This window comes from Rousettus aegyptiacus, unplaced genomic scaffold (genome assembly GCF_014176215.1).
Source record: "Rousettus aegyptiacus isolate mRouAeg1 unplaced genomic scaffold, mRouAeg1.p scaffold_m13_p_16, whole genome shotgun sequence".
NCBI classification, from domain to species: Eukaryota; Metazoa; Chordata; class Mammalia; order Chiroptera; family Pteropodidae; genus Rousettus; species Rousettus aegyptiacus.
The window spans coordinates 29537755-29681933 of record NW_023416291.1 but is presented as its reverse complement, the minus strand read 5'-3'; the positions used below and the strand labels follow the sequence as shown (position 1 = coordinate 29681933).

At 39.1% G+C, this 144179-nt stretch overlaps 2 protein-coding genes across 5 annotated transcripts; one reads left to right on the top strand and one right to left on the bottom strand.

Moving 5' to 3' along the window:
• The first annotated feature begins 52450 nt into the window (after positions 1-52450).
• ADRA1A (adrenoceptor alpha 1A) lies at positions 52451-132216 on the top strand. 4 transcript variants are annotated; one of them, XM_016154299.2, is made up of 4 exons: positions 52451-52810; positions 54087-55633; positions 125662-126047; positions 130521-132216. In XM_016154299.2, exons 2-4 carry the CDS (start codon positions 54751-54753, stop codon positions 130527-130529), a joined length of 1278 nt encoding a protein of 425 aa, XP_016009785.1. In that variant the 5' UTR covers positions 52451-52810; positions 54087-54750; the 3' UTR covers positions 130530-132216. The 4 variants fall into 4 exon arrangements, with proteins under 4 accessions (XP_016009785.1, XP_016009784.1, XP_016009783.1 ...); XM_016154298.2 differs by having other exon boundaries at positions 125662-126137; positions 130521-132215; XM_016154297.2 differs by lacking the exon at positions 130521-132216 and having other exon boundaries at positions 125662-128244.
• On the bottom strand, positions 111931-112214 carry LOC118612442 (U6 snRNA-associated Sm-like protein LSm3). Its single transcript, XM_036233632.1, is given in 2 exon segments — positions 111931-112109; positions 112112-112214. Coding segments are annotated over 2 exon segments (282 nt in total).
• Positions 132217-144179: the final 11963 nt, after the last annotated feature.

Here is a 144179-nt window from a genome sequence, read left to right as displayed (position 1 = left end):
GCATGGAGTACAGGAGAAGCTCAATAATTATTGTTGACTGGATGAATAATCAAGAAGGAAAAGAGAATAGCATGTGCTCAGTAGTAAACTTGAGAAAAGATATATATATATATATGTAATATCAATACATGTAATCTATATCTACATATAGACAGATTAATATATATATGGAATATATAATCTTGACAAAATTAGATAAAAATATATAAAACAATAAAGTCATATGTTAATTATATTTGATGTCAGAAGTCACGCAAAATTAATGATAAACTTTTCAACAAAATGCTAGTATAAAATACATACAGCTATATAATCTTGGGTACTAAATTGGGAAAGGGCTTCATGAAAATGATCCCAGAGCAAGTATAAAGTAAAAAATTAAAAGTTGTAAATGTGCTAAAACAAAAATAAAACAAAAATTTTAGCTACAAGCTAGGAAAGTCTTCACACTATAAACAAAGGATTAGAATTTTAATATAAAATAACCTTTAAAATTCAAAAAAAGATGAGCACCTCTTTCAGAATAGGCAAATGTATACGCAGATAATTTACTAAAGGAGAAATACAGATGGCCAGTAAGCATATCAAAATGCCCTGCCTCCAGTTAGCATTGAAATGCAAGCTCAATGCAATTCCTATTATAATAGCTTCCCGAAATGACTTCATAATGGCTAATATTCAGTATAGGTAAAGATGCAGAGAAGAGATATTCACATGCTGATGGTGCCTTGGCAAATCGATTGAACTTTTCTGGAAAAGTATCTCTCAGTTATATATACATAAAATCTCAGTTATATATACATAAAAAACTCAACTGCCTATAAAAACTCAAAAGGCAGTTGCAAAGGGGCAGGAGTTGTATGAGGAGGCCAGTCCAGAGACTGACTCAGGAACGTGCCCTATAAGCCACTGGCTCCTGCCCTGGATGCCCCTATCTGCTCTCCGTTTTCCTTCCTGAGCATTATTCTTATTTGGGTAGAACCTTTACTGAGGGATGCAAAAGACCGATTAGTGTGGGGGAGAGGAATCTTTCCCTTCTCTTCTCTCTTAGTTATTCTAATAATAATAAATTTGACATGAGACAGATTAACAAGAGAAAGTAACCAAGTTTATTATGTATATACATACAGGGTTCCATAAGAATATGGAACCCAAAGACAAATGAGGCTGTTAAGGCTTTTATGCCACCTCGAGCTAAGGATAAAGTGGGGAGGTGGTGCTTTGGGACTCAAAGGACTGGAGACAATTCACATGGAGAGGTTTACAATGCAACATTTGCTGGACCACATTAAACAATGGGCCACTGAGATAACTTTGAACAAAAGGGCCTTGCTCGGTTCCTTCCTATCACCCCTAGTTCATATTAAGTCATAGTTATCTCTTCCTGGAGTAAATCTTCTATCTAAATTCTTTTAGGCAGTTAGAGGAGAGGTCAAAAGTTTTTTCTGAGTTTTGTTTCTTAAAAGAACCAGCTAAAATAATCAATATCCAAAAAAGGGGGGGGGGGAAGGCATATTTTTGGGTGGCAAACTCTGCTCTGGACAGGAATTAATTTATATAGGTTCTCCAGCTTGAAGGTAACTCTGACCCAAAGGGTGGCCCTAGTGTATAAGGTCTGTTCCAGGGCCCTGCAGGGAAATTTGTCCTGCAGTTATCGTCTAGCTGAAGCAAATGTTTGGGCCTCCGATTCCTCTTTTTGTCAATCAGATCCTCAGGGTAGTGGGGCAGTGGGGAGGAGGTCATGGCTTATTCAATGAAAAGAATTATAGGGGATGAGAGCGTTGATGAAAGGTAGAGAAAAGAATGTTCTTGATCTGCTTCAAATTAGACAAAAAAGCACAAAGTGCAGTAGGTAAGCCAAGAATGGAAGGAGCGCAAATTATTCTTTTTACCTAAAACATTCAAACTAATCTCTAAAGCACTGGGTAACCTGACCGACAGACACTTGTGGCTTCTAATGTAGGCTTAAAATAAAACATGATGGAACTATTTTGTCCTTTTAGTTCGATATGGTTATGGTCTATCTTCAGCATGAAATTACTATTTCTTTCATGAATGAATATTGCCAAATAGACCCAGTTGCCTGTCATAGAAGTAACATTACACAGCTTCTTAGTTTTAGTTATTTCCTCATTCAGGCACATTTTTTTGAAATAAGAAGGAAGCTTTTATTTTTATAAATAATCCGGGAATATGGAGTTCAAGCTGTTATCCTATTTCCAATCCTTCATTCACACCCTTGGTTATTCCTGCCACATACTGATGTGCAGGGAATGAGTAAAAAGGACCCTCTAGTTGCCAGTGTAAGGAAATGGATGCAGGAAAACATGATAATTCAGAAATACTTGGACCCTACAGTCGCATGACACTTAACGAGGGGATAAGTTCTGAGAAATGCATTGTTAGGCAATTTTGTCATTGAGTGCACTTTCACGAGCCTAGATAGTATAGCTTACTACTGTAATTATATGCGCTATATTGTTAGACAACTGGCAACACAGTAAGTTTATTTACACCAGCATCACCACAAATACATGAGTAATGCATTGTGCTACAAGGATATGCCGGCTATAACATCACTGGGCGATATGAATTTTTTGGCTCCACTATAATCTTAGGAGACCACTGTCGTGTATGCAGCCCATCACTGAAATGTCATTTTGTGGTGCATGACTGTATAAGCAAGGAAGATGTGTTAGTGTCCTAGGGCTGTCATAACAAAGTACCACAGACCGGGTGGCCTCAACAAACAACAATTTATTTGCTGACTGCTCTGGATGCTAGAAGCCCAAGCACATGGTGCCAGCAAGGGCGATCTCTTCTGAGGCCTCTCTCTTCAGCTTGCAGACAGACGCCTTCTCTCTGCAAGACTCATGACAGCTTGGTTTCCCTTCTACGTGTGTCAGTGTCTTAATCTTATTATAAGAACACAAATCCTGTTGGATTAGGGCTCATCTACATGGCCTCATTTTACCTTAATTGCTTCTTTAAAGTCCCTATCTCCAAACAAAGTACTGGGGGTCAGGAATTTGGGGAGGACACAATTTCACTCAAAATTTTGGCCCCCAAAATTCATGTCTTTCTCATATGCTGAATACAATCACCCTATTCCAACAGCTTCAAAAGTCAACCTATTCCACAATTAACTCAAAGTCCAAAGTCTTATCTAAATATCATCCAAACCAGATATGAGTGAGACTTGAGGTATGATTCATCCTGAGTCAAAATTCCTCTCCAGGTGTGAACCTGTGAAACCAGAAAACAAGTTATCTGCTTCCGAAATACAATGGTGGGACAGGCATAGGTTAGTCATTTGCATTCCACAAGGGAGAAATAAGAAAGAAGGAAGAAGTCACAATTCCAAACAAGTCTGAAAGACAGCAGGAAAAATTCTATTAGATTTTAAGACTTGAGAGTAATTCTCCTTGGCTTGGTGCCCTGTCCTCTAGGCTCATTCTGGTGGCACCTTTGCCTTTCAGGCCCATAAGGGCAGTGGCCCTGATTGGATAGACCATGTGTTTTAGGGAGAAGAGAGCTAGACTGAAGAGACACTAGATGTGGCTTTATTCAATAACCGGCCCTGTGACCTTGAAAATGACATTCGATGTCTCGGCATTGTGGTTTCTTCATCTGTGAAATAAGATGGCTACCATCTCTAAGGCTCTTTTTTTTATCTCTAAAATTATTTAGTTTGATAGAAAACATCAGCCTTTTTTTTTTTTTTTTTACAATTTCTTTCCCCAAAATTGGATAGATGGTCAGTGATTCCAAACTAGAAAAGTGCAATAATATTTAGGACACATTTATCTGTCTACAGAGATCACCAACATGATTTTCGCAAAATAGTGAAGGATAAGTGGCTATCTTTCAGTATTTCCAATCAATCAGTAAGTCACTAAAACTCAAAACTAAATTTAAAGACATACTTAATACAATAAAATACAGGCTCTTAGGTTTTGATCCAAAAATATGAAGTTCAGGTGCCTATTTACAGACCTGGCAAGTATGATAGCTCAGATTGCTAGTGCGGGGAAGAACTCTGTGTAACTGAATCCCTTCCTGCAAATCTGGGGAAATTATATTTCCAATGACACTTGGCACATCCTTCAGCAACTAATTGCCTACTCATTCTGCAGTTCTCCAGTTAAAATCCTCCATCTTTGATCTTTAAGATGCAGGCAAGAAGTATTTCAGCAAAGACATTAGAAAAAAGGCAGAGGAGTTAAAATGAGAACTGATTCGTGCCATTAGAAAAATGTGACTCAGCAGGAGGTAAAACTAAATTATAAGAACCCTGAGGTTAGCGAGTCTCCCAGGCTCAGTGCGTCAGAGTGCTGTCATCTCATTTGGGAGCAAATCGTGCCAGTGAATTAATTAGAATTGTCATTACTTACTAATATTAAAAAAAAAAAAAAACCTCAAGAAAGGCCCTTCAGCATCTTCAGCAATCCAAATCTAAAAAATTCAGATTCATCTTCATGTCAAGTATTCCATTAGGTAGAAGTCAAGCCACAAACTAATATTGGTCACTCATAAAGCTGAGCAGGGGTATGTGGCCATCTGCACTTGGGTTATGATAGTGCATATTGTAGATGTATAGGTGACTGAGATTTTTGATTATTAGAGACAAGGAGAAATTTAGAAGTCATCTAACCCAATACTGTCATTTAACAGATGAATCTCAGGTTCAGGAAAGCAAAGTTCCTTGCCCAGTATACCCGGGAGACATAGGAAGGCTTCTCCCACTAAGTTCAACGTTCTCCCAAGTAAAGTTAACACTCTAAGTATAACACAAAACACAAAGAATTTTATCTTCGAGTAGTTTGTTTGGTAGATTCTTTTTTCCCATAGTGAAGAAAACATATATCAGACAGCTCTTTAATTCTACAGATGCCAGAAAAAGTGAGTGAAAGTTCAGCCCAAGTGTGGTTAACTGTGCACACGCACGTGCGCGCACACACACACACACACACACACACACGATGTTGACTACGTGGACATGCTTTATAGAAAGGGTCAGCTGGTTTTCAGGCCTAAAAAAAAACATCGTTCATTTTGCCGAAATGATTACACACAAGGCAAGTTGGAAAAGGGGGACACATTGCATTTGGATGAACGAACCAGAGCTTGAATTTGCTTGTGTCCCATTTTCAATAGTCTCCTTTTCCACAGAGTTTTGGGGATTGTCCCTGGTCAAAGGGATCTAATCTTGGTCAGCAGTATCAAGGCTCCAGCAAAACTTACTGAAGTTCAGGACCAGACTTAAGAGGAGCTGGACTGCAGATCAGGAAACCAAGGCAGATACCTGTGCATATAAAGTAAATCAACCTAGGCACTGAATACTGGACTGAGGGGGCAAAACCACTCTGGTCTGTCACACTGGTGCAGGGCCTGGGACTGCCTGAACCTTTTAGAATATTAACTCCTTATAGCTGCCAAGGTTGGAGATTGCAGGTGTTACGAAAACAGTACCTTGGAAATGGGTTGAATAAAGAACAGTTGATAAATGAAGGAAAAAGATGGATGCATGAAGAGAAAGAAAAAGCTGCGGCAGAGAGTAGATCCTGTGATCTCCTCAACAGGTGTTCATAACATACCTTTACTGCTTTTGTAACTCACACTGAGCTGGGTCTGGGTGAGATACTTTGATGAGTTTATGTTTCATATGGAAAGGGAATGCATTTAGGAGTTTTCTCCTATGGCAGTATTTCTCAAAGTAGGATCTCTGTACCCCAGGGTGGTTTGTCCTGCTATTTCCTCATATTCCTGAAACTGGTAATGATGCCCATGCCAGCCTCCTCTTTTTTGGGGTTGCTACCCCTATTTCTTTCCCTCCACATTGTTCTGGAATTCAGGAATGTGCTGAAAGAAGAAGACTTGCCAAAATCAAACTTGAAAGATTCATAACTTAGCCTTTGGCCATGCTTGCTGTTTTCATGTGAGAGCCAGGATTAAACCTAAATCAGATTAATGCCACTTGCTGAAGCCACAAAATTTTAGAATCATGACCAGAGTACAGTTCTGGAAAATACAAATTCCCTTTGCTGTCACACATCTGTTGATGCTTCATGTTTCATGTTCATATAGCAGGTGTTTGAGTGTGTGTGTGTGTGTGTGTGCGTGTGCGTGTGTGTGTGTGCGCGCACGCATATATATGCAAGAATGTTACTACATATGAGAGTGAGACTAAAGACACTAACGTGTGTCCTACAATTCCTGCCTCCTTGATTCTTTAACATAAATTCCCAGACCAAGCCATCTTAATAGTTCTGATGCCTTCTACACACCCATCCCCCTCTGGTTCTTCACTTTCAAAGAAGGATCCTAAAGCTTACTCGTAATGTAAATAATATCTGCCCCCTAAAAGGAAACTAATATTTATAGACCACTAACGATGCATTATGGCATCTAACTCTAAAAATCAACACAATAGATTATTATTGCTAATTTTGCACATATTGAAACTATTAAGAAAATTAATTTGCTTCTGATCTCACAGCTATTAAGTGGCAGAAATATCTGAATATAAAGATGTGTGCTCGCAACACCCATATTCTTCCTACAATCTCTCACGTTAATGCTAAAATGTAGAACTCTTTTTGCGCTGTAGAGGAAGTATTATGTGCCTTACAAAAATCACAGAAAACACCAGTCAATCAAACACAACCAATTGAGGACAGTTAACTTTCTCCAGCACTACTTTGTTGATACATGCTAAGAGGAAAACAGAAGAAAAAATAAAAAGATTTCTTCAACAATGTATTCAGCCCAAATCTAATTTACCCTTACTCATTTTTAGAACTTGGCTGGGTCTGAAGGAAAAGATGAGTGTTATTCCATAAATATGGAATCCTCAGATAGATGAAGATTAATTAAAACACAAATTCTCGACACATAGTTTAGTAAACACAATTTAATAGCCATCAAAGTCACTGAGAAATGTGATCCTTTAGGAAGTACCTATCTTAGCATCCAACAAAATCAAAGAATTAAGATCTTTTAAAGTGTAAATAGTCCTAGAAATTATCTTAGCTATTAATTTTCAAACCCATTGACTCCTAGGATTCTAAGGAAATCTTCCTTGGGAAGAACGACAGGAAAAGTAGTGTCAGGAAATTAGTGAAAATAAGTAGGTTCCCCAAAACAATTTTTTTTTGGGGAAAAAAAGCCACTTAGCTTAAAAAGGTTTGAAAACACTTGTGGCAGAGACTTTTAACTCTATACCACATCTTTTCTTTTTCTTTTTCTCATTAGTAGAAGAATTCTCATCTTATTTGAGATGGCAGCGTACCTAGCTCAAAAGACTACATTTCCCAACTTTCCTCACAGAGATTGCATTCTAGTCAGCAAGATGTCAGCAGAGGCATTACAGGAGACTTCTGAGATGGCTTCTTAAAAAGCAAGGTCACTTTTTTGTGTCCCTTTCTTCTTCCGCTCTGGCTTGGAATGTGCAGGCGATGGCTGGAGTTCCAGCCGTGGACCTGAACTCTGCGGGACCTTGAACATAGAAGACATATGTTCAGAATGAAGCGACTCCGAATGAGGATCTTTAATGCAGGATAACAGTATGAAGCCACCATACCATACCAGCCCCAGACTGCCCGTCTCCAGACCTATTTTAAAAGTAAAAAAATACAATTTCTCTGCTCAAAAAAATATTCATTCTTGTCAGTTATAAGAAAATGCAATTCCTAGTGATAAACCACATTTAACATATAAAGAATCAGAAGTCCTGAAAATTGCCTGAGAGGTGTCAGTTCTAAAGAAGCTAAACATCTATCCATTTTTCTTTTTGGAATCCCAGTTTGAGTAATTTCCAAGCCATGTGGGTGTTCTTAATGAAGAAGTTATGACCCCCTGCTAAAACACGTGCTCATAATTCAAAGTGAAGTTTATAGCAAGAACAGAGAATTTTTACAAGCATTTCTGGGAAATTAAGTCAAGCCATATAAACATATTTTCAGGAACAAGGAAAATCAATGGGTTATAAAAATAGAGTACATAAACTGAAATAATTTAAAGATGAAAGTAAAAAATACTATTACTTTAAATCAATATATTTTTTCTTTTTGTACAAAGCCTCCTAAAAACTTTCAAAGAAGGAATAAATATATACTGCCCATTAATGGTGCCATTAACCTTGGCACTATCGACATCTGGACAGGATAATTCCTTGTTGTGGGGGGCTGTCCTGTGCATTGTGGGATATTTAGCAGGACCCCTGTCTCTACCCACTAGATGCCAGTAGTAAAACTCCCTACACAATTATGATAATCAAAACTATCTCCAGACATTGCCAAATATCCCATGGAGGTGATAGGCACTCGCCATTGGGAACCACTATTTAGACTGTGTTTTACTTTAATCAAACGTTAGAGAGCTTCCCCAATGCTCAGTGAGTTGGAAGCAGGGAAAGAATGAGATAGGATTCCAAGCCCTTTTTTCTTAGAGGAGCGGGACAGCATGATGACTTGTGGGGCTCAACAGCCACATGCTCTCCTTATGCAAGGGCTCTTACTTCTCTGCTCAGGCACTTCTGACGGACAAGTAGTCCTGGGAACGATTAGAACAAGGCAAACTCTCTCCCTGCTGATAACCGGTCTTTACTTATTATTCCTGTTTCCTTCTCTCTGCCCTTGAGGATAGTTTCTGGCAGAGAAGGAAAGAAGGCCTAGATATGCACTTGTGGAAACATTGTTGGGCAGAGTCTTTCACCTGGCCAAGGTGTTTCTTGGCTCTAATAAAATAACTTGGAGTTAGAGCAAAAGGCCTCAACCTTCACAAAGAGTCCACTGACTACAGTGGACGGTAAGTAGCTTTCCTTTCCAGGGTTACTTCAGAACAAATGCTTGCTAAAACTACACAGACTCTGATTCAAGATGGAAATTATACATCTCTTTACTCCTTTTAGATTCCCAACTGGAATGATCCAAGAATGCAGCACAGGTGAAAATCTATATTGGCTCCAGAAACTAGAGAAGTATAGCATCCAACTGTCAGAAATGTTAACAGTTTCTGCAGAAAATAAGAGGCTGGATTGAAGGAGGGGTCAGCTCACCTGAGAGTAACCACGTGAGGAGGAAAAAGCTTCTCTGGAGAGCGTGTGGAAAGGCTCTCCGGAGTCTCCTGGGCCTGTAGGTGGTGACAGTTTAAAGCTAGTTCTCAGCTTATTACCTATGGCTTTGAAGTGTGCTAAGTGAGGTGGACCCCACTTTCATTCATCAACCAACTCTCTCTCTCCTTCACTCCCTCCTTTCTTCCTCTCTTTCTTCACTTATTTTCTTCCCTCCTTCCTTTTTAAAAAAAAAAAAAATTCAGCAGATAGTCTTGGGAGCTCATTATTACCAGACACCGTTATAAGCATGTTGATAAAATAGTACATAAGACAGCCCATTCTCTGCCTTCCAAGAGCTTGTAATCAGTCTTGCAAAATAGAGCACAGAATTACCACTTGGATAGATTTTAGTTGCAGTAAAAGGGTAAAGCAGAACAGAAAACAGAATGTCTTTAACTCTTCCCAGTTTGGGATCCACCAGATCCTAGTAGAACCAAGGGGAATGTTAGAGATCCAGAGGAGACAGAGAAAGTTTTCCTCTCCAATAAGCCCACCACCCAAACTAGAAAAAGATGCCCCTCTAGAGGGTAAGAAGAGAGTGAGGAGAAGGCACGAGAAGGAGAGTTCATTGGGTTTCAGAGCACAGAGTCCTGTACTCCTGGACGACAACCAGACCCAGAGAAGTGGAGTCTGTGTGGCATGTCTCAGGCAGATGGGGCATTTCTGATAAGAGGTCGAGGACCAGAGATGTGGACGCGCCTAGAACCTAGATACCACCTTGGGAAAAGAGAGAATCTTCAGATTAACTGAGCTTAAATTTCTACCACTCCGATGACATAATAAAAATTAAATTGTATCTCATGCACACTAAATTTGTAGACTCATATTTATTCCACTATACCCAAAAATCTCTCCTATCTAAAATAAATTAATTCATTTTAAAAACTAACCTTAATCCCACAACTTTATCACTCGTGCTTCTCTCATTTACAGACCAATTTCTTAGACATGTTCTATAGTTATTATCTAGACTTCCTTCCTCTCCACTGGCTCACCCCTCAACCAACTCGAGTATGGATCTTGTCTTTTTTATTCTATGAGAAAAGCATTTACTAAAATCCTTAGTGACATTTAGGCTTCTAAATGCAATGAGTATTGTTCAGCTCTCATCTTATTTGACCTTTAAACAGCATTTGGCACTGTTTTTTGCTTTCCTTTTTGAAGTACTCATTTTTCTTGCTTCTGTGCTATCACACTCTCCTGGGCTCTCATGGTTTGAGATACATATGTCAATTTATATCTTTAGATCAGTCCTATCCTTTATACATTGGATGTTAACTTATATCCAACTGCTGACTTGCAATCTTCACTTGAATTTCTCAAGGATATCTCAAATTTATAAAACCGAAGATCAAATTCTTGATCTTCCATCCTGTCCAAACCTGCTCACCTTCCAAGGTTTCTGTATTGGTGAATGACACCTACCTCTTCACCTCACCTACACTACTCTTTACCTTACTCTTCAGCTTTGGCCTACGGGTCTTTGTTCTTCAAATGGGCCATGCTGTCTTCCTCAAAAAGACGTGCTCTTCTCTCTGTCTGAAACGCTCCCCTTGGTGCTGTCCTCTAAGCTTGGATTCATCTTTCTGATCTCCACTCAAGCATTGCTCCACAAGCAGTTTTTCCTGAAATCTCAGTGTACATTAGGCTCATCTGATAGTTGCTCTCATAGAACCATATAACCCTTTGTTTCATATAATTGTTCATCAATTGGGTTTTGACACCTCTGGATTATAATTTCATAAAGGTAGGGACCATAATCTCTATTTTACTCCACTGCTAATGTTTTTGGAATGAAAAAAGGACTGAATTAATATAAAAAAAAGAAAGAAAGAAAGAAAATCGCCTTCCTGTACTGAGTTGTTTGCCTTTCCTTTTTATTTATAGTGTTTTCACATACTGGCTTTTTTATTTTTATGAAATCTAATGTATCTATCTTTCCTACTTTAAGGCCATTTTTAGAATTGCCTTTGCCACCCCAAGATTACATAAATATCCACTAAAATTTTCTTCCAGTACTTTTATGGTTTCATTTGTAAGATTTAATTCTTAAATCCATCTGGAATTTATTTCTGAAAGAAGCGAAATAGTGCCAGCTATTTTGTTTCAGAGCCAATTCCTCCTAAATTGAAAACTTCAGCTATATCCAGCAGCATGATGTCACCAAAGAATAGGGTCTAGAGACAGAAAGCCTAGATTGAAGTTCAACTCCACCACTTGCTCACTGTGCACATTTTAGCCAGTCATTTAACTTCCCTGAGAGTTATCAGAAACTTTTATGGGAAGAGGACTCAATAGAAGAGACAGTTCAGGAACCTTCACGAACAAAAGGGCCATTAAGGAGACCAGATAGAGTGGAAGGATAGCCTGCTGGTTGAGTATGGGCTTGAATCAGACTATCAGGGTGTTAATTACTGTGCGCCTCATTATATTATCTGTAAAATGAGATAAAATAGTAACCTTTATATGGTTTACTATTAATAAATTAATGAAAGTAGAGCGCTTAGACCAGTGTCTGGATCATGGCTGCAAATAAGTAATAATACTTATAATACTCCTCACAGATAGGGATGTCATTGTTTCAGTGAGGATAATAAAGATGTCCAACTCCTACCCACTTGAAGGAACTAGGAAAATATCCTGTCAAAGAGTTCTCTAAAATGAGCTAACAGGAACAGTAAAGAAAGGAAAGTAGAAACATCAGTTTACTGGCAACGCGACCAAAGTGACTTTCCCAGTTCTACCTTTTCGGTGTTGTTCTTGCAAATCTGGTTGTGGTATATTCTAAATACAGGCAGAGTACCCTCTAATGTTTTCCAGTTTTAAGAGAGTAAGCTTATTATTAAAGTCAGTAAATTACTATCTCAGAGCTTATAAAACCAATTTCTTTGACATGGGAAGATTTTAATAATATCACTGGATATGAATATCTTTTGAAAAGAACTGATAAAGGAGTCACATAGTGTAAGTAAGCAAGTGGGATGGGGGGAGAATTACTTCATATGCTCAATCATAATGACTCTTTTTCCTTACCAATTAACTCCTAAAATGCAGGAGGATCTGGGGAGTTGGTATGTTTTAATTATACAGTATCACAGACTAATAAGTAGCAAATCACCATTTTTACCTCTCTTTTTCCTTTGTAATATTTCCCTAGGTTGCAGACCTCGGTATGGCCTAGACTCACATCAGGACTGGCATGGCCAGGCCAAGGCGTTTGGTGTCCAGAAACTGATAGTAATGATGAATAGAATCATGTATCTCTTTCACTGGGTTCAAATTAAGGAATTTATTACTTGCACTGAATTATAACACTCTAAGTTATTTAGAATTGCTTATCATTTTACAGTTTGTCACATAAGTAGATAGCATCAGTCACCCAACTAAGGATAAAATAAATCTGTTTTATTGGTTTTATTTTGGGTTTTTTGTTTTGTTTGTTTTGTTTTCAATTTCATGCTAAAAAGCAGCTTTTATTGTCTGACATGTTCATGTTTATAGAAGAAATATCTTCTACTGACAGGTTTCCACAGAGAATTCAGATATTCATTTGATATCAATGATTGTAAATATAGTTTAATAATTTTAAGTTTATTAAGCTATAAGACAAGTTTATAAACAGAATTCCCATAGTTATTCTCCTATAATGTATTGAATCAGAGAAGCAGCAATTATTAAAAACTTGAATATAAACTGACATTTTTCCACCTATACCTCATGTTGGGGAAAACTATACTCCCAACGCTTCCCTCTCCTCCATCACCAGTTGGGTAGGTGGACTTGCAGGTGGGAGTAGGGGGCAGGTGGGAATCTGGTGTGTTCTTTACTACCGTGTTATTAAAAAGCAACCCAAGCTCCTTTTCTCTGGCTGTCTTGTGTTTAGCGATTAGCCCTCCCTGCCCGTCTGCCTCCTGAGGTGTGCGGGCTCTCATTGCCCACATCGCCCCATCCAGGTCTCTGATCCATCTGTTCCAGCCTCTGGGTAGATAATTCCGGTCAGTTCTCTGTCCTTTGGGAGGACCAGTTATCTTAAATCTAGAGACAGGAGTCAAATGCCCCATTTGCTCTCAGGTTCAAGCCATATTCCTCAGTCCAGGGTTGGTGACAGAAAAACTGGTGCTTCGCTCACCCCCCTCCCCATTTGCCATCTTGTGTTTCTTCTCCAATATTGGAAGCCAGAGAGAGAAAGTCATAACTTGTGCTCTCAGGGCATATTATGATCAGAGTTTGTTCGGTCTGGAGCACCAGGCAGAATTTTCATGGTTCATGTCAGCAGCAGCAGTGAAATGCCAGTTCGCCTGGAATTTCAGTTTCACATAAAAATAAAACAAAACACCACTAATCCAATCAACTTCAGTTGTATCTTAATTGTATCTTGAGGTTAATTATATGATACAGCAGAAAGTCAAATATTATTCTATTTTAATTTCTACTTAAAACTAAGATAGGAATCAAATCCTGTGCAAGGAATTTTTACCCAAAACAGGAGAAACAAGAGCGAAATTGCTAATTTCCTTTCATTAGGGAAAAATGTCAACAAAACATTCTTTTTTCTTTTATAATCTTTTTCTCCCGAGTTTTCCTTCTTAGTTTCCTGGAGGGGGGGGCAGTTTTTGGGCTTTAGTGCTTTTTAATTTTAGGTAAAAAAATGAGTCACTTCTTTTTGGAAAACAGCTCCAGGCCATGCACTATTCCACTCTAGAATTTCACATGGCTCTGCTGTCTTCAAGCAACTGTCAACCCACTGGTCAAGAATTGGTGTCTGGCCCAATGTCACACCCTGTAACTTGCCGTGTGCATATCACAAATATATTCAACAGACCTAGGTCAGCACTGGCAAGATTTATTATTATTATCATCATTACTATTTACTTGAGGGCTCTGTTCATTTCATTGGGTTCAGGAGCAATTTACATTTTGCTGGTTCCATTAGTTTCCCAGGGTCGCCATAAAAATTACCACAAATTTAGTAGCTTAAAACCACCAAAATGTATTCTCTCACCTTTCTGGAGGCCAGAAGTCTAAAATCAAGTTGTTTACAGGACCATGCTCTCTCTGAAAGCTCTGGAGAAGAATCTTTCTCTGCCTCTTCCAACTTCTAGTGGCTCCAGGCGTTCCATGACCTATGGCCGTATAACTCCAGTCTCTGCCTGTCTTCACATGGCCTCTTCCTCTGTGTATTCTTTCTTTTATCTTATAAAGTCAGTTATCATTGGATTTAAGAACAACTTTTATCCAGGGTGATCTCATCTTGAGATCTTTAATTACATCTGCAAAAACCCTTTTTCCAAATACGTTCATATTTACAGGTTCTGAGTGGACATATCTTTTGGTGGTCCACCATTCTACCCATGTTTCCAGGTATGTAAGGGGAAAATGTGGAAACTCGAGTAAGCTGGTTCTGTATTTCTGATGTATTTTAATGATTTCGAGTTCCTTAGAAACTATATCGCCTTTTGGAGATTCCCAACTGGTTCACTCCAAAATCCAGCTCTTGGCTAAGCAGAAGTTGTGGCTCATATTTAAGAAAGAGACATTTGAAAAAAGTCCTGTAGTGGGATTCTGTACATTACTCCACCAAAATTCCACCAGTGTGTGTTTATTACATGTTTCATGAAACTAAATCTACTAATATAAACAATTCACTCCAATATCCTCCCCAGGCAAAATCTTCATCCTATTTATACCCAGCATCTACTTTTCCCACATCTAGTCCCAAGTATTAACTGAAGTACCTATTACTTCAATTAAATTTATAGTTGCAACGATAAATTGACATTAAACACCCATCAGCTATCTGACCTCATTTTCTTAATAAGTATGATTTCCACCCTCCAGAACAACTATTGCATACCTTCTCCTCTGTCCTCAAGAGTTCATCCGCCAACACTCTTAGCTGATGATCTTGTTTCACACTTTATTGATAAAACTGGAATAGTCTTCTCATCCTCAAATTTATAATCAGCTGCCTTCTATATTTATAATCTCTATTTTCTCTCTCGTTACTAATGTACTACCCCTTTTTCTATCAGATGCTTCTGTGACAGTGTCTCATAACCGCTTCTGAAAGACCTCATTCCTGCAATTAGCCCTTCTTTCCATCATCAGCTTTCCTCCATAGTTCATTCCTTCCCACAATAATCAATCCTACTAGTATCCAAGTATGCTCTGGTTCTCTAGTTCATCCAGTACCTTATGAATGAACTTTCCCTTGGCCTCAAAGCCCCCTTTTATTTTGTATGTTTTTCTTCTCTCCTCTTTTCAGCAATTCTTGTTCATCTTTCAACTTGTTTTTTTATTTGATCATTTCTCATTACTCTCTGGACCCATGTTTAAGTCTCAAACCCCCTTCATGTTATCAGCTTCATTGATCATCTCCGTATCTTTGTTTCATAAACTTTTACTTGAACAATTTCTCTGTCCTCTGCAGATTTCTGCACATTCATTAAAAGTTTCATTTTCTTTATTGTATCAGTGATCTCCAATTCTTTTTCTGCATCCAATTTACTCAAAGATAAAGTCTACAGCCAGCCTAGCTGCTTCAGTTTTCCATTTTGGGGAACTGATAAAAAAAAATATTGGAGGATTGCTAAATTATACATAAATCTGTTTTAGCAACGGTATTAAATATTTCTATAGAGTATAAAATCTACATATCATACAAAATGGTCAGTGGATTCTAAAATTTACCAGAGTGATAAATAATTATACTGAAAATTGGCAGGACCTATTTCCTGTAGAAGTGATCAAAGCATGACTTTTTGTGCAAATTAGGCTGTTAAATTATTTCCTAGAGCAAGAGGGTTAAAATAGATCCCTAATAGTGCACATTTGTACAGCCCTTTATAGTTTTCAAGGGAATTTCATATCCATTATTTTATTTGATCTTTACAATAGCCCTGTAAGACACTGGTATTTATCTAGTTTTCATATACAGGAAGAATGATGCTCCCTGAGTCTACATGACTCGCCCAACACCCGCCAGCTAGTACTCAACTTAAACCCATGATCATTATCCCGGGAGTTCTACTCGAGTGTCCATTAGAATTACCCGGGGTGAGATCAAGGCATCTGTAATTTTGAAAGCTCTCCAGGTAATCGTAGCGTGCAGCTAAGTTTGAGCACGTGTGCCTCGCCCTGTCCCTTCTGGAGCGGTGCCGCCTCCCCAGTTCCGCTCCCACCGCTCTCACCTTCATGAGGCAGCTGCACTGCAGTTTAAAGGAGGATGGCTCTCTTGGGACCAAGTTCCTTGCAACATAGACATTAGCCTTTAACAAGAGAAAAAAAGGAGGAACAATATTGGTCACTTTAGATATAAGATTTTCTCCCAAGCCTCTGGTGGATCTTTCCATATCTGTGTTGATTAGAAAATAAAAGATGTCCAAAAGGTGAACAGTGTGACTTGTGGGAAGTATCAAAACATTGCACCTATCTCATAGGTGTTCAAACATCCTATGAATATTTATATTCAAATTTACATTAAAATATCATCTTCTTACTCTTTCTAAAGGAATTATAAATGTGGCTCTGAGTATCGAGCTTATCTGTTTCTTTTTAATAGCTGGAGATGACACCAGAATGGTTTGAGAAGGCACTTTGTCCTAGAAAAACACCCTGCATATGTAAGGTAGAAGAAATCTCAATTGTAAAATAGTTTTTATATTTTTCCACTTGGCTTTGAGGCTGAATTGGAAAATGGCAATTATTCTACTGTGACAATGAAATGGCTCTGCTCCTAAGCATGCACTGGGGAGAGGCAATGTTGATAAAATGTAAACATGTAGAACACTGCAGTTTTTCAATTATTAAGAGAACATTTTCCTTGCAAAGTTGGACTACAAATAAAAAGTAAATAAAAAAGAAATATCCCAGAGTACAAGTTTATTCCAAAATTGATAGCAATATTATTGAAAGAATATAAAAATTGGATTAAAAATGATAATACATATGTACTTATTGAAACCATTGCCTCTGTTTGCCATATGTAATAAAGAGGAAATAACTTCTGAAATTCACATAAAGCCTGGAGAGAGTTTGTTTTCTTAATTTTCTCAGCACATAAAGAGCAGAACAAAATCTAAATTTTGTTGTTATTGAATTAGCTTCCATTACCATATATTAAGTGAAATGCATTTAATTGTGGTTGTTTAGGTGACTGATTATATGGGAACCTTTGGAGACTAATGTTCTGACCATTTATTTATCTCTAAGTATGACACTAAATGAACAGACAACTCTTCCTAGAATTCTATTTTTATCAGATAAATGCCCAGCTCAAGAACATGGCTCCCTGTGATTATTGCATGAAGTCTAAATTCTTCACTCTAATTTCTAAGGCACCATATCTACCCATCTTGTTTCTTCCTGTTTCCCAGCATGCACTTTGTTCCAGTCAGGCTGTTTCCTCCTGTCGCCCCACCTACTTCCTCATGCTAATCCCGACTTGTGTCTTTGTTCATGCTGCTTTCTCAACTGAACTACCTTCTCTCTCCTCTCTACTCAGAAAAACAGTCTTTCTTCAAGGCATCACTTAGTTCATTTCACTTCCATCTGCTCTGGACCATACAGATCTTGCCATTCTCTTAGACTCTAATATACACTCAAAATAAAACAAAGGCAGGATGTTCTCCAAGTCCTTGTGCGTAAGAAATTTCTAATCCATGCAAGGGACTTGCTCTAAGCTACCAAAAACAATGCATACAGATGCCCAACATTGAGAAGCCAAACCCCACAGTACATACAACTGACGCTGTGCTTCTTGCATAAGGGCAGGGTCCGCAGGAACCAAAATACAATATAGCTCATGTCCAGACAATGCTGCAGTTACCATCTCAAGTTAGGAGACCCAATAAGCAGATTTTTAAATGTTTGTGATGTGCTGGGGTGGTCAGATGACCTCTTGCCGTCCCTATTTAATCATCAGAAAATATGTTAGATTCGATGCTCCTTGAGAAAAAATTCATCTGTAAAATTTTGTGACTCTGATCTTTTTACTCAATAGATGGACTTCTGCCCATTGATTTAGCGTCATGTTGGCATCTTTAAATTCAATTAAACAAACAGGTTGGCCCATGGTTTCCTTTTCTTTTCACTGCACACTTCCTTGAATGACATCGTCCATATGTAAATGCTATGTCAGCATTTTAGTTGAGGTGTGAATTATGGCCTATTATGAACTATTAGCAAATAATACAAACTATTTTTAATTAAATCTGTACCCCTTATGTGATTCAGCATGCACCAGTGTGTGAGGAACCACTACTGTCTAGCCCAGTTTTCTCCCCAAATCTGAGATGACATTGAACAGATTGAGACTGCTGTGAAATTTAATCAAGGATATTCCATGCTCAAACTGATCTGGTTTTAAATCTCACGAATGCTTAAGAACTAAGTTTGCTCCTGCATCCAGCCCACCTCGCCTTACCATCTGCCCTCCAGGTTAGAATAGGTTAGGGCAGAGATATTCAACTCATTGAACAATAGAATCGCTTTAGGATTTTTTTTTTTTGGTAGCAGCTTTATTGAGATACAGTTCATATAGTTTACGATTTAGCCATTTAAAGAGTAGAATTCAACAGCTTTTAGTATATTAACATAGTCATGTAACCTTTACCACTATCAATTTTCGAATATTTTCCTAATCTTAAGAAAAAATGTTCTACCCTTTAGCTATCAGCCCTCTAACCTTCGTGCCCACTACCATTTTCCCAGCCCTAAACAACTGTTAATCACTCTCTGTCCCTATAGATTCACCTATTCTGGATATTTCGTACAAATGAGATTATATAATCTGTAGTCTTTGGTAAGTGGCTTCTTCAATTAGCATAATGTGTCTAAACTTCATCTACATTGTAGCACATATTAGTACTTCATTCTATTTTATGGCCAAATAATATTCCATTGTACAGATATATGACATTTTCTTTATCTATTCATCAGTTCATGGATATTTGGGTTGTTTCTACCTTTTAGCTTTTACGAATAATGCTGTTATGAACACTTTTGTATAAGGTTTTATGTGGACATAAGTTTTCAATTCTGCTTTCTATATATCTAAGAGCAGAATTGCTGGGTCAAATGGTAACTCAGTTTAACTTTTGAAGAACTTCCAGACTATTTTCCAAAGCAACTGCACGATTTTACATTCTTCCCAGCAGGATACAGTAGTACTCCCTTATTTACAGTTGTGCTTTCTGCAGTTTCGGTTACCTGCAGCCAACTGAAGTCCGAAAATGGTAAATGGAAAATTCCAGAAATAAACAATTCATAAGTTTTAAATTGCACACCATTCTGAATAGTGATGAAATCTCTCAGCATCCTGCTCCGTCTTGTCTAGAACACAACTCATCCCTTTGTCCAGGGCATCCACACTGTATTCTCTACCCTCCTGTTAGTCACCCAGTAGCCAGCTCATTTATCCGGTAAATTTGTGGTTGCATTCAAGTGCTTGTATTCAAGTAATCTTTATTTTATTGTTATAATTATTCCATTTTATTATTAGTTGTTAATCTCTTACTGTGCATAATTTATAAGTTAAACTTTATCATGGGTATGTATGTATAGGAAAAACATAGTATGTATAGAGTTCAGTACTATCTGAGGTTTCAGGCATCCATCAGGGGTCTTGGAACATATTCCCCATGGATAAGAAAGGACTACTGTATAAAAGTTCTGATTTCTCCTCATTCTCACCAACATTTGTTATTATCTTTTTGATTCTAGCTGTCCTAGATATGAATATGAACAAGTGGATATGAAGTTTCTCATTTTTATTTGTAACCTAATGACTAAGAGTATTGAGCATCTTTTCCTGTGCTTATTGGTCATTTGCTTACCTTCTTTGGAGAAATGCCTGTTCAGGTCATTTCGATTGAGTAATTTGTCTTTATATTATTGAATTATAAAAATGAAAAAAAAATCTTACTTTATTTTGGATACAAGTCCTTAACAGGATATATGGTTTGTGAATATTTTCTCTCTTTCTATAGGTTAGAAAGTGTTTTGATAATAGTAGTGTCTGAACCCACTTTTAGAGATGTGGATTTATTCGATCTGGTGGCTGTGCCTACTCATATTTTTTCCATATGCCACATAGAGAACTAGCACTGCACCAAGATGCCTGCCACTGTGGAGTCCTAGAACAAACCTCTCACCTCCAGAGCAAGGGCCAGCCCACTGACGACAACTATTTCCAGACCCAAAGTAATTTTATGTAGGAGCTTCTTTGCCTGTTGCTGCCCCAAGTTTTAAATCAAATAGATTAATGTAACTTTGAACCTGGGAAGAGGAAGGAGAGAAAGTTAGGAGAATCTCATGGACTTTTCTCCCTCTAATTCCCTTACACAAAATATTTAATGACGTCCACATGCTCACTCAGACTTCTGCATCTCCAGCAGTTTGGGAAGGAACAGAATTTACCAAGTCAGAGAGAGAAAGGCAAAAGCAGAGGGTCTTCTAACCCCCTTTCTTGCAGAGCAAAACACCTTGCCTTGTATTTGGAAACTTACAGGAAACAAATCTATTGACATTTACCTACTAAAGAATTTCCCCCAGAGGCCTGCTGTTGTTACCTCTAGTCACACATGTAGTTGCAAAATTTTAACTGGCAGTTTCCCTTGCTTAATGCTTTGATAGATGATGGATGATATATAGATAGATAGGTAGATGATAGATAGATAGATAGATAGATAGATAGATAGATAGATAGATAGATATGTACATTCATAGATGTATACATAGAATTCTGTATCATTCTACACAGGTTTATGATTTCCACCAACACATCCACTTTTTTTCAAGAGGGTACTAGTTGGTATTATGATGGTCAGTTCTTCATCTTTTGCTTTATAGGGTAGTCTAACATCCTTCTTTCCTTCTCCGTCCCTTGACTTTAAATGCCAGTAGCAACTCTTCCAGTCATTTTGACAACACAAAATGTCCCCATATGGTTCCAAATTATGCTTTTAAAACATCGATTCCAAAATCCCCAAATATATGTCTTCAGCCAGGACAGTTCTGTACCCTAAAGCCCTGACATAAATTTCTAACTGCCTGTTCCATGGACCAGTCCACATGCAAATCCCATGTGTCAGTGCCGAGCTGATTGGAAAGGGAAGGTTCGATGGTGAGACGCCCAGTTGGAAGAATGCACAAGGGGCCTATATGAGAATGAAACAGCAGGTACCAACTTCGTTGCGAGGAGCAGGCTTCTGCTTCTGCTCTTCTTCTGCTCCCCATTTTTGTGCTCCCCTTCTTCTCCCCAGGGGACCGCATGGCTCCGCACATATCAGAGTACAATAATGGCATTCAGCCACACACACTTGATGCAGTAAGCTGAATTATGTTTACATATTTTAGGCACAGGTGTCCATGTTACACTGTTGTATCATTCTAAATCTGAGGTCTTACTCATAACCACAAGCCTGGATCACAGCCAGACTGGGACTTGAAATTCAACATGTCCCAAGAAAATTCATCTTCCCTCCCTGTAAACCTGCTCCCTTCTAGGTTCCTTACCCAAGACACCTGAGCCTCTTTGTTTCTCCTTCTGCTTTCCTCCAACTTAATCACTATGTTCTGTTGACTCTACCTCCTAAAAATGTCTTCATCCCTTCAAATCCCTATTCATTCATCTTTACCTAGGGGACGGTTACAATAGCTCTCAATTGTTTCCCTGCCTTCAGTGGCTTCATTTTTAATCCAGAGTGACTTTTCTAAAAGAAAAATCTGATTGCGTTCCCTGCTTTAATTCTTTTACTGGCCTCTTATCAATGCTGGTGGCTCTGCCCAGCTGGTGGTTAGAGGACACATGGGGATTTAATGGAGGGGTTCCAGAAAGTTCATATCATTTACAAAAGTTGCACCTGTTCCTTTCTGGTTTTATCAGTTGGTTAATAGAATAGAAAAAAAATCTTTAAAACTAATCAATACATACATCAATGATTTAAAATACTTTTCCCTTTGAAAAAGAACAATTTTCTAACTTCTCGTTTCATAGCCAGTGAACAGGTGTGCTGTGGCCAGTGAATTTCAAAGTGAACAAACTCACATCTCACCCAGTTTGTTACTCACTTGGATCTCACTAGCCATGATGGTTTTGAATTGCCTTGAGTTGTAGCCTCAGCGTCTTCCCTCAATATCCATAATTGACCATTTGTTAAAGAATGCATAGAGATTACAATGTCAAAATTCAAGTTATTGGAAGACTAAAAATGATAACAATTCTATAATCTTATCTCAAATTAATTTTCAACAAATCTGTAACTTGTATAAATTATGTTAACTTTGCAACTGATCTCAATACATACAGATCTTATACAGCAGATCAATGTATATGAGTACTCTTAAAAAAGCAAAAGGAGGAAATATATTAAAATTGACTGCTCATTTATTGGCTATAAAGAATAGCACTATATATTACTGTATAACAATAATAACTATGTTATTTAAGAAAATAAGTTATACACGAAAGCCTAAAATCTTCTCGTCTCATCATGTAAGAACACAAAAATAAAGCAGTCATTTCTTTAATCCATTGTCAAGAAAACAGTTTTTGTCAATTTTAATGCAGTAATAAGTAATTACATTTTAATCAACATGTTAACATACATCCATTCCCAAACCAAAAATATCTTAGTCATTTATAATTTACTTGTCAAATGAACTGTACTTTCCTTATACAATTAATATAGAGTGAATCAAATCATGCAAATCACTGGTAATGGAAAAAAGACAAATTTTGTCTATAAAAGGACTACTGGTAAAATTATACTTTAAAAGAGCTTTATAAATCTAGAAAGAACAATAATTGATTTAATCAATTAGTGCTGATAGATGAAGAAAGATGAGGGCTTGAGAACTCTAGTTTCCCTGAAAACCTACAGAAAACCTCTAGTTTCCCTGAAAACCTACAGAAAATTCCAGTTTATTTTAGGCAATGCTGTTGAATACTAAATTCATCTAGTCCTCAATTATTCATTCAGCAAAATCCTTTGGGATATCTATCACGTTCCAGACCCTCAGATACAATGCTAGGAAGAGGTTCCGGCCCTCATGAAGCACAGTGTTCAAAAAGAAAAATTCAAAACAAACTAAGCAAAAAAGCAATGAATTGAGTAACTACAAATTGTCATAGGTACTAGGAAAGTGTCATTTTCAGCCTACCTGAGAAGAGGACATTTGAGCTGAGATCTGTGAGGAAAACTTTTGCATTGATAGCACTTGGAGGATTCGTGGAAGTGAAAGGAGGCCAAAGGGATTAGAGCTTAGGGAGGTGTAGGAGGGGGAGGTGGTCAAGATTAGGTTAGGATGGCAATAAAGGACCTATCATGGGCCGTGGTGAGAGGTTTTCAATTTTCTAATAATAAAATGGAAAAAAAATAGTAGAGTGTTTTAGGCAACTGATTTGATTTGCATTTAAACATGATCTCCCTTTAAAAAAAATATAAATCCAGAAAGTTCATGGTTTCCATTTTTTAAATGTAAATTTATTGAGGAATAAGCTCCCCCCCCAAAAAAACACTCTCCTACAAATAAGAGTATAAACTCTGGTCAAAAGAGAAAAGGTAACTGCTTGATGTTTGTGGGAACTTAAAAGCAGGCACATTCAGGGCTCCACAAGACCTGGCTGGTTCTCACCACCTTTCTGATTTTATTTCTTTTCACTCTCCTCCTTGCTCATTCTTCTCCGACCACAATAAGCACAGTCCAAGCACTTATTACCTTCCCCACCTGAAATCTTCTTCCCTGAGGCACGCTTGGCTAGTTCATATCCTCTGCATACCTGCACAGAACCTTTTCCTGACCATCTTATAGAAAATAGCAACCCTCCAACCCTCTACTCTGTCAGGACATACTACCCACTTACCCTGCTTTATTCTTCTCCATAGCACCTATCACCTCTGACTTACTTTATCGATTTATCAGTCCCTTTTATTCATGCACACCCACTAGAATGTAAGCACCATCAGAGCAGGGACAACCCAGCACCTACAACAGTGCCTGGAACAAAGAGTAACAACGACAACAACAGAGTGCAGAGTAATCGAATGCGTGGATGACTGTGAAGTATTCCGAAAGACTAGAGGGCTCTCATTTGACAGTCTGGTAAGAGAAAGTCCTTCTGGACATAGTGACATCCATGGACAAAAGAACAATCGCTGGTCAAGCATAGCATGCACACGGAGTGATAAGACTGACTCAACTGGACAGGCTGGAATGTGTCTGATGTTAGTGGAAACCATCTTGACCTGAAGAGTCAAGTTGGCAGAAGCCTTGTGATTTTCTCATGCAAGTCCCTTAGATGAAATAATTGAGATTCGGAATAAGAAATGATTTGATAAATTCACATAGCAACTGGAGGAAACAAGATCCTGTTTCAAATCTCTCCAAATATACCCACATCCCTCAGCTTACCTACTATGGACTAAATTGTGTCCCCCTCGAAGAAAAAATTCACACATTGAAGCTCAAACCCCCAGTGTGACTGGATTTGAAAGTAGGCCCTATAAGAAAATAGTTAAGGCAAATCAGGTTATAAGGGTGGGGCTCTGTTCTGATAGAATTAGTGCCCTTTTAAGAAGAGACGCCAGGGAGCTTGCTGTCCTGCTGTCTTCCCAATACATACTCAGGCTTTTAATATCATATTAAAAGGCTATGTGTGGAGGCCATCTATTAGCCAGGGAGAGTACCTTCACCAAGAACTGAATGCTGCCAGCACCTTGATCTTAAGCTTTCCAGCTTCCAAAACTGTGAAAAAAATAAATATTGTTTAAGCCACCCAGTCTAGAAAATTTTATGATGGAAGCCCAAGGTGACTAAGACACTGCCCTCCTTCCTCTGAACTGCCTCTTGATAAAACAGCAGTCATACCCCCAATCTATGTGGCCAGGTGGTTGTGTCAATCACTAAGAGGAGAAAAAGAAAAAAAATCTGGGAAATGGGCTATAAATGATCTTTCCCCTGCCTAGACATCTTTAGTCAGCACACATTCTCAGACACAGCCTTCACAGGTGACTCACTCAACTAATCCAGTGGCTTAGTCTTGACGTTTATAACAGCTATCAGAACCATATCTTCATGAACATTTCAGAAGAGATTTAAACAGTGCTCTTCTGTTGTCTTGTTCTTTGGGCACAAGCTGAATATGAAGGTAAGAGTAGGAGCAGTCAGGAAAAAACGAGCTGCTGTTTTCATTTCAGTCTTTTGGCTTCCCAGGGTAATTCACCCAGTGTGAAAGCAATGAAGCATGGATTTCACTTGTAATGACACAGAACCAGGCATATTAACCCAATTATTTTATTAAATGACTTACAGAAAATTTCTCTAATCTGGTGCTCTCATTTTACCTTTTTATTTCTGAAACTGAAAAAGAAAACTAGAGACTCAAGTCTTACTTTATAAGAATTTATGTCAGTAAAATATGATATTAAAAGCCTGCAATTAGGGGCAGAAAAGTGTGAGGGGGTGTTGCATTGGAATTCAATTCAATTTGCCTAGCGTTTATAAAATGTAAATGACACACAAGGCACTGGTTATGTTGTGGAAAACATAAGCTGGCTCTCTGTCGTCTAGTTGGAAATATGTATAGGACATTCAGAAATATTGTGGAGACCAGAGAAGACATGTGCACAGACATTAAATTGTTCCTCCCCCATTCCTACTGAAATGATTATAAAGATTATAATCCAGGAAAGATTATGCACATGCTAGAAGCAATGAAGAAATCATTTAGATATAGTGAGAAGGGATTAATGGAAAGAAAGAACCATCCACTACATGCTGTCTGCCCAAAAAGTAAGTGGAAGAGAAACCAGCAAAACTGCACTAAAATCCTGGGATGCAAAGGAGTGAGGATGGACTGTGGGGCGATGTGCAGAGAGGTGGGGTGAGTTACCTTCAATATTCAATATTCAATGTAATATTGAATAGTTGGGTGAAACATTTCCATTCTACCATCATCTGTGGGATTTTCTGCTGAGCTGGAGCCTCACAGAAGGTACACATCAGGGATAAGCATCAGCGGAACTGTTCCACTGGGGATTCAGCACAGGGAAAAAAGGTCCCTGCCGAAATGCCTTCTAGCTCTGGCTCAGGCTTTCAGATGCTGTACAAGAGTGAATGGTGATGAAGCAGAGCTGGATTCCTGGAAGCAGGGGACTGCCATGAAGTAAGCCAGAGAAAAGTTGAGCTGTCCCGTCTCCCTCCCACTATGCTGAAAGACTGAGAATGAGATAGAGCCATCCATTTTTAGACAAAGCACACACACACATGCATCCACACATACAGACACAACCATGAAATCTTAACTCTTCAAGCCAACCTGGGGCAAACCTGGACCTCCCTCTTGAAGAGAGAATAAACAGTAAGCCATTGAAACCCTCATATTTCATAAGAAGAGGAATGAATGTCATCTTCTGAAATCCAGTTATTCTCAGAAACAGGGGCATTTTTAACAGGACAAACAGAGACTCATGTGCATGGAAAATAGACGAGTGGTTACCATGGGTGTGGCAGGGAGGGGAGAGGAAGGAGGTAGATGGGGTAAGAGGGGTCAAATATGTGGTGACAGAAATCTAACTATGGATGGTGAACACACAATGCAATATATATATATATATATATATATATATATATATATATATATATGCCTTACTGTTAAATTGTACACCTGAAACTTACTGGATTTCATTAACCAATATCACCAAAAAAAATTAATTAAAAATAAATTATGTAATCTTTGTTCTCAATTTACAAAGGGCACTGCAAGTATAAGAATAAAGTGGGTGCTCAAAAAAATACTATTTGAGATCAGAAAGATAGAAAGGTGATGAAAATTGCAATTTCTGAATTCAAAGATTCAGTGTAATATTAGAGTAGACACTACAGAAGATCTAATTAGTGAAGTAGAAGACAAACAAGAAAAAAAAGAAAAAAGAGAAATAGAAACTGTACAGACTACAATGCCCGACTGAACTGCAATAAAATTAAACTGAATAACAAATGAAAGCCACACAAACAAAAACATTCTCAGATGTCTCCTGGATCTTAAAAGGCAATATTCTAAATAATTCTGGAGTCAGCTGAAGAGAACAATACCACTATGACAGACTATCAAGATTATAATGACAATGAAAACACTATATACATCAACATTTATGGGATGCTGCTGAAGTTACACTCAAATGTGTGTTCTTTCAAAATTTTAAAGAACATATTATTCCAATAGTATAAACTATTCCAGAACACAGCAAAGGATAGGAAGCTTTCGGATTTGTTTGATAAAACTAATATATTCCAATTTCCAGTTCTGAATATGAGAGAACTAGAGAAATAACTACGATAAATACAAGTGAATAATATTCAGCAATTATTCAAAAGAATATTAGAGCATAGTCAAGGAGAGATCAACTAAAGAGAGCAAGGCTAAAAATATTGGGGAATCTGTTCACATACATCCCAACAATCAAACAAAAGAGAAAACCCATATGATGGGCCTGTTGGAGGCAAAAAAAATAAAATAAAATAAAAGACTAGATAATATTCAACATTCGTCCTTGACACGAACTCCAAATAAAAAGGCATAGAAACATTCATTAGTATAAAAGTATTTCTCTCAAATAGCTAATATTATACTTACATAAATTTATTGAGATACACTTGGCATTTTTAAAGAGAAAAAAAGCAATTTAAATAGTGTAATTTACAATACCATAAAATTACATTTTTCGTATTTTCACACACCATGTGTCAATACATATGCTATGTTTCACTGTATTATTGTACTGGGTTAAAAGCCCCAAACTATTTAAACTTATTTTATGGGCACTTTAAGGAATTCTCAAGGTTTAATTCTGCTTATATTTTAAATTTGTTCCGTGTGTTGAACATATGCACTTCACGGGCCACCCCACCTCCCCATGATTCCTCTTGCATTTTTGCTTCCTCTCAATAATCCATGCGCTCATCTTTCACCCACTTCCCAGGAAACTTTTCATAGTGGCTTAGCCCACAGAAGTAGTAGTAACCCTTTATATTCACATCAAAACAATAGACAAAATAGAAACCTGTAGCCAAAACACTTCCCCAAAGCAGAGCATTACAAATATGCACCTCCTGGTGTTCTCTTATTCTGCTTCAAAGGAGATGCTACAGGACTCCTTTTCAAAATATCTAATCCGGGCTAAATTACATCATGAGGTTCAGGCCATTACAGTGAGTTTAATGCCCTTATGAAAAGAGAAAGAGACAACAAGATCTCTCTTTATATGTGAGGACACAGCAGGAAGGCAACCATCTGCAAACCAGGAAGCAGGCTATCACTAGACACCAGATTCTGCCAGCACCTTGATCTTGGACTTCCCAGCCTCCAGAACAATGAAAAAGAAACATCTGTTGTTTAAAGCCACCCAGTCTGTGTGACATTTTGTTATAGCAGCCTGAATGTGCTAAGGACAACACATAACACACAGTAAGTGCTAAGTAAATGCTGGCAGCTACTCATGTGTAACTGTCCTGCCTCTATGTTTCAGTACCTTAGAGAAAGTCTCTAGGATCTACCAATTATCTCTCTACCTCTACCTGCTTGATTTGTCTCATCATCTCCATTTGTAGCTCCATTGCCTCACATGAGTTTTACCTCTCCTCAGTCCTTTTTTGCCTGATGCCTGATTTGCAGCTTTCTTGGTTCTTGATTCTCGTTTGCCTCTGGCAGCAGTCTCCTGACTCCATGACCAGTGGCTGCAAAACTAACTTTACACGATTCCCACTTTCACTCCTTGGCTCCTAAGACCTGAGTCTTAGTGAGATCTTACCTCCCAAAGATTTTGTACAAGCTGTTAGAACATTCATTTACTAGCAAAATATTAGAAAATGTAAACGTCCAACAACTGGAGAATGTATAAACAGATCATGGAGCATTTGTATAGTAGAATAACATGCAATCTATAAAAAATATGCTTAAAGATTTTTTTTTTAACAAAATGAAAAATTTCTTTGCTATAGGCAGGGTATACTAAGAACAGATCTAGGGAAAGGAGGGAGTCACAAAGACCTGCATGTAACTCTGGCTCCACCATTCATTTACTATGTGACACACAGCAGGTTGTTTAACCTCTGTGAGACTCGGTTTCCTTATCTGTTAAATGGGGATAGGAACAGCCCTCTAAGAGTCGTTCTGATGATTAGATTAGATAATATATGTAAAAACTTTAGCAATCAAGATATTTCAGTAAAAAAAAAAATTTAAAAAACCTCAAATTCTCAGTGGCTTAAAACAGCAAAATTTATGTCTTGTTAACAAGTCCATCAAGGGTTGTCTGGCACTCAGGCTGAAACATCACCTGCCATCACGGTGAAGGAACTTAGCAAGTTCCATGTATGATCTTAAGTTTCTGTCTGAAATGTCTCATGGCTAAGCCTAATTTCAAGACTTTCAATCTGATCACACGTGCAAGAGGAGGAAAACCAGAAATATAGGTAAACAACACAAATCACTATCACAAATACCTGTTGCAGTGTTGGCACCTAGAGGTTTTCAATAATAAATGTATGTATGTAACACTATATTTTTACATGCAAACATTTTAAATGCACAAAAATGAGAACAATGTATCTTACTATTTTAACAGCAATGACTTTAAATGATCAGATTATTGACGGTCCTTTGCTGCTTCTATACATTTTCTGTAATTATTAATTTTATATGTGACTTTATTACTTTTTTAATGAAGATAAATGAACAAGACCAATGTTTATTATTGTTTATGTTCAGCTGTTTTCATCAAGTTTTTAAAGGCATAAGTAAATTTAAAATTCATTCTTCCTTTTCTTTCTGTTAACCACAACTCTGGGAGGTCAGCTGTTTGGATAATGAAGTCGTAACCAGCTTACTACTAATGGGGAGAAAAAGAATACACAAATTGTAGGCAGAAAAACAAAGAAGGATGTAAGCAGACTATGTATAGGTAGCACTAAGGATTCAAATGTTCAATTAATAGCAAATGCCAAAACATGGGAGTTACAAACTGTATTGCAGGTAGCATTGTCATAAGATATCACTAATGAGACTCTTATGTAATACAAGGCTTCATTCCAAATTGTTTGATGCAAGTTTAAAGTCCTCCCAAATCTCATTTTACTTGTGTTCAATAAAATTGAAAACATTGTAGTCTTTTGTTAAAATATCCTTAAGAAGCATATTAAAAAATACAGCTTTTGTCATGAAAAAGTGAAGCCAAATGTTTTTAAGAATTCCCCTAGGATTAAAGAAACTTGAGTTTGTATCTAATAAAACAGAAACTACTTTAAATGCTATTGCAGACTTAATGTACTCCATTAAATTTCTCCCCATTCAGCAAGGTAAACATTGCTTTTCTGTCTCCTTTTTACAGTTATCATCCAACTGACCTTGCATCCCCAGTCTGACTTCCCAGAGTCGCCCCAGAGTCTGAGGACAGGAACTGGTTGCTTTGAGTCACACCGTCTGAGCCAAAGATGTCAGTTTTGTTCTGTTTTGTTTCTTACTGAGAAAAAGGTTATTGAAAAGAGGACTTTGGGTTAAATGGTGCTTACAAACCAATTCAAGGTAGCATAATATTGCACCTGTGCTAATGAAGAGAAGCAGGCTAATAGCTTATTTGTCATCAAGAATTTTATCTTCTTCAAAATTTAATATCATGTAAAAAAAATGGAGGAGATCACCTTGTATTAAAAGAGAATCTTAAAGCATAGAAACTCAATGAAATATTGGGAACTTTAATTGATTCACACAAACCAAAGGTAGAAAATATCTGAGGGAACAATTGGGGAAATTTGACTAAAGACTAAATATTAGGCAATGTCACAGAATTATTAACTATATTAGTTGTGATAACACTATGTATTGTGGTTATGCAGGCAAATATCATTATTTATGGGTGAATGTCAAGATATTCATAATTTTTAAAAATTAAGAAAAATAGATAAAGCAAATGTAAAATGTTAATAGATATCAAATGTAAGTAAGGGGTATTAGAGGATTATTATAATATATTTTCTACTTTTTGCTATGCTTAAAATAACTTTCATTATAAAGATTTTTAATTTCCCAGTGGTAAGACCAATATAAGGCATGAGAATGCATCAATGATATCAGAGACCTTTAGAGCTGGGAAAGACATTAGAGAACATTTATTTCAACACTCTCACTTTGGAGATGTGGAAACTGCTGTCTCAAGTGATTGACAAGTTACCTAAGGCCATATAATTTGTTATTGACAGAACCTAAAGGAGAAACCAGGTCTCCCGATTCCCAAGTACAAGTCTACAATTGTATTCCAATTTCTAGATTCCATCTTACTCACACATATAGGCTTGTAACTAAGCCTATATGGCTGCCTATCCAAAGCCACCAACTCCACCTTTTCTAGGCCATCTTCTGTGGACTTGGGCACCATCCCCATAGTTGTCTCTGCTATTGTTATAGGATGCAGGAGCTTCCATATGTAACACCATCTCTTTGCCAAATCGCACCTCAAATGCTGTTCCCACCGGCAATTCAACAGTGAGAAACTAGTACAACCACCTTTGCCTACTAACACTCAAATTTCTTCCACGTCTCACTGTGTTGGTTCCATGAGAGTGAAGGGAAGGTTCACTGTCATTTCTAACAAAGCAGATTTCCTTCAAGAATGCTTTACTCCCAAGAGATCCATTAATTGAGCTATGTTTGCATTTCTCTAGTATAAGGATTCTGCTTTTTTTTAAGAATATAAATCTTTGAAATGTGTTAGCAATGAATAGAAGAAATGACATAAATTAAATGCATGTTTGTTTGTTTGTTTTTAGCAGGAAGGCTTAAAATTATAAAATGAAATTCATTACACAATTCATATTGATAGAGTTTAAAGTTGTAAATTCAATTCTTATTTCTCATTCTAAATTTACAATATGACCTTCTTTCCTTCCTTTCTCAATACATTCATTTTTATAGTGAAAGTTACTGAAGGTAAAATAGTTGAAAGATTATGCAAAATACTGTACTGAGAGAGAGATTAAGATACTAAAACATTACTTTCATTATGACACTTCTTTACTAGAAAACTTTCATCAGAAAACTATGCTGTCTTTTGGCAAGAAATTTTAGCTTCCTAGACTTAATTAGGGATTAGTTTCAGCTGTGGGATTTACCTGACTTTCTAGTTACATTTACTTCCCATCCTTACCCCTGTGATACTCAACAGATAGCATACAATAAAGAAAAGAATAAATCACCTTTTGTCTCAGAGTCTTTCAACGAGGCTGAGTAGTCTTGCTCTGGATGGCTCTCTGGGATGATGGATCTGGGCCTCCTCTTCCTGCTCTTTCCTGCTTCCACTGGCCTTCCTTAGCTTTCAGAACTGGAACCAGTTTCCAAACTTCCTTCCATCTCTTGAACTTTTCCTGGTCCTAAACCCTCTTGAAAACTCTGTTCCATTGTTCCCTGTACTCCAACATAACTATAAAACATCATGGTTGAAAACAACCCCCCAAAATTCTAGAATTGAAAAATATAAAAATTAAAATTAAGAATTTAAATAGTTTGGAATTTATGCACTGTTTTACTATTATTTTAGTGGTTACCTAATAAATACACTAATTTAAGTGAATCTGTTTATCAGTAGATTATACACAGTTGAAGAGAGAATTAGTAAGTATCACATAAGTTAGAAAATTCTATCCAGAAAGAGGCATAGAGTGACAAAAGAATGAAATAAAAGAATGAATAAGAAATGTTGAAAACTCAGTAACAAGATCTAATATATGGTTGATTAATGTCCCAGAAAAAGAGAAAGAAAATTATGCAGACACAATAATTAAAAAGGTAATGACAGAGAATCTTTCAAAACCAATTAAAGAGATCAATCTAAAGAATTTTTTTTTTACAGTAGAAAAGAAAAGTTTTATTAGAAGGGAAAGTACACTTCAGACATGGAAGTGGGCCTGGGCAAGAGAAGCATGGCTCAAAAGGCCCTAAAGATTTAAGAAGACAAGGAACAACAAACATTTGTCTTCTCTTGGTATCTGTAGGTTGGAAATCTGGGTGTAGCTCAACTGGGAATAAATAAAAAAACAACCCAGACATAGATTCATCATAGTAAAATTACAGAAAACTAAATATGAAGAGAAAATCTTAAAAACAGCCAGAGATAAAAAGACAGATTACCTTCAAAGGAGTGACAGAATATAGCCTATCTCTCAGCAACAACAACAGAAATCAGAACACAGTGGCAGAGAAAATCTTCAAAATACTGAAAGAAAGTAACTGCCAACCTAGAATTTTATGCTGACTGGAAATTCCTTCAAGGACAAAGTTGCAATAATGACATTTTCAGATTGAAAAAGAGAGAGAGAGAGAGAGTATCTATCCTTAGGAAATCATACTAAAAGAATCTTAAAGGAAGCTCTTTATGCAGAAAGAAGGTAATTGCAAACAGAAAGTTGGAAATGTAGAAAGAAAGCAAGAACAAAAAGGATCAATATAAAGGTAAATCTAAATGAGCACTGATGGTACAACAACAATAATAATGTCTTGTTTAAATAGTATATATTATATATATAATTAAAATAAACGGCAACAGTGACATAAAAGTCAAGAGAGAATGAAAAGAAAGCGAAGTGTTATAAAGTCCTTTTGCTGTTTCAGAGGAGGGTAAAATAATCAATTAATATTAGATTTTGATAGGTCAAGTATACATGCTGCCTTTCTAGGATATCATTTGAAGGATTACCAACCTGAGTGGCCCGTGCAAGCTCTGGAATTTCAGTGTTAAAAAAGCTTATCATGACTCATTTTTGGTTGCCATTCTCTGAGATTATTAAGGAGTCTCAATGTGAAATAAAGAACAAAAATGACCCAGATGTTTCAAAATTCAAACTTAGGGAACCCTGAGGCATTAGACCTAGGTGACCTCAATTACATCCCAGTGACAGGAAAGGACAGTGAGGTTCCTGAAGTACAAGTTCATTAAGAAGAGTGAAAGTCCAAGCTGAGGATTCAGGATAAGGACCTAAGGTTCCATAAAAAAGGATTGGTTGCTTCAGTGAAGCTAACAAAGGTAACTCCTCGAGACCAAACCACCTGTCACAGTGCTTGTTCCCTTGGGAAAATAGCTGATCATGAGACCATCAACCAGACAGAACCCCAAGTGGGAGCATCTTGGGATGACCTTGGCCCTTACCTGCCCTCGGAGAACTTTGACAACCTCTTAGTTATCTATTGCTGCCTAACAAATCACCCCTAATTTAGTGGCTGAAAACAACACACATTTTTTGGTATCTCTGGGTCAAAAATCTGGGTGTGGCTTAGCTGAGCATCTCTTGCTCAAGTTTTCTCATAAGGTTGAACCCCAGATGTCAGCAGGACTGCAGTCTCATCTGAAGGCTCCTCTGAAGGGCAGAGGGAACTGCTTCCAAGCTCATTTACATAGATCTTAGTAGCCCCCGGTTCCTTGTTGGCTATTGGCTAAAGGTCTGGCTCAGTTTCTTGCTCCAAGGGCCTCTCCACAACATGGCAGCCCAAGATGGAAGCCACAGTCATTTTGTAAATTAATCTCAGAAATGCCATGCCATCACTTAGCATATTTTAATCACTAGAAGTGAGTCACTATGTACATCCCACACTCAAGAGGAAGGGATTACACAAGGGGATGAATACCAGGAGGGAGGAATCATTGTGAATCTTAGAGACTTCTCACTAGAGGGATAGACTGATAAGATGTCACTACAGAGAGGACAGCAGTCTCTGTATATAGAGAACAGACTCTCAACAGTGACACCATGACACCATGCAGCAGGGAGAAGCAAGGAAGATGGTAATAACAGGAACCACTATTTATCGGACATTTACTCTAAGCAAACACTATTATAATTATTTACAAGTTGTTATGAAAAGAATGTATTCATTTGTTTAAGCCGCAACTGCGAGCATGCCAGAGTTAGGGGGTGAGGCCTTTGGAGATAATTAGATTTAAATAAAGTCATCAAAGTGAAGCCCCCATGATGCTGAATGAATTCGTGTCTCATAAAAAGAAGAAGAGAAACCAGAGCTCTCCCTCTCCACCATGTGGGGAACCAGCAAGTAGGAGGCTGTCTGCAAGCCAAGAAGGGGGTCTCTATCAGATGCCAGATCCGCCGGCACTTTGACCTTGGATTTCCCAGCTTCCTGAACTGTGAGAGATAAATACCTGTTGCTTAAGCTACCCAATCTATGGTTTTGTTACAGCAGCCAGAGCAGACTAAGATTCATGTATTAAGTTAACTTCCCACAATGACCTAATGAAGATGTATTGTTATTATTTCTATTTACCATTGAGGAAAATGAGATGCAGAGAGGTTAAATGACTTGCCCATGATTATATAGCTAGTAAATGGTATGATTGGCATTCAAACCCAGGAAATCTGGTCACAGAGCCCATACTTTCATCCACTATATTCCATTGAATAAACATCAGCGTGAGCATACTGAATGCACACTAATGTCCACCCTTAAGACTATGTAAGCTTTTGAGGTTTTGGAAAGTTTGGAGTGGGGGATAATGACAAAGTTATCTGAATTCCTTCTAATATGGTAGGTGGGGGGTTTGAATAAGTGTTAACCAGAAAAAATAGAGAGACATCACTGTGTCTTTGCCTGTGAAGGCAACTATTTATAAAGTGACTTGCTTAAGTTCACAAGCTGACTCTGGGGGTGTTTATCTTCTTTGCACCGACCTTCAGATCCTTCTGCTATTAGGAATTGTGGTTTGTCTTAGGGAACAGGGAGTCTGAAGCCCCCAGGAAAGGCATCTATGGAACTTCGCGAAGATTAGCCCAAAATAAGTCCTCAGAAGACAGCCAGCTTTCCTCATTGGCTTTGATGGCTAGTTCTTCTCTTTCCTATAGTCACGTAATAGACAAGCTTTGCCTTACGTTAAAAACTACCATAAAAATGAGTCGAAACAAATTAACTTCAGTCAGATAGAATCTAAAAGCAAAGGAAAATTTTCAATTAGTACCTCTGAATTTCTCCTTCTTCAAAGAACATTCTCTTCCAGATGCCACTGCAGCTGAACTCACGGTCCATCCATCAGAGGCCACCACTGTGTCTCCCCACAGTGTAAGCCATTTGCAGCACAGCGTGGGATAGGCTTTCTCACAAACTGGGACTGAAACGCATTTGCATTTTTTCCTACAAATATGACAATTCTAAAACATCTTAAATTAGTGTTGCTTTTACGTTTGAAATAGAGTATGCTTACTCTTCCAACTTACTTTGTTCCATGTGCTCTTTCCGGTAGTGAAGGGAAGTCTTAGTGGGTACATGCCACACCCAGGAAATGTATCCAGTAAATACTTACTGGGTGATGCAGTAAAGGAAGCCTTCTTATGAATGCTCTGCATGAAACTAAGTTTTCATTGGCCTAAAAGGAAAACGACTATTTCCATTTGAACTTGGCCTGGCATCCACACTTTTTATTTCATGGTTTTGATACCATTGCTCCTTCTGCCAATTTCTCATAATTCATCTGGAAGCCTGTGACAACTCAGAATGCCCTGATAGCCAAAGTAACTTCAGAGCGTGAGAGAATAATTCTGCGAGCAGCAGTCAGCAACATCTGGGGACTTGAGGCCAGTTTACATTGAAGCAAATGCTCCTTTTGGAATTGCTGTGTATAGAGGAAAATAAATTGCTATGGATACATATTTTTTTTTTTGGTATAGATACGATTATTTGGCTTCAGTATAAAGCAGATACTGTGACATCTGAAAGCAAATGGTTAAAATTGTCAAGTTTTATATAAAGTAGACACTGTGACATCTGAAAGTGAGTGGGCAAAACTAAAAAAGCAGAGTCAGTCAGTGATGAGAGCAGATAAAGCTTACATTTGCATGTGATTCAACACACTAACTAGAGAGCCACCCCAAGCAGCTGTCACATAACGCATGCATCCATATGTCAGTGCTCCAGCGACTTTCCTTTGCCAGACCCTCCCACTTTCCCAAACTCCCTTCGATTGCTGATGTGGATTGTCACTGTGCTCCTTGTAACCTTCTCTGGCTGACACAGCAAACAAATGTGATTGCTGCCAGTGCCTACGTGGGTTGCCATTAGGCAGTGACGGAATTCATGGTTCAACACTTAATTGGAAGCTTAAATGGCTTTTGGTGTTGATGAGACTTACCATCTTATTTGTAGAACTTTTAATAGATGGAAGGGAAAAGGCCTACTTCATATACAGTGTGTTCCAAGTAAATGTTTGTTGACCATTCATAGATAAAGTGTTACTTCTAAAATTCATTTTAGCAGTAAAAAGCTGTAGGTGTTATCAAGACCCTGGCATATTCAATGTCAAAAATGCATTTATATATTTCCATTAAATTTCTCTTTACTGTGTGTGGTAACGTGTTAATACAATTAACAGTCTACCTCTCTGCTAGTCCATGAATTCCTGAGGGCAGGTATAGTGTTATTCTTCTTCATATTCCTAACTTAGGCACAGTGTCTTTCACATAGTAGGTATTCAATAAAATACTGCAGAAAAGCTATATTTAGCAACTCTACCTTTCAAATGAGTCCCATATCAAATCTTTTAAACGCTAGATATAATCAGCAAAGTACACATTTCAGATAGAAGGAAACCTATTTAACTCCCTGATGCCCTCTGCATTCTCTCTTACCATTGCTCTGGATGCGAATGTAAGAATGGGAAAACTGTCTTGTTTCTGTGCTTAGAATTAAAAAATTTTCCTTAGGCCATCACCTTTACATAGAGCTCTATGCCAGACATTCCAAACATTGGGGAAGTTTAAAAATATAGAATGACTCCAAAATCGCTCCTATACACACAGTATCAAAGGCACACAGCCAGTCTGCCCTGGGAGGCAGAAGTGCGGTAGAAGCCAAGACTGAAAGAATTACCCTTTTCCACTGGGGTCCAGTTCCCTAGCTTCAGAAACAACACGGGTCATTTCTTAGACATTTTCTGGGATGCACAGGCCAGGGATGCCCTGAAAACAGCTCAGGTGAGTCTCCTCCCAAACTCTTCAGCTTGGTGGGCCTAATATAGACTGTGCCATAAAACATGGATCAGCAAAATTTGTCTTTAAAGAGCAAATTTTAAGTATTTTTAAGCTTGGCAGGTCATGTATATATCAGCTGCATATTGTTTTGTGTGTGTGTGTGTGTGTGTGTGTGTGTGTGTGTGTTTTCAAACCTTAAAAATATACATTAAAAAAACATTTTTAGCTGAAGGACATGCACAAGAAAGTAGGCAGGGGGGAGTTGGGGCGGGGTGGGCTGGGTCTGGCCCACAAGGAGTAGTTTACCAACTCCTGCAAAAGATCAAATTGATGTGGTAGTGCTTCGCATTATTCTTTCACTTTGGTGATACCTCCAAGGCAACAATAAGTTCATTTTATTTTGAACATTTTCTTATTGAAAAGAGTGAAGATTTCAGTTTAGAAAACCTAAGTTTTTACCTCTAAACCACTGTGTGACTTGGGCCAGTTCATTTGACTTCTCTAAACTTCAGTTGCCTCACCTTAAAAATGTGGGCAATAAATGAGTATCTTATAAGGTTGTTCAAAAACTCCAATGAGATAACATATGTAAAAGTTTTTTTATAAACTATAAACTCTATTTAAGTGTTAGCTATTATTAATCTTAACGTTACTGAACTTCTAGGAAATAGAATTACTCTGATGGCATTATGGCTTAGTTTGTATATATACAGCCCTAATGATCGAGTGTGGGAAAATTCTAAAGAAATATTTGGTTTGAATCATAAATTATTAGAAAGCCTCAAACTTTCCTTAGAAGCTATTATTTTGTTTGCATGGGAAATTACTTATAAGGAAAAGAAATTGTGGTTTCCTAACTTTCCACATTCAAAGAAGAAAAACTGCAAAAGAAAAGAACGATTCTTGTAAAATATATCGATATTTTTTCAAATGCCAAATATTTTATCCTCCTGAAGTTAAAACAAGTGAAGATTCATTTCTCTAGAAAAAGATAAATTGAGATTTTTTGTGAAAAATTAATATAATATACTTTGGTAAGAAAAAAGGCATGTTCAATTAAATGATGTTGGCTGTTACGATCACCATGCTACCTTGTCTAACACATTTAGGAATTGAAGAGCTATTAAATGACACCAAAATTTAGTGACAAACAAGACAGACAAATTTATATTTTTCCCATGAAGCTCTTAAGGAATTTCTTAAAAAAAAAAAAAAAAAAAAAAAGGTCTTTAAGAATGTAAACAAATTGTGGTAAATGGTGATAACAAATACTGCGTCCACTTCTAAGCTGTATAACTGATTATCTCTATTTTCTCAGTCATTTTTTTTTTAACTTTTAGCATTTGACATCAGACCATATGCTTCTTTTAAACAGCTTTGAAATTTTTGACATTTCACTCCCTCAGTTCTGGATACTCTGGCTCCTCCTCCTTGAAAACATGAGCATTTCCCAATATTTTTAAAACAACCCTAACTCTCAGCTCTATCCCTCAGACAAAAAAGTTACTCATAATTATAAACAGCTGTCTAATGTGTCCATTCTCATTAGATTGCAAGGCCCGCGAGAGCGGGGATTTTGCCTTGTTCCCTGCCAAATCCCTATGCGAGGAATATGGAGCCTGGCTCCCAGTGCTCCCGGTGCTCTAATCACCACTGTACATCCAGCATTGTATGCATAAGTCCACATTCTGCCATATATTATACTAGCAACCTCAAAGTCAACATATCCAAGCCACACTTATCACACTTATCAGCCACCTCAAAAATCTTCTCCTCCTGACTCCCTTCTATTTAATGGCACCAAAGATTTTCTTAGTCACTTAGAGGTATTCCACTTCATTAAACATCAGTTTAATTGCTAAGTAACTCTCAATTCTGTTCTCCTCCTCCTCCTTCTCCTTTTGAGCTTCTTATATGAGTAGAGTGACCAAATTCATTATATATAAACCAGGGCAGTGTTGAGAGCAGAGAGGAGTGCTAACTAGATGGGCCATCAGGATAACAGCATAAACCTGGGTAGTCCTGAGAAAATTAAACATATAGTCACCACAGCTGTGGGCCAAGTACTATGCCAGAAATTACACAAAGGTATATACAATACACACAGTTCCTGTCTCAGAGAAAGTAAGCCTTATTACAGGAGATAAAATAAACACAAATAACTATTAAGTTATTAACTATTAATTAAGTATAAAGTGATAATTATCAATAAACTATATAAACGAAATTTTGGAAGTTTGAGAGATTAATTTTGGCTAGGTGTACAGCAGGTCCCCGAATAACATTGTTTCATTCAGTATAGTTTTGTTATAACATTCATAAAGAAAAATTTGATTCTTGGCCAGACCAGTAGGAGTTTGCACATTCTCCCCATGTCTGTGTGGGTTTTTTCAGGGTCTTCCGGTTTCCTCCCTCATCTCAAAGATGCGCACATTAGGTAAACTGGCATGTCTGAATTGTCGCAGTCTGAGTGAATGTGGGTGTGTGTGATGCGCCCTCTGATGGAAAGGGCACCCTGTTCGGTGCAGGTTCTCACCTTGTGCTCTGAGCTGCCAGGTGGGTTCCAGCCACCCACAACTCAACTGGTATAAGCACTTTGGAAAATAATTACCTTACTTGTTTTTATTAATCTTTCTCAAATGCATGTACAGCTCACATTTATTTCAATGTTTAATATTAGAAGGACTCAGCAATTTTACGCCTAGGTATACACTCAACAAAATGTGTACATGTGTGTGTGCCAATTGACTGGTACAAGGATATGGATAGTAGTTGTATTCATTAAAGTAAGTCTTACATCTGTAAACAGTAGAACTGATAAGTAATCTATAGCATATTCTTACATGGATTATTCTAGAGATGTGATGTCTAACACAGTAGCTATTAGCCATGTGCCTATTTAAATTTAAATTACTTTAAATAAAATAAAAATTTCAGGTACTCAGTGATACTATTTCAAGCATTCAGTAGTTTTATGTGGCTACCATATTGGACAGCACAGAAAAATTTCTATTATTACAGAGGTTTATTGGAAAGCACTGCTCTAGAACCTTGAGAATAAATGAACTAAAGTACATGCAATAACAGGCTGAATCTCACATATAAGGTTGAGTGACAGAAATTAGACACAGGAGAACATATACTTAGGATTCCAATCATATAAATATTTTTAAATGGACAAAATTAACCTATGGTCTTAGAAGTCAGTATAGCAATTACCTGTGGAGAGAAAGGAGATAATATAGTCTTGTGCCTTGTAACAAAGGATCAGTCAACAATCAACCACATATACCAGAGTGGTCCTGTAAGATTAAAATGGAGTTAAAAAATTTCTATCACCTAGTGACATAGCCTCTGTCATAAACTCAAGTCATAAAGCAAAGCATTACGTTTTGTGCTGTGTCATTCTATCGACAGTGAGGCTATCAGCTAGAATTGCCTGGGGGTACTCTTCTGGGCACAGTGAGCTTGCCGCAGACATCTCCCCTTCTAAACCAAAGTTATAGCTAGGCCGATATTTGTGGTTATTACCATCGCAAGATGCCCTTCAGCTATAAGCATTAGCAAACTTTAAACAAAAAGAAGAGTTTATTATTTACAGGCCCTGGAGCCAACGAGGCATGCAAGCGGGCACACAGAAAGGTGGAGGCAGGGGGAATGGGGGGGCATGCGTGTACTCGCACGCTCACTCACGCACAAGCCTGGGGTTCTGCTTCTGTTGGGGTGGAGGATAGGGCCTAGGGTTTTTCATGTTCATTATTTCTGGTGAATTTAAAACCTAAAAGTGGGAATTTAAAGCTCTGGAAGGGAGAGAAACAAGTAGCCCAAATGGTCACTTATGAAGTCAACCAAGATCACTAAAACGAAGGAGCCTCAGTGTGTGCGTGTGTGTGTGTGTGTGCGTGCGTGCGTGTGTGTGTGTGTGTGTGTGTGTGTGTGTGTTGGGGAGAAGGGGCATCATGGCAGTTTGGCTCTTTATCTAGTCCTATGGCTGGCAAAGTGTTTATTTGAGATGACTTTAATTGAAGTGAATACCTCTTGGAAGTGGATGCCTAGGTAATGAAGGCTTAAGTTAGGCACTGACATTACAAAAAGAAAAGCCCACTGTCAGGACTTACTCACTTTTGTGGTGATGCTGGTGTAAACAAACCTACTATGCTCCCAGAGATATAAAAGTGTAGCATATAAATTACAGTAGTAAGCAGTATTATCTAGATTTGTGTAAGTGCCTTCTATGATGTTTGCACAATGACGAATCATCTAGTGATGCATTTCTCCGAAAACATTCCCATTATTAAGCAGCCGTGACTGTAACTGGGAATGGGTGTGAAATGTCGTGCTGGGATTCTGGTACAATTGTATTCCTTAAACAGGGAGTTTACTCACTGAAAATCTATCTAGCTGTACACTTACGATTCTACTATTTGTTTATTTTTTACATAGATTATCCCTCAGTAAAATTTATATTTAAAGAATAAAGCCAAAAATAAGAAAAAAGATAAATCAAAGAAATTTCAGAGAGACCTGAGTAACATTTCACAAAAAGATAGTCAAATGACCAATAACTATGAAAAATTTATCAACTTTATTAGTAATCAGGAACTGCAAACTAGAGCCACAATAAGCTGTTTCTACACACATACCAAAATGGCTAAAACTGATAACACTGAGATAATAGAGACTCTGTACCTCCAGTAGGGGTGTACCTAGAACACCAAATTTGGAAAAGCATACATCCATATTGACTAAAGTAGGACACTTAGAATTTACACTTTGCCCCGTGACCCAGGAACTCCATTTCTAGGAAGTATTTCCAATAGAAATTCTGGTACATGTGTACCAAGAGACTTGTACACAATGTTCATAGTAACATTACCTATAATAGCTAAACATTGGGCAAAGAAAAATTAATAAATTGTGGCTTATTCATACACTGAAAAATTATAAAACAATATCAATAAATGATCTAAGATGTATAGAAAACAGTATGTTAGAATCTTACTAATATAATCTTAAACTAAAGAAGCCAGACATGATTGAATATATACTGTATAATTGAAATAAAGTCCAAAAATAAGCATAAATATAAAATTAGATATCAAGATAGTGGTTCTTTTTAAGGAAGAGAGTAATTGCCTATAAAGGTGGCTTCTAGGGAATTGCTAACATTCTCATTTAAAACCTGGGCAATTGCGATCATCCATCAAGCTGTACATTTACAATTCATGCACTTTCACACATATATATTTTAATTCAATTTAAAAGTTTAAACAAGAATAATAGATGAGAATTGTCAGGAAATAAAGAATTGTTTGAATCTTCGAAGAATAGAAAAAAATTTACATTTTATGAAAATGCAGAACATAAAAAGCCAAAATAAAAGCTACCAGAGTGATAAAAGATTACTTATAAATACTAATTCAATTGATAGAATTATCAGCAACAAAAACCAATAACAGCAGAAAAAGGATTAATCTAAATACTAAGGAAAAAAATAAATGATAACTTAGAATTTTATCACTAACAAAACTACCTTTCAAGGGTAAATATGAAATAAAGATATTTTCAGGTATACACAGATTAAGAACTACAAAACATTATATTTAACAATAATTTTAAAAATCTATAAAAAAGGAGATTTTTGTCTCCTTGCTCATCAATGTGTCTCAACTGTCTAAAACAGTGCCTGCTACAGAGGAAGTTCTCAATAAATATTTATTAAATGAAGATGAAAAGTGAACTTGGTTAAAATAATAGATGGCAACAAGCACAATGAGAAATAAATAGAAAATATGTTGGCAAATTTAATTATAACTATTAATTGGTAATTTTTATATTTAAAATGTGAAATTAAATTCTACTTAGCAATACTGAGGGATTGGGAATTGTAGTTCAATGAGTAGTTAAAGTCTGCTAAAGTGATTGGTTTTAGGAGAGAAATGAGAAACTCAACATAACTCTCACTTCAGCTTGAAATACATATTTAAATAGAAATAATAAAAATTCAATAGTAACTACTAACAGAATAAAATATATATATACAATTTTCAAACAAAAATTTGGTGAAGTGAAGAATACAGAACAGTTTTAGCAATACCGTAGAAAGAGGGAGAGCAAGAGAGGAAAAGTAAAGGGATGATAATCAGAAAGCAAAATAATAAGACTGAAATAAATCAAGTTTTGAAAATGGATAAATACAAACATCTGTAATTCATGTGAACAGATAAAACTTACCTATGAAAATACAGAACTATCAAATTACATTTAGAAAAAAATAAAGAAGTTTAGTACCTATACGAAATAGTACTATAACAAAATGATCCGGAAAAGTTAAAAATAAAGTGCTAGAAAGACATAGGTTAGAAATATGCTGCCTAAAATAAAGTTAGTGTTCACGGGGCACAGGGATCACAATATATCTATTATTTCAAACCCATTAATTTTCTTGTGAAATTTTACCTACCCTTAGTAATTTTAGGTCTGTTTCACCTACTAGTTTCTGATATAAGCGAGTTAAGTCTTCCACCATGATTATGAATGAAACATTTTCTCCTTATAATTCTGACAGTTATTGCAATGCATATGTTGCTATTGTAGCTAGTTTATTACAATTCATGATTATTCATTCCATAATATTCATAGTGTTGAGAAGCAGACTAAGCAAAAGTCCCTGCCACATCATAATGTACTGTTCTTTCTTTTTTTCCTATTAAGTATCTTTACCTGAAATTTTATTTGACATACAGAAAGGTGTTCAACATCATTAACCATTAGGGAAATGCAAATTAAAAGCACAGTGAGGTATCACTACACACCTACCAGGATGGCTAAAATAAAAAAAAAGATAGTGACAATACCAAATCCTGGCAAGGATGTAAAGAAATGGATCATTTATACATCGCTGGTGGTAATTTAAAATAGTGTTGCTGCTCTGGGAAATAGTTTGACAGGATTTTTTTTTTCATATAGAAAACTAAACATATACTGATTATATAACCCAGCAATTGGCCCCTCATTATTTATCTTAGAAATGTAAAAACTCATGTTCACATAAAAATCTGTACACAGATGTTTATCATCTTTATTTATAGTAGTCAAGAACTGAAAACAATCCATCTGTCCTTCAAAAAGTGAAGGGTTAAACTAATTGTGGTACATCTATACTAAGGAATACTATTTAGCAATGAAGATGTATGAACTATTGTTACATGCAACCACTTGAATGAATATCTAGGGCATTGTGCTGAGTCATAAAAGTCAACCTTAAAAAGGTCACATACTGTGTGATTCCTTTTATAATATTTTAAAATGACAAATTTTTAGAAATGGAAAAGAGATTAGTTGTCAGAAGAATGAAAAAGGTAGGAGTAAAAAAGAGAATTATTTCCACTGATGCGAAAACAACAGCCAAGGCTCAACTATAACAAGAGGGTACACACATGACCCACACAAGGGACACACCTGGAGTACCCAGCTCAGGTGACCAAGGGAGACTATGCCTCTGGGCACCACAACACACTTACTACAAAAAGCCATTGGATAAGTCCAGGAGACATAGCAGACCTACCTAATATATAGAAAACACACACACACACACACACACACGGAGGCACCCAAAATGGGAAGACGAAGAAACATGTCCCAAATGAAAGAACAGAGCAAAGAACTACACAATGGAGACAAGCAATGTACCACGTGAAAAGTTCAAAACACCTGTTATAAGGATGTTCAATAAACAGAAGAAGAATAGCCGAACTCAGTGAGAACTTTAACAAAGAGATAGAAAACACAAAAATGGAGATAGAAAATGTAAAAAGGAATCAATCAGAAATGAAGAATACATTAACTGAAATGAAGAATAGATTTCAGGGAATCAACAGATTAGATGAAGCAGAGGATCAAATCAGTAATTTAGAAGATGATATAGCAGAAAACACCCAATCAGAACAGCAAAACAAAAAAAGTCCAAAAAAATAAAAATAGTTTAAGGGACCTCTGGGACAACATCAAGCATACCAACATTTGCATCATAGGGATACCATAAGGAGAAGAGAGAGAGCAAGGAATTGAAAACCTATTTGAAGAAATAATGACAGAATACCTCTCTAACCTGGTGAAGGAAATAGACATATAAGTACAGGAAGTGTAGAGTGTCTCAAACAAGATGAACCCAAAAAGGCCCACACCAAGATACATCATATTTAAAATGCTAAAGGGTAAAGACAAAGAGAGAATCTTAAAAGAAGCAAGAGAAAAGCAATTTATTGCCTACAAGAAAGCTCCCATAAGACTGTTAGCTGATTCCTCAACAGAAACTTTTCAGGCCAGAAAGGATTGGCAGGAAATATTCAAAGTGATGAAAATCAAGAACCTACAACCAAGATGACTCTACCCAGCAAAGCTATCATTTAGAATCAAAGAACAGATAAAGAGCTTCCCAGATAAGAAAAAGCTAAAGCAGTTCATTGCCACCAAATCGGTATTACAAGAAATGTTAAAGGAACTACTTTAAGGAGAAGAAGGGAAGAAAAGATCAAAAAGAGGAATAATAAAATGATAATAACTACAAATCTATCAACAATTACTTTAAATATAAATGGATTAAATGCTCCAATCAAAAGATAGGGTGGATAAATGGGTAAGAAAACAATACCCTTACATATGTTGCCTACAAGAGACTCCCTTCAGATCAAAAGATACACACAGACTGAAAGTAAAGGGATGAAAAGAGATAGTTCATAAAAACAAAAACAAACAAACAAAAAGCTGGGGTAGCAATACTAATAACAGACAAAATAGGCTTTAAAACAAAGGCTATTACAATAGACAAAGTAATCCCACTTCTGGGTATTTATCCAAAGAAATCCACTTTGAAGGAACATGTAAATCTGTATGTTTATTGCAGCATTAATTTCAATAGCCAGGATATGGAGGCAACCTGGTTGTCCGTTAGTGGATGAATGAATAAAGAAGAGGTGGTACATATATACAATGGAATATTACTCAGCCTTAAAAAAAAATAAAATAAAATCTTGCCATTTGCACCCTAGAGGGTATTGCACTGAGTGGAATAAAAGAGAGAAAGACAAATGCCACATGAGTTCACTTACATGTGGAATCTAAGTAAATGAATAAAACAGAAACAAACTCATAGATACAGAGAGCATTTTGATGGTTACTAGATGGGAGGGGTTTGAGGTAGTGGATAAAAAAGCAGAAGAGATTAAGAAGTACAAATTGATAGTTACAAAATAGTCACAGGGATGTAAAGTACAGCATAAGGAGTATAGTTAATAATATAGTAATAACTATGTATGGTATCAGATGGGTACTAGATTTACTTCATGATCATTTGTAAGTTATATAAATGTCTAATCACCATGTTGTACACTCGAACCTAATATCATATTGTGTACTAACTGTATTTGAAAAATAAAAACATATTTTTAAAAGCATATTTATTTCCTGCTTGAAATGCCTATAGCAGTTTCTGACTAAATCCTGACTTATAGAAACATTGACAAACAAATCACAAAAGAATAAATGGAAATGTCAAATAAATGTATGAAAATACATTCATAATTAAGGAATAAAAAATTTTGATAACTTTTTTTGCTTATCAATTTGACTGTCTTATTTCATTTATCTATGTTCACATACCTCTTTATCATAAATATTCAAGGTTGGCAAGAAGCAAAGAAAATCAAAACAGATTCTGTAATAACTATAGTTACAAGTTTACATTTTTCATTTACATTTGTAAAACCCTTCTAGGAGGTAGTATGTATTGTAACCTTTCAAATGTTCATAAGTTTTGATCTTCTAATTTTACTTATAGAAGTTGATTTTAAGAAAAAATTAGAGTATATTACATATGAGTATTTATTATGGTGTAAGTCATAAAGCTGACAATTTTTAAAACCCTGAGGATCTAAATATTAAGTATCCAAATATTTAAACTTATTATGATATGTACATGCAATAGAATTGCTGTACAGCTGTTATAAATTATGTTTTGACAGAAATTTTAATAACATGATGTGTTCATAAAATAATGTTAAATGAAAAAACAAAATATATAACTATAGATACAGTATGATCATAGTATTGTATATAATTTTCATATATGCACACAATAAATGCACACATATATTTTATGTAGATATGTATATGTTTCTATGTATATAATTTACATACATGAGTAAAAAATGGGAAAAAGTATAAAATATTTAACATTGGCTATTTCTCCAGTGGTAGAATTACAGATAAGTTTTATTTTTATACATTTCAAACATTTCAAAATGTGATGTTATGAGCATGTGTTTTATAATGAAATACAGGACAGTAGCGTTTTAATGTGCCTATAACAGCTCATCAGCAGGTAAAGAAATGAGATAAAGAATTTCTACCTTTGATATAGATATTGATTTAAGTGTTTCACTTCTCTTTCAGATGATATTTTACAAAGGTATTGAAAGAATTTGCTATGGCTCAACTGATATTTGCTATGCAAGAGCAACATTTTATAGTATAAAAGAAAGAATTTACCTGATCTAGCTATAGGCTGACTTGACTCCACATTCCCCACTGACATAAAATGTAAGGATGGAATGCCACAACTCACGAAATGTGGAACAAGTTATTTTCTCAGGGAGATGCAAATGAACAGGAAGAATGATGCCAAAGACAGAATTATCTCGACCAAGAATTCCTTCAGCCGTGTCTGTGCACTGGACAGTTTTCTGAGTTCGATAAAGCATTAGAACACAATGCTTGTTTGGAAAATTCTGACCGGGGACTACATCGATATCATTCCTAGCCATGCTTTTCATTTTCTTCCACTTTAACTTTTTAAACCCTAGGGCAATTAGGTGAAAAGCCAGGTCTTTTGGGTGGATATTAGCATTAAGCTCTCTACTCTGTCACTTGGAATTATGTCCCAGAAAACAGCTCCTAATTCCATTGTGTATTGTCTTCTAAGATAATAATTGACAGATTTTGAGGTGTTTTTTTTTCCTTGAAGCCTCTCACACTTGCTGACATTTTCACTAATCACTAATGGAGTCCTGCCAATTGAAAACATTTGATATATGATTATTGCAAGCCCTTCTTCTCCAATTAGACTGGTTGCTCTAGTGTCTCTGAACACACACACACACACACACACACACACACACACACACACTCTCTATTGTACAGCTGTTATTGATTCGTCTTCCTAACTTCTGTCTACCAGCCTAAATCCTGTATATCCTGCAAGCCCTCAATCAAGCAATGTCATCCTATGAGCCATCCCCAAGCTTCCCCTACAGTGGATTTAACTTCCACTATACCTGAAATCTGCAGAGTCACATCCTTAGGTCCAGACAAAAGAATGCCTGCCTTGAGCTTTGGGCTTTAGAGAGCCCATCTCTGACTCCCTCTGGATGTGTTCCTTTCCGTGAGGCAGAGTCCACAGGACTAATATAATAGCCTTGCCTGTAGCCTGTGCATTTCCTTACAGATCCAGCTCTCAGACCCTGGATATATCCTGCCCCAAATGGCCACACAACTATTTTCAGGGCCTTTAGACCTGTTTCCTGGGCCTATTCTCTCAAGGGCAGACCACATCACAGGTGTGTGCACTCTGAGGCACAAGAAGGGACAGCTGTCTGTATGTACAGTGATGAAGTGTTCACATGTATTTGCATGGCCCTTCAAGATGTGGGACGAGGGCACTGGAAAGAAAAGAAGGAGTAGCCAGTGGCCAGGGCCAGCTCTCCCATTTCACCATGTTGAGCCATTCTGCTTAAATCAGTGGGCCCAGGTGTTATTTTCAGGTCATTTTGCAATTCCTCTAGCTGAAGACATTGTGTTTACATTAGCTATGGAATTTGAACCACTCAGAATTAGAAGTGTGTTTTACTTTAAAGTAACACAAATAAGCAAAAAGAGAAAGAACTAATAAGACAAATAACAAGAAGTTTGTTAAGCTTCGTAAGATATAATCTTACTCAGTCCTAATAACCACCTGGAGTTTTTTTAGTGTTTCCCTTTAGAATTTAGGAAACCGAGGCTTAAAAGACCTGAGTTTTGCCCTGGTCTCTTAAAAGGGTAGGGACAGCATTTTTATGACTCCACAGCCTACTTTCTCTTCACCCCACTTCCCATGGGTCTAACTCAACACCTCTGGGACATCCATGTCAGCTGTTGACCTTAAACAAAAAATCAGCCAGATATTTCTCCAGTAAAAAGAGTTTATTTGAGAACAACAAAGATTTTCCATTTTGAGCATGCAACCGTGGCAGGTCATGTGCAAGTCTGCTAAAATAAAGAAGAAACTCTTATAGTGAGGAAGAGGAAGTTGGGAAGGCTATTACAAAGAGTTTTCCTTGTTGCTTCATAATAGATACAGGACATGAGAGCTCCCCCTTTTGGCCTCCCTACTTCATTTTAAATGAGATTTCTATTTATTAATTTATTATACAACTATTCTTTAAAGAGTAACCAACAGATGGACAGTTTCCTGTTTGTAGGTCTATGATTAGCAAGGGACACATTGGTTCGGAGAGTTAGTTTCTCAAAGATTGATGTTTACAGACCAAGAGCTGATTTGAAAGACCTACCTGGTAGCATAGGGGCTGGAAATAAGGAGCCACTCTTCCAGTCTTGGCACTAGCTAGTTAGTTGCAAGGGAAGGGGGAGAACTGTGAGTATGCTTGTTTTGGGGAGGGGGCGGGGGGTTGGGGATGGGAATTCTAAAGACTTTTGTACACATTGACCTCGCAGAGCTGAGCAATTTTCAGTTGTGCTTCTTGCTGATGACAGTTTCCCTTAACCACCATGAAACAGATCTTAATCAAAAACTCCCATTCAGGGTATAAGGTTAATGAATATGAAACTAAACCATAATATCTGCCTCTGGAGAATAGGATTTCTGAAGGACAGACATTATTGTATACATATCTGGTGATATGATGTAAAAGCCATGGGCATCATAGTTCAGCCTTCACTGGAGGAGACTGAATCCCAGATGGAGCAAATGACTTAATTATTCAAGTGAACCCAGATTTCCTGTCTCCTCACCCAGTATGCTTCTCGTACAATATAAAATTCAATTTATGAATGGGCAGGCCATTTGTGTATATATTTGAACAATATATTAAAGTCACATTTAATCATATTAAAGTCTAATCCAATGTGACAGGTGTAGGTACTATCCTTATAGACGTGGATAGTGGAGTGGAACTGCGTACAAAAGAGAAAAAATCTAAATATTAGGTCTTCAATGAAGCAAGGTTCTCTGGTTCTCCCATGGGCATTCCTCCAAGGCATTTTGCAATATATTACTTAAAAGAGCCTTCCAAATATCTCCCTTAGAAAAGGTAATATTATTAATAAACTCTTGTTCAAGGGAAGGAATTCGAGTGCATACCACTGCTCAAAGTTATCTTTTTGTAACTAGGTTTAAGGGAATCTAGTAAATATTTTAAGAACAGTGTGTTTTGTCTCAATCAATAGAGATGAAAGAGATGAGTTAGGGGGTGAGAATCAGAGTGGAGAAAGTGTCTAATACTTTCCCGATATTCCAAAACATGTATGTCTTAATTCAATTCTAAGTTAAACAGAATGTGGAATCTATCAGAAAGAAAAAGTAAGTAAGACCAGTAATGTTGGCTTTTTATACTCTATTAATGAATCAAAGAGAATTAAAGAGAGTTAACTCTCCTTTAAAGGATACATTTTCTTATGAAAACTGGAAAAGAATGTGTGGCACTTTAAAAATACTCAACCATAGAAGAAACTACAGCAGGACTATAATGCTTTTTAAACCTATTTGTCCAAAGAAATAAATAATATTTAATAAGGTTTAGATATGCTAACTTTATCTTCCTGGAATTATAATTTGATTAGTCAGGTTTATTGAATTTTATCTGATTTTAGTTGCATCTTAAAACATCTGCAAATAATATAATTTACCTGCATATTTGGCATAACAATATGTTTCTTCCTGATTTTAACAGAACTTAGTCCAAGTGCTAACCGAATCAAGCTGTTCAAAAGGACATTTTTCGAACACACACAGTGTTATTAATATATCTAAGGAATGTTTTTCGGTTTTTCTTTACTTGTAAAGTCAGATCATTTAAAGAAGTTATTTACTACAAATAAAAATTCCCCTGCCATCCCCTCTCCCTCATACACCTTTTTAAAGAAAACCAAGAATCCAAGCCACTCCAGGCAAGAGGGGGAAAAAAAATGCCGCTATGCGCATGTGCTTGTGCTGCAGAGTAAAAGCGTAACTGCAGGAGATCCGCTACTCGCTCCTCGCTGGGCTACTGCCTGCGTTACGTCAGCGAGAGCTGCAAAGTTCCTTGCGGTTCTTTGCTAATGTCAAGGAGCTGAGTATTAAAAGGGTGAATGTGGAGTTAGTTGTTGGTTAGCTGTATTTTTTTTTCTTTTCCTATTTCACTCTTTATTTTAAAATATCCAGGTAAAGCGACAGAGAACCAGGAGCTTAAAGACCTCAGTGGTGGAGGGGTGAGTCAGCGGGTGCAAAAGGACCAGGACTTGGTTCCTCGGAGAGACGGAGAGACGGTCCCCTCTCCCTGAAGAGAGGAAGCGACAGAGCTGCTGTGGGACCGAAACCCTGGCCGCTCCCGGCCGCGCGCGAGCGGGTGGCTCTGCGTCGCGCTCCAGGTGAGTGCGCCGCGACGCGGGGAACTGGGGTCCCTGCCCCGCCCCCCCCCCGGCCGATGTTTCGGGCAAATCGCCCTCCGCCACCGGGTGAACGCAGCCCCCACGCTCTCCGAGCGCCTCCCGCTTCTTTCTCCCGCTCTGGTACCAGCATTCCCGCCGCATCTTGTTTTCCTTAAATATTCTGCGAAGTTACCTCCTAGTTAACAAGTGTGTTTGACCCCGTATTTATCGCCCCGAGGTAGGGAATAGGAGTTTCCGCCGGTGCTTGCTTTTAGTACCACCTGTGAACTCTTGAACTTGTGATTTTCACAGTAGCCTTTGCCCGGGGGTCCCGCCTCTGGGCCTAACCCGAGTCCCTAGAAGGCAAGATGGGTCCCCACTCCTCGTATTCTTGCCTGAGTCCCTGAGGGCGATTTGCAGCTGTGGAAACCTAGGTATCCTATGCTGACCGTGACCCGCATTCCAGACTATCCTGGGCGTCTCGTGTCCGCTGGCGCGCGGGCTTCGTTTTTACGCCTACAAAATCCGCAGTGACTGCCACTTGCAAAGCCCCTTCTGCAGAGTGACGCTTCCTCCCAACCCTCTCAAATTCCCACCCCCACCCCAGCAGCCCACCCGGGTGTGGCTGGAGGCTCGAGTCCTCCGCGACCGCTGACCCTGTGGTTTTGGAATGGAGTCCTGAGCCGACCTAGGTCGCGTTCAGAGCTCGCGACCCGCTGGGCTTTGCTCGGGACCTGGCTCCCAGGCCGGCTTGGCTGGTCCACAAACCTGCGCGCTCCGCACACCCAAGTGTGAATTCCTCCGGCGCGAGCGTGCGGTCCAGGGTCGCGGCGGTTCCCTCTGCCCGGCAAGGCCCTCCAGGTGATTGCGAAGCAACCTGTTCGAATAGCAACTGGGCAGATCCAGCTGTTCCCACCGGTTCGGCTCCGTGCGACACACTCTCCAGACGCAGTCGCACATCGCGGGCTTCGGGGATTTTAATTTCACCGTAAGGGCGCTCGCCATCTGGCCATCAGGCGCTGCAGTTTGGGCTTTATTTGCTTCGGATTTGAACACTGCTAGAGGCCTCGTGGCAGAGCGCTCCGGAGCAGCTTCTCAGCGGCGGGGACACGGCGCACGGTCCCCTCCCGCAGCGACTGCGCTGCGGCAGGGCCAGCTGATCTCGGACCTCAGAGTCGGCAGGGCTCCCAGCCGGGTCTGAACCGTCGAGCCCCGCGCGGCCTCGGTCCCCAGGACTCCCGGCTTACACCCTGCCTTTCTCTTTGCGCTCTTTCAGGACAAGGACACACAACGCTCCTCGGCGCCTCAGTATTGGCAAACATGTCACATCCACGTCTCCCGACCTGCGCGCCTAGAAGCTGAATCTAGCGCGAGTCCACCGCGGACCAGCCCTACTGTGGGTAACTGCGGGCTGGGAGAAGCGCCCAGATGTCAAAGGTCCCCGCCTTCGAGAGTCGACGGCAGACCTGTACTTGCCTGTGGTTTGCGGGGAGACTGGCGCTGGATTTTTGAATTCCAAATTAGGTGCAGAATGCTGAATCTTCTGATCAGGGCTGATCAGACAGTGCAGAAAAGCTGACTCTCGTAATTTTGGGATTGCATTTTGCAACTTGTCTCCTCCAATTTGGCTCCAAGCCTCGGGGAGGCAGGCAGTTGGAGCCTGCGGCCAACGCAGCGGGTGGAGGGGGTCCGCAGGCAGCCCCAAGCACCCCTGGCCATGTTGCCTTTAATGCCCTGCCCCTTTGCAAGGCCTTCTGAGGGTTTCCAGGACTGGCCTGGGCTGCTTCCCACCCTCGAGCTCTCTGTCACCCCCAGCCAACCCCAGCGGGCTAGGCTGTCGGGAGCTGAGACCTTTTGACTCTCTGCTTCCTCGCTCCAGCCTCCACCCCCGCTCGGGGGTGGCCCTCGAGAGCCGGGCTTTGCCCGGCCGGGCAGAGACCATGGTGTTTTTCTCTGGAAATATCTCTGACAGCTCCAACTGCACCCACCCAACAGCACCGGTGAACATTTCCAAGGCCATTCTGCTGGGGGTGATCTTGGGGGGCCTCATCATTTTCGGGGTACTAGGGAACATCCTAGTCATCCTCTCTGTGGCCTGCCACCGGCATCTGCACTCGGTCACTCACTACTACATTGTCAACCTGGCTGTGGCCGACCTTCTGCTAACCTCCACAGTGCTGCCCTTCTCCGCTATCTTCGAGATCCTGGGCTACTGGGCCTTTGGCAGGGTTTTCTGCAATATCTGGGCGGCGGTGGACGTCTTGTGCTGCACTGCATCCATCATGGGACTCTGCATCATCTCCATCGACCGCTACATCGGCGTGAGCTACCCCCTGCGCTACCCCACCATCGTCACCCAGAAGAGGGGTCTCATGGCTCTGCTCTGCGTCTGGGCGCTCTCCCTCGTCATTTCCATCGGGCCTCTGTTCGGCTGGAGGCAGCCGGCCCCGGAGGACGAGACCATCTGCCAGATCACCGAGGAGCCGGGCTACGTGCTCTTCTCTGCACTGGGCTCCTTCTACTTGCCGCTGGCCATCATCCTCGTCATGTACTGCCGGGTCTACGTGGTGGCCAAGAGGGAGAGCCGGGGCCTCAAATCCGGCCTCAAGACCGACAAGTCGGACTCGGAGCAAGTGACGCTTCGCATCCATCGGAAAAATGCCGCGGTAGGAGGCAGCGGGGTGCCCAGCTCCAGGAACAAGACGCACTTCTCCGTGAGACTCCTCAAGTTTTCCCGGGAGAAGAAAGCGGCCAAAACACTGGGCATCGTGGTCGGCTGCTTCGTCCTCTGCTGGCTGCCTTTTTTCTTAGTGATGCCCATCGGTAAGTCTAGACTACACTTCATCTTAGTATTTAGGGTCTTCACCCTCCTCCCCTTCTGCTACTCCAAACTCACAGTGGGGGGTGAAGAGAAAGAATCTGCATTTCAAACAGCAAAGCTAGGAGGGAAGTGAGGAAAGACTTCCTCATAGAAAAGGGAATTTTCATTCTCTTTCTACTCCAAACTCATTTGTACTGTATTATGTCCTAGGGCACTCATTCAGCTGCTGTAAAGTGTCTTCCAACTGATGAAGATTAATTGGTCTTTTTAATAAGAACATCAGCTTTTCTCAGTGCCCTTAATCGTGTGTTTAATTTAAATGCATCCGTCCTCCTTCAAGTCTCAGAGTCTCCACCACACAGTTAGGCAGGGGCTGTGGAATGCCACTTCCACCTCTGCTTCTAAGGAATGCAAATGCTCTTGGCCTAAAAATAAGCATCATGCTTATTCTGAACAAATGTGTAATTTTCTTATCAGATTAGATTATTTCTAAGGGTTAGCTGTAATGATTTGCTTATGTTTTATATCTGTTAATTTTATATTCTGCATTCAGTATTTAAGAAAGTATAATGAGCCAATGACAAAAAAAAAAAAAAAAATGATTTTGTGTCCAAACCAATTTAAGCTTTAAGGAATTCAACATAACATTTCCAGTAAGTACTTTTCCCTGTACTTTAATAGTAAGTATCAAAGCAAACACTACTTTTATCCAAAATCATTTGGAAAGTTGCAGATGACACTGTTTGAAAATAATACAGTAATGTTACAAATCCAACATTTGCAAATGCTGAATTAGCCATTGTCAAAACTAATTATCTCATTAGCAGTATCAGCAAACTGATCTACTTGCAATCGTCATCTATGGATGAAAGGCAGTCATGAGATCCCAAAATGGTTGTTAGTTATTTTTAGTTTGTGAGCTCAAATATAGACCCACGCATTGGTTGTCCGCTAACTCTGGTAAAAGTTATGATAAACAAAAAATTATGATAAAAGTCTGTTTCCAGCACTTTGGAGCCACATTTAAATGGCTTGTGCTTAAAGTGGTTTAATTTACAACTCGACGTAATCTTAGCAGCCATTATTTTTTGAGAACCAGCTTTTGTTTCAGACATTCAACGAGGCTTTTTATTTCATTAGTTCTCTCAACAACTCAGTGAGGTATGCGTTATTATCCTGAAATCACAGAGAGAAGGGATTCTCCAGGTTCTAAAGTTTCACTGCCTAATTCCATAGCTACCAGCCACATGTGGTTATTTAACGTGAATTTAAATTGAAGAAATTAATATTCGGTTTCTCCTTTTAAGTGCTCGATAACCACAAGAGGCCAGTGGCTACTGTTTTGGACAGCAGAGATATTGGACATTTTCATCATTGTGGAAATTTCTATCTGACAGAGCTTCTCCAGAGGCCCTTTAAGTTCACTAGCTGGCCTTCCATTGTGCCTGCCCATCCTGATTAGTTACTCTGCTCCTGGAAGTACATCGCAGATTTGAATTTATTTAAATAACACTTTTTACCTGAACTACTACTACCTGCTTACCTACCTTCCTACATCCCATCTCTTACTTCTTCCTGAAGTTTGCACATTTATTCATGCATACATTCACTCATCGAGTTATTTACTAAATACTTGTTCTAAACACTTAGGATGAACAAGGCAGAAAAGTTTCTGACAGTAAGATGTTTGCATTCTTTTGGGAGAGATAGACATAAACAAATATACGCTAAGAATTCAAGATTAATAAGCACTATTTAAAAAGTCAACAACATAAGAGACTAGAGAGTAGCGGGGAAATGGGGATGAGTGGTCGGGAAAGTCCTCTCCGAAGAGATGATGTCTGAGCACACACTTGACTGAAGTGAGGAGCGAGCCTGGCAAAGTCTAGGAGGAAAAGCTTTCTGAGCAGAGGGAACAGCTAATGCAAAGATGGGAAAGAACCTGACCTGTTCAAGGCAGAGCAAAGAAGCCGGCATGGCTGAACCACAGAGAATGAGGGGGAAGACAAGTTCAAAAAGAGGCTGAGGCGATAAACAAGGTCAAGAGAATATTTTTCTAATTGTGATGAGAAGCCATCCAACTGGAGGGTTTTTAGAAGATGAGTGGCTGGTCTTATATCTTAAAGGATCTTTCTAGTTACTGGGTAGAAAGTGGGCTGTTTAGGGGTGAGAGTGGAAGCAGAGAGACCAGGTAGGAGGCTGGTGGAGAAGTCAAGGGGATAAAGGCCGTGATACCTCCCATTCAGGTGAGACAGGCGGAGGTGATGAGAATTGATCACATTCAACACTCATTTCAAAGTAGAGCTGACGAGTTTGGACATAGAGTGGGAGAAAAAAGAGGAATTGAAGATAACTTCCTGGTCTGGGGTCTACATAACTGGTAAATGGTGCATTTTACTGAGTCTAGGAAAACTAGAGAATGACAGGGTTGTAAGGGGCTAATGGAAGTATGAAGGACAAGTGTTTATTTTGTATAGCCTATATTGAGAAGTGTCTCTTAGGCATCTAAGCAGAGATGTTTAGTAGGCAGTTAGATATATGAATTAAAGCTAAAAAGGGAAGTTAGGTTATTGTATAAACTTGGGACACATCGAGGTATTTAAAGCCACAGGAATGGAAGGAGCCTTGGGGCATCCTGGATATTTGAAGGATGGGAAAAGGAGGAGAACTGATTGGCAAAAAAAATTGAGAGGGAGTGGCCAGGGAGTAGAGCATGGTGTTTCCAAAGCCAAATGGAAATGCTTTGAGAAGGCAAGACTAATCAACTGCGACACATACAGTTCCCAGGCCCCATCAGAAGAAGATAGAATTCACATTGGATTTGGCCATGTGGAGATCCCTGCAGATATGAAGAGATCCTTTGAGGATTTCAGTCTCAGTAGAGTGATGGAAACAAAATCCTGGTCATGTGCATTATAGAGAGAATGGAAGAAAGTAGACAACTCTTTGGAAAGGGTTTTCAAGGCAGTGGAGCAGTGAAATAGAGTGTAGCTGAAAGAACCTAGAGAGAATTTTCAAAGGTGAAAGATTGGCTATCATTTTTATATTCTGATAGAAATGATGAGGTAGAGAGATGCTGATGATATAGGCAAGGAGAAGATGAGACTCAGTTCCCCAGTGGAGGGTTGGGAAATGAGAGAAATACAGAAGAGGAAGAGAGGTAAAGCTCTCTTTGGAATATATTTATATCTTTAAAGAAATAAGTAGCAAGATCACCTAACAGAGAGGAAGGAATAGGAAATGATGGGGGTTTAAGGGGCAAAAGAAGATGCAAAATATTAATCTTTCAGATGACAGAGTAAATAGATTATGGAAATGTAATAGAGTCACCAGGAATTCTTGAGGAGTCCTGTTGAGACTTATGACCATAAATTTAAAGTAAGACCTGTCAAGAAGGTTGTATGTTACTCATTAACAGTTAAGAAGCTAAGGATAAGGATTATAGGAATTGTTGCTGATTACTGACTAGATCTAGGGGCCGTGGTGAGGAGCGGGTGTTTGTGCAGAGACAAACTGGATCAGATTAGGGGTCATATAGGAGAGGTGGTAGAAAAAGCTCGGGTGATGATAGGTGACTAGGAGTTTGGGACTTCTGGTAGTGACTGAGGATCAGGAAGATGAACACAAGGGTCTGGGTCTTGAGGTCCTCTAGGGCAGAGGTCCCCAACCCCCAGGCCACGGCCCTGTTAGGAACAGGGCCACACAGCGGGAGGTGAGAGGCGGCTAGCAGAGAAGCTTGATCTGTGTTTGCAGCCGCTCTTCAGCGCTAGCGTCTCTGCCTCAGCTCTACCTCAGATCATCAGGTGTTAGAGTCTCATAGGAGCACTGGTTCTTAGCGCCACAAAGGTTGGGGACCGCTGCTTTTGGTGAAGGTGGACTCTGGTGTTATCAAAGCCTTCCTCTTGAATCTGCTTTCTTGGGGAAGATGGGATGAAGATGTTATAGTGCAGGGGAGTTGTGGTAATGCAGGAGCTCCCAGAATCACTGGGCTTCCTTTAAATCCTAATAATGGGGTGTGACAGGAGAGAATTTGAAAATTTATACTTAACAGTATCTGACCAAGCTGCTCAGTAGGCGAAAGACCCCTAAACCTACCAAATCTATGGTGCACATTTTTTTCTTGACACCGAACAAGTAAGAGACTAAATCTTCCAAGATTTATTGACTGTATAGTAAGTACTAGGTACTGAGCTAAACATAATAAAAAGATGACTAAAGCACATTCCTGGCCCACAAAGGCCTCACAGTCTAGTTAAGGAGACAAATAAGAACGGTTATCACAAGTCTCTGAGATTGGTCCTCAAAGTGGTATTATGAGTGCTAAGGAATATAACAGTTAACCCTGTGTAGAGGCCACCATGGAAGCTTCTAGAAATATCCCCGTTGCCTAAGTAGGGACTTGAAGGCTGACTACTTCCAATGGGCCGTTAATGAGATTTTATTTCTTTTTAGTTAACTATCTTAAGTACATTTTTCATGCAAAATGTAAACAGAAGAATGAATGTGCCATTATATTATCACACAGAAGGGACATGGGCTCTTAAGTATTCTCTTGGGAAGGAGAGGTTATTGGTCTGCTCTAGGCTGCCAGAACAGTGGGATTAGGAACTAAAACGAGGATAGATATGAATGTGGTATATAAAGCTGAAAAGTGAAGCACCCACATGCTGAGGACCCAGCCCAAGATAACCCGTTGAGTGAGTGCTCTCCAGTTCATCACCAAAGGCTGTGAAGACGCTGCCTCCACACTCCCTCCTCACCAGCCCCTTCTCACGAGGGCCGAGTTGGTTGCGGACTGGACTATGTGATTGCAGGTAGGAACCTGACTTGCCTGCTCTCAAATCTAAGTCTTGTTAGTCTTGTTTTCTCTTTGTATTTCAAATGTTTAGTTGAGATTCAGAACCCTTTCATGGGAAGGAGATTACGTTTGAGTTTATCAGCCATTTATACCTTGGAGTGAACGTGTTTTTCTAAAAAACAAAAACAAGTTTTGAACATGGAGATGAATAGAGAGAATATGAAGATGTTAGCCTTCAACATATGAAAGAAGGAAGGATAAAAAATGTGCCTCCCCCAGAAGCCCTGGCATCTGAAGTGTGTACATCATCTTTGCCTATTTTACCCTTTGGTCTGGAGCCCACTATTCCCAGAGGCAGTGTGCGGGTGAAAAAGGTGTAGACCTGAGATTTCAGCTGAGGCTTTATAAAATAGAGGGCATTATACAAGTCAGCTTGTTATTTTATCAGACTTCATGTGATTCATAGACCATTACTGACATACATTGACATAAGATTGTTGCCATGAGCGGTAGATGCCCCTGGAGGCCTGAGAAAGAGAAAGCATCAGAGAGAAAGAGATGAAGGGAGCAAAATTTACTTAACATGTAATTATGCGTCTGACCTCTGGATACGTTATCTGATTTAAATATAAAATAGGCATTATTATTGGACCTGACCATTGCTATTATCTCCAAATCTAAGGAGGCAGCACTGGGCTGAGCCGTGGCTCATGTGGACACAGAATATTTGAGAATTATGTTAAAATAAAAAAGATCACAGATAGCATGGTGGTGAGCAGGGGGAATATGTTTGAAAGAGATATTTGAGGAAGACAGGTATAGCAAGGGGCTTATCAGGTGGTAGCAGTGAGGCAGAGAATGATTCATTCATTCATTCATTCATTCATCCATTCATCCAAATTTCCTTGAGCATGTACTATGTGTCAGGCAGCTAGAGAACCACTGTAGATGAAGGCAAACAGGTCCCTGCCCTAATAGAGCTGAAAATGCACAATTAAATACATAGCAAAGTTTCAGATGGTGATACATGAAAAACAGCAAGAAAAAAGGGCAAGTACGTGTACTGACATCTAAATGACTTATGATGGCTCCGACTGTTATAGATGCCCAAGATAACCAGAGATTGTGTTGCTTCCCTGCAGGTACAAAGGGATCAGGCCCCTGAGTCACATGGAAAAGGTTAATCTCTTAGAGATAATTGTGTGGAGAGAATCTAAGAGCCATTATAATTTTAAGATAAGAGACTGTTTCTCAGTTACTCTTGCTGCACCACAATCCATCTCAAAACTTAGTGGCTTAAAGCAATACCATTTTATGGCTGGTGATTCTTCGGGTTGAGCATGAGCTAAAGCCCATCAGAATGGGTGGCCTCTCTTCCTCCAGTGGTCTAGGCCAGCTTTCTTACAGAGTGCAGTTCTCTCCAAGAGAGCCGGGGCAGATGCTGCCAGGCTGTTGAAGTGCTAGACCCAGAGCTGGCCCAGTGTCACTGCTGCCTCATTCTGCAGTGAAAGAAGGTCACAAGGCCAGCAAGTCTATAGGTTCCGGGAAATAGATTCATCTAATGGGTAAGCAACAAAGAGCTGCATAGAGGGTTGGAGGGACTCCTGTGGCCATCCTGCACATCTGCCTCACAGCCATTTCGAACGACAGTTCTCTTGTAAATTGCTTGTTAGTTTTTGAGAATTATTATATTTTGGACTTTGTGCAACGTACCAACTGAAAACAGTTGGGGTCCTTGCCTTCCTGTAGGTTTCTAATCTTTGTGGGGAGATAGTCGTTAATCAGATAATCGCATAGAAATCCACGACTGTATACAGTAAAGAGGATGTGGGTGGAGCCTTGGAAATACATACTTGGGCGAGGCTGACCCTGAGCTGGGAGGACAGAATCGTTTTGCTGGGAGGGAGAGCTTGACCTATGAGCTGAGATCTATAAAATGAAGGGTGTTCAGTGGCCAAAAGGGGGAGGGAGGGAACAGAATGGCAAAATTCTGACAGGGCTTGCCTGATATCCATGAGGATTTTCCAGAAGGCTGGTGTGGCCAAAACTGAAAGGCTAAGGTGTAACTGGTGTCAAATGAAGCTGGAAGAGAGGGTCCAGATTAAATAAGGCTTTAGAGCCACTTTATGAGTTTTGGTTTTTATCCAAAGATGATCAGGAACAGGGATGACATGATCAAGTCCACATTTCAAAATATCAAAGGATTAGTGTAAAGAAGACTGTGGCTAGACCACTTGGGAGACCTTTACACAGGACAGGTAAGAGGTATCTTGCCAAGATAATCCTTCTCAATGTGGTTGAAAATATTTATTTCCGTGAGCTGTCACAAGGTTCTGGAATGCCTCTTTTGTCATTGCCTGCAGAGTACATTTATGAGAAAATCTTTCGCTGATCATAAATAGTATAACCAGACTTGGCTTTAAATTAATTTTGGCTCTTTCCACAAGATGAGTCTGTCAATGGAGATTTACCATCATATTTAGAAGAATGTACTGCAGGCTCAGAAGACATCCACAATGATTTCTAACAATGCTTTGAACAATAGCTCAGTTTTTCAAATCAGGCTACAGACGAGCAGGTCATTACTTTGAAGGAGACAGCACTTAGTGACGAAGGCTTTGTTGTGTTTTGTTACTTCATGGTTTCGGGTTAGGATGTGAGGACGTTTTGCTAAGGCCTTTTCCTTGTCTAGCAGGTTCACTGTCTTTTAACCCTGCTATTTGGTTTGCCAGCTGGGCATTTGCATAGTGGCTTCTCATTTTTAAATTGCATATTTCTTTACTATTTAAAAAATTTCTCCCATATTTTTATTAGTAATTTATATTTTGTCTTTTATGATGTGCCATTGCTATCTGTGCTTTTTTGGTCACATTTTATAAATCTGTTTCTTTTTATTTCTTTTCTATTTGTAAGCTCCTTTTACACATTGAAGGTATTAATCATTATTTTTTGTATATACTGAGTTGCCAGTTTTCTCATGCTATGCTCAGATGTGCTGAGAAAATGTAACTATTTTATTTTCCAAAACCAATGTGATCTTTTTCATAAACAACCATAGAAACACACACACACGCACACACACACACACTTTAACTAAATCCAAGAAAGCTCAATCAGATATGATCATTTAAGCAATGTCTTTATATACTCAGCCTCTTTTGGATAACTCCTCCTTTCGAATTCACCTGCTAAGTTGTTGCCCAGGCCCAGAGCCACACTCAGCCTCCTCGTGGAGTGGAAGGGAGATGGATTAGGGCCCTCCACTGACCCTTCTTTGTAATTTTTAGTGTCCTGCACTGGGGAGGATGGTTCAGTCTAGTGACTTGTCTCTGAGCACTAGTCCCAGCCATCATATTCTTGTCCCCCGATGAGTCTGAGCCTGCTCCCTGGGCACCGTTGCCCCCCCTAATGATGCAGCTCTACTCAGTTCTTACTGTTGCAACGGACCCTCAAGTTTTGCCTGAGGCTCCATTTGGAGTGACACCTGATCTGCTGCCATTGGCCAGGGAATCACTTTGTCTCCCCAGCTTCCATAATCACCTTTTACAAGCTCCTGAGCCAAGTCCTCAGCAACTTTCCATCTCTGTCTCAAGGCACAGAGAGCCCTGTGGGTTCCTTGCATACCACACCACACACATGTGCCAGCCTAAGCTTGCTCTCTGTCCAGCCACCCCGGCTGCCACTCTAATAGATCCAGTAGCCCTTCTGTGTTACCTCCTAAAATGGAGAATGGGAAGAAACAACTTGACTCCCACCTTTATCTTCTGAAATGCCTCTGTGGTCCTTGTTGAGAGGGTAGCTCAGAGCTAAACACCCGACTGCCTCTTCCCTCTGCCTCCTTACCTATTTTCCCCATGGTCCACCTATGAGAGGTAAATATCCCTTTTTCTGGCTAAATGGGACACTCTTCCAAATCATGTCCTCTTTCTCCCAGTGTGGTGTCCACTTTTTATAGAATCACAATGGCAACTGGATTTCAGACAGAAAGATGAGTTTATTGAAAAGGGAATAACGATGAGGAGTATTTAATAATGTTATAAACCTTATATATATATATATATTTAACAACCCTTTTTCCCATTTGTTTTTTGTTTGTTTGTTTTGTTTTGTTTTGTTTTGTTTTGCATTGTGTTGTATGGTATTGTTTTTGTGGCTTTTACCAATATGTGCACACTTAAATTTTTTTAATGTAATCATGGATTGAGCCTTCTCAGGGATTCTTCACAAGATCTTCCCTGATGTAAGTCAGATAACCCCTATTTTCTTCTAGTTCTTTTAGAGTATCATTTATAATCTACCTGGAATTTATTTTTGCTTGTTGGTAGGTAATGTCTAACTGTATTTATTTTGAAATGATTATCCAGATATTCTTAAAAGACTTATTGAATAACTTATCCTTTCCTGTCTTATTTGGAAAACCACCTTCGTTGTGTTAGAATCTTGAATCTCTATTGGAACTCTCTCTTGTGTCCCATTTATCTGTCTTTTTACTCTAGCATTGGTGCCACATTGTTTTAATTACTGTGGTTTCATAATACATTTCAATATTTTCTAGTTTAAGTTACCTGGATTAATATTCTTTTTCAAAATTATCTTGTCTGTCCTCACGTGTTCATCCTTCCAGGAAAATTCTAGACTTGTTTTATCAAGTTACACTCCTCCCCCACCAACACAGCATGCACGCACACACACACTCACACACACACATCCTGTCATGCGTTAATCATAGTGTTTTAGGATATATAAATTAATTTGAAAAGCGACATTTTTATCACACTGAGATCTCTTAAGAAATGTAACACATCTCTCCATTTGTTTCCCAAACTACTTTTAAACTACTGTTTATGCTTTACTTTTAATCGCACTTACTAACATATGCCGGAAAACTGATTATGACAACACAATTGGGCAATGCTGCCTTGGTATTTCAACATTAGATACGATACTGATTGTTGGTTTTAGATCAACACACTACATCATTTCACAGAAGTGTCTGTCTATAATTTATAGAACAAATTTATCGAAAATGAATTTTTAATTTTATTAAATGCCGCTTTTCTGATATTCATTATTATTAACATTTTTGTTTACATTGATTTGACATATGTAATTTAATAAAATTATCCTCTTCATATATTCTTGGATTAAATTCTAACCGATCAGTTATTATTCTTTTTTATGTTACTGCATTATTCTAAATACTTTATTTCTGGTTCGCATCTATATTTCTATGTGAAATAACTGTGTTTTATTTCATTGTGCTATCTTTGTCATGTTTTGGTATAAAGTTCATGTTAACTTCATAAAGCAAATTGGGACACTTTTTATTTTTTCTACAATCTGGAACAGTTTAAATAGCATAAGAATTATGTGTTCCTTGAAGATTTGAAAGAACTTGCCCATAAAACATTTGGGCATAGCTCCTTTTATGGATGAAATTCTTGGAGACTGGTTTCTATTTCTTCCATGGATAGTAGGCTATTCTGATTGTCAGATGTGATAATCTTTGTTTTCTTATTTTCCATTTTCCTTCTCATTGAGGTTTAACATGTTAGCTTAAGATTCTATATGAAATTTTGTAATTTTTCCTTTCTTTTCTATTTTTTTCATTTCCTATATCATGTACTCATGTTTTCTTTCTTTTTGTCTTCACTGAGATGTCTTGGAAGGTTGTCTATTTTATTACTTTTTTCCAAAGAATCCATGTCCCAGATTTATTAATCAATTTCATCTGTTTTCCATTGCACTAATTTAATCTCTAAAATTTCTTTATTTTATTATTTGGGTTATGTTTGTTCTTTTATGTTGATTTGAGCAGAATGTTTAGTTTATGTATTTTAATTCTTTCTTGTCTAAGATTAATAACAATCACAACTGTACATGCCTCTCTAAGTAAACATGAGTTCCTTCCCTTATTGTTTTGCTAGGTAGTGCTTTCATCCAGTTGATCTGTATTTCCACTTTTAATATGTCCTCTGTCCGGTGTAGACAGGAGAGAATTCATTGTGTTATTGTTTGTTAATTTGAAAATAATTGATATTTTTATCCCCCACTTTAAAAATTAATTTGAAATTTACTGCATTGTGGTCAGATGATGTGGAATTTTTTGAAGATTTCTTTTGACTTAATATGTGGTCAATATTAGCATATTTAATATGTTTAATGTTTAATAGATATATAGTAACCAAACTTTAATAATGGTGTTTTTAAGATCATCTTTATCCATTATTCTTTACCTTTCTCCATCTTCTACTTTATTTGTCAAATATTGACAGAGGTATGGTAAACCTCACTTCTACTGGGAATAATTCTTCCAATTATTTCTTATAATTTTAACAGGTTTTGCTTTATATAGGTTGATGATGTTGTTTGATATTTAAAGATTGAGTCAATAATATTTTCATTTGAAGGTAGACATTTTGTCCTACTTATTTTTAAAAATAGAATATAATTGCTAATATATTTTTATTTGCATTTGCCAACATATCTTTGCCCATCTTTTTATATATCAGCTTGTATATCTCTCATCAAATGGATTTTTCATAGTCTATGTATCTAATCTGGATATTTATATCTTAATAAGGATTTAACTAATTTTCACTGATTGTAACATATAGTTGGTTTGATTTTTGTCTTCTTGTTTTGTGCTTCCTGGCTTTATGCTTCCTTCCTTTATTTATTTATTGTCTCTTGCAAAATGGACCATTTTTTTCTTTGCTTTTTAATTTTGCAATGTTTTGGAAAGGTTGTCTTCTATTTTTAATTCTACTAGAAGTTTTCTTAGAACTTTTCAAAGCACTTTTTTAATCTTCATTTCTCTTACCACCAGCTACCACTCACATTTGCCCATGTAAGGGAAGAAGGTTGGCACACTTCTATTTTCTCTTCTCCTTGATACCTACATCTTTGGGTTAATAAAATTCGTATTTTAAATCTAGACCATTTCTATTAAATGTTTGTATTACCTATTTTGTCTTTTGTATCTTTCTATAATTTAATTTAGTAATACTAACAGCCCTCTTATTATATACTGTGATTTACTCACTTGAGCACTGGATGTCACTTTATCTACCATGTGGAACTAAGGCCAGCAAACTATAGCCGGTTTTTGTAAATAAAGTTTTATTGGAATACAGCCATGTCCATTTGCTTACAAATCAGCCATGGCTGCCTCCATGCTACTGTGGCAGAGTTGAGTAATTGCTACAGAGACTGCATGGCTCACAAGGTTAAAAATATTTACTATGATATTAAAGAAAAATACAACACCAACAAAGATCTAAGCAAAATACATTTTCTGAGCCCTTACATGCCTGAGCCTAAACACATGAAAGACAATTTCTCTGAGTACAGAACTCAAGTTTTATATATGTTTTTAATTTCAAAATACTGTTGTTACTCTTTTGTTTCTTATTATTTAGCATTTTATAAATGACTTGAGGCCAACTTGCCTATTGCTTTTTGTCACATATTTTCTCTATGCATTTATTTTCTAACCATGATGCTTATAGAATTTTTTTCCCCAAATTAAAAAATGTCTCCTGAAAATTTCTAGTTTGAGGGGTTAGGCTTTTATTGGTGTTTCCTAGAACTCATTGCACAGTTTTAGAGCCCAGCGCTAAAGACAGTGTCCTTCAGTGACTTCTGCTTTACTCTTTTCTTGGAATTCATGTTAGCTGTATTTTGGGTCTCCTATATTTGTCCCCTTTTCTTTTCCTTTTTTTCTCATATTAGTCTTCTTTTCACTAACTTCTTCTGACTGCCATTTAAGTTTCTCGTTTGGGTTGTATTTTACCTAGTTAGCTTTAGTAATACACAATCTCTTTCATGTTCCCTCCACTTCACTCTATTTAACTGGCACATTGTTCCATCTTCAGTGTTGCCGATATTTATTTTACAAACCCACTAGCTCCTTAAGTCTTATTTCATTGCAACTTAGAAATTTTCTCCATGTCATTCTTCAAAAAGTAGACTCTTGCTCTGATTCCTCAGATTGATATCTTCTACTGAACAGTTGAATCTTTTCAAGGGAACAGTAATTCTTTTTTGTTGTTGTTCAACCTCGTAGAGGATGACCTAGTAATAAAATTTTAAATGGGCTCTATTTGGAACTGGATGGGTCCCTGTCCAATTTTTTCAGACTCAGGTTAAAGGGAGAAGGAAATAAGTGTCTTCACTGTAATTTAAATTTGCCAGAGTACAGGTCTATTTTTCCACAAGGAGCAGAGAAAGGGATAGAAGGAAAAAGTTTTGCTTTTACGCAGCAGAATTTTTCTTCTGTTTGCTTGGCCCAGTGGTGCAGTGGCCTCTCCTCCGGATGGCATGACTGGGCCCCTGGGACCCATGTCCCAAAGATCCTCCCATTACATATTTGTTGACCTTGCCTGGGAAAACTAAGGGACTTCCCACCCTGTGTGGACCTCAGCATCAGTATTCTTCTCAGACACGTGAGCATAGCTAAGATTTGTCTTTGAAAAAGGCCGCTGGGTCTGCCTGTGTCCCCAGTGTCTGTTATTCCAAGTCTCTGGGGGCATCACCGAGCAGCAACTTGGAGCCATCTTACCTTACCCTTGTTCTTGAGGACAACTTAGGACTCATCTGTTTTTTATTCAGGCTGATCATGTCCAAACTGTAGTTTCCAGAATTTTCTCAGAGGTTCTGGCTTAGTGTTTTAGTGGTGATGTAAAATTGTACCCATACGTGTGTTCCTTTATATTTATTAAGAATTTAGAAAGGGGATGAGGAAGTTCATCTTGATCTAGAAGTCACCGTCTCAGCTCTGGCAACTTTTCACATTGATATCGAGATGTGGAGCAGAAAATGAGGGTGATCTGAGGTGCGATCATTTCCTTTGGTACCGTGGCAGTTTGTAGTTCAAGATAAAGCACTTTGAAAAAGATACCTATAGGGTCAGACAGCGACGGAGTCCCTGTATATAAAGTTCAGTAAGCTAAGCCGTGTCTTCTGGCCCTGAGCACAAGTGAATTAGAGGAAATCGTGAGAAACGTTTAACAAGTTTTTTTCTAAGAAGAAAAAATAAAGTAGTTTATATTTCTGATGTCATAGGTGATTATCTAGTTCAAGCTGCTATAACAGAATACCAAAGACTGAATTTCTTAAAGAACACTCATTTATTTCTTACAGTTTTGAAGACTGAGAAGTTCAAGATCAGGGTACAGCACGGTCAGGTTATTGGTAAGGGCCCTCCTCCTGGTTCACAGGTAGCCATCGTCTTGCTGTGTCCTCACATGGAAGAGAGCGAGTGATCTCCGGTCCCTTTATCTCCTTAGAAGAGCATTAATTCCATTATGGGGGTTCCACCCTCATGACCTCATCTAAACCTAATTATTTCCCCCAAATCCCTACCTCCAAAAACCATCATATTGGCAGTTAGGGATTTAACGTATGAATGCAGTCCAAAGCATAAGTGCTTGCACGCCGCTTATTGCACCTAATTTAATTCCCAGAACAAACCTATACTGAAGTTGCTGTGCTCACATAGAGAAGTGGAAACTGAGGGGCAGCAGAGATGAGGTGACATCTTTCTGGAGCTGCTCGGCTGCCTTTCCTGGAGTAGAGGAAAGGGGTCTGGCCATAAATTAAAAGCTCTTCTTGCATCAGGTCATTGGCTTTCAAACTTCTCGGCTTCAGAACTCCTTTTTCAAATAAAATCCTACCCAGAAGCCCAACATATAAAACTGATAAAAATGGCGCTGTGCGGGTTGAAACAACCAGGGGACACTTTGTCCTGGATGCTCAGCCCTTTCCTTCTTGCCAACAAGTGGCTGCTGAAGGGGGTCTGGAACCCAGGTTGCTCTCTGTGTTGGTGGCATCTGATTACACACTCAGTAAATGGTATCAGAAGACGTTCTGGAAGGAGTTAGGGGTGCATTGTCAAGGGAGAAGAGGGGAAAGTGGACAAGGGGGCACACCAGCTGTCTTACTCTGGAATGCTGGCAGAGCAGTAGTCTTTGCCCACTCTTCCATCCTTCCTTCCTTCCTTCCTTCCTTCCTTCCTTCCTTCCTTCCTTCCTTCCTTCCTTCCTTCCTTCCTTCTATGTGCCATCTACCTTAGGCTTATTGTCAGGGCATTTAGTTGCCAGTGAGAAACCTGTTGCTTACAAGTGATCATGTAATTTGATCCATTATAATGAGAAATGATTTTTGAAGTTTACCTGCAATCTGCAACGTGCTGTTTTTCAAAAATTTTTTGCTATCATTAAGAAATAACTAAGAAAGGACAATCTCAGAAATTGATTTTTTAAAAGGAAACTCTAGGAGACAATGAAATCCTAGAAGAAGAAACCATTCCTAAAGAAGTAATAGCAGTAGTTCTCAACCAGGGGTGAGTTTGCCCCCTCAGGGAACAATTGACTGTATAAAGACATTTTTGATTGTCACAATGTCACCATTGGGGTGGGTAGTTTTATCAGCCTCTAGCTAATCATGCTATAATGCACAGGACAGCCTCCTAGCACAAAGAATTATCCAGCTCAAATGACAGGAGAGCCAAGATTGATAAACTCTGGCTTATATTATAGAAATTCCTAAAATCTGTCAAAATCTTTAGAAACACTATATTTAAAGCAGAACATCAATTTTGATTATTATTCAGATTTTTTTTTTGTTTGTTTACTATGTTTCCAACATCTTGACTAGTGATTACAGATAAACTGAGATCTTCAGATGTCTTAAGGTCCCTAAAAAAAGTAATAGCCATTTATCCACTATTTCTTTGGTAAAATTTGCATGACAGAAAATTCACTGTTTTAATCATGTTAGAGTGTCTAATTCAGTGTAGCATTTAGTACATTGACAGTGTTGTGCAACTATCACCACCATCTATTTCCAGAGCATTTTTTCATCCCCAAATGAAACTTGGTACTTATTAGCAGTCACTATTCGTTTCCTCCTTCCAAACCCCTGGCAACTGTACATCTGCTTTTCTCTGTATGGATTTGCCTATTCTCAATGTTACACAAATGGAATTATATAACATGTGGTCTTTTGTGTCTGGCTTCTTTCACTTAGTATTATTTCTTCAAATTTCATCCGTGTTGTGGCATGCATCAGTACTTCATGTCTTTTATGAATGAGTAATATTTAATTGTATGAGTTCCATATTTTATTTATGCATTTATTAATGGATGGACATGAGTTGTTTCTACCATCTGGTTACTGTGAACACTGCTCCTATGAATATTCATGTAAAAGTTTTTGTTCAAATACCTGTTTTTAATTCTTTTCAGTACATACCTAGGAGTGGAATAGTTGGGTCATGTGGCACTTCCTTATTTAACTTATTGAGGAAGCAACAAACTTTTTCACAGCAGCTTCCCCAATTTACACAGCACCCAGCAATATATAAGGGTTCCAATTTCTCCACATTCTCACCAATACTTATTTTTCTTTTTTTTCCTTTTAATAATAACCATCTTAGTGGATGTGAAGTAATATTTCATTATGGTTTTGATTTGCAGTTCCAAAATGCATAATGATGTTGAGCATCTTTTCATGTACCTTTGGGCCATTTGCATGTCTTCTTTGGGGTAATACCTTTCCCCATTTTAAAATTAGGTTGTTCATCTTTTTGTTGTTGAATTCTGAAAGTTCTTTATATATTTGTGATACTAGAACCTTATCAGATTTATAGTGTGCACGTATTTTCTCACATTCTCTCTGCAGATTGTCTTTTCACTTTCTCGATAGTGTCTTTTGATGCACAAATGTCTTTAATTTTCATCAAGTCCTATTTAACTACTTTTTCTATTGATTGAGTTTTTTATGTCATATCTAAAAAATAATTGCCTAATCCAAGGTCACAAAGACTTATCACTATATTTTCTTTTAAGAGTTGTATAGTTTTAGCTCCTACAGTTAGGCCTTTGATCTATTTTGAGTTAATTTTTTATATATGGTGTGAGGTAGGATTCCAACTTCATTCTTCTTCATGTGGAAATCACCAAGCACCAATTGTTTAAGAGACTGTTCTTTCCCTCATTGAATGTTCTTGGCACCTTGTCAAAATTTCACTGTAACTACATGGATCATTTCTGGACTCTCAGTTCTCTTCTATATTTCACATGTCTACTATTCTTATGTCAGTACCACACTGTTTTGATTACCAAATCTTTATAGTAAGTTTTGATATTGCTACTCACTATTTTTTTTACATTTCCAAAAGCTTAGTGGAAACTTTCAAAAAGACTACCTCCTTTTAAAAACAACAACAATAACAAAATAGTAAAAGCACACAATTTCTTTGAAATTCCTAAATTCAAAAGCTTTACAGATGGAAAGTTCTGCACTACTAATCTGGGGCCAATACCTGACCTGATCAGAATTCATTTGACAGCAAACCCAATCTGAACTCACATGAATCCACAGATGCTATGAGACCTACAAAAATATAGATTTCAGAATACATAGATTATAGAATACAGATTATAAAATTTGTATTCTAGATAGTGCATCAAGTTGCAGAAAGGTTTATGTGTTTGTGGGGTGCTGCCCCACACCCCAATGATGGTGTCATCAAGCGTACAGTATATGACCCATATTACCTCCATAACATCTGAAAAATCCTGAATCCAAAACTCATCTGATTCCAAAGGTTTTGGAAAAGGAACAATGGACCTATATCGTTCTACTAGGGCAACACTGATTATCTCATGATGCTCAAAACTCTGATGATTTTCTATCTTTGATTAGAAAAGCATGAGGAGAAACAAGTCATCATAATGTGTTTTACATGACTAACATTTATGGCACAAATGATCTGCATTAAGCAACATTTTAGACACTTTACTTACTCTATCTCATTTTAAATCTTTCAAAACAGATTCCGTGAGGAAAAATAGTGAAGTTACCCTTGGCAGTGAAAAGTTAAGTGTGGTTTTCCTGAATCTCATTTTATGAATCAGGAGAAACTGTAGAGGAAAGCTCTGCCCTGAGTTCAAGGCCCTACTTAGGTCCTGTGGGTAGGAAACCAAAGAAAGGTTTCCTTCTGCTGTTGAGTAGCCAGTGTCTGGTCTGGCTTCTGCCCTTTTCCTGTCACGTATTTTCTTTAAGAATTTTATTTATATAAAGAATTCTTTAAACACAGACCAGTCTTAACAAGGCCTCTACTTAATATCCTGGAAGAAGTTCCATTCAGCTGGTCTTCGGATGATTCTCCAGGTTGATTGTTCTATAATTTATTTGTAATCGTAATGTTGTCATGGGAGGTGGTGAGTACAGTGTTTATCTACTCTGCCATTTTTCCTGGAACCCTCCTCTTTTACAGTTTTGTTCTGCCTCATCACTTCTGAGAAGAAGCAGACCTGCCCAGACTCCCTCTCACTTCTGTGTGGCCCTCTGCAGCCAGCATAGGCTGTTTGTGATTTCCGGAAAATCCTTCTCCTTCACATCAGTTTACACAATTTAGAATGTTGCACTTTCCTCAGTTTCTCTGGTTTAAACATTGCCCCCTCGGGATCATTCTTTTAAAATGAAAATGCCCGGGACCTCCATAAGGTGCATGTATTCTGCCTCTGGTTCCTCCAATCTTATATCCTTAGCCCATTTTTGAGTTTTGGGTTTTTTTTAACTCCATAGTTCCTCAAAAGCTATGAGGAGGTATTTTTTATCCTTGTTTTACCTGCCTAAGAAATGAGGCTCAGAGAGTTTGAATAGTTTATCTAGTGCCACCAAGCTAGTAACAGAGGTCCATCATGACTGTTCCTCTATAGTGTGTTAACTTCCTCAAAAAAACCGTGTTGATTGAATGACAAACAAGGCATTAGCCATGGCCACCGTCTGCAGCAGAAAACAGAAAATCCTACACTCTCAACCCTGATCCTGCCATGAATACTTCATATAATTTCCTGGTTGAAGGGGAGAAATAGACATATGAGAGGAATCGAAGCTAGAAAAAGGCCAGGACAAATAGAGGTATGAGCAGAGAATGAGGGCTGCAGGGGCTAAATTATTAACAAGGTAGTCTAATGTTCACTGAGTTCTCAGATGTTTTTATGTCTAGTTCTTATTCTGAACTTGCTGATTAGTCAAGCAGTGTTTATGAAGCAATCAGCGTCTACTATGTGCTCGGTTCTGAGCTAAGTCTTATGGAGGGCACATTGCTTTCAACTCTAATTGAGGACGATAGGATAACACCCATGAAACAATAGTTATCAGGACAAGAGAACACTGCTTCTAAATGCTTATGAATGCTCTAGGAATTCAGAGACAAGATACGTCTGGCAGGGCTTAGATGGTCATAGAAACCTCCGTGGAGGGAGGCAGTCTTCCATTGGGACTTGAAAGTCAGGCCCCAAGGCAGGAGCGAACATAACATGTTCATGAGCTAGTGAGATAACTCCCCCAGAGAGGGTGTTGAGTACAGGCGTGAGGGCACGTGTGAGGGCATGTGTGAAGGCACGTGTGAGGGCATGCAGGGAGGGCACGTGTGGGGGCACGCGTGAGGGCGCGCGTGGGGGCGTGTGTGAGGTCACGTGTGAGGTCACGTGTGAGGGCGCGTGTGAGGGCATGCAGGGAGGGCCATGAAAAACAACATTGACTACGCTTGGTGTCTTTTTGTGAGAGAACGTGGGGAGTCACTGTGAGTTTGGGGCAGATAAGTGACTTGGTGGAACAGTGTTAGAATAAGATTAGATCAGCAGCGATGGCAAGATGTGTTGACACGAGAGACTTGAGCTAATTGTTTCGTTTGAGAGACACCTACAGGGTGCGGCCGTGAGACACAGAGGGTGGTGCAGAGAGCCAGAACGTTTCAAGGCAGAGCTGATGAAAATCAGAAGCTGCGTAAGAGGAAGCTGAGTAAGATAAACAAAAGGTAGCCTTTTAGCTGTGAATGTGGGATGGGGTTATGGTGCCATGGACAGAGATGCTGGAAGAAAGAATACATGCTGGAAGGCCTTTAGTTTTTACCGTATTCAGCCTGAATTCATGATATTTAAGTGAAACTATCTAAAACTGTGCTTTTCAATACGAAGCCTCTAGCCACAAGTGATCAGTTAAATTTAAATCTAAATTCATTGAAATTAGGTAAAATTAGAACTTTAGTTCCTCATTCAGGCTAACCACATTTCGAGTGTGCAATAGCTACATATGGCTAATGGCTGTCATATTAGATAGTGCAGGTATAGAACAATTCCCATCATCTCAGAATGTTCTATTAGACAGGACTGAGCCAGAGATCGGTAACGAATGCTAGCATTTTGGTGAGGAGCGCTCTTGAGATGAGAATGGGAAAACAGTGAGGCTGAGTCAATGGGTCATCTCTCAAGGAGGAGAGCCTAAGGCATGTATGAAATCAAGAGAAATAGGCAGAAGAAAAACAAACAAAAATGGCCTGAGGTTTTGGAAGAGTGAGAGATTCAGCATAAAATAAAATCCTGGCAACAAAAAGAGGAGAAACTGTCAGTGAGGAGGGAGTGGTGCCAACGTCAGATGCTGCAGAGAAGTCAAGGAGAAAGAGAACCAGGAAGAAAATTGTTTAGTGATCTGAGGTCATTTGTGACCTGTCAGACTCGAAGGAGGAGTGAGGGAGAGATGCAGTTAATAGGAATGCCACTAGTTGAGACCGGGGTAGGAGCTGGGGGGCGAGGAACAGCGTCAGCAGAGTGGTAGGGACAGGGACTTGTTAAGGACGCTGCAGAGGGAGGAAAATGGAGTTGGGGAGTAGAGTCAGCTGCCTGCCAGGAGAAGAAGGGAGAGGAATGAAGGAGACTGAACTGTCACCACCAAGGGCTTCACGGTCAATTATTACTATTTATTTTTTTCCCAAGAAAAGGAAGACGAGTAAAAAAAGAAAGAAAAAAAGGAAAAGAAATGAAAGAAAGAAGAGGGAATCTTCGGGGGCTGGTTAAGAGGACTGGAAGAAGAGGGTGCCTGTGAAAGCCTTAACAGTTGGGGTGGATAAGAAAGGGGCACGAGAAAGGGGCTGTACTTTTGAGGGTTCGGGGGATGGTAAGGGAAGCTGTGGGTGGGTTTGTGGCCATTGTCTTCGGAGACTGAGATTGGAGCAGATGCTTGAAGCGAGAGGATGTTTCAGCTCGCTCTGTTCACTGTTTGCTCTCCTGTCTTTCCACTTCCCTTCCACAGGATTCTTCCTTTTGATCTATTTAATTTTGATTTGCTTTTTCTAATGCATTAGACCTTGACATTTATGCAGTGTTGCTACCTAGCTTTCTAAATTTCTCTAAAACTGTTGCAACTATACACATGCACTTGTTATCTGTCCATGTCAGTGTCATTCGTTTTAGGTTGTAAGAGGAAGGTCTGTTGAATTTGTGCTCTGCGGGGCTCATCATACTCCTATGTCCATATGAGCAATTAATTCAATACTATTTAGCTGTAAAGATCAATAATTACATTCATATTTGAAGAGCTGACTTTAAAATAGATGTATATAGTTGAGTATGTGTGTGTGTTGCCCACTCCACTGATCAGAGATAATCTGTCCTCCTTGCCACTAGGGTAAAGAGTTGTTAGAGACAGATTGAATTTTGTATTTTAGTTTATTATGGGCTGATACTAAATGCTTTCTGTGCACAATTTCATTCAGACCTTGCAAACATTTTGAGTGATAGATATTCTAATTCTCATTTCAGGGGTGAGAAAATTGTGGCAGAGGCTGGTTAAGTAACTGGTTCAGGGTCATGCAGCAAACACAAATGACAAAGTAGAAATTGGAACCTTATTCTCTCTGGAGCCCGATCTCGTGCCCTTAATGTCCTCTGTGTTCTCAGGCAGTGTGCTAAAGTGACCAGTCTATTCCTGCCATCATGACTGGATTGGCCACAACTGTGATCATGCCCACATAAGGATGTGTTTGCTCTCTACAGTCATAAATCTCTTCTCATTCCTGAGAGGTGGAAAAACGGTTTGGGGGAAATAACACAAATAACACCTCCTAGTGTCAACCCAGCCTCAATGAGGACAAAAATGCTTAGCAACTCTTTTAATGTATCCAAGACAAAACTTGACCTTTAAGCAGTTTCTCTATTTAGAGTTAAATTTGTCTTTAAAAAATACGGTTTGAATAAATCAAGACCTCCTGTTTTAGCTATTTGACTGGGAAGGTAATATTTCCAATCTGATTTAAATTTTTTTCTTTTGCCAAATTCCACAGGGCAAGAAAAAAAAAAAAAAAAAAGGAATGCTGAAGTTTAGGATAAAAAGAAACTTCCCAGGAAGTGCATTGGTACAAACCAAAGCTGTGGTCATTGTAAATATCACTTTTACTTTCCAAATGAAAGTCTAGGGTTTCTATGGTAACTGCTTTTACCCCAGCTGGTTTGCATCATGTTTTTTTGTATAGAAGCCAGTGGAATGGAACATAGCTATGTCACAAAGTTCAGGTGTCACTATCAAATGGATCTCCTGGGGCAAATACCAAAAAGAAAAATACTGCGTGCAACATCCTCTCCCACCCAACCACTACCTTCCCAAACCCCTGCACGTTGCTACTGTGCTGACCAAGTGCCCAGAGCATCCCAGAAGGGGGTGTCCTCTCAAAGTCGAACCAGCACCTATGTCCAACTGTGACTTCTCTCTCAAACTGTGCATTGAAAGGGAATTAGAGCTGTGGCTTTTGGTTTTCTAGTGTTGCATCCATTGGAGTGTTCTTGGGCAATAGTGTTTCACAAGGGTCAAAATGCAGATTCGACAGTCCAGGCCAAGTGCAAACTGGAGAAATTGCATATTGCCTTTCTGTGACTCACCCAGGTTTCTGGATGGAAGTGATTTCCCAAGGTCACTGCAAAGCATGGTACAAAGGTGGCTCGTGTGGAAAACACATGGTGTGAAGGAGCAAGTGAAGTTATGCTGAGGGTCAGGACTTTTGTTCCTATCACAAATACTTGGAAGTTGACTTGGATCTTTAAGCTGGTCCAAATTTGCTTCTTTAAATGTAGATTCAGGCAAAGACTAGCCTAGGCCTGGTGTCGTTAAATATTTAAATATAAAAGAGAAAAAATTCAAGTATCTAAAGTAGTCAAATATGGTCTTATAAACTAAAGAAAGTCTCCAAGTTTCTTTTGGTGCCAGAAAAGAAAACATGGTGTGAAACATCTGTATGAGTGAATGCCTGTCCTGGTTTGTACTCAGTTATTGGCTTCACTTTACACAGCCCTGAGAAATAGGAGTCTTGTGACCAGTATAGACAGCCAACGAGAACAACTCAAGCCAAAGGAAAAAAGAGAGAGAGAGAGAGAGAGAAGAACGAACAGAATCTGATTTATCCTAATTCTATGTTGTAGTGCTTCTATAACTTAAAGATGCTTCTATTTCCCTGTCCTCTGAGTTGCCTTGACAGAATAAAGTAATAGGGTAGGAATCAAAGCCAGCAAAGGCAGGAGATGTCTGAGCCATAGATACATCTTCATACCTGTTAGCTCATTGGGATGGGCATTGGAATAGCCTTTGCAAGATTGTTTCATAAAGCAAAACGTCTTCCTGTCCTATAAAACATCCGCATTGTGGATGTCAGTCAGCCCTCAGGCTATCTTGTCGAGTACCCAAGGGCTATTGTAGACTTTAATGAGACTCTTACCACTTCTCCGTTTAACTGTAATTTTTCAAGTAGATCCACACCCCACCTGAAGCTATTTTAATTCTATGTAATCAATGAGAAGCAAAAATAAATAAAAAACCTTTTTAAAAGGGTTGAAAAGATGCAGACAGATGCCTGATAGAGGAAGGTGAATTCTATATGCTTTTTTCCTATTCTCAAAAGACAGGTATTTTTCAGTACTTGTGTGCTAAACCATTTTACATAGGCTTTTGTTTAATATTCACAGTTGTGTTAGGCATAAGGAAGCCAAGGCCCATTTCCCATTAGAGGATGGCGGAGCTGGGATTCAAACCCGGACCCTCTGACTCTGGAAGCAGGCACTTGCCCTATACCACTCTGCCTTCTGGAGCTGGTCATTTGCTTCCCTGCAGCTCTCTGGAACTACTTGTAACTGTGTGAAGCCTGGGGTGATCTGGCGCTTATCTCTGCTGTCGCCCGAGCAAACACAACTGCTGGCCCCTCCCGCAGAAGACAGGGAAATGCAACCCCTTTTGAATAATGACCAGAGATTCTGTTTGAAATTTCTGAGATCTCTTTGTGGTTTAATTTGCAAACCTGGCATTCAAAAGGCTACTCATTTGCTCTTATATAATATATCTGCAGTTTTAGACAACAGGGAGGAGGTGAGCAATGCCATGTTGGTTACAGCCATGTAGCCACAATAATTCATGACGCTGCTCTTCTTAAAGGGATTAATGATAGTTTTCAGTAGCTTAACTGCAGCTATACATTTGCTGCTGTTTTTGAGAACTATGGAACATGAGAAATTTTTCTCCTAACAGTGATACGGTCTAACAAGTATTATTAGCCCAAGGACTCTGGACCATTTGGTTGGCTTTCTCTTCAAGGATATAGGATCAAGAAATGTAGAAAGGGACTTTTGCAGTATGAACACTTAAAATGCTTTGTAGGTTGGAGCCGTGAGGTGAGGTTGGACTCATTGAGTAGGTCAGCATCCAGTTCATCGCCCCATATGTGGCTCCGTTAAGGAGCGCAAAAAACCCAAGTTCCCCAATCAGAACACTTCAGGTGAGTTCCAGCTCTGTCTCTAACCACTGTGGGCATATTACTGAATATCTCCACAAGGATCTGCATTTCTTGCCTGACAAATGGGATTTGTTTAAAAGCTGCTTCAATTACCTCAGAATAATATTATTAGGGAGTCACGTGAGGGAAAAGATTTGAGTGCTATAAAAAGTTAAGTGTTATAAAAATGTAAGATCGTCTTGTTACATAGACAACAGGGCGTGAAGAAGCCTTAGCTAAAGTGGCAGCCAGTCTGCCAGTGACGACGGCGGAACGGTGCGGTCGGTGGACAGGTGCCCAGTGGCCAACGGCTTATCACTGGTCTGTGACGAGAGCAAGTGTTCAGAGACAGTTACAGCAATATGACAGAGCAATTTTATGTCTGTTGGATATAATAATAAAAATTGGGCCTTGTACTTGCTTTTTTATTTTATTTTTAATCATTTAATTTTACTACATTTAAAAAAGTACCAGTGGGTTGGGAAAAACTTGGCCCTTCAAAGGGATGACACAAGAAGCTACCGCATGTGAGATGTCAAAAGACCAGGAGACAATTGGGAAATTACGAGTCTGCATGTTGTACCTGTCCAGAGTAAGGCCGACAGGAAGTGGAAAACATGAGTCCATTCCCACTGGATGGGTTGCTTTCTCTCCCAGATGTTTGGTGTCCCGTAGACACAGAGGATATGCTCTGATGTCTGACCTTGGAGACTCACACAGTACCATCAAAAGGAACAAGGGTTTAATGCATAGGGCTTCGCCTGCCTTTCCTAAGAAGGAGCTGAGGACCGTGGGACTCATGGCTCTTCCTGGGCTGATAGGACCAGGATGGAGATAGCCTCGAGATGAAATAATATTTCTATGTCTGGACACATCAGAAGTGGCAGACAACCTGATTTTTGTTTTGGTATTGATATTTATAAATTGGTCTAATTTTAAAATATATCTTAGTATTGAATAGGATATACACACACCTCCATCTCATTTTGGCTTTTTATCCATATGTATTCCTCCAGATGAAACTTAGGATTGTCTAGTTCTAAATAAACTTGGTTAGAATTCTGTTAACTTATACAGTAAATGAACAAAATTTATATCTTTACAATACAAAAACTTCCCATCAAGAATGAATCACTTCATTCAAGTTGTTTAATTCTTATAGCTTTCCCTTTGGTTAATCTATATTTTATATTTTTATCATCACTGAGAATGGAATTCTTCCTCCCCCCCCCCCCCGTTACATTCTAATTCTAATTATTGCTGAAATATAAGAAAGGTATAGATTTTAATATATTTAACTTTTAAATAGCTACCTTCTTGCTCATTTATTACAGTTCTAATTCTTTTGGGTTATCCAGGTATAAAAAATTATTCATTCACTAACTCTGGTTCTCCTTTCCAATATGTATAACTCACCTTTACCTTGGCTAATTGCATTAGCTATTATTTCCAGAACAATGTTAAATAAATAGATATATCTTGTTGGAACATGACAAACTGCTGGATCTTCCATATCACAAAAACACAGAACTTTGAGGCTCTGTGCCCTGCCTCTTCCTCTCCGTTGTTCTTCAAACACTTGCTGATAGAAGTAAAATCTCATTCAGGTGACTGTGAAAAACACACCTCAGAAGAAATATGCAAGTTTAATGCTTTGTCTCTGCTTTGCTTTAGTAATCTGGTGCAAGAAGAAGATGAAATTGAGGGACTAGTTATATGTCTCATTAGAAAGTTCCTACATTTTTTATTATAATTTCTTAATTGGTTTTAGGAGAGTCTCTAATGGAGTCACCACCGGGCTTCCTAGTTAGGACTGGGTCAGAGCAATTGCCTCAATTTTACAGCCCCCGACAGTGCTCTGCCTCTCAGGGAGACAGCAGGGTGTCCTTCTGAGGTCTTTACTTTGTATTTTATGCTTGATTTCAATTCAAACCCATATTCAAGGTACCCACCCCTGACAAGCAAAAGGGAAGCAAAATATATCCCTTGGTTCTATTTCCAACCCATTCAAAAATAGAAGGCGATCAGAATTCTCGGGAGTGGACGTTTGCTCAGCTGGGAGGCTGGGCACCTGGTTTCCACTGTGACAAGGTCAAGGGAAACCATCAGGCAGTAGCACCACTGAACTGGCCTGGCTGGAGTCACCTCCGTTTCCCCTTGGTATGGAGTCCAGTTAGGCTTAGATGTGTCAATGTTAGAAATAAATGTAAAATCTGAATAAAAGAGGCCACTCTTTTCATCTGCTTATTATTTTTCTTTATACAACTGCACACATGCTAGTGCTATAATTTCATAAATGTGCATAAATGTGATCATGCCCCATGCAATGCATGCTGTGCTGTTGGGTCCCTTCTCTCTAGGACTGACATGTTCATCCCCCTGGAGCTGGGAGTGCCGATGGCTCACAGCTCAGTCTCACCACCTAGTGATCACCTGCTGCTGATGGGAGCTGCTTCCCTTCTGGGAGCAACCCATGTCCAATGCCTGGTCTTCATCCTAATTTGAGACAATGTTCCAGGACACTCCTAGTTCCACTGGGATTGGCTGAGGCCTAGTTTGCTTCATTTTTCACAGGTGTGATTCTGAAGGCTCATCCCATAAACCTCCTGCAGACAAACCGCAAAGTTGACTTTCCCATAGTCTATATCTCAGTCCACTTCCTTGACCTACACAATCCACTTGAAGTTTTAGTGTCATCCTTGTGGTTTTTTTGGAGGAGGGGGGTGGGGTTCCGACTTCTCTGCATCTCTTATCTTACACACCAATATCAGCCTCACTGACATCTCCCGAGAAAACATGTGTTCACTACCTGTTTTGTAACTGCCTGCCTTTTCTGTCTGTTCATTTATTTCTCTAGGAAAGTCATCTGTAGTCTATCACGTTCATTCATTCCTCTGTCAATAGACACTCACTGAGTTTCCAGGGTTCTGCCTCCAAATGGTGCACGTTGTTTACAGAGATGCTTAAGTACATAGGTGCTTTAGCTTCTATGGGATAGACTTCTAAGTGGGGATTGCTGGCTTAAAGGGGATACATGCTTTCAATTTTAAAAGATGTTGCCAGCTAACCTTAAGGCTGTTACACCATTTCACCAGCAATGCGGGAGATTTCCCTGCTGCTTATGTTCCCACCTGAAGATCAAAGTCTTGATCTCTGACCAGGTCTTTGTTCAGGTCCTCATCATTTCTTGCTGCAGACCCTCCTTGTCCCTTCCATGTTGAAGGGGAGGAGAGTTTGGTGAGAGGAAGACAAGGTTGATGGGCTTGAGAAAGTCCCTTGGCCTCCAGGTAGCTCCTTCCTCCAAATGGATGAGAAGTACAGAGTGTAGACCAGCAGAAGCTCTTCTGCTCTAAGCCACCAGCCTGGAGCACACGGCTGCACAAGGCAGGGAGCCCCCAGTGCAGGGGCCGATCTGCTGCCAGCGCAGCCCATGGCAATGAGGAGGAGCTTGTAGGGCAGAGTTGGGGCAGGGATGGGCAGGGGAGGAAGCTGCATGCAGCATGCATCCCGCATAGGGTTCTCCTCACTGCAGGTAGAATTACGCTCTTCTTGTCTCTGAAAACAACAGGAAGAGAACTGGCATGTTGCTGATGTGCCCAGGCTAGAAAAGACTGATGTGACTCTTCTTAAATTGAGGAAAATCGATCTAGGATGTTTGGGCACACGGGTGTACTTCCTCCAATACCCAAGACGTCAGAAGTGAACTGGCAACCCTGTGACCGCTACACCCTCTCCAAACTGGCTGTGATCAGCAATGGGCTGTGGTTGGGAGCTCGTTGCCAGGTGGTATGTGTGCCTGCCTGGCTGGGTGCACGTGAGAAGCGCTACGGACTATCTCTTCCTGCTTCGGCATCATCCGCATCTCCTCTCTTTGGTGTATGAAATTAAGCTGACCCTATGCGCTGTTATTGTAACACAGAATCATTATCTCTAATAAGCATTTTATAACTCAATCTATTTTTATCAATTGTTTTAAATCTTTCTTATTAGCTATGTTAGGCATGCTATGATTTTAATCTTCTTAACGTCCATGTGAGAGGTTGACAAGTCAGCAGGGTCTTACTGTAGCTGCCAAGGATACATGATTAGGTTACAGCTCCAGAGACTCATGCTCCAGAGCCTCCCCTCCCCCCATCCCAGACTCAACTCTGGAGCATTTTAAGAGACCTCAGTCCCCTGCAGTCTGGAAAGTGTCAGTGTATCAATGAGAACAAAGACACTTATTAAGATCAATATGTTGGGCTTTCATCAAATCATTTAATTTTGTGAAAATACAAAAATAAAAAGGAAAGGTATATGTGCATGTGTTTGAGAGACAAACAGGCTGACCCCCATCTGGGAGTCTGCTGTTCAGTTTGAAGAGGCTGCAAAATCATAATTTAATATTCTGAAGGAGTTAACACCAAGTCCAGAGGGAATAGTTGACACTGCGGTAAAACTTGGACCATGCTTTTCATCACAGGGTAGGAAAGTAATTGGGGTTTTGACAGCTGAGATGACTGGGCCGAAATGCTATTTCTCAGTTAATTCTGTAAGTAAGCTATCATCTCTGCAAACTCTTGCCATAGCTACGCTGATGAAGATTTAGCTGCGCCGTCCCTCTAGCCAAAACATGTTTGGTTTTACCTTCTGTTAATTTTTTCCCTTTTTGTGTTAAAAAAATACTGTCTGGGTCCAGAACTTCAGCCTTTCAGGGCTATTTCCCAATGGTCCAGACATATGTCATTCTCACACTCAAGAACAAAGGCATCCTGATGACTAAGGTTGAGGCTCTGAAGATAGGAGAAGAATTCACAGCCAAGTTCTTCCATGTCCTCCCTTCTGTTTGAAAGAAAGGTATCCACGGCTGCCTCCAAGGTTCAAGTGCAGGTGTGGATGGAATAAGTCGTGAAACATCTTTTGCTAATAGTGATTCTGAGTGTTGACCCAGTCTTCTACCTCCCAAAAAGGAACCAGTGAGCTCTGCCCAAGAGCATCCTTTGTGTCTGGCAGGGACAGCTCTGGGTGGGAGATGCTAAATTAGTGATTCTCAAACTTTAGTGAGGAAGCTAATTGAATGCATAAATTCCCAGGGAGGCTGGGGTGGGTCCCTGTGGTTCTGACACAGAGAGTTGACATGAGTGTATTTTAGGCTCACTCACACACGCTGATGTTCTCTTGAAGCACCTGGCACTCCTCCCTGCAGTACCCCAACCCAGCCCTCCCTGCACACCCTCAGCATTTAGGAACAAAGACACCATTTCCCCGACGAATCTGCCTCTGCTCAGCTTGTCTCCACTGTAGATCAGGATGCTTACCAGGAGTATGTGGGGTTGTCTATAAATGGAGTGACGTGTTGTGGAATTACTGATCTTTTTCTAGGCTTAAATTTTCTGTTAGGCTGGTCTTCTGAGTCCTGTCACTGCCTCTTTGGCCACGTTCATAACAAACTCCAAATGCAGGCTCCCTATGTTAGAAGTGAGATCAAGAATTATGTGACTTCTAGCTGCATTTCTTTGACAGGTGATTCGGCATTTTATCATATTGCTTATTGTTCATTTGTTTTCATTGTTGTTTTGTTTCTGCACTTATTGAACCATCCATCTTTTCCTTGCCAGCTTTTATAAGGTGTAATTTATAACATATTTTTAAGTGCCAAGGGAAATTCCATTCAAATTGCATTTATTAAAATACGAGATGAATCGGAATCTTTGCGACACCGTCCTTTGCTTTAAGAACACGCATATCTCTTCCTTTTCTCATTTTTTAGAATGTTCTTCAGTAACCATCTCATCTCCCTGTTCTTTTGCCAGGCAGCTCTATTTTATGGATACTGCTAGTAGCCATTAGAATTTGCCTTGTTTTGTGGTTATTTTCTTTTCAAACCTGTATGTTCTTCTCTTGTTATATGGCCTTGGATCCAGCAGGGTGTAGCCAGACTCTGGTTTTGCCAGCACGTACAGCAGACAGGCTGCTGGTGGCTCTACAGGTCAGTATGGGTGGCAGTTCAATTCCCACCTCAGGTGGCAGACAGCCGGAAGGCACTGCCGTTCCTGGTGTGTTTCCCGGCGATCACTTATACAGTGCGGCTCTGCTATACTGAGACATGATGCTTTAGCAAAATTATCACATGTCAGACACCGTGTTCCTGACACGCGCTGCCCCTTGTGTGCTGCGCAGTAAGGCAGGTGCTGTTATGATTCAACTTTGAAGGAAGAAATCGAAATGGAGGAATCACAAAATAAAGTGATGTGGCTCTTAGAGCTGGTATGTGGCAAAGGCAGGACTGGGATCAGGTCCTGGGCTCTAACCCTGGACACCTTGCATGTGGTTATGACATGCTTCTAGCACAGGTAAGTGCTCACTAAGGAATAAAATTGATTGCCATTTCCGCTGATGAGGTCAATTGACTATCAGGCCACTGACCACAGGGACTTGCAGGACAACTGAAACTCACACTCTATGACTTCGTTTAGTGGAGAAGAGTTTAGTGGAGAATTATAGTCATTCTGAAACCAGGAGGACTTCGTCATATCATGGACATGCCTGTATCACTAGGAAAGATGTGTGTATACATAAAAGAACAAAGTCAGGTCCTCGGCACCCCAGGCCTTTTGCCCCCAGCTCTGCTTCCGTAAACCCTCCCTCCTTCCCCAGCTGAGGCAGCTGGAGATAAGCTCATTCTGTGATGAGAGACTTAGGCTTTCCCCTTCAAGGCATACCATGTTTCTGTTTGTTTGTCTTTTTTGTTTTTTTGTTTTTTGTTTTTTGTTTTTTTTTAAACAGAAATAGAGAAAGGAAAAAAATAAGGACAAGGGAAGGGAACTAACATTTTAAAGCTTAGCACTGAGTTTCCTGGTCTTCTGTGAGGACTTTGAGGCTTTTGTAACTACAGGCAAGTGGAAGGTATTCATTTAGACACTAAAGTTTTTCCTCAACAAAAATGGAAGGCAGCTTGGTGACAGAAAATCCAAGACAGTTTTTTACTACTTGTGAAGTAAGTGCTGTTATGATTTTATTTTACAGAGGAAAAAACAGTCTTTGAGAGAATAAATATGTGTCAAACTTCACCCAGTTGGATGAGTGGCAGAGTGGGGTTTAAATCCACATCCGTCTTATTCCAAAACCTTTCTGTTAAACCTCCACACTTCCCATAAACAAGCTTTGGCTTGCAATGAGACATGAGAACTACAGCCATGGCAGCACCCAGTGGCAGTTCTTTGAAATCTCAAGTATTCTATGATTTATTGTCATATTAAATCATGATGATAAAAATGTTAACATTTATTTAGTGTATGCCATGTGCCAGATGCTGCGTTAGCGTGAATCATCTCATTTCATCCTCGCAGCACTATCATGAGGGGAATTCAAATCTAATGCTCTACTTTACAGGTGAGGAAACTGAGGTTAGTGAGCTAAGGAAATTGCCCAGTCGTGCACAGCTGTGCCATGGGTACACAAAAAGCCTTAGTGGTAAGCAAAGCACTGTACATCATGCTAGACAGCTCCAAAAGGCTCAAGATCCTGCCATCAGTTAAGTGGGCAAAGCAAGGCAACATAAGCTGGGTGTCAAGGGCATGGGCAGATCAGCACTATGGAGCTTCAGACTGGGAAGACATTACAAGACATGAGCACAGTTTCTAGGGACCATGATGCTTTTAAGGGCTCGTGGAAATGTTTTAATTTTTTTAAAGTCAGAATTATAAATAAACCTTTAGGTCAAAGAAAATGTAATAATACACAATATAGTAATCTTCGTATCAGCAGAAGCATAATTATAATTTTTAATATTTCTTATAAAAGAAAGGGCGCATGAAGGCAAAAGGAGCTAAAGGCTCTGGGTTCTTAGGTGGCACTGCCATTTGCCTCCTGGATGCAAGGCACCCTGAGGCCTTCGGGGGGTTGCAAAGCCGCAGTGGGAGGAGCCTGGGTCCCTGACTATGGTGTGCAGGAGAGCTGCCTGTGAACCAGAAACATTCAGCTCCCAAGTGGAAACAGGTTCAAAATATCATCCCTTGAGATGATCAACTTACTCAAATACTCTAGCATTCCTTATTTCATTTTCTTAGGAAACACAGTCTGAGGTTATAGTCTTATGACTACACAGTCTGAGGAAGGTCACAGAAGGAAACTGAACTTGAGCTGAGCTTGACAGCTGAGGTACTGGCTCAGCTGGAATGTACCCTGTTTTCATTATCTCCATAATGAGAATAAGGCCAGCTTGTAGGTGGGTTGGCCATTTCCTTACAAAGAAGAAGTAAAGACTGCTCTAAAGGGACTGTGTTTCTGATACGGCCAGTGGCCAACTCAGTACCTGGAACATTGGAGGAATTCGGGAAGTGTGTTCTGTGTTAGACTGAACCATTGTACCATAGAAAGCTGTTTCTGTGGTAAGCCAAAATCGTGCCCTCGTGCGACCACCATGTGTGGAACTCAGAAGTAGGTTTTCTGTTTTAAGCAGGTATCAAATAGGCAACCAGCTCTGTGCTGAGCATTGAACAGGACACTTGTGGAGGATACAGGGAGTTGGGAGATTTGGTCCCCTCCCTTAAGGACTGTTAAATCAGGATGGGGAGTCTAAATTACATAACAATACAATTTGTATATAATTATGAACTAAACTTTGTTTTTTTTTTCTAAAGAAGCAAAGGGAGTTGTGTGAGGGCTGATGTAGTTAAGGAAGACATTTTGAGGAGCTGACATTTGACTTTGGATTTAGGGAATAAATAGGACTTAAGTAGGAGGGATTAGGAATTTCGACAAGAATGGCTGACAGCTTGCAGGTGGGGTAATAGGGCATTGGGGGGTGAGAAATTCTAGGAAGACCAATGCAAAAGGCTCATGGTCAATTTGCAGGTAAAGAAGAAGGGCACAATTAGGAACTGAAGGACATCAGTCTTCCTCTTTGCCTTCCACCTTTTGTAAAACAACAAAACTCTCACTTTGGTGTTGAATGGAAGTATGGTTAAAGGCAGAAAGGAGAAGAGAGAAGGAAACGAAGGTACAGTTGGAAAATGGAAGACAAGCAAGGGAGTGGGGAGTGTTGATTCACAGTAGCCCTCCGTGAAGGCATCTCATAAAACCCTCCTAAAGAAGGGGGTCTCTCCTCCCCCTCCCTCAGCATAGAAGTGGGGGCCCAGGCCCTGAAAGGTCTAGCAAACTCGAGGTGAGACATGTGGGGGCCACTGGCTTCTCTGCAGCACGCAGGCAGTGCTTGAATTCCAAAAACTCAAATGCCGACAGAACGGAGCTGGCACATTCTCATGCTGGTAATTCGGTTCCGCGCTGTAAATCTGCCAGTCAGCTTAAGAACAATCACTGATGCAATTGAAACTTAATGTCCAATTGGAGATGGAAGCCACCTTCTCTTTCTGTGGAAGATGAAGCGGCAAGCATACTCGTGGATCAGAGAGCCTTGCTTTTCCCCAGAAATAAAGATGGGCTCGTTTAACATGATTTCTACCTGTTCTTTTGCAATTAGTGTTTAAATGACTGTCTCTGGGTATTAGTCACTTCAAGGAAATGAAATGATGCTATGGTAATTGGCCATGTGGGTTTCTTCACTTCCCTGGGGATTTCACTTGGCTCAAAGAGCATTTTTTACATAGGCCTCATCTGCACTCTTTATTTAGCTAATTAGGGGGCATAAGGGAATGAGCTGGCAATGGATAGGAGGGAGAGAAGAGGAGGGGCAGCATGTTACAGAGGGAAGATCATTTGGTTGAAACGGAATATCTGAGTTCTAGTCCAAACTAATAAATTTTCTCTTCTATTATGCTCTTCTCTTGGGCAGCCATATTATACACAGTATCTCATTTAATCCTCACCAAAACCCTAGATATGGGTATCATGACTCCTTTAGAGAGATGAGAAAAATACAGTTCAGAAAGCCTGCCCTGAGTATGGTTTCCCAGCTGGAAAGTGGCAGAGCTGGGATCGGAACCCTAACTGGCCTTAATCTTCAGGCTCTGCTGTCCGTTATTAGTGTTTTCGTACTGTGTTACCTGGAACAAGTCACTTCACCCCTCCCTCTTCACTTTCGTTAACTGTTTGTGATTCTGTGAGAATGCTGACTCTTCTGTAAACTAATTGCTTTTCTGTATAGATGAATCACCCTTTCTATTGTTCCCTTTTTTATTTTGCATCCTATCCTTTTTGTTCTGCTTTTCTTCTCTTTCCTACACATTTAAACTAGATCTGGTGTTAACAGGTGTGGGAGTCCAGCAAGGAGGGGCAGGGGAAGGAGAGGAAAGCAGGTCTATTCGTTAGGCACCCTGTTTTCCGTCCCTGAGCATGCTTTATCCCCAGTGAGCTCAAAGCAACATGGTATGAGAAAAGCTTAAGGGCTTTTGTTTCCAGTTCTGCTACCATCTAACCGTGAGGCTTTAACCAAATCGTGGTCTTATTGCACTCTAGTTCCTTCTTGCTACATTCATAATCATAATACACATCAGGGAGCGGTTGTTTCCTTGAAATCTCAAAAATGTACAAAGGTCAGGTGTAAATAATGGAATTATGTTTTCGTTGAGGGTCTTGGGACTTTGAGTTCTGATACTCCATTTTACACAGGAAGAGAGGGAGCTGCTTCCTTGTGCCACATAGATAGTTGGTGGCACAAATATATTGAGAAAACTGGTAGCCTGGTATCCATCCCAGTGTAGCTCTTGTCCTCATTTCCAGTGTGGACTTCACACCTGTCATGGGGGAATAGTGAGCTCTCTGTCAATGAACCTCATCTTCTTTCTTTGGATAACTTTTGATGGGAATCAAAGACAGGACTCATTAAGAACCAGTTTTAATGCTAGAGCACATTCTCGTTGGTGACCTATCTTCCTAATAAATTATGTGTGGTAATGTTCCATGAAAATTACTACCCATGTCCAGCCCACAGCACAGGGCCACCACGTAGGTTGGAACTCAGCAGGTGACAGAGTGTGGAAGGCAGATGCTGTACCATGTGGCCATATGAGTGTGTCACAGAGAGGAGCACACTTTTCAAAACAGCTAGTTTCACATTTGGTCCCTGTTGCCATTTTCCTTCTTTTTGTCTTGCTGGTATTTACTCTTCTATTTATGCCTGTAACAACAACAACAACAACAACAAAGTCACTTCTCTTTTAGAAGGGGAAAAATAAACTTTTTGGCCCGTACCCAAAACATCCTTTAAATATCAGTTAGATTGTATGCAACAGTGTTTTCAAAGCAGTTTTCCATATTTTTACTAACTCCATATTAACTCTGTGAGAATTATTGTTATCTGCATTTATAACAATGTAAGTCTGTATTGTCTAATATAATGAAAGATTTCAACATTCCTCTCTCAACAAGTGATTAGAACAGCCAGACAGAAAATCAGCAAACATTTAGAACTCAACAGACTATCAATCAAAAGAGTGTTATTCACATATATAGAATATGCCACCCAACAGCAGCACAGTACCCACTCTTTTCAAGCATACACAGATTATATATCATGATATTCTGACCATAAAACACACATCAATAAATGTAAAGTCATATATGTACATGTGGTCTCCGACCACAAGAAATTAAATAAACAATCAATAACAGGAACATAGCAGGAAAGATTTTAGACACTTGGAAACTAAACAACACATTTCTAAATAATCCATAAAACGAAGAGGCGGTCTCAACAGAAATTTTAAAAAATACATTAGACTGAATGAAAGTGAAAATAAAATATATCAAAATGTGTGGGATACAGCTACTGTAGTGCTGAGATAGAAATACTTACATTATAAACACATTATAAAAAAGAAAAAGCCTCACTCAAATACTCTAAGCTTCCACTTCAAGAAACAATATAAATCCAAAGCAAGAAGGAAGGAAATGAAAACCAATGAAATCGAAAACAGGAAAATTATAGAGAAAATCAATGACACAAGAGCTAGTTCTTTGAAAAGATCAATAAAGTTGACAACCATCTAGCAACGCTAAGAAAAAAGGAGAGAAGACATAAACCACCAATATCAGGAATAAAACAAGATGTCACTACAAACCCTCAGACATCAAATGATGAGTGAATACTATGAACAACTCTAAACACATCAATTTGAAAACTGAGGTGAAATAGACTAATTTTATGAAAAATGCCAACTACCACAACTCACTCAGTATAAAATAGATAATATCCCAATGACAAATAAATTGAATTCGTAATTTAAAAACTGTCAGAAAAGTAATCTTTAGACCCTGACGCGAAGAATTCTATCAAAATAATTAATACCAATCCTATACAATCTCTCTCAGAAAATAGAGAAGATGGAACATTTTCCAATTTACTTTGGAGCTAGTACAAAAGGAAGAAAGGAAGGAAGGAGGAAGGGAGGGAAGAGATAAAGAAAGCTACAGTCTAACATTTTTCATAAATATAATTCAAAAATCATTAACAAAGTAATAGCAAATTAAATTCAGTAATATATAAAAAGAATTATGTATCATTACCAAGAGGGATTTATTCCAAGGGTGCAAGTTTAGGTTAATATTTGAAAATCAATGAATGTAATTCATAATATTAACAGACTAAAAAAGAAAAATCACTTATATCAACTAATGCAGAAAAAGCACTCGACAAAATCCAAAAGATATTTATAATAACGACTCCCAGAAAACTGGGAATAGATGAGGGAATTTCCTTAATTTGATAGATTATCTACAACAAATCTACAGGTAACATTAACACAATGGTGAAAGAGTAAATGCTTTCCCCCTAAGTTCACTTTTCTTATTCGATAGACTGCTGAAAGTTCTAGCCCGTGTAGTAAGGCAAGAAAAGAAAAGATACAGATCAGATAGAAAGTAATAAAACTGTCATTATGTGTAGATGATATAATATCTGTGTTGAAAATTTCAAGGAATCTGTTTTTTTTTTTTAAGAAATTTCTAGAACTAATAAGTGAGTTCAGCAAGGTCTCAGGATACAAGATAAATCAAAAAAGTTTTAGTGATAAGTGATCAACACATGGGCACCAAATTAAACATATAATACCGTTTACAATTGCTTATAAATATGAAATACTTAGAGTTAAATCTAATGAGGTATATACAGTATTTGTATGCTGAGAACAAAATGCCGAGAAAGTAATCAAAGAAGATGTAAATAAAAGAGAGACATATGTGTTTATGGATTCAACAGAGTCAAGATATCTATTCTCTCCAAATTGACACACAGGTTTAACATGATCACTGCCAAAATCTTAACAAGATTTTCTTGTAGTTGGATACAAGAGTCTTCTAAAATTTATATGGAAAGACAGAGGAACTAGAATAGCTAAAACTACTTGGAAAAAAGTTTAGATTGAGAGGAATCATTCTATCCAATTTCAAAATTTATATGCGACAATAATCAAGACTCTGTAGGCTGGCAGAGGGATAGAAACATAGATCAATGGAACAAAATGGAGAACCCAGAAGTAGACCCATGCAAATACATCTAACTGGTTTTTGACAAATATGCAAAAGCAACAATGGAGAAAAGATTGCCGGTTCAACAAATGGTACAAGAGCAACTAAACAGCAATAGACAAAAATTGAAACTTGATCTAAACCTCACCTTTTATACAAAATTGACTCAAAATAGACTTAAAAGTAAAACTTAAAACCATAAAACTTTGGGGGGAAAAAGAAAAGATCTTTGGCATCTAGGTCTAGAAAAGGCTTGACACCGAAAGCACTGATCATAAAAGGAAAAATTAATACACTAGATTTTATCAAAATTAAAAAAAAAACTGCTCTTCAAAAGACTCTGTTAACAGGGTGAAAAGATAAATTACATAGTGGGAAACAGCATTTGAAAACATATATCCAAAAAAAGACTGGTGTCTAGAATACATAAGGAGCTCTCAAAGTTCAACACTGAAAAAACTACAAGTAGAAGATACGAACAGACATTCCACTGAAAAGAATGTACAGATGACAAATAAGTACATGGAAAGATGTTCAGTATCATTAGCCATTAGAAAAATGCAAATTAAAACAACAGTTAGATATCATTACACAACTGTCAGAATGGCTAAATTTAAAAAAACAGTGACAACATCAGATGCTGACTACGATGTGAAGACACTGGATCGCTCCTAAATTCCTGGTGACAATGTAAAATGATCCTGACACTGGAAAAGTTGGACGTTTTTATAAAAATCTGAACATGCAACTACCATACAACCTAGTAATTACATTTCCAGGCATTTATCCCAGAGAAGTGAAAATTTATGCTCATGTAAAAACCTGTACAGAAATATTTATAGCAGCTCTCCTTGTAGTAACCCTAAACCATAAACAACCCAGATGTCCTTCAGGGAATGAGTGGTTAAACAAGCTGTGACACAGTCCTAGTCAGTGGTAAAGAGGAAGGAGCTGTTGATACATACAGCGTTCTCTGGTTGAATCTCCAGAGTATTATGCTGAGTGAAAAAAAGTCAATTCCGAAATAATTACATACTTTATGACTCCAGTCACATAACATTCTTGAAATTTCAAAATTATGGAATTCGAAAATAGATTGATGGCAACCAGAGGTTAAGGAGAAGGTAGAGCTGGGAGGTAGTAGAGGTGGTGCCTTGCAGTGATGGAAGTGTTCTTGATTGTATCAACGTCGATATCCTGTTGGTAAGATTGTACTGCGGTTTGGCAAGATGTTACCATTGGAGAAAGCCTGGTAGTAAGACATCTCTCTAATTTCTCATAACAGTATGTGAACCTACAGTTATCTCAAAATAAGTTTTAATTTTTAAAAAATTTGACTAGCTTTTTCTTTCTATTTTGCTTTTTAAATTTTCTAGTAGACTAATTGGGAAAACATTGGTTAATAACATTACATAAATTTCAGGTGTACAACTTTACAACACGACATCTGTATGCTCTCTTGTGTGCTCCCCACCTAGTCTAGTCTCCATCACCATACACTTCACCCCCTTTACCCTCTTGTCTTCTCCCCATTCTCCTTCCCTTCTGGTAACCACCATCTTTTGTCTGTATCTATGTTTGTTTTTTGTTCATTTGTTTTGTTTGTTTACTTGTTGCTTTTTTTTTTTTTTTATACACCTGTTGCTTATAGAAGCTGCATCTTCCCAGAATCTCCGTGTAAGGAAGCCAGTCTCCTTTGTCAGTGTCCCTTTATTAAGGTGTGCAGTGCAGGCATGATTTGGTAAGGTGGTAGGTGGTAGCAAAGAAGCAGGGAATGTTTGATATATACCTTAGAGAAGATGATGAAAAGTCCAAGAAAGGAATGTTTGTACTATCCGGTTGAGTGAATATGAAGTTGTAGGCCAAAGGAGATCAAGGACATTTAATCAAGAAATCACCCTTAGAGAGGAGATTTAAAGAATTTTCTAAAAGAATTTAACCAACTTTGCAGAATAAAAGAAACTGCTAAATTATTCCATCTCTCCTAATCTTTTTCACTTAAATAATTATAGTATCTGTTTTATAAGACGACTGTGGAAAAATTAAATGAAAGGATGCATGTAGAAATGCTAATCATAGTGCCTGGCACATACAGAGATTAATAATGGTTAGTTATTATTTTTTTACAGAAAGTTCCCTGCACACATTGTATTGAGATATAATTTATATACAATAAACTTCATTCATTTTTGCTGCACAGTTCTGTGAGTTTTAACAAACAGATACAGTTGTGTAACCTCCAGCACAATGAAGGTATTGAAAAGTTCCATCATCCCCCAAACTTTTTCATGCTCCTTAATAGTCAACCTCTCCACCCCCAACTCCTGGCAACCACATCTATTTTCTGTCTCTATAGTTGTGCCATTGCAAGAATGCCATATAGATGGCATTCAGAATGTAGCCTTTTGAATCTGTTTTCTTTCACTTCGCATAATCCATCTGAGATTCATTCATTTTATTGCATGAGTCAGTAGCATATGAATATAAAACAAAGTCTTTGATCCACCTGGAATTAATTTTTATGTATGATACGAGAGTGAAATCCAATTTAGCTTTTTCCCCTTTGGATAAACAATTGTTTTAGAGCCCTTTATTGAATCATCTTTCTTTCCCCTCTAATCTGCAATGCAACGTCTGTCATACATTAAGATTCCATATAGATGGGACTGTCTCTGGGCTCTCCATTCTTTTCTCTTAATCAGTTCATCTATTCCTGAACCAATATATAGCACTAGCTTATTTTATAAAAACATTATAATATATCTCAATATTTAGAAAATTGAGTTTCTTCACCCACCACCTCCTATTTCAAAATTTTCTGGCTATTCATGGCCCTTCACTTGAGTATGAAATAGTCTGTTGATTTTCATTATAGATTAATTGCAATAATGAGTCCTTCCATACAAAACCATAATATAGCTCTGATGGTTAAGTTTATATGACAACTTGATAGGGCCATGGGATGTCCAGATAGCTGGTAAAAACATTGTTTCTGGGTTTGTCTATGAGAGTATCTCCAGAAGAGACTAGCATTTGAGTCAGTATACCTCACCAGGGCAGAGGGGCATCAATCATCCAATCCATCAAAAGCCTGAATAGAACAAAAAGGTGGAGGAAGGGTGAATTCACCCTCTGTCTTTGTTCATGAGAGATGCTTGTCTGTCGTTATCATTTCTTATAATATCTTTATGTGGTTATCAAGATAATGCTGACTCCCCTCAAAAAATAAGTTGGGAATTATTCCCTCATCTCCTGTATTTTGGAAGAGTCTGTGTATAATTAATACTATTTATTATTTAAAAGTTTGGTAGAATTTTTCAGCAAAGTCATCTAGCCCTGGAGTTTTCATCGTTGTAAGGTTTTTAACTGCACATTGCATTTCTTTTGCAGGTAGCTAGTTTATTTCTTCTTGGATAAGTTTAGCAGATTGTGTCTTTCAAGGACTTTGTCCATGGCATCCAAGTTGTTGAAGTTATGATCACAGAGTTATTTGAAGAATTTCCTCACTATCAATTTTTAATACCGGTAGTTCTAAGTACTGCTTTAGCTTCAATCCATGTTTTTTTAATGGTACGTTTTCATTTTCATTCAGATAAGAGTTTACAGATTCTTTGCAATTTTCTTTTTGATTCATGAGTTATCTATAAGTGAGTTGTTTACTTTCTTAGATTTGTAGATTTTTCAGTTATCTTCATGTAATTAATGTTTATTTTGATTCTATTTTGATCTGCAAACATATGTAGTATATTTTCAATTCTAAAATTGTTAAGGTTTATTTGATGACCAGAATACAGTTTATCTTTTGGAATATTCCATGTTCACTGGTAAAGAATATGTATTCTGCTTTAGTTCAGTGGAGTATTCTATAAATTAGGTCAAGTTGTTTGAAAGTGTTATCCAGGTCTTTTATATTCTTACTTATTTTCTCTTTACTTGAGAGGAGTATTGAAGTCTCCAACTATAGTTGTGGATTTGTCTATTTCTTCTATCAGTTTTTACTTATGTATTTTAATGCTCTGTGATTAAGTGTATACACCTTAAGGACTGTAATAGCTTCTTTAAAAAGCAACTATGTAATGTCCTCACTTTATGCCTTGGATAAAGGCTACTTTTTCTGACTTTAATATAACTCCTCCAGCATTGTTTTGATTAGTATTTTCCTAGTGTATCTTTTTCATCCTTTTATTTTTAACATATTTACTCTATATTTAAAATGAGTTTCTTATAAACAGCATATAGTTAGGTCTTGCTTTTTAACCAATCTGATAATTTATGTGTTTTAATTTTTTTAGTATTTACATTTATAGAATTATTGATATGTCACTATTAAAATATACTACTTTGCTAGCTATTTTCTATTTATTCCATCTTTGGGTTTTTAACTCCCCTTTCCTTTTCTTAGATTCATTGAGTATTTTTTATTATGTCAATTCATCTCCACTATTGACTTATTTATGCTTCTTTTAAAAATTTTACCGGATACTCTAGCATTTACATTATACATAAAACTAATCATATTCTTCTCTCAAATAATATTATATGAGTTACCAGTAATGTAAGGACCCTACAACAGTATACTTACTCCTAATTCCTTTCTCCTACTTTTTGTGCTAATGTTGTCACACATACTTACTTTTACGAATGGTATAAACATACAATATTTGCTATATTTGCTTTAGTCAGTTATCTTTTGAACAATTTTAAAAAGGAAGAAATAATTATATATTTACTTTCACTTATTCCATTTCCAGTGTTCTTCATTTTTTAAAAAATAGATTCAGGTTTCTACCTGAATAATTTCCTTTTACATTTCTCATATTGCTAGACTGTTGGCAATAAATTCTCTTACTTTTCATTGGTCTGAGAAAGTATTCATTTTGCCTTCATTTTTTGAAAGAGATTTTCTTGGTATGAAATTCTAGAGTGACTTTTTTGGTCAGCACTTTAGAGAAATCATATATTTATCTTCTGCCTTGTATTGCTTCTGATAAGAGCTTTGCTATAATTCTTATTTTTGATCTTTTGTATGTAATGGGTTTTTTTTTTTTCCTGAATATGTTCAAAATTTTCTCTTTGTCTCTGGTTATCAGCAGTTTTTGCTGTTTTATTGTGTTTATCCTGCTTGGCTTTTGCCAATGTTTTAAGGATGACAGGGGTCATTGCCCTTCCCACATGAGTTTAAGGCTTTTGTTCCACTGAAGATATAAAAGAGAAGGATCCAGGTGGTGTTCTATGCCTTTCCTGCAAGGAGTACTGCTACCTCCCCCAGTCCCTGGATAGCCTATCTGGAGACACAACAGGGTGTCCAAATTGATACATCTGTCAAGCAATCAGCTGAATCTTATCGTGGCTTATAACACATCAATGGCAAGTGTACTAATAAATCACCTGTCGTTGCTTGCTGTCTTCCTTGTCTCACTTCCCTTTCTCCTCAGTCTTTCAGCCCTGGAGTGGACCTTCCAAATAAAGCATTAGCACTTAATCCTTATATCAATCTATTTTATAGGGAATAGATACTTTGCTCATTATTTTTCAGCTTTCTTCTTTTCTAACAGATGTATTTAAAGCTGTAAATTTCCCTCGAACTGCTGTTTTGGCTGCATCCTTTAAGTTTGGATATATCTAATTTTTGTTATGGTTCGGATCTCAGCCCTGACTTTTCTCTCCCACTGTCAGAATCCATACTGAGGCTGATTCCTGTCATCTAGCTTTTCATTGAAGGCCCAGCCCTTTGAGGGTTCCACGTTTCTTTGGGGGATCTAAGTTTATATTCCCCCCAGTCTTATGCTTACCTGAGGCCTCATTTTCTGTCCCCATGGTGTTCATAAACCCCATATCTCTTAACAATCAAGAACAACAAATGCCCATAAGGCAGCTTTAGGTTAGTGTTAGGTTAACATTCTTTTTTCAGCTATTTCATGTTGCTAGTCTTGGAGAATTTTTTGCTATCTGGCAACTTAGCTATGTACTTAAAGAGGGCTTATTAAGTTTTATCCATTATATCTAAGTGTTCTCTTGCAGGGGGGTTTTCAGTATATCTTGCTTGTCTTATTTCCAGAACTAGAAGTCTATACATGATCTTTAACTCTCTTTAAGAGTATTATTTTCCTATCTTTTACCATAGAATTTAATCCAATATGTCTGGCTAAAAATTTAGTAGTAAAACTTTTTGACATTTTGGCCCATATGTCTAAATGATATTGACCAATAAAAGGAATAAAACACATGCCTTTCTAAATAATGAAAATGAATTAAATATATAAAGGTTGGTATATAAGGAGGAAGCTATCCAACAGAGAAACTCTATTTTTTTCCTTATAATCTGAAAAAAAAACATTCATTATTAATTTAGATCTCACTGAATCACATCTATTAAAGTTTAGTTCAAGAGATATATTTGAATTTTTTAAAATTTTTAAGCGACAGTGACTATCATTATATAAAAATGATATGTTGAATATTAAAACGACAGCAACTTAGAAAATACAAAAAAGAAAGTCAAAGGCCATCTAAAATTCCACCATCCAGAAATAACCACCATTATCATTTGATTACACTCTAGCTATCTCTCTAGATTGGAAAATAGATGAATGGATGGATGGATGGATGGATGGATGGATAGAAAGAAATAAAAAATTCTAAATGGTGTCATACATGCTTTTTTATTTTAAAACATTGAATTTAATTCATTTAGCAGGAGAAAAAATACACTAAAGCTAAATCAAAGGAATTATTTAATTTAGGGAAGTGTTTCTATACTATATCAGGTAGTAATCATTAAAGATATTCTTTTAAAGTTAAGGAAAAAGAGATCATAAATTCATTAAGTATACGCTTTTTATTAGGATAGGCCAGACTCAAGATTTATGTGATATGATCTAATGTTAAAATTTATCAACTGATTCATTATTTTAGAAATATGGTGCTGGCCAAACAAAACACATCTGTGAGCCCCAGGCTATAAAACTTGACCTAATAAGAATCAGGAACGTGTCACTTGTAGAGAAATTATTCTCCTGCTCAAAATCTTATTAAAATTTCAGCCCTCATATTGTCTAGGTTTTAGAGTCCAGTCTTAAAAGACTTTTACACCTAAAATTACCTTTTGTTTTTAATACCCCATTGCCTAGTGGTTAAAACGGCTGTCAGAATGGAGGCGGAAGGGGAGGATGACGCAGGAGTGGGAGCATCAAAGGCAGAGTAACATGATTTTTCAGAGGTTACCTCTGGACTCATCTGATTAGAGTCCAGTTTCTTAGCTTCCCATTTCAATAGATGATACTTCTTCTTCCAAAAAGAAAATACATAAAATATATCTAATTTACCAAATCAGACATTTTTGTTTTTTTGTAAAGGCTTATCTCTTCCAAAGTATATTTATAAGAATGTTCATAGCTGTTTTACTTATAATAGCCCAACGATGAGAAACAATACAAATATCTGTCACCTATTAATTGGATAAATACATTGTGTTTAATTCCTACAGTGAAATACAATACAGCAATAAAAAATAAACTACAGCTACATATAACAATATGAATGAATCACACAGACATTATGTTGAGTGAACAAAGTCAGAGTGAACAAACTGCGTGACTCCATTTCTGTGAAGTTCAAAGTGGGTAAAACTAAGCTATGTTAGAGGTTGGAAAAGTCATGACCTTTGTGGGAAGTGTTGACTGGGAACAGGCACAAGGGAGCCCTCTGAGGTGCTGGAAATGTTCTGGATCTGTATCTCGGTAGCAATTTCCTGTATATGTGTGTGTGTGTGTGTGTGTGTGGGGTGTGTGTGTGTGTAACCATTGAGCTGAACACTGAAGAGTTGGAAACTTTACAATCTTAAATTACATCTCAATTTTTTAAATGCAAGAAAGTTAAGAGTTGACCTCCAATTATGTGCTCCCATGAGTTGATAAAAAGTTGTGTGAGTGGGCTCTGAATGGATTTCAGTTTAGTGGCAATGACCAGAGAGATTGGTACAAGAACCAGTTTGCCTTTAGACAGCTAGATGGTGACACTGCCCGCCCTCCCCTCCCCTCACAGGCAGGATCAGCCTTCTATCTCTGTTTCTTTCTCAAAAGCCTCACACAAAATGATGACGAGCAAGTAAATGCCCACAGAGTGAATCTATGTTTGTTAGTGGACTTGGTGTTTGATATAGAATGTCCTGTATGTGTTCAAAGCATTTCCTTTAAATTCATGTTTTCATATTAGTTAACTCCAAAAACTAGTTGACCACAGAAGCATTTGGATGAAATGATGAAAGAATAAAATGTCATGCCAGGTGAATCATAATTTTTTTTCAGACACTTGTTCAAATAATTGGTTAATCACAGTTTAAATTAAGTTGGCTCTTTTATTTTACTTTCGGACTATTTGGGGTCAACGAAGTAGGGAACATAGTAGTTAAAAAGAATTGCAAAACCTGTCATCCAAGAAACAAAGATGTGTTGGCCATACATTATTATAATGGAGTAGGTATGTCAGGTTTGGAAGGCGAGCCTGAAATATGGGTTCTGATCTCTGCTAAAGTCTCCATGCCATCTCTCTAATGAACTCATTGATTTTCTGCAAGAAAAATCACTGGGTATATTTTAGTTGGGAACACGCCAGGTCTACCTTGTCAGCGTATCTTGGTAGAAGGTATTAGTAACAGCTTGTCTTATTTGAGATACTTTAGATCATCCCCAAAATACTCAGTTGTCTTTAACTGAGCTTCTTGAAAGATTTCCTACCATTTCCTTCCTTAGCACACTGCTGAGAGATTCTAACAGATGGTTTCATTCAGAGGATACATGTAGCCTCTCTCCCTAGTGAAATAGAGTGGCTGTTTTAAGCTTGTTGCCTGTCACCAACTCTTAAGATGGAGCAAGGAAAAAACCCACAATCTTGATTACATTCAGTAGAAATTGCAGTGGGAATTCAGAAATGCAGTGTGAAATTAACCCAAAGTAAAATTTGCCTGAATTACTAGAACTCGTAGAATCACTCTTTTATAAAAATTACTTTGATCCTTGAGATGACCACATCTCAAACTGGTCAAGATTTTGGCTTTATTGACTTGACCTCTGAGTTTAAAATATTAAGTTAAAAAAATATATATGTGCGCATGTCAGTGGAGCTCGATTAAGGGAAGGGCAGAGGGATTTCTACAGGAAATCTCCATCTTAAAACCAGAGTTTCACTGCTGTGCTGAAAGTTGGAAGCTGAAACATGAAACGGAGTGCAATAATCTAGGAAAGAAGTTTCATTAACTATCTAATCTAGTAAATCTGATGACCAAATCGCTCAAGAGACTCTGCAAAAATTATACAGCTAGCCATTTACAGAGGTAAGCCATATCTAGGATTGCCACTCTTTTATCTTTGTTTGAGTAGGTGACACTGTTTTGCATTTTATCAGGCTGAAATCAGTGGTCATAAATGTCTCTCAGCCTTCTGAGGGAAGAGACCATCTCTGCCTTTTATGTATATAGCACAGTGTATAATAAAGGTAGGAGCATAACACATTCACTAAAGTAGACAAGATTTTGTGTTTTTACAAATGGTTATTATCACTTCTTCCACAGGATCTTCCCTATTCTCCAATAAAATTTCAAGGCAAGTCTCAGTCTAGCCATCTGGGGGCAGGATGACATGGTTCACTGAGAAATAGAAGTGAGTAGTCCCCAGTCTTAGAGTCTCTACTGTTTCTTGCCTCATGGAAGCTGAGATACCAGGATTCTGGTTCAATTTCCTCTACTGAGTAAATTGCTTCCTTTGGGGCCTCAGTGTTTTCAGAGTAATCAGATAGCAAGCACTTCTCAGAGGTGCTGGGCCTTAGAGACTAATGGGCTTTCACCATGCAGCCAGAGTGGCATATGAGGGAAGAAGAAAGGCTCTGCCAAGCAGAGAGAATGGCATAATCCAAGTCATGAAAGCCAAGAAGGCATGTTTTACAGTAGTTCAGGGTGGCTTTGGTATATAGTCCATTTGGGAGATTAGTGACTCATAAGATTGGAAATGCCCACTGAAATTATGCTGTGGGGACAAATTTAACAGTTATTTACTTGACACATACCATATGCCTCACCTCATGGGAAATGATAGGGATAAGATGGTGAACAGACAGAGCTTACAGATCAGTAGAGAGACATCTGAGTCACTGATTACAAACAGCGATGTAAACTTTCTTCACTAGGGAGTGGGACATGCCTAATTGCAGGAAATAATCCCTTCATAATTGTGGGGACTTGCCTCCCAAAGCATTCTAGATGTTTATAGTGGAAAAACTAATTAAATATATGAACATGACACTGGTTATATCGCATTACAATATAATATATTACATATATATTATAATACGTCATCTGTATGTTGCATTATGTGCTCATCAACCAAAGTTTAGTCTCCTTCCATCACCGTATATTTGATGCCCTTTACCCTCTTCAGCCTCTCCCATCCCCTTCCCCTCTGATAACCACCATATTGTTGTCTGTTTCATATCCTACATATGAGTAAACCATATGATCTTGTCCTTTTCCATCTGATTTATATTGCTCAGCATGATACTCTCAAAATCCACCCATGTTGTCACAAATGGCAGTATTTCATCTTTTCTCATGGCTGAATAGTATTTCATTATATATATTTACCACACCTTCTTTATCCAATCATCCTATATATTGTTTTTAAAAATGTTAAAGCATGAATTAACAAAGACCTGAACTAAATAGCAACCAGAATAAAAAGAAAGAATGTACAGTCCAAAATCTTGTACAGGAAAAAATAATTGAGTTTGTTGCTTATGCATGTAGAGGCTGAGAAAGGGAAGAATCACAGGCAAAAGATGCTTCGCATCTTAGTGAATAAGAGAGTGAGTGTGTGCTTTTTTATTAGGAAAACCTACTGAGCAAAGGATAGAAGAAGGAGAAAATGAGGTAAGTTTTAGAGTTACATTTTATCAGATGTTTGTTAGATAATAACCTTATAATACTACACAGGCAGCTGAAATAGAGGAGGGGGCACACAACAGCAAGAAGTTTTTGTCATCAGTGTGAAAGTCACTTGTGGAGTCCTGAGAATGGCTGAGATCAACAGGAGACAAAAGACAACAACAAGTAGAAGATTAAATTCAAAACTCTTTGAAATGTGTATTTTCACAGTGTATATAGTAGGTAAAATAGGTGCCAAGTATTCAGCAATAGGGGATTGGTTTAATAAACTATGCTAAATATACATAATGGAATACTATGCAGCTATAAAAAAGGATAAAAAGATCTTTACACATCAATAGGGATGTGTCCAATTTTGCAGTGTATATAGTAGGTAAAATAGGTCCATTTTCACAGTGTATATAGTAGGTAAAATAGGTGCCAAGTATTCAGCAATAGGGGATTGGTTTAATAAACTATGCTAAATATACATAACGGAATACTATGCAGCTATAAAAAAGAATAAAAAGATCTTTACACATCAATAGGGAAGTGAGTACCAAGATGTATTAAGTGAAAAAAGCAACATGTAGAAATATATAATATTATACTGTCTTTTGGGTAGGAAATATAAGCAAACAAGACTACATAAACATAATTTCTTAGGTTTGCATAACAAATTGAAAGAATAAACACAAAACTAATAAAAAAGTTACCTGTAAGGTTTGAAGGGGAATAGATTAGATGGAGTCTAGGTGTATGACATTTCAATGCATACCTTCTTATATTGTTTTAATTTTTGAACTAAATAAATATATTAGCTATTCAATGAATTGACTTAAAAAATAAGGAAGTGCAAAGTGCATAACCCTGTGTCTAGCATAAGAGGTTCTGAAACTGGTTATTTCCAGAGAGGAACAGGAAGGGATAATGGAGAGAATTAGCTATTTTGTGAGGCCTTGAAAAGAAAGGCGGGAACAGAATTTACAGGTTAGGAGTAAAAGCGGGTGGGTCCTGGCCTCTTTGGTGGATCTCTTTCTCAGTACTCCCCAGTCTCTGTTCTCTGGCCAGGCTACCCTCTCCTGTCTTTTTCTGAATATTCTAAGTATGTTCCTGCTTTCGTTCATGTGATAGTCTCACCAAAGGGAACACTCTTCCCAATGTTTCCCACCAACACGAATCTACATTCATTCCTTTGTTCAATAAATATCCAAGCACCTCTGTTCATTAGGCACAGTGGCAAGCCCCACACCGGAATGAGGCACAGTCCCTCTCCTAAAGGGATTCGCTGTCTGGAAGAGGGACAGACACCGAGGTTAATAATGTAGCATGGCATTCTAGAATAGCTTCTTGGATAGGTGACGTTGACCCTAAAGAGTGAAATTAGTAAGCACTGATCAGGGGTGAGATTCCCTCTGGTCAAATCAGGAAGAATCAGAGTGATGCCGCAACTCATTCTAATTTAATGGCGCCGATCATTCGAATATCATTAATTTCTTAAATTAATATTTTTAGCCACCTATGTGCTCAGTCACCCTCTTGATTCTTGTATGTACATTGGTATTTGATTGCTAAAAGTAGCCCTATGAAAATAGCTGTGGTCATTTCATCCTCATTGTATTGATAAAGAAGGATGATCTAGAGAGGTAAGTGGTTTGCCCAAAGCCAAAGTTAATTCCTCTTAGGAGGCTATGCTTAATAGAAGGAGGTTAAGTTTATGATCTTTATTAAGGAAAATAATTATTGTTGTGAAAACTATTATAAAGCTCTCTCTTCTTATATGGTTCCACTTGGTTATAGGACCTTGAGGAGCCAAAGGGTTTCTGGAATTTTAACCTCATTCAGTAAATACATTTATTTTTGTAGCATTTCCCCTACATAAATTTCACATCAGGAGCAAAATCAAAGTCCAGCCCTGTAGGTCCTCAGTAAAGAAGCAGATAGTCACACATTCGAACCCTGTCCCTCCTCCATCCCATTTACCTGCCCTCCACATTCCCGAATGTCTGCCCCCTCCCCATCCACTCTGGTGACCCGAGCTGGTGGACTCTGCCTGTTTCTCCCTTTACTTCTCTCAAGTGGAGTCTAGAATGTCACTCTCCTTTCTGTGGATCCCTAACATGTTCATTCTCTTTGTCCAGTACTTTCTCTTGGGCCAACTGCACGTTCTCTCTTTTCATCCTTCAAGGCATGTGGCAGCATTATGTAATGACTGAACTTTCAGTTAATCCGGAGCAGAGAGACTCAGGAAACAACCCAGGATTTTTTGGCAATACCAGCGGTTCCACTTAGACATGACATCTTCCCACTAATTAATAGCACCCCTTCTCAATCGTGAGTTACTATCTGGATTCCCAAGCACCATCTGGAGAAGAGCCTGGACATCTCAGAGTTTCTATTTTTATCAGGCTCTGTCTGGCGTTGCTCTAGCATTCGGTTAAAACTGAGCCAGAAACCACAGAAAACTTGAATTGTGCCCTTATTTTCCACCTAGGGCCACTATATTAACTTGATAAAGAGCTTTTACACCCTCTTAAGTATCTTACTACAAGGGAGGAGCAAAACAAAAGCCTGCTTTCATTTTCAAAATAAACTCTAGCATAAACACTCAGCTTCTGGGGCCAGTTTTACTGCATCTGAAGGAAGGCCATAGGGGAAATTATTTTGATACAAACAGAGACAGGAGGCCGAATGAATTGCAGCCCAGTTAAAAATAGAACAGTAATAATTCCCCACAGTGGGTCACACTTGGGGTGGGGGGAAAGCAGAGGTAGGGGTGAGGATAGTGGGGACATAGTAGAGAAACTGTTTAGATCAACATGCCAGCTCATTCTCTGAACAAAAAAAGATGTGGCCGCTCGTGGCGATGCCAAGGATATAGAGACTAAGAGACAGGCTTCCCCTGCTGGCTTGCAGGAATTCAAATCCACGTCTTCTGTTTCCTTCTTCTGTGGTGTCAGGCAAGTTACTTAGCCTCTTGTGCCTGTTTCTTCATCTGTAGTAATACTTTACCTCTTAGGATTTGGGGGAAATTAAATAAGATAATACATGGAAAGCATTTAGAAAGTATCAGCACATAGTGAACATGCAATAATTGTTAAGTCTGGATTGACCTAGAGTCTCGGTTCCTTTCTCTACGGCAAACAACTTGCCTCATCTTTACAGTGGATTTATACCCACCTTGCAGATCCCAACCGGAAAATATTAATTCAACGTTAAATTGTTGTCCAGTCCAGGGTACTTTAGAGAACAAAAGTACTATAAATAATTTTGCTGAGACAAGAGGCATGAACTGACATACTGCCCTGGGCACAGGAAGGTCACTTTAAGAGATAAGTAGGCAAAAGTGACCCTCGTTTTCAGTAGTCACAATAAAGTGACATATAACAATCTTTTAAGATTTGATTCCTAACCTAAAATAAGCATCTGAATCACTAGTGGCATTAGAAAAAATAATGTCAAGAGCCAGATCTCCAGAAACAATGTCCATGGAATCTGCGTCTAGTCAAGTCTTTTGTCTAGTTTTTTATTTCATTCTTTGCTTTTTATTAATGAGTCTCTTCACATATTCTGGATACAAGTATTTTCTCTGATATTTATATTCCATATATTTCCCCAGGCTATATTTTGTCTATTCATTTTCTTAATCTTGTCTTTTGATGAGCAGGAATATTAATTTTAATGAAGCTCATTTATCTGCTTTTATGGTTATTGCTTTTCATTCCTCTCTGGAATGTTTCTTTGCTCTAAGATCTCTCAAAGGTGTTTTGCTATGTTTTCCTCTAAAAAGCTTTATAGTTTTAGCTTTTATGTTTAAGTTCATAATCCAGATCAAATTATTTTCTGTTTGTGGTGTAAGGTATAATCAAGGTACTTTTTTTCCATACAGGTATCCAATTATCCTGCACCATTTGTTGAAAAGACTTTCTTTCACTGAATTATTTGCACCTTTGTTGAAAATCAGTTGACTACATTGTGGTTGATTCTGGAGTCTCTATTCTCTTCTATTTATCTATTAGCCTATCCCTACACTCATACAATACTGCTTTGATTATCGTACCTTTATAGCAAATGATGATTTTAAGTAACATAACTTATCCAACTTCGTTCTTCTTTTCCAAGTTGTATTGGCAATTTTAGATTATTAGTATTTCCATATAAGTTGTTATATTTAAATTTTCTATTCATACATCAAGTCTGAAATTTTTTCTATATCAAGATTTATCCATTTCACCTAGATTATTTAATTTATTGGTATAAAGTCCAAATAAATTCACTTATTATTCCTGGACTCAACAGAGATTCAGGATCACACATGTACAGACACATTAAAGGTGAAACCAGCTAGAATGGAGACCTTTTTCCATACTCTGGGCTTAGCTGAGACCCCAGAAAAACATAACTTAGGAGCGGGGCTACACTAGCCCTAGAAACGATGACAAAGCCTAAAGCCAATGCAACAAAATCAAATTGCGCTGCCTGTTAAGTCTTCCTACAGGGACCTGCCCAATGCTCGCACAGCTACATATTTGGCCATAGATGCAAGAGACTCATCTGCAGATTGCTGGGGCTCTCCTGCACAGCTTTCTTCTCTCTGGACCCTGCCTTGCAGATTTCATTTATCTCAGTACCCCTGAGTAATAACCTGTTTTCCCTGGAGAGATGTTCTCTATTTGAGCTTCACTTCCCTGTGCCACAGTTTAGAAAATGCCGTCAGAGAGAAAGCCAGGGTGAATGTGAAGCACATCTGCTTTTTTCTTCTCTCAAGGATCAAAATCTAAATGGCTATCCACAGGTGCTTTATATGTGTCCAGTTCTGTCATTTTTCATACAAGGGTACTATTATGTCTTTACCAGTCACTATGTGATAGTCGGAATCCAATAATAAACTTTTGAACAACTACATACATTAAATAAACAAATGCAATGTAGATAATGCTCAGGATTATTTTTTTCTAGCTAATTAAATTCCAATATTGAAACTTGGCACCACATAAGGCATTGTTGGGAATCATGAATAAAGTAAAAGATCTTCTCTGAAGGATCTCCCTGGGCAAGGAGGAAAAGCAAAAAGAACCATAACGATCTGTCATATACCAGAGGTTAATAAAATGCCAAGAAGATGAAAATCAAAATGCTCAGAGGAGTGCAAGGGGAGTGTTTAATTTTCACATTGAGATGGTGGTGAGTAGTGTTTTGGAAAAATTTCTTTAGAAAGTAATCTTTCATTTGAATATTGAAGGATGGTAACCTACATAACCCCAAAAGTATTCTTTTTGTAAACTTTAGAATATTTTATGAGCTTTTTATCTTTTTTTTTCAGGCAGATATCATCCTAGCTCTATTATTCATTAGACTCCAGATAATTGAATGAGTAGGCTTTCCCTATATACACATTAAATGACATGTCAAGGTAACTGAGTTATTATCTCTGTCTGGGGAAATAACTTGGGAATGAAGAATGTCTTTAAAACTACAGTAAATGAAAATAAGCAGGAGGTAGGTGGAAGCTGACAGGACTTACGACTTGTGTAAGCAAAGGGATAAGTAAATTTGCATCTGCTTAATATATTAGGAGTCCTTTTTAGAACATGTTCTTGCTATGTGGGCTAATAAAGCTTTTCTGAGTGAGAGAGGTTCAAAACTGTGCACATTCACTCAGCTAAAAGAGCAGACAATTTGGAGCATCACTAGAAGTTATTCAAAACTAATTTACTTGTCAATGCAGATAGCAATTTGTGTCTGACTTTGAATCAAACAGATAGCCAGTTCGACAACCTGGAGACATTCTTTATTCCTCTGTTTCATTTCAGTACCTTGGACATAGTGAACGGTTAATGATTATTTATTGAAATAATCATCATGTCTTGACAATTTTTCCTTTGAAATTCCCCTTGAACCCCTTTCTTCCTCCATGTTCTTAATCAATACTCAAATACAACAGTTCTTAGACTTTTTGGTCTCAGGCTTCCTTTACGCTCTTCAAACTTGTTGAGACCCTTAAAGTATTTTAAAGTATTTTTGTTTATGTGGATTATCGTGTTAGAAATTAAAACTTGGAAATTTTTAAAGTAATTATTCTTATAAAATAACAATAACGAACCCATTACATGTTAACATAAGTAACACATTTTTGTGCAAAGAAACTATACTTTCCAAACTAAAAAGTAATAGTGAAAAGAATAATATTGCTTTACATTTTTGCAAATCTCTTTTATACCTGTTTCCGCATTCAGTCTGTCACAACAACACCTGTTGTGTCACTTCTGGAACATTCCACCATACTCTCGCAAGAAGATGAGATTGAAAAGGCAATTAATTAGTCTTGGTGTTGTTAGTATGAACGTATTTCACACCTTGCAGCCCCTTTGGACAAGAGCTTTGAGAAACGGCTCTATTTCACGTTTGACTGTAGTCTCATCACTATAAGAATTTGCTCAGTGAGTGAATAAACCTCTCCAATATATCCTGAACATATCTGCCTTAAAAACAAGATTGTATCCAAGAGTTTTCTGTGATCACAGAGTGCAGAGGCTACTGGATTAACATTGTATCAAATTAAATGCCTTTGTCTGATTCCCTGGGCCTCCTTTCATCTGGCTCACCCTTTGTCATTTAATCATGTTTCCACTCAGATTCATTGTACCCTCTTTTTGCCTGGTTCCCTGCACTAGAAACGCCCTCCCCTCCCTTGTCTCTTAAGTCCGCGTGTTACCCATTCACCGAGGCCGTGTGTAGGGTCCATTTGCCCTGGAGCCCGTCCTCTGCGAATGCTTTCCTGCCTCACTGACCATCCCCTCTCACATCTCTGTGGCGTTTATGCCATGGGTCTCTACCAGTCTTGGTTCAAAATGGATCCAGGAGGTCAGAATGAATTCTTACCTCTTTGTGTCTCTCAGAGCCTGAATGCATTTGGGCTTCAAGCAGGATGAACTGAAAAGCAAACTTGCTTAACAGAGTTTTAAGTAATAAATAAACTCTTTTTATAGTTACATGCTTCACTTTTTTAATTTTTATATAGAAAGTATCAAATATACACAAAAGTAGAGAATAGTGTAATGAGGCTGCTCTATTATCATGTAATCTGAACAATTATAAATATAAGTAGGCAGTTTTATTCAAATTCCCCACTCTGCTCAAACTCTTTGGAAGTTAATTATAGATAGCACATCATTTCATCTGTAAATATTTCACTGTGTGTCTCTAAACAATACCCTTTTTTGAAAACTCTAACCATCATACTGTTATCATTTCTAAGACAAAAAGTCAATAATAATGATTTATTATCAAATATGCAGTCAGTGTCCACATTTCTCCGTTTACTTACAATAATTTTAAATTCTTTTTCTGTTTTTTGAATCTTAGTGATCACATTTATTAGAAGGGTTGGAGAAAAATAAAAATGCCATTGAGCTTGAAAATTTGTGAGTCATCAACAAATCAACTCATTTCAGAGCAGAGGAATCCTTGGTCATTTCTTAATATCAAAATTTCTGCAGGTTTCTCTTTTGAATATCTTCTACATTTAAAGAAGCAGCCATACAAAGTCTCCTGTTTTCCACACAGGAACGAATTCTTTGTTTCAGCCAACTCTTAATGGAGGGGCAACTAGTACAACACCATCTCCCCGGAATATCAGAATATTCCTTTTTGTTGATTTGTATATCTTTTCATCAATTTCTATAGTAGTCACAGTTTCTTCCACATCTCCCATCATCATATTTAAAAGTTGATCATAAGCATGTAATCCGCCTCGAAGTCTCTGTCATTTTTCCTTTTCACATAAATTCACTCATCCAGGCTGAGCCTGATGAGATCCTCTTCTGTGGTGTCAGTAGTTTGTTGCTGAGCCACTTCTTCTGCCATGTTTCTAATTTTAGATTCTTTGTGTTTGAATTGAGATCCAAATAAGGTCAATGTACTATGGTTGGTTTTATGTCTTTTAAGTCTTTTTTAATCTACAGTTTCGCTCTTCATCTTTCTCTTTTTTCATTTTCCTTGATTTTTTTTTAAATTTTTATTTGAACGAACAGTTTTCCATGGTTTGAATTTTGCTGACTTCATCCTTTTGGTGTCATTTAATATATTCCTTTTCTCTTTGTATTTCCTGGAAATTGGTCATTAGATCCAGAAGGCTTTATCAGATATTTGTTTTTTTGTTTGTTTGTCATTTGTGTGTTTGCTTAAAACTAATGCTTTGATTGTATGTACTTCCATCTGGAGGTACATAATGTTTTATTGACTCTCTATTAAGGTATCAGTAATAATGACCATGTCCTAAATTCATGAATTTGCTTTATTAATTAGTTGGAAATAGTAACGTCTGTCATTCTATTTTAATTTACTATTATCTGGAAAACAAAGGGACAAATTCCACTAATCAACTATCTTACAAGACAAGAATAAATGCTTGATTCTTTACTTACCAATTTTAAAAATAGTAAGTGGTTATTTAGCTTCCTTCTAAGGCAATTAATGGGGATCCACCTAACCGCACCTCCAGCATCATTAAAACTTATGATTAAAACACAGTATCAGTCCTTATTGGAATCATTAATACTTCTTATATCCTTATCGAGTCTCAGACTGTAGTAACTTCGTCCAGCAGTAACTTCCTCAGGTTGTTAGCTCATGAGTCCTTAGGCATGACCCTCTCGTCTCCCTGCTCATGTCTGTGTTGGTCTGTCTGCCCAGACCTGGAATCAGCTGTTCTCTAAGAATCCTTAGTTCTTTTTAGTGGGAAACAACAAGAACCAGATCAAATGGAGTGTTTATTACAACTGCATTGATCATTATTTCCATGTCTTTTTGGTAGTCAAAACTAGGAAATATGATTTTTTTTAAAGATAAAATACATCTTTTTTTCCAGGTTGCAAATCATTACTATACAATATACGAATAATAATAGATTTGCTATTCCATTATTGATATCTCTCATTCTTTTTTTCTGTCATTGCATTGACTTAGTCTTGTAAAACATTGTTTATTAATTTTATTTTTACACATCTTTGTCTTGTTCATAATAAACATCTATAATAATTGATGGACAGAAAAAATACTTCTCTCAAAAAAATTTGCCTTAAAGTGAGGGATAAATTCTACTTAGGTTTTAGCATACTATAGCCCATAAGTCAAATCCAATCTGCCTTCTTTTTTTTTGTATGGCCTATAAATTGAGAATAATATTTACATCTTTAAATGATTGAAAAAAATCGACAAAACTATAAAGTAGAATGACTAAAATACAGACAAAACAAAATATCTATTGATAATTTTTCAGTTAAAGAGTAAATCAAAACTGCATTGACAACTTAGAAAACACTGAAATTTGAATTCCATATAATTTTCGTGTGTCACAAAATATGTATTTTTTTATTCTTTTCAATCATTTCAAACTATTTTGGTGCCTAAATACAAATAAACTAATTCCAAAAAGAGAATCACTATAAATATTTACATTAGAAAGTATCTAGCAATTTCTTAATAATCAATTCGATACTGCTTTGTTTTTGTTGTCTAAATCAGGACCGGACTTTGCCTCTGAAAATTTAGCAGTAAGCAACCAGCATTGTACAGCAATAGAGAAACCAGACGGTTAGTAGTACAGATTCTCAGCAAGTTCAACCTCAAGGAGTTCAGTATCAGGGGGTCCAGTGCAGGATCTGGAGATAGGCAGAGTTAAGTTTGAATCCAACTTTATTTTTACTGATGTTATGGGATCATGAAGCTTTAATACCTTTAGAGCTTTAAAAACAAAAGAAAACAAAGCAAAAAAAGAAAACAAAACCCCAAACCTATGTCTAATTCCTAGGGGCTGTTTCATCTAAAACAGAGAAAAATAAGAGACAAAGTGCCAGATGTGATAGAAAGGCCAGATATTCCTTCGTGAGGAAAGAATTCCAGTGAGAAATGCAATGTAATAAACACATGGCCCAAGCTCAAGCCTGGACACAGTGCAACCTGGAAACGCATTATTTATTTACCTATCAGACTCAACTTAGTCCAGGAAAATTCTCAAACGAACAAAAGTATACTATTACTTTTTGTAGTCAAAATTAGGTATTATCAGACAATGAGCTATTCAAGAAATGTGAATACATGTCGATGTGAATATACCTTTTCCCCAAAACACCGAGAGTCAAAGTTCTCTCAAAATACATGGAGATCTCAGAGCAGCTGCTCTGAGAAAATGACACGTGACATACCTGACTGATCGTTGTCTAAGAAGATGATCAAGTACACAAGTCATCAGGGAAGGCTCACAGGTGTCCAGAGCTGTAGAACCAGAACAAGGATCCCAGACATCTCAACAGGAAGATACACTCATGAATAGGCAAAAAGTCTGATTTTTGACCTCAGAAAGTATCTCGGAAGAATAAAAATAGACAAGATGAATGTTAAGAATGAGTTGCATACCCTAAAAGCAGATTGAGAACTGATATGTATGGAAGAAGAAATAGCCCAAATGTAATGAGTGCTTATAGTCAGGAACTATATCCACAAATGTGAAGAAACTGAGGCACAGAGCAGATCAGAAACTTGCCCTGGTCAGTGGACTAGCAAATGAGCTATCAGGGTTTCCCTCCCAGGAAAGGGCATATCTTAATATGTGTGTGCCTCTTAAAGTGCTCCTAATGCACCATTTCTTTATTGCAATAGTAAAAAGGAAGTAAGACATTCAGAACAACAACCTTTTCTCCATAAATGATGTTTCCTTTCTCAGCATGTTCTAAAGCTTCAGGGTTAGAATGCACCTTAAAGAGTTTTTAATAGGATGCTTTATGATGCTTGGATCCCAGTATGATACCTGGAAGGTTAGCTTCCAGGGCAGCCCAAATCTGTCCTACAGCTTTTAGCCTTTGGTCAGAATTCTATGCTGAATCAATATGCTAGTCTCCTAGTTGGCCTTCCCATCCCTAGCAGCCTCCTTCTTCAATTTTTCTTGATAAATGTAAGTCTTATGAAAAAAATTAGGAGAACGGAAACCCGCCAAAGCCCCACAGGTTCTAATACATTCCTAAGCCAGCCACTTACTAACACTGATATCTGTCTTGAGATATAAAATGTAACAAACTTCTAACTCACCAAAATTGAATTGGAATAAACAAAAACAATGTATATTATTTTCATTTTGACAAACTATGATAGCTTCTTTCTCTTCCCATGAAAATTTTTCTGAGTGAGACAGAAACAAATAGACAACTAGAGCCAGGTAAAATTTCTGCTGTTTTGACACTTAGGGAATAAACGCAGCTGTGCTGGATTTTCTAAAGAAGACCATTGTTCCAAACGGCACATCCAGAAAACACTGTTTGTGCTTTCTGATGTGTTCTGAATCAATCACCTAATTTCAGCAAGTATTGCATAGACATTTCAGAGGGGAGCCACAACAGTGGGGGACAACCTTTTCTTAGAAACACAACTGTTTTGGGTAACAAAAACACACCGTGCAATAGGAAATAGTTCTGTTCTGGCAGCCTCGAATGCACTTGTCTCTGTCTTTGGTTTTTCTTCACCACTTTCCATGTTTATTCTCTAAGGGTTTTCACTCCTGACTCAGGCCGTTCAGGTTTTGTAAAACTTTCTAAACCATTGTTATTATGCCCACTGGAACAATAGGAAATTCGTGAGGCGTTCCTAGTCTTTGGCCTTGGGAAGACTGTTTAGTGGACACGGTACCTTCTGGAAGACATATATTTATTAGTTAGGATTAAACTATGGTATATCAAACACTATAATCCTATGAAAGGGAACTGAAGATGCTGTATCACTCAGTCGAATTAACAATTTCTCAAAAGTCCAAATCCTGTTGGTTATAAATTTCTACTTTTTTATAATACTAATTTTTGGATGGGCGCTTGAATCACCATACTCTACTGACTAGTTATCAAAGTCTTCTAGACCTGTGGACCTAATAAATCCTAGTGAAGAATTCGTACTTGATCTTGAATTTAGTAAAGAGTCATTGAAATGATTCCATCAAGGAAGATATGATCAGGTCTGTGTCTTCAGATTCTCCCTGGCTATACTGTGGGCAGTTCGTTGGAAGTAGATGAGACTAGAAACAGGAAGCTCAGTTAATAAGCTGAAACAGGGTCTTAGCTAAAAATGACGGTGGCCTGAACTAGGGTGGATGGTGACAAAGACAATGAAGGTTCGTTGGTCTTGACTGGGTGATTGGATATAGTAGGTGAGGTAGGACAATGAGAGGTTGAGTATGACGGTGGTTTTTTGGCTGGCACAACTTAGGGGAAGGGGTTCCATTACTGAGCATGGAGCAGAGAAGAAAGAGTAGGTTTTGTGAAAGACAATGAGTTCAGTTTGATTATGTTAAAGATGAAATGGTTTGGGAACATCAGCAAAGATATTTGATAATAGTTGTATATGCAGAACTGGAGCTCAGGAGCCAGATATGGTCTAGAGATAGAGATTCGAGAGTCATCAAGGTCAGGAAGGAAATTGAAGCCATAAAATGGTTGAGCTTCCCTGACTTCTATCTTCCCCTTATATATTAGATAGTTCTCAGTTGAGACTGCAGAAGGCTTGGTTAAGTTGGAAAAGAATGATGATGTCCCCTGCAGGCAAAACTGAGATTTCTCAATATTGCATTTATTATGAAAGATAGAGTCATGGTCAGTTCTTTTTTTTTTTTTTTCAAAGATATCTATAATCAAAAGAGTGTCATACTTGGTTGCCTTTTAAAATTAAAGAGTAAATTTTTCCAATCTCTTTCTGCATTTTAAAACTGGTTTGCCCAGTTGTATTTAGAAGCCATATTATAGCTTCCAAAAAGACATCTTTTATTTTGAAAATAAGCTATGAAATGCCTATGCATATATGTTATGCCTGTTTTAATACCACCCACTTTTGATGAAGATCAGCTTGAGCCTAAGGCTGGGGAGAAGTAACAGGGGTCCACACACAGTCTCCATCCCAAGCAGAGGAGGGGGTATTTAGGAGCTAGAAATGGAGAGCAAAGTGTTATTCATGCTCTACCCTAAACTCTACCCTAAAGAGCTAGACGAAGTTCCCAGAGGATGGCTACAGTATCAGGGGACATGCCTCAGGGTGACCTGGTGGCCAGTGAAAGGACCTGGTATGTCATTGCCAAGTAGGGAATTACCCAAAGAACTCAGATTTGGCATCTTTACCAGAAGTGCAGAACTAAAAGTTCATCTGTCTGCTCCCCTGTTCACCTCTTATTGCATAAGCTCCAGCCAACTTACCCATGTCCTGGCTGGCAAAACTCTGGACTGGAACCTGCCTTAGCCTTGAAGCTGAATGTGAGGGGACAGTGCCCTGAAAAACTCCCATGCTGCCTCCCCGGGTGACCAGTTTGGGTTGTTTATGTCACTGCTTCAGATTTGTAGTGTAGGACCTGAAGTTCACATCTCACAAATATGAAAGGCTATCACATCTTAATTACAGCCTTCAACCTTTCCTACAGGACCCTATAAAGTGTCTTTATAAGTACTAGAAGTAATAATTTTATGAAGTGCCTGTGACTTAGCTGTACAAAATTATTTGTAGAATCGTTTTGTTTTTATGTAAACATAAGTGTCTTGGAGATCAGGAAGATAAAATGTTGGAATGTGAGTTAAGACGAGGTTTCTTTCTCCATTTAAGAGTGTATTTCCAGCTGTAAGCAGTCGAAGCAGGAGTTTTATTCAAAATGTCATTGTCTTCCATCAACAAATGCCACCCATTAATTCAATAAACATTTATTGAAAATTGTTCATCAATAAGGGAGATAAAAATAAAGGATAAGAAGTAGTGTGTGTCTTTAAAAAGACTAAAATTGTAAGGATTGAGTGTGTTATTCATTCAATAGTATTGATGTGAGCCTACTATATGCTATAAACTGTTGTAAGTGTTGAGGATACAGCAGTGAAATGACAATACATAAACCTCCGACTTCAAGGAGTTTATATTCAAGAAAAAGGACAAAAAAGAAATACATATAGAAGATGGTGATAAGTGCTATAGAAAAAAGTAACTAAGGTTAGATGCTTAGGGGAAACAGTGAGAAAACAAGTTAGACTACAGCAAAGGAGAGAGTTCATGAATTAGGCAGAGTTTGAACACAGCTTCGAAGGTAGGGAATTTGAATAGATTCAAGTTTGATTTGATACAGGGTAGAGGATAAGTCACTGAGAAAGGAGCAGGAGAATGAAGAGGAGAGCCATATAAGCTAAGACATAGTCGCCTTCCTGGATTAACACAGTTGCAGCGAAAAGTCTACCACGGCAAGAAGAAAGTCTTGGTGTTGGAAATTCACAACTCGATTTAACAGGCATTTATTGGAAATACTCATAGAATGTAAACTCCAAGGGGACATGCTTATGCATTTTTCTAACTATTCTATCTCTAGTATTTACAACAGTTGCCTGTATCATAGAATGTGCCAGCAAATTATTTGTCAAATGAATGAATAATGACAGAGAAGGTTGTGTAAGGCTGGTGAAACCAAATGATGGAGGGCCTTGAATGACAAGGTGATGAGGTTGAACTTGATCTTATCAGCAATTAGAGGATAATGCACAACTCATATCTTGGCAGATTTCACTATTGGGAGGTTACTTTAATATATTACTGAGCCCCTTGAAAAACTTCCCTTTCCTTTAGTAATTTTAGGAATTTTCCCTCATGGCTTCAATCTCTTTCTTGCTTTTGTGTCCCATTCCCTTAAAGATGACAAGATGACCATTACCTCTAAGGCCCTAGATGTGCCTATGTGCAGCCCCCATATTACCAAGGAGCATGGGAGCTCTGGGCCATACTGTGCTGTGCTCCATGCAGAAAAAAAACACAAATGCCGTTCCTGCTCAGTGTACCCCACTCTCAGTGGGCCTCGGAGTATTGCATGTGCCCCTACACAGGTGTGTCTCATGACAACGGCCCTTGGCTATGTCCTCCCAGCCTTTCTTTTCCTCCAGCTCAGACACAAATCTTCAGATGGACATCAGAATGTCCTCCCCAAAACCTAACCCAAAACCTTGGGTTTCCTCCCTTCCGGTCTGCCCTCTTCCCTTCTGGCCAACTTTCCCCAGCGTCCCTCAATCATCTTGCCTGACATAGGCCTGTTTTTTCACTCTTCTATTTTCCTAGAAGCATATGGGTTTACACGAGGAAGAGGGAGTAATGATTACCTAGTCCAAATCTTTTATTTTACAAATGAGTCTCAAGAAAAAAAAGTGACTCACCCAGCTTTTCGTAGTCAATTCTTTTCTGATTCCTGGTCCTAATCTCTCCCTTGATTTCTGAGCTGGAAAGTGGCACCATCCTGACAAGTCTTGCAGGGTGATGAGCAGGGCACCATCAACCTAACAATAAGCAAGGCTGGAAGCGAAGAGACCCTTCCAGCTCTGCTGCCACAAGGTGGGGGTTCTGGGATGGGCGTGGAGGGGAAAGGCAAGTCTGAAAGATGTTTCCAAGGAAAACGTCGGCGGGGCTCAGTGACTGCTTGGAATGTAAGGGACAAAGAGGGGAGGGAGTCAAACACATGTTCTTTCACGATCTGAGGCAGGCCCTACCCTCGCACTGCGGCAAGAAAGACAGCCTGGGCCCCTGCCACCATAGAGCTATTTCATACTCTGGAGGATGAGACAATCAAAGAAAACAAGTAAACAAGAAAACTTATATGGGGTGGGTAAAATGAGTGCAGGGATCAAAAGCTACTAACTCCCAGTTATAAGACAAGTCCTGGGGATGTAATGCACAACATGACTATAGTTGTAGGCATACCTGAAAGTTGCTAAGATAGTAAATCTGAAAAGTCTCCACCACAAAGAAAAAAAGAAAACAATGTTTTGAAAAAGAAAGAAAACTTACAAACTAAATATGCCATGAAAAATATACCGCAATAACAGGTTTGTGTGTTTGAACACTACTCTTCTTTAGACTGAGTGGCTGGGGAAAGCTTTTGTGTAGCAGTGATAAAAAGATGCTTCAAATGTGAGCCTCGTGTGGCAACGATGATCTAAATGAAAGTGGCCAAGTTTGGAAAATAAGCTGGTTTATGAAAGGAGATTGCTTTGAAGAGAACAATGTATGAAAGAACATGATGACTTAATTGCTAGCATTTTCCTGAATCAAATCTGGAATTTTTGTTAACTAAAGGGGAAATCTGGTACTATCTTTTGAAAGTGTTTGAATTATGCATTCATTTTGAAAGGAAACACACGACACTGGGAGCTCTTTCCAGGAAATGTGGACGGTGAGTCTTATCGAGCCATCGTGGGTGTTTGGGCTGGACGTGTGTGTTCTGGGAGGCCTGGTCCCCATTTCTAAAAGGAGAAATGCAGTTTGGGGCTTTGGTCACTGGTGAGAGAGGCCTTCTGAAGAGCTTTACTGTAGCAGCTTAGACTCATCCAGGGTGAAATCCCCAATTTTGCAGAGCTACGCCTGGCCAGACAGACGGATCCCATAGTTTCCCACTTGCAGAAGTATGAGGTATGGGAGAATGTCTTTCTGACTGACCTCGTTCCTTACGTGGGTTGGAAGAAGCAGTGGTTCTTGACGACAATAACCACAGCCCAATATAAACCAGTCCCTGGATAAAGGGAAAAGGGACAGTGCTCCCATCCCTCACTGGACAGTCTGATAAGCCTTGGGTTTGTTCTGTTCAGTGCAATGTACCCAGCACACAATAGGCATCTTTACCTGTACTTGCTGCACCCTCTCACACTTCCATCCTTCCTCAACTTGACTACTATTCAAGCTTCCTGACAGAAAGTTCAGAAAAGAACCAACACGTTACCTCTCACCAGAGAGCAACCACATCACTTCCTTCAGAGGCACAGGAGAACTGTGCTATTTCAAGCCCTAGTTAAATAAGAGAAGAATAGAGCAGGGCCTTCTAAAGAGGTGTTGAACTAACATTTTCTTGCCATTTGTAAGCTCGATGTTTGCATCAGGCCATAGGAGCTGAGTAAAGTGTGCCAGCCAGAGGTGTAGCTCATTCTCAGGAGCTAGGAGCCAGGCTTAGCCATCTTCGGTGTCCCTAAGACCACTGTGAGAGACCAACAGAAACTGAAGCCTTCTCAGAAAAATGAATCTCTGTACATGCATAGACACATGTGTATTTCATTGCATGGGAAGTCTATCCATGAATACTGGGATCCTAGTCCATAGGTAACCTGGTCAGCGTTCTCAGAGATTCCTGACCACCATTCTAGTCAGATAACATAAAGACTCCGATCTGGCTGAGAACTGCCGCAGGGCGGCCCTTGCATAAACCTCAGGAGGACTCAAGCAAGTCACTATGACATAGCCAAACCAGCAGCCCAACACGGAGGCATCTGGTAGATTCCAGGACAATTAAACTCGGGTCTGTGCTTACACTCTGAATCCTACAGGTGTCCTCTGGGATTTAGTTCAATGCGGCAGAGTTTTCTTCCCGGCAAGAAGATGCCAACTGACTTGGTATGAATGGGGCTTGGCACGAGACTTCCTTGGCCTGGGGAACTGGCTGCCTATTTGTGTGACAGCTTGTGTCTCTCCTCCGTCCGTTGGCTGTATATCAATCACATTCGGACTGGCACCGCACATACACACAGAGACACCATTGGTTGGACAAAGAGAAACAATTAAAGGTTATTTTCTCCCATGGTTACATACCATTAGCTTCTCCTTTGGAGTTTGCATTGTTTTAATTGGAGTCATTTAGACTTTAATTTTCAGAATGTGATACCCCTACAGATGAGCCCTTCCAAGAGCAACACCCACTGTTCTTTGTTATAGTGTCCGAACAGCACATTACAACTTTTTAAAAGATGTAGTTATTTATGATGCTACTATCCCCCGCCCCCTTCTTTCTCGTTATCTCTGCAAAACTTGTGTTCATCCTATGACAATAGCTAGACCTATTGCTATTAACACTACCCATTCCATTGTGGCACTACTGAATGACACAAGGATCAGGAGCAGAAATGGAAGAATCAGAGAGGAGTCTGGCTGTACTCCTCACGGGACCATGAATCAGCCAGGTTATTTTGCAGAAACTGCTTCTCCTCCTCAGCTTTACTATCTGAATTTATAAAGGATGGGCTGACAGTGCCTTCTGCCAGTCTTCACATTCTAGCGTTCTGTGACCCTGGCTAATTAGGATTTATCATAACCCAGTGTCTCTCACAGTTGTCATAAAGATGCCACATTTTCAGGGAGGTGGAGTGGAGTGTGGAAGCTGGGAGGCTAGGATGGAGAAGATTGACTCACAGTATTCTCCATCCCTACTGAGTCACCCTGATTCTGAAAGAGTTGAACTAAAGAGGAAACTGCTAATTACCAGTGCTGGGCTAGAATTTGAGAACTCCATTTTTGTCTTCACTGTGTTTTAGAGTGAACTAGAGCACTGTGGAGAAAACTTACTTAAGAGAACAGCATTAGTAGAAAAAAAAAATGGTTTTCTCTCATATTGAGGTCATTGAGAGCAAACTTTGCTATAACTTTGTACCTAAAATGTAACTATAGTGGCCAAACTGGGCAGAAGTTGTTAAAGAGCACAATATACCTTCGGTGACAAGAGAAAGAAGAGTCCTTATGCTCAAGTGGAAAATTCTGGTTCTTTCTATGAGGCATGATGGGGAAAATTAGAGTATTAGCTACCAGATAATGTGGCGAGGGAAAAAGGCAAAATATCACAGAGAAAACCAGAGGATTAAACAGAAGATGGGCAGAAAAAGGGAAAGAAACAACAGAAGGAAGGTGTCGGTAGAAGAGAAATGCAGGGCTACAGCTGTCAGGCTGAGAAGGAAGCCAGGCCGCTCTGTGAAGTGGAGTCATGGCGAGGACAAGGAGACGCATTCATTCACGGTCAGTCAGTGAGTCAGCCATTCACTCAGTAAGAACTGGGAGGATGCTTTTGAGATGCCAGCACTGTGCTAGGTTCTGCAGCTCCATAAGCAAGCCAAACTGACATGGTACCAGCTCGGATGGAGTTTACCACCTAAACTCCAAGTCAGAGGTGTTGACCCCTAAACCAGGCAGGTTCGACCTTGGTACTCCATGCCATGACGGGTGGAGGAGAGGAGGAAGCATGACCCGTGGTTGCCTTCTCATTCTAAAAAGCATCATGGTCATCCTCAAGAAGAAAGAAATCTGAGAAGTGGTCTTAGCCACTTTTTCCACTTCTCAGATGAAGTTTGGAAATTCATCCTTCCAATTTAGCTTCTACCAACTTTACCACCCTCCATACATTATCTTCCTTCCCAAGAGATGTATTATTTCAGTCTACTTTTAGATTCCATAAAGGAACATAGGCCCTAAAATCAGATCGTTCAATTTCTAATTCCTTCTCTATTGGCAACCATCTTCCTGAGTGACCTTAGTTAAATTATTCAACCTCATTATACCACTGTTACTCATTTGTACAATGTGGATGTTGATAGGAGTCATATAACTCTTGATGTTGCTACTGGTGATTAAATTGTATTTAGAGTGTTTAGCACAGAGCCTGGTTCAAATAAGACATTAAATATGAATAAATTCTATTATAATTATAAGACAACGTTAAGAGCTTTGGAGCTAAAGAATAATACTTTCTCACTTAATAACCGTCGTGTGTGTGTGTGTGTGTGTGTGTGTGTGCGCATGTTTTAATTACTTTGAGACACTGAACTTAGCAAGGAGTATGCTTGAGTGATAATAAATGCTCCCCATTGACCACCATACTATTTTGTCTTCTTTGTAGTATTTAAGTTTAATGTTTGTTTACATTTATAAAATCCTCTACTAAATTTTAGGGCATTGTTTTCTACAGTGGATTTTAAAGACACTCATTAGGTTGTCATGACTCTAATGGGTCTATAAAGCAGAGAGAAAAAGGAAGACATAAAATCAAGGCCTTAGGTTAAAGCAAAAGAAAAAGGTTACACAGAGAATAAGGACCAATGGACTGGGCATTCTAGATCCCTCTATCCATCACTATATTAGTATTATAGCTATGGAGTTTGTGACAACCTCTTTAATCATCAAGTTTTAATTTGGACATTGAGTAATTGAATAAGAGAATACCTAAGACTGTTCCCGTTTTAAGTTTCCATGGGTTTATTATTCTGCTACCAAGAGTTATGTATAGGATGTAAAGAGGCCTGAAACTTGATTCCTGCTGTGTCAATTCATGGATAAGACTCGAGTAGGTAAAGAGGATGAGAAAGGGCATTTTAGACTTTAGGACTCAACTCAAGAGGACAAGAAAAATCAGCAATGACTTGGAGAAAAGTTTGTAGTGACTCCGGTTAGAGTAAAATATTCGTGTTAGAAAGCTAAATCATGTTCAATTCTGTGGAGGATCCTGAATGTTGAGCAACTGGCAAGCATTTTATAAGCATTTGGCAGCTATTGGAGTATGTTGAGCAGATGAGTATAACATAACATCAAAAGGCATCATCGAAGAAAAATATAGATGCTCCTCAGCTTATGATAGGCTTACATCCTGATAAACTTATCATAGTTGAAAACATCATAAATCAAAAATTCACTTAATACATCTAACCTACCGAACATCATAGCTTAGCCTCACCTACCTTAAATGTGTTCACATTAGCCTGTGATTGGACAAAAGCATCTTGCTACCTCTGCCCAGCATCACAAGAGAGTAGCATACTGCATATCACTAGCCCGGGAAAGGATCAAAATTCAAAATTCAAAATTCGAAGTGTGGTTTCTACTGAACGTGCATCGCCTTCTTGCCATCGTAAAGTTGAAAACATTAAGTCAAAACATCAGAAGTGGAGGGACATTCTTAACCATCTTAACAATCTTAATAATCGAAAATTACTAGCCAAAAGTTGGCAAAGCCAATATTTTGTAAATTTCGTATTCTCTTTAAAATATGCAATTCCAATGTTCAAGAGAGAATGAATTTATAACTATTTAGGATGTATCTGTATAAGATTGCTTTAAATGAAGTATTCGGATAACCTCATTTTTATTGGGATTATTTGAATACCAGCTTATTTTTAAATTCAGGCAAAACAATTTGCATACATAGCCTAAGTTTCATGTTTTCATTGTTTAAAGCTACATAGCAGGCATCAAGGGATGTTTAATCACTGACACCCAGTGCAACCCTACCCATTGGGCCTGCTCTCGTAATTGATGTTGCACATGTGGACCAGTGAGAATGGTCTTGGAGAATATTACACAGGGGCTATATTCTTAGGAGCCAGTGGGTCAAATGTGAGACACTTTAATGTAGTTGGAACTTTTAAAATATGTGAAAGGATGTTTGTTGGTTTCTTTGCTTGTTTTCCTAGCCAATTGGCCTGTTGGCTTGCAAATAATATGTATGAATCTGTGTGTTTTCTTCCAGGGTCTTTCTTCCCTGATTTCAAGCCCTCAGAAACAGTTTTTAAAATAGTTTTTTGGCTCGGATACATAAACAGCTGCATCAATCCCATTATATACCCCTGCTCCAGTCAAGAGTTCAAAAAGGCCTTTCAGAATGTCTTGAAAATTCAGTGTCTCCGCAGAAAGCAGTCTTCCAAAGGTGCCCTGGGCTACACCCTGCACCCGCCCAGCCACGCCCTGGAGGGGCAGCACAGGGACCTGGTGCGCATCCCTGTGGGCTCAGGAGAGACCTTCTATAAAATCTCCAAGACGGATGGGGTCTGTGAATGGAAGTTTTTCTCTTCCCTGCCCCGTGGATCGGCCAGGACTGCAGTGCCCAAAGACCGATCAGCCTGCCCCACAGCCCGGGTGAGGAGCAAAAGCTTTTTGCAGGTCTGCTGCTGCACGGGGCCCTCGACCCCCAGCCATGGAGAGAACCATCCAGCTCCAACCATTAAGGTCCACACCATCTCCCTCAGTGAAAACGGGGAGGAAGTCTAGAGGACAGGAGAGGTCAGAAGGAGGGGGAGATAATCTTAGGCACCCACTCCACTTCCTACTCTAAAGGCCAGTTTGCTCTTCCTGGATGACAAGACAGGACCGTCAAACCAAAGACCATCTGGGAATGGGTTGGGGGTCAGGGAGGAGGGAGGAAGTCACAACCATCCAGTTCAAAATGAGGATATACAGCACTTCCTTGAGGCTGATGCTCTCTCGGGCGTCCTCTGAGCACGTCCCCTGCGTCTGGCCCTTTCAACGAGAAACACCATGGGAAACAGAATTTCGTACACAATCCAAAAGACTATAAATATAAGATTATGATTTCATCATGAATATTTTCAGCACACACTCTAAGTTTGGAGCTATTTCTTGATGGAGTGAGGGGATTTTATTTTCAGGCTAAACTTGCTGACAGCAACGTTGGGTATTTATGGGGAGAGGGCCTGGAGAGGAAGAGTCCTTAAGATGGTGGCCGATATCCAGGCACATTATTTTTAGAGCAAGTTTTAATCTTCACCATTTCTGATACATCTGATATATCTATCGGCTTGGGTGAACTTGACAGTGAAATTTACCTTTTGTTGCAATTTGATGGGATACTGTTCTCGATTCCTTCTAAGGATGAGGGTGGAGGGCAACTCATTATGTCTTTGAACCAACGAAAGCATATCCTCTATGTCTGGTCTACAGAGTGTTGAAACAATCAGTCAGCGAAAGGTTGGCTTTTCCTAATGGAAGACAGTAAAGATGAGGGTCATTTTTTTAACTGAACTACTAGGGACAAAATTCCCTAAGTAGTTCCGAGATCAGATGGAGGAAGGCTTTTCATGTAACATATTTAAAGATCAAGTGGTTGGGGTGGGACAGGTGCTAATTTCATGCTAAAGTAGAAGCTGCAAAATTACTCCATGGCCTTTTTAATGTGGTCTTGTAATGCCTTTCTTGGTAAATCACATATCTTTTCTATAACTCCATTATGAAAATCCATAATTTATAGTATTTCGAAAGGCACATCTTGACTTCTATTTTTTTCTCAGTGATTCACTATAGCATAATGAAGTTCAAGGTCCCCAGTGCACCTGTAGCATGTTGGAATGAGCCTTATAATCCAGATGAATCCTTTCTGAATTTGAGAGATACATATGCTTAGCTTTGGATTGATTAATCACCAAAAATCCATCAAAAGCAGAAGTTTGCCAAGAGTTTTTGACAGACATCCATTTATTCTGGTAAAATACCCAGTGGCCCATTCACTTCGCCTATTCCCACTTTCTATAGGAACTTGAGGAACATGCTATCTTTGCTTTATGTATCAAAATTTGGTAAAGTTTAATAACTCAGTATATTACTAAAGATGAAGATGCTAAATATATGTAAAAATTAAAATATTTTTCACATTCCACAATAAGAATTTAAAATAAAATTTATGTTTTGGGATTAATTCTTGACTAAAATCACTGGTGTAAAATCACTACTGACCATTTTGGTGGCCTCTTTCCCCATATTTGGGTAATTTCCTCTAAGAATTTTGGAGCATATTATAGCCATTATTTAACCTTCATGGCAAAGGTAGTGGCCCCATCATCCGTTCCTTCTTTCCTTGCAACAAAATGATAATTTCCTTAAATCCTTATGAAAAACTAATATCTTTGCACACTGCCGTAGAAGGTATGTTTGCATGCATTTTTGAGTTTGTTTGTTGTTGTGTTTGGATATAGAATATTACTGCTTTCTCAGCTCTTTCTGGAGAATATCTTCTTTTTGACCAAATAGACACTCTGCCTTATGCTCATAATTTGGATTCTGGCATTAGATGTTGGTTGGATTTTTAGACTCTTCTGGTCTGTCTGCATGTCCCATAACAGCTCTACCAGATGTGGGTGTCCTATTATGGATGTAGGCACCAGGGAAGGACTTGAATATGCAAACCTCGCTTCTCTTCTGCCTTAATAGGAAAGACAAGTTTCATTGTTGAGAAGAACTTCTTTTGGAATCTGAATTTGAAAAAAAAAAAAAAAAAAACGGTTGCCAGGCTCCCCCTTACAGGAAGAACATCCCCACAAAAGAAAGTAATAGTTTTTCTTCAGGAAATTTGGCTCCATGTTTGAGATGATCTTTAAACACCTTTACAGACAAATTTAAATGTTACATATTAGAAAGCTTAAGATCACCAGAAAGCTAGCATTAATGCCACTGCCAATCAAAATAAACAACTGGAGAATCTTTCCCTTCTAAGATAAAAGCCATGACAATTGTATTCGTGTAAAACTATCCATAAATAATTGTCTACTACACTCTTCTCCAACCCTACTCCCTCCAGGGAGACAAACTTTAACATTTTTTTCCTTTCCCATAACATGATATTATGTATAAACATGCTAGTTTTACAAGAAATTGATAATGTCGCCCAAGACTTAGTAAAAATGAGATAAACAATATACAAGTTATTTTTTACTCATCCACAAAAATCCCTGTACCTTTAAGCATGCCAAAAAAACTATCTAAAATTGTCACAGTTAAATAAGTGATTGTCATATTTATACTCACATGTTTACTGCTTCTATTTGGAGTTTGAAGAATTTACCCAAGCAACAGTGGTCAAAATGTCTTCTCTGATGTGTTATAAAAAGTAGTTGCTTTGGGATTGTCTAAACATCACAAAAAGTCAACTTGGCATTATGGGATAGGCAAAATTTGAGTTTCTTCTTAAATTCAAACCGCATGCATTTAGAGACACTTTGAATCTCTTTATTCGAAAATGTCCCCTAACTTTTACAAGGATTTCAGAAAAGCATTTTTACTTGTCACAGTTTTCTTCCTTTTGCCTCTGTCGTGTCTCATCCAAGACCTCTTCTGCCTGTAATCACTCAGAGTATGCTAACACCCTCCAAAATACTAAGGCTTCTAACTCTCTCACCATCTACTTGAATTGGTCTAGCCATGGTAGACAGTGATATTTGGGTAAATAAGTATTTTCTTAAGGCTTTTTTCTTAGGTGCTACTGTGTGCCTGGCATCTGGTACCCATTGCTGCTAAACCTCATAACAACTCCACTATTCATATTGTAGAGATAAAAATCTGATAGTCACAAGTGATTAAGGACTGGCCCAAGGTCAAGGGGGAACTGGAATTCAATCCTGGGTCTCCCTGAGATTAACGTCCGCAGAGTTTTAAACAGCATCCTTGCCTCATAAACAATAGAGGTAAAAGCTCCCATTTGAGACTGGTTATGCTGAGGATACTAAATCATACCCAAACATTTCAATGTTTTGTTTTTTGGGATTTGCCTTCTAATTAACCTTGGTAAATACGCTGCCAAATCTTCATTCCAGCTAAACCTAAGAGCAGGTCATAAATGAAAGGGTTTAGTGACAACAATTCTATCAGACTGCACCATTTTCTCAGGGATTGTGGGCTGGAATGTTATCCAGGCCTTGGAAGAAGGATGAACTGTATCAAACTGGGAGAAGATGAACATATAGGAGAATGCAGAAGAGGCTGCATTGGCCTAGAACAGCAAAGCACAGTTGTGGATGTGAAATACATTTGTGTAGCGTGCCTAAGTTATTGATTACCAACCACAGTTAATTAACAGACTTTCAGGAAATATATCCCTTTCTAAAGTAAATAAAAACAAATATGACATCACTTTCAGCTGTATTTCAACTTCTTTTCGGTTTTTTGAGTTGGAGAAAGAGAACAGGAAGTAAAAGTATTTCACCAAGATTACATAGAGCCCAGAGAGTGTGTCAAACATGTGAATGCCATGTCTGTCACTGTAGAGACGTAGTTCAGAATGCTGAACTCCAGGCAGCCAAAGGCCTAGACAATCTTTGAAAAGGAAGAATCGGTGGGCAGCCATGGCTACTTCTTAGATGGTATCGCTTTGCCCCTGGATTTTCTCTCGCAGGTGAAAGCTTTATGTCCTGAGTATCACAGCTTCCATGCCTCTTCACAGTGAACCATCACGCAGGTGTCCTAGCCCCGTGGGTTCCGTGGTTATGGCCTGGGAGTGAGAACGTTTTAGAAAGTATTTGCTTGGGAAGGTAATTATTCAGTCTTTAATCACAGCTGCTTAATCCCAGCTTGACACACATTCTCACTTGTTTCTGGGGCTGGTTCTGCTCACTCTTGCCAAAAGAGACGCTGCCTCTGAGGGAGTACTTGTTGACTTAATTAACAGCTCTGCTCATCAGCAAAGGGACCCCAAGACCAAGCACATGGAAGGTAAAACTCTGCAAGCAAAATCAGGGTGATGAAAAAGAAGGCAGAGGTGGTAACCATGGAGACAACATCAGAGGTATGCTCACTTGTTACTCTGATTTCTTTTTACACTACTAGGACTTTTAACCATGAAACCACCCGAACACAGCTCCAGTTGAATCCAGTTGGAATACTGTTGGCATCTGCTCCTAGTCTACAAACTGTGCTGTGGAGCAGGGCCGAGCCCAGGCTGCTGTGGGGTCCACCATCTTCAAAAAGCAATGGCTACAGTGGCCTCCTGGCCTCCAAAGTCCCTGCAAGATGAGTAAGTGGAGGTGACTTGTGGGGCTGGACTGGCAAATGCAAGTCAGGATTTCAGCAGAGGACACCCAGCCCCTGGCCAGTGCTCTCATCAGTGTTACCTCATTCATGCTCCCACAGACCCGATCTGCTCTGTGCAGGAAAATGTCATTTTTCCTTTGCTCCCGCAACATGGATAACTGAGTCTCTCACCTAAAAGGAAGATTATGGAAGTTGGGGTGGAGGCTGTTGAGGAGGAGGAGGAAGGCTTCCCACGGACATTGCTCAAAGCAGGATGGATGTTTCAGAAATACATTGCTGCAACTGATAAGCAAGAATGTGCCCTAAAGCTGATGCTTATTCATTTCCAAAGACAAAGTGTTTGTCTTCCCTTTTCATGTGGCTCAGGTGTTATCACATTACTTTCCCCCATATCGTAGTCAACACTGCCACATTATAAGCTGGAAATGATTATGAGAAATACAGACTTAATTAGGTTAAAAAAATCTAAGAGCAAATTTATACTGTATTTGGAAAGAAAAAATAATAAAGGCACTATTAAAAAGCCTGAATAGAGTAGGCGCATTCAGATAAAATATTAAAGAAGTGAAGACAGAAATCTTGACATGAGCTTAATATTTCCTTCTATTTATACAATACTTTACATTTGTCAAAGTATTATTTCAAGTCATTCTTGAGTATTATTCCAAAACATAGATTATCTGTACTTAGCATGTTAAGAAACAGGGAGCGGGTAGGGAGAGGTTTAAAGATTTCTTTAATAGCCCCAAATCCAGCCTCTAACTCCTTTTCTCATGAGCCTTCCACATCCCCAAGGTCCACTGTATTTCTTGAGACTCTGACTTTCATATTTCACTCATTCATCTCTTGTCTATATTTTCAGCTCAACAGGTACATTCTCTCTCCTGTTAGTTCTGCCAGCTGCTGGGCAGTACGAGACTGTTCTGGGAACTGAGTGCGTATTTGTCTATGCTTCTCTCATTGGCTAAAAGACAAGCCAAGGTAATCCTGCTCTTTCTCCCTAGATAGGCAGCAGGAGAGCTAAAGAAATAAGCAGGTTAGGGGGCTCTTGGCTTGCTCTACAGGATGAATTGTAAAGCAAAGCCCACAGTGATTGACACCTTGAGGACCTCAAGAATGCAAAGGTCCCAAAGGGAGTTTCAGGACACTCCTTTTCTGAGGACCCTGGGGGTCATCGTATACGCCCTGACCATCACCATCAGCAAGCCTCTCACTTTCTCTCCCGCACCAGGATGCACTTGGCACAAAAAATACAGAGGCACAGACAGTCCCAAGCTTTTAAACTGGGTGTGTTCCAGGCTCATCTGTTGCAAGTCAAGAATGCATTCTTCCAAGAAGCATTTATTATTATAAATGAGGAAGGGGAAAGATGTTGCCAGACAAACAAAGAATAAAGATCTAATTAATGTATACCAGGGGCTGGCAATTTTTTCTGTAAATGGCTAGGTAGTAAATTATTTTAGGCATTGTGAGCCAAATAGTTTCTGTCATATATTCTTTTTTTTTTTTTTTTTATTTGCGGGGGTGGGGGGGAGGGCAATCCTCTAAAAATGTAGAAGTCATTCCTAGTTCACAGGCATGAGCCAGATTTAGCCCATGGCCATTATTTGCCATTCCTGGTCTATTCAGATAAGCAGTGGATTTTAACGTTCAACATACAAGCATCTTTAGACACATCTCCACTTGAGTACCTTAATGTTCCCAACCCACATGCGTTGTTAGGTAAAGTGACAAGTTCATATTCACGGGTGGAATATGCTCATATGACCTCTCCACCAAAAAGATGCACTTCGGTACATCACTGTGATTTTCTACATAGGCATCGGGGAAACCCACCACTCCCTCCCACTTCTGTATTCTGTAGTCCAGGCAGGTCAGCAGAGACCAGGGGAGTCCACAGGGGTCTCTCAGCTCTCCACCTCATTGGAGATATCCCCCCGCACAACCTGGCTGCCTCTGAGAGTAGTGACAATCAGCAGATGCAGTTTGAACAGGGCCAATGTGAAGTCCCTCCCGGGCCCCTGCAGCCTGCTGACCCCCACATGCTTTTGGGCCACACGCAGTACTCCAGGAAGGCCCCCTGAGCACAGCCGGCTGCCCCGGAGCCCTGGAGGGCGTGCCCTGGAGCACCTCCGCCCCTGCCCCTGCCCCTGCCCCTGCCTTCGCCCCGCTGCCGCCCCCGCCGCCCGCCGAAGTAGAGCCCAGAAAGAGGTGCTGAGAGCAGGGCCGTCTTCCCACAGACAAACGCTAGTTTTTCCCAGGTTTCTTCTTTCTCCTTTTCCTGTTTCTCCTTTTTATCTAAGTCAGAGATCACCTAACTAGATTCTAAATGATATTATTATAGGAAAACGTTTCGCCCTCCCTGGGGATGATGAAGCCTTACTCCTCAGAGCCAGCGCTTTGTTGGAGGGACCTCCTTTCCTGTCCTCTCTCCAGTGCTGACGGGCGGTGAGGCCAGGGAGACGTCCCCATGGCCTGGGGCAGGCTGTCTGCATTTAAAGATGAGACTCTCCAGCTGGCTTGAGCTGGGGCCTGGGATGGTAGTGGGTGCAGAACATATCGATATGGAAGGACCTGGAAGGATCGAGGCCAGTAATAGTGCCACTGCCTACGCTGGGCAGAAAAGGAAGGCTTGGGCCACTCAGCGGGGCAGCTTCTCTTCCCTTCTCCTGTCCTGTCTGTCTTGGTCCTTTCCCTTTCTTCTTTCCAGCCTCTTTTCCTTACCTCTTTCACTCTCTCCGTAATTTCACCTCCACTTCTTGCCTAACTTGCAGGCCAGAGCTGATGTTGGGGTGGGCGTGCTTTCTCCAGTGGGTGCCAGGCGCAGCCCTGAGTGACAAAGCGGGGCCTCTCTTGGCACCTGCACCCCTCCCAGCTTCGGGCATCGGGCCTGGCACAGTGAGCTCAGCCTCCAGTGAGCCCAGGGCGAGAGACAGGCCTGCAGGGTGAGGGCGCACACAGGGGCCTCCCCACGGACTTTTACGCTTGACCATATGGCTCTCTTTCTGTTCTTACACTGTTAGCTCCAAATGAAGGGTTCAAGCACGGGTGCAGCCGCATTCAGAACGAGCTGGCAGTCAGGAGTGGGGTGGTAGCTGCCCCCTCCCCCAGATGTGCACCTCTGCTTACCAGCTGCCACTCTCACACCCTGACAATTTGAAACCCTCTGACAGTTTCCCGAGCCCCACAAAGTCACCTTCTCTTTCTCTCCTTCTTTGCCCGTTGTCTCTTGCCTCTGTGGCTTTTTTCCCTTTCACCTTCCTCAAGCCTTGATTAACCTTGTAGAGTAAACTTGATTTCATGTTAGCACTAAGCAATGATTAACCCCTCAGGAGACATAGCCCTCTGGATGAAGCTGCTCCTTCTCTCGGGGTGTTCCCACTCCCTGTCCCTGTCCCACAGGTCCATCTACTCCTGGAAATTTTTCACGAGCTCCCTCTATCCTCTAACCATATCCTTGCACTGGGGCCTTTCAACTCCAAGCAAAGGGTCCTCCCCACCCAAACATGCTCCTGCTTCTGCTAACACGGCCCCCACACATTTGTGATCGCCCCGTGGTAGTGCACTTGGGCTATGATAACAAAGGACCCCAGGCTGGGTGACTTAAATGACAGAAATGTATTCTGTCACAGTTATGGAGCCTGAAAGTCTGAAATCAAGGTGTAGTGAGGGTGTTTTTCCCGGAGGCCTCTCTCTTTGGCTTGTGGACGGCTGCCTTCTTCCTGTGCCTTCGCATCGCCTTCCCTCTGTGTGTCTGTGTTATAACCCTCCCTTCTTGCAAGGACGCCTGTCAGATTGGATCAGAGCCCATCCTAATGACCTCATTTAACCTTAATTACCTCTTTCAAGGCCCTATCTCCAAATATAGTCACATTCTGAGGTCCTGGGAGTTAAAATTCCAATGTATGAAATGTAAGGGACACAATTCGGTCCATAAGACTTTTCTCTCACTTTCTCCTTTTAGCTTATAAAAATTTATCCACAATTCTTTTCCTAGACCAGACGGTCAAATTCAGCCCTTCTTGATCAACTTCTCCAAATTCTTACAGTAATCATCTGTAAAATGCATTTGGAAACTAATTGTACACTTTATTGTAATCTTTCTGTATATCCATTTTTTCACTTTAAAACATACTGTACACTGTGCCTGTATAGGTTCTGTCTTCAGCAACTGGAGGGCATGAACTATCACCCAGTCCTCAGCCCTGGGTGGTCGTATCTAAGGACCAGGACCCCTCTTGAGTAAGAAGGAGAGAGGGGACAAAGAAGAACAAGGGACAAAAGCCAAGCACTAGTCATAAACATGGGCTGGTAGACCAGATCCACAGGATGCTCCAAAGGTACCAGATGACCTGCCAGGACTTCCCATACCAGGTGACCCACTAGCTTCTGAAAAGTTACAGGGAGATTCTTGTCAGGGGTACAGAGCACAGCAGTGGGGATCCCAGCTTAGTACCATCTCGAGTCAGGCAGATCACAGGATCCCCCAGGAGACATCTGCACCCAGGAAAGCAAAACACCATCACTGAATGAGGCAGACCCTAGACGCTGTGATCAAGGTGAGTCAGCAAGATGGGATCAGGAACCAATGGCAGAACCTAGTCCTGGGAGATGGGTCACAAAGAAGCACATGGGAGGCTGTGATCACTATGGGGTCCCAGTCCTGGCGATGGGAGAGGAAACGCTGTTTCAGTGACATCGGCCTTACATCAGGATTAACCCAGAAAGTGGGTGCCAAAAGCCTTCTTTTGTCTCACAGCCTGAGAGTGGAGGAGAGGAAGCTATGCTAACCACATTGGCTATGAGGATGTAGACAGCCATTTCCCAGCAAAAGGCATTTGAATTCAGACCTTCCAAAGTCGGCCTCGCACTAGACTGCCTAAGTCCTCAGTGACTACGATGGTACAGTCTTAGCTTCTGCTCGGTCCGCCTGTTGGTGCTGCTGCCATTCTGCATGGCCTTAGGTAGGGTATCTTGGCCTGGTCACCTTGCTTCTCTTAAAAAATTCTGTCTCATTTCTGTTTCCTCAACCAGCCCAACCCCCTCATCGCAGACTAATGTACTGCCCTGTGGTGTGCTTCCCTGACTGCCTTAGAGTGATGTCTTCTCTTCTGCCTGCTTCCTGCTGAGAAGCAAAGAGCACTTATTCTCACGTGGAAGGACTGAGAGTGCTCTAACTGCACAGCATCTGCTGTCTTGCTTTTTGGGCAAAGAATAACGCTGCTTTGGTTTCCTGTCCCCCTGCCCCTTACCCAGGGACTCCCATATCGGAAGTGTTTCTGGTCTGTCGCAAGGGAACCCCCTTGTTGTCTAGAATAATGTGGTTCACCAGTTTCAGTCCAATCTAGGAATTACAAGAGGAAAAATCATGTGAAAAGGCAGGGCTTATGAAAGTATTAAATATATTTAAGCCAAAAACATGTTTAAATGAGTGTAGCCATGGTTTATTGATTTATCCACTAAAAAAAAAAAGGAAAAAAACTTGTCTCTCTTCCTCACTGTGGTCCCCATTTCTTTTGCTAAGCCCAGCCTTATCTTTCATAATGAAAAGATTTCAGCCCTGCAGCTTGGTAATTAAAGTCTCAAGGGCTGGAAGGCCCCTGGCCCATTAATCAAAAGCTGCGCATCAGAATGAAGGCTTCTGGGTTCAGTGCCTCCTTCACCCAGCCCTGTGTCATAGCAGAGGTGACAGTCGTTGTAAAGAGCAGGGAAAGAGGAAGCGCTGACAAATGGGGAGGCAAGTGAGCAGCTTTAATCAAAAATAAGGATGCCAGATTCAGTCCGACAAATAGGCTATTAAAAAGTAAGCCAATGAAGTATTTTTAAGAGCAAAACGAGCAAGTATGACAAATATTTAAGTAACGATTTGTCATTAGTTTTCTATATACTTTCTTAAAGGGGTTAAACATTCATTGGGGATCAATCGAATACAAAGTAAGCAGGGGCCCGCGCTTGCTGTTGTCTCCAGCGCTCCCCAGGCCCTCTGCCTCCCTATTCTGAACATGACCCACAACCCCAATGCCTAAGCTTCAGCACATGTGCACTGGCATTTTGCAACAGAAATTTCAGCCTTTAAAGCCTGAATCCGAACACGTACTGTCTTCGTCAGATGTGGAAAATAGCTTTTTGTCTCTGGGGTATGACAAGTCATGAGCAGTCCGCTTTCCGGTGTTACCGCACCTATTCAACCCAACAGTGCAGACGACGAAATGAGTCTCTCCAGATGATGCACCGTGGCGAAGTATTCAGAGATAAAGTTGAAATTGTAAAAACCACATTGTTGGAGCATCTACTATGTGCCAAGCCCTTTGCACATTTAGATATGGTAAAATGTAAGATCTTACAGTTCCATTACAAAAGAATTGTTTTCACAGAGAACTCGTACAGTGACATGGGTCTGAGAAGAGCAAAGACAGTAACTTCTGTAGGGAGTTCAAGGAAAAGAGAAAGATTTCTGTTTACCTCTTTCCGGAGCTCACCCGTGCTTTCCACCCAGCTTGCTGAACCTCGGCCTGACCTCACCAGCTTCACCCAGAGCCAGTCACAGGAGAGGCATCAGTCATTGACATCTTGTGAGTGGTGTTTGGCAAGAGCAGTGGCCTGGGAGCCACAGGCCTGGGCCTCACCTCAGACCCCATCTCTGTACCTAATTAAGGGATGCTGGACAAGTCGTTCAGCCTTTCTCGGTCCCATTTTCCTTGCCTGTGAAATGGGATAGGCAAATGGAATGGAGTAAACTGCATGAAATCATAGTAGGTCCCAGTAAATGCTAGCACTCTTTCCCGCTCTGCATTTTCCCTCCCAAATGCTATGCAAATAAAACATTATTATAAATTAGATCATCTTTAAGGGATCTCAAAGCCCTGAAAACACCACATGCAGGAAAGGACAGAATCAGTCTTTTCGTTTCCTTCACTCTTTCTTTTAGTTAAATTTCCAAAAGTTGGTCATCACCAGTTCAAGACACAAATTGCCCTTTCATTAGAAAGGAAATACCAAATGGGTGTTGCACCATTGTTTGGGCGCTATCATTCCTAGATTTAGGGTGCTCGGCACCGAGTTCCAAGTTTCAGTTATTTCTCATCCCCCACCTCACTGTGCAATTTTCTTTGGGTTAGAAATACCCCTGCCAGGACACCTGATTTCATTTTTAAAAATCAGACTCATTGTATTACTTTGAAACTTTCCACCAAGCTCCCAGACGAAGGTAGCAAGACCAGCATTTGTGATCTTTCTTGCCTTGACTACTTACTTGGCATAGGAAGTATTTTGTTATCATAGTTGTTTTTTGAAAGACACTATATAGAATGCTGTCATTATATAAAAGATGCATGTGAGTTGGTAGAACCGATATTATGAGAAAGAAGTAATTTTGACCACTGGAAGACACTAGGGCATTTGAAGCAAAGCTTGGGTTTAAAATCATCTTGGTGAATAGGGCTAGGCCATGCTTGGCCTGGGTAACTGTCAGGAGTAAGCGTTTACAAGACAAAACAACAAATTTCTAGGCATGATCCATAAGCAGTTCTAACTTCAGCTGGGATTTAAACCAACGTCACGGGAACACCAGCTCACAGTCTCAGTTCCAATTTCAAGCACTGCCTGTGAGAGCCTTGACATTTCTGCAGACCCCTTCAAATGATCTCCAGGACCCTCTGAACAGGTGGCTTGACAGGAAGTCCATAGCACACGCCCAGCTTACTGTGCTCAGTCTGCCGAAGGCAGTCAGACACACTGAAGGCTGTGTTTGGCAGGGACCTGACACCATCTCCCCGTCAAATGATCTCTCATGATTCAGGATCTCAAAATTGTTTTAAATGTAGGGGAAAAGTCATTTTCGGGGATAAGGTTTCTGGCCCAAGTCTGCTTTGTATAAACACAGTCTATGTCTAGTTCAATCTCCTGGGTTTCGAGAAGCAGCTGCAGAGTTGTGGAGAAGGCGAGTGAGCTGGTGGTGGCCCAAATTAAAAAGAAGAGTTTTCTGGTTTTTTTTCGGTGCTAGGAGAAGGAGAACAGAGCGTCACCTCACAAGGAGCAGAAAGCAACGGGGCTGGCGAACAGGGAAAAGTGTGGGCCTCGATTTACAAAGAACCAGCTCTACCAAGTCTGAACTTATAAAAATGGATATGTTGGATTTAGAGTAAAAATGCTTACTCTTCAGTAGATAAAATTTTGGTCATGTTGATGCATGATGCCTAGTATATTAAAAGTATTAATGTCATTCATTAAAGAACAATCTGCTTGACTTTTGAGGGGACATAAACCCATTGCACGAAGCCAGCTTTATGACCATGATGCTGCCCTTATGACCCATTGAATGAGGCTATACAGCCCAGCCCCCTTTCCAGCTACCCACCATCCTTTGCATCTAATTTAGGAGCCTGTGTGTCTTCCCTGCCACATGGATTTACTTCTTTATCAAGCATTCATCTAAGACATAAATCTGACATTCTACTGTTGTCAATGCTAGGGCAACAGTAATTTAAGGACTATGAGTGTAAAAAAAAAAAAAAAAAAAAAAAACAAACAAACAAACAAAGGAAACCAGCTTTGGGGGACAAATAGTTCAATTTTTTGAGAGTCAGCTTAGTACAACTTCCCCTGTTGCTTTCTTAAAAGTTAAGCACTAAAGTTTCCTTCATGTCTGTCAAATTCTAGGACATCCGTAGAAGTAGAAAAAGTCACACTGCAAAACAAAATCACTTTCTTCCAAGGGAAGCTGCCGGTGCACACAGCAGCCCTCTCACTCACTTATCCATCTACAACATCAGTGAGGCCCCAAGCACAGATCCGAGGGTGGAGAAAAACGACAGTGGCCCTCAAGGCCCCTATGGTTTGCGGAGAGCACGGCCAAGCCAACAATTACAGTAGAGCATGGTACGCGGTGTGCCATGAATATTCACTCAGTATCATGGGAGTTTGGTGGATGACACCCTGCCCAGCCTCAGGGTCAGGCTTCTCTCAAAAGTGGTGACCTCCGAGTTGGATCCTGGAGGACGAAATGGAGTGAGACAGAGAGAGCTGTTCCGAGCAAGGCAGAAATGAACCTGCGCAAAGGCCCAAGGGCTGCAAACTGCAGGCATGCGCTGGGATTTCCTTCTCCCCTAGACCGTCAAGGCCTATGAAGGAAGTCGGCCTTGCTTATCAGGGTTGCCACTTGGCTTTGAAGGCCCTCATCCCTCCCATCCCCTGCAGGCAAACCACACCTGCTTTTCTTCTCACTCTTTTTTAAGACAAACACACAACAACCAAGGAAGGGCCAGCAAATGATGATGAGTCCAGGGGCTTTCCTGACAGAGTTCCCATGTTTAGCTTGACTGAAAATTGAAAAGTCTTGGTTTTTCAGTCTTCTGATTCTCTTTGTTCTCAAGACTTAGCACAGCATTCCAGTGGGATAGATAACCCAAAACAAAGTCTATTTCTTTCTCTTCATATGAAGAAACATTTGCTCAAACATGAAGAGGCTAATCCATAAGAATAACCAAATGCTTGGAAGTCTTAAGAAGCAAACCTTATGCAATGTAATTTTGTGTTTTTAAAATTTAGGAATTGCTTTTTCAAGAAAGCATTGTACAGTAAGTTTTAAGAGAGTTTTTTTTTTTCTTATCCCCCCTCCCTCACAAAAAAAAATAAATGTAGAAAATAATTGGATCACTACAGCTTTCACATTGTCCATTATGAAAGGGTCCGTATCGTATGCTCTGTCAGGGCACAGTATGAGAAAGGGTGCCTGGGAATTTATTATAGACCAAGAGCAGCAGAGGTGGTGGGAGAAACTGAATTAAAAGTGAAGAGCTTGGAGCTGCTCCTTGAAAACCGACGAACAATTAGGGAGGGCATGACTTGCTGGGGCAAAGGGAAACAAATTCAGAGGTTCATCTGGTCTGCGAAATTACAACTATTTTAGTAAATAAAGCTGATGTCTTTTAAACATGAATCCCATGACATTTCCTGGCTTACTGCATCTTTTCTGCTTGTCTTCTCATTGAATCTGTTTAAAATACAAACATGGCATTTCCACATTGCCAGAGAAGCACATGTGGGCTGACTGGCCGATTTTAGCTGCTGTGCTTGTCCTATAACCATTATGATTGTTGTGGCAAATAAGATCCCTGTGAGGTACAACTGCTAACTATGTCATGTTTGTGAACCACGCCTTCCTTCTGCAGGTTTTGATATTTGGACAGCCTTATCACCTTTCCCTCCATGGTACAAACAAAGTTCCTCTGTATCGTGCTAAGACTTGGAATGTGTTCTATGCTATAAGAGGGAGAATATTCTTCTAAGTCAGAAAAATATGTTTATACGTGTGAATTGTTATACTTGAATTTGCTGTAGCATTTTGTATTGACGCATATATATGACACCCAGGCTGACTGCAATAGCTTCTAAAGCATTTAATTCCTTTTAAATGAACTCAATATCTTTGGAATGTGCTGTTTAAGTGTTTGAATTTTCTACATGCCATTTTTGCAGGTCTATTTGTTTATGATGTGATATGGTGAAGAATCACATTGGTTGTGTTTTGGGTTTTTTTTTTTGAAGAAAATTAATGTATATATTACTAAGAAGATAAATACATTGTTGAAAATATACTTTATGGATCATGCAGCCCACTGTTAAAAAAGAATATATTCTATTTGTTTAATAAAGTGACTGTTCAAATTATAAGCATTATTCTTCTAAATAAGGATGCCATAAAATTTAAGTATTACTCGATATTGATCTACATTCTCTAATAAAATATTTTAAACCTCTTTCTTTACATACATAATGCCCTAGTTCTTCAATCACAATGAGTTGTTAATGTGTCTGTTGAGAAGGCGAGTGGGCAGCTCAGCGAGGAGAGCTGGTGTCTTTGGCCTGCTGGATAGGGTAGATAGTATGTAAGGTATGCTGGCTGGCAACATTCGGGGCCTAGGTGGGAGCCCAGTATGACTGCGTTGTCAGGGTTAGAAGCAGGGGAAGGTGGCTTCTCTTATTAACTCATTTATTTTTCACTTCAGGATATAGACTCTGGAACAGAGAGAAAGTGAAGATATTATCAGTGTTGCCATTCATTGGTTCTTATGAAAAGTAGAGAAATCCTTTTAAATCGATGGCTATAATGACGTTTAGGCCACATCTCTGCTGTGAATTCTTCCATGGCTAATATTCACTATGGAAAACCCTGTTCCAACTAGTTCAAATACATCATCTCATTTAATCCTCACAATCCAATAAGAAAATGCTAGGAATCAGTTAGGGCGCATTTAGTTGGAAGTAACAGAATACCTAAATAAAAGTGGCTCACACAGTAAGGAAACTTATGATATTGTCATCAATAATTTGGCAAGAAAACATTCACCTCTGCCAAAATTCTCTGGAATCAAACTCTCCGGGTTTGAGTCCTAACCAGTGATATATCAGTTAAATGTTCAGCAACCAACTCTCTGGGAAAAAATTAAGCAAACAAAAAACACAGAATTTATGGTGCTTGTGAATTCCTGTGGTGTAACTTCTCTGACAGTGACCCACATCGAACTGCCAACATGACGTCATTGAACACGGTGCTGAGGAGAGATACACACAATCGATCTCTACGAGCCAGCTCCGGCACACCACCCCTCCCTGCCCCTTAGCAGTGTGTGGCCAAAGCCCATCTCTGAGTTCATTTCCTCATCTGTAAAATGGGCTAACAATAGTACGCTCCTCATGGGATTAATACATGTAAAGAATTCCTTGTGCTTCATTCACAGTCGGCTACTATGGTTGTTGTTACTGTTGCTGTTAAGATAGCCACAAAGCAGAATCTCAGAATGGCGAAAGGGCTCATCCTTACTCAGTTCCCAGGGCAACAGCTCTTCTGAATTACGTGTGGAGCACTTCGGTCCTTTCTCAGACATTACGCAGCACTGACCCCTCATCCTCACCCTCATCAAATCCGTTAGTCTCTGTCTCAGACTCCAAAATTTTTCCATGAGAATTCTGTTTCTTTGTATTTTTATTCTAACCAAAGTATTTAAAGATTCTATAAACCAGTTTTCTCAAAGAGCCTCTTAATGCCAAGTCATTCTGCCAGCCAATTATTATTATCTCTCCTGTTTATAAATGCAAATTGGGTCCAATAGAGCTTACCAAAAATAATTAATTCTGTTGCACAGGTGGACAGAAAAATCACTATCCTTGCGCTCATTCCTCATTTTGTTATTCTGGTCTGATCCATATGCTCTTTGCAAATATAATATATGCACAAGTTACACTAAGTGAGTAAGAATACCACAGCATCGTGGGGTTGGGGTGAGCTTTGGAGTTCTGAGTGCTACCAACCCAGCCTGCAGTTCTCTTTTGCAGGAACTAAATGTACGAAGACAAGAACCAATGGGAAACAAAGGACAATGTTTATTAATCCCCAGGAGACCTCTGTTTCCACTAAAGGTTTCTCATACCCACTTGCTTGATTCTAAAATGTCCATGTTTGAAGAGCAAACTCCGACATTCCCAGCCACCCAGCTCCCTGAGCCAGACACTGATAGGAAATCTGAAATTGAGAGCATAATAATGGCCACAACTATTTTTGGAAGTGAGGCTCCAATCATAATGCAGTGAGACGGGAAGAGTGGAATCCTGCCCACTAGGTATGCGAGGTCCAAGAACAGCCAGCTAAAGTACACATTTCTCCTCAGTTAGGCCAGTGGGGACTGGGGGTTCATAAGGACCAAGGACGACAGTGAAACAAGGGCAGCTTCTTCCTCTCTATGGGCAAAGGATAGAAGCAGACGTTCTGCCCGCCCTCCTCACATAGACACCACACATGGGTGTAAATTATAAAGTAAGAATTCCACCAACCTCCAGTTCTACTCCCCAAAGGTAATCACCTTTACCATTTTCTAGTAAATTCATCCATCCAAAACGTATCTATTGAACGCATCTTATATATCGGGCATCATTTCACAATACATTAATGAACAGAGCAGGAGTGAAAAAGACTTGCCCCATAAGCTTACATTTTAGGGCATCTTACAGAAATGTTCTATGCACCTGCATACATATGGGTCCTTTAAATTTAAGATATTCTGGTTGGTTACATTAGATGCATTTTTAGAGGTGAGTCACTGAATAATTGGTCAATCCCTGGTTACCTTGGATCTATGAGGTTTTGTTTAATAAACACCCCCACAAAGTTAATAAAGCCAAGTCCAGTCTCCTGTCCTTTGGAAAGTTAGTTTGATATCATAAGTCCTACAAAAAGACTTAGCGAGCTTATTTTAGAATGTCGAGTCTTTTTAAGAGCCATAAACTTATTTTAATGGTATTTCCACTGTTTAAAATATTTTTGGAATTCTTTAGAGATGGCTTATGTAGTCAACTTATGTGTGGTACCTCCCCTAATAAATCCCATGTTACTTACTTATTACCACAAATAATACTAGCCTAGACCACCATAGGTCTTTCTCAAACACAGAGGCAAGCCTT

Coding starts and splice junctions, on each gene's coding strand:
- ADRA1A (XM_016154297.2), top strand. CDS start 54,751: ATGGTGTTTTTCTCTGGAAATATCTCTGACAGCTCCAACTGCACCCAC. Junction 55,634..125,661: donor TTTCTTAGTGATGCCCATCG/GTAAGTCTAGAC, acceptor GTTTTCTTCCAG/GGTCTTTCTTCCCTGATTTC.